At 50.9% G+C, this 119,928-nt stretch overlaps 6 protein-coding genes, 2 long non-coding RNA genes and 2 pseudogenes across 11 annotated transcripts; 4 read left to right on the forward strand and 6 right to left on the reverse strand.

Annotated features, from left to right (window-relative positions):
• Nucleotides 1-37,818: 37,818 nt before the first annotated feature.
• LOC120709640 lies at nucleotides 37,819-38,929 on the reverse strand (annotated as a pseudogene).
• A 15,495-nt stretch (nucleotides 38,930-54,424) lies between these two features.
• LOC120706046 (60S ribosomal protein L26-1-like) lies at nucleotides 54,425-55,236 on the reverse strand. Its single transcript, XM_039990614.1, has 2 exons — nucleotides 55,188-55,236; nucleotides 54,425-55,140 (listed from the first exon to the last, which is right to left on the reverse strand). The coding sequence occupies exon 2, from the start codon at nucleotides 55,126-55,128 to the stop codon at nucleotides 54,655-54,657; it is 474 nt and encodes a 157-aa protein (XP_039846548.1). The 5' UTR covers nucleotides 55,129-55,140; nucleotides 55,188-55,236; the 3' UTR covers nucleotides 54,425-54,654.
• A 503-nt stretch (nucleotides 55,237-55,739) lies between these two features.
• Nucleotides 55,740-61,956, reverse strand: LOC120706047 (receptor-like protein 4). Its single transcript, XM_039990615.1, has 9 exons — nucleotides 61,715-61,956; nucleotides 60,543-61,610; nucleotides 60,291-60,435; nucleotides 59,663-59,734; nucleotides 57,894-57,962; nucleotides 57,421-57,489; nucleotides 57,241-57,318; nucleotides 56,597-56,805; nucleotides 55,740-56,318 (listed from the first exon to the last, which is right to left on the reverse strand). The coding sequence occupies exons 1-9, from the start codon at nucleotides 61,794-61,796 to the stop codon at nucleotides 56,203-56,205; spliced, it is 1,908 nt and encodes a 635-aa protein (XP_039846549.1). The 5' UTR covers nucleotides 61,797-61,956; the 3' UTR covers nucleotides 55,740-56,202.
• Nucleotides 61,957-64,235: 2,279 nt separating this feature from the next.
• On the forward strand, nucleotides 64,236-64,691 carry LOC120710474. Its single transcript, XR_005689904.1, has 2 exons — nucleotides 64,236-64,299; nucleotides 64,408-64,691. It is a non-coding gene; the product is annotated as an uncharacterized LOC120710474 (long non-coding RNA).
• A 4,321-nt stretch (nucleotides 64,692-69,012) lies between these two features.
• On the reverse strand, nucleotides 69,013-71,222 carry LOC120706048 (protein ASPARTIC PROTEASE IN GUARD CELL 1-like). The gene has a single exon (XM_039990617.1). It carries the CDS (start codon nucleotides 71,007-71,009, stop codon nucleotides 69,462-69,464), a length of 1,548 nt encoding a protein of 515 aa, XP_039846551.1. The 5' UTR covers nucleotides 71,010-71,222; the 3' UTR covers nucleotides 69,013-69,461.
• Nucleotides 71,223-75,970: 4,748 nt separating this feature from the next.
• Nucleotides 75,971-77,364, forward strand: LOC120710475. The gene is made up of 3 exons (XR_005689905.1): nucleotides 75,971-76,406; nucleotides 76,656-76,825; nucleotides 77,029-77,364. It is a non-coding gene; the product is annotated as an uncharacterized LOC120710475 (long non-coding RNA).
• A 2,378-nt stretch (nucleotides 77,365-79,742) lies between these two features.
• On the reverse strand, nucleotides 79,743-81,390 carry LOC120709641 (annotated as a pseudogene).
• An 11,476-nt stretch (nucleotides 81,391-92,866) lies between these two features.
• LOC120706049 (putative lipid phosphate phosphatase 3, chloroplastic) lies at nucleotides 92,867-96,759 on the reverse strand. Of its 2 annotated transcripts, XM_039990618.1 has the most exons (9): nucleotides 96,494-96,759; nucleotides 95,754-96,011; nucleotides 95,566-95,653; nucleotides 95,373-95,482; nucleotides 95,181-95,274; nucleotides 94,618-94,806; nucleotides 94,471-94,530; nucleotides 94,123-94,336; nucleotides 92,867-93,248 (listed from the first exon to the last, which is right to left on the reverse strand). In XM_039990618.1, exons 2-8 carry the CDS (start codon nucleotides 95,994-95,996, stop codon nucleotides 94,170-94,172), a joined length of 951 nt encoding a protein of 316 aa, XP_039846552.1. In that variant the 5' UTR covers nucleotides 95,997-96,011; nucleotides 96,494-96,759; the 3' UTR covers nucleotides 92,867-93,248; nucleotides 94,123-94,169. The 2 variants fall into 2 exon arrangements, with proteins under 2 accessions (XP_039846552.1, XP_039846553.1); XM_039990619.1 differs by lacking the exon at nucleotides 92,867-93,248 and having other exon boundaries at nucleotides 94,026-94,336.
• Nucleotides 96,760-99,527: 2,768 nt separating this feature from the next.
• LOC120706050 lies at nucleotides 99,528-103,568 on the forward strand. 3 transcript variants are annotated; one of them, XM_039990622.1, is made up of 6 exons: nucleotides 99,528-100,084; nucleotides 100,368-101,038; nucleotides 101,113-101,369; nucleotides 101,453-102,074; nucleotides 102,186-103,444; nucleotides 103,529-103,568. In XM_039990622.1, the coding sequence occupies exons 2-5, from the start codon at nucleotides 100,372-100,374 to the stop codon at nucleotides 103,433-103,435; spliced, it is 2,796 nt and encodes a 931-aa protein (XP_039846556.1). In that variant the 5' UTR covers nucleotides 99,528-100,084; nucleotides 100,368-100,371; the 3' UTR covers nucleotides 103,436-103,444; nucleotides 103,529-103,568. The 3 variants fall into 3 exon arrangements, with proteins under 3 accessions (XP_039846556.1, XP_039846554.1, XP_039846555.1); XM_039990620.1 differs by having other exon boundaries at nucleotides 101,453-103,444; XM_039990621.1 differs by lacking the exon at nucleotides 99,528-100,084 and having other exon boundaries at nucleotides 100,112-101,038; nucleotides 101,453-103,444.
• Nucleotides 103,569-113,587: 10,019 nt separating this feature from the next.
• LOC120706051 (extensin-like) lies at nucleotides 113,588-116,341 on the forward strand. The gene is made up of 2 exons (XM_039990623.1): nucleotides 113,588-114,829; nucleotides 114,967-116,341. Exons 1-2 carry the CDS (start codon nucleotides 113,661-113,663, stop codon nucleotides 115,790-115,792), a joined length of 1,995 nt encoding a protein of 664 aa, XP_039846557.1. The 5' UTR covers nucleotides 113,588-113,660; the 3' UTR covers nucleotides 115,793-116,341.
• The last annotated feature ends 3,587 nt before the right edge of the window (nucleotides 116,342-119,928 follow it).

Genomic DNA, 119,928 nt, shown 5'->3' on the forward strand with positions numbered 1-119,928 from the left:
CCCCAACTACACCTACCTCAAGCTGAAGATGTCGGGTCCGAAGGGTGTCATCACCGTCGGCTCTTCGTTCGAGCATGCCTATGAGTGCGATGTCGAGTGCGTTGAGCACGCGGAGGCTCAAGCGGAGGACAAGGCCCTCGCAGCGACCCTCGACAAAATGGCAGGCGAGGCCTTGGACTCCACGCACCGACACGCGGGAAGCTTCGAACCCGCCGAGGGTATCAAGAAGGTGCCCCTCGACCCGAATCGCTCCGACGACAAGGCGTTGCAGGTCAGCGCCACCCTCGACAGAAATAGGAAGTGGTGCTCGTCGACTTTCTCCGCGCCAACGCAGACATCTTCGTGTGGAGCCCCTCGGACATGCCTGGCATACCGAGGGAGGTCGCCGAGCACTCCCTTGATATCCGACCCAGCTCCAAGCCGGTGAAGCAGCGCCTGTGACTCTTCGACGAGCTCATGCGCCGGGCGATCGGCGAGGAGCTGTAGAAACTTCTTGCGGCCGGATTCATCAAGGAAGTATTCCATCCTAAGTGGCTAGCTAATCCTGTATTAGTGAAGAAAAAGAATGGGAGTTGGCGGATGTGCGTAGACTACACTAGTTTAAATAAAGTATGTCCGAAGGTTCCATTTCCTTTGCCACGCATTGATCAAATCGTAGATTCAACTGCGGGATGTGAACTTTTATCCTTTATTGATGCTTACTCCGGTTACCACCAAATTAAGATGAAAGAGTCCGACCAGCTCGCGACTTCTTTTATCACACCTTTCGGCATGTACTGCTACGTCACGATGCCCTTCGGCCTCAGAAACACCGGAGCTACATACCAGTGGTGCATGCTCCATGTTTTCGGGGACCATCTTGGGCGGAACGTAGAAGCATATGTCGATGACATCGTTGTAAAATCCAGGAAGGCAGACAACCTGGTTGCTGATCTTAGGATCGCATTCGATTGCCTAAGGCCCAAAGGGGTAAAACTCAACCCCGAGAAGTGCGTGTTCGGAGTCCCTCGAGGCATGCTCTTGGGCTTTATTGTCTCCCAGCGGGGCATCGAACCCAACCCAGATAAAGTCTCGGCCATCACTCGGATGGGACCGATCCGAGACCTAAAGGAGGTACAGAGGGTCATAGGATGCCTAGCGTCCCTTAGCCGATTCATCTCGCGTCTCGGCGAGAAAGGTTTACCCCTGTATCGACTCCTGAGGAAAACCGAGCGCTTCACGTGGACCCCCTGTAACACCCGGTTTATAAAAGGACATAAACCGAGCAATCATATACGTGCCAGGATCAAGTCACACGTATATACAACAGAATGAACAGTATATCATAGCACATATCACGTAAAAAGACATAATAAAGCGTATACGAATGTTATTTATTACATTAATGACAAAATGTCTGATACAGCGGAAACGAAGTACAAAATACGATAAAAGCTCTCCGAAGCTGAAGCAGGGCGCCACAGGGACGTCGACTGGGAGATGAACGCCTAGAAGTCCTCGTAGTCCTGGTAGCTCTGAACGAACTCCCTCGTGTCGGCAGGAACTGAGCAGCAGTAGCGTAGCCAAGAGGAAAAAGTAGAGAAGAGGCAAGAGTGAGTACACAACTTGTACTCAACAAGTATAACACAAACTATGAGGCTCTAAGCTTGGCTGACACAACTGCATTAGCTTTTAAGTGTTGGCAAGATTTTATTAAAGCTATTTACTACGAGTTGATGTATTACCATTAACCCAGTTACATAGTAATTAGTCAAATTTAATCAAGGTACTACTGAGAACCAAACCGAAACCAAGCCACCAAGGTAACCCCGAGAAGCACCTTCCTCGTCGGAAAGAGATAACTCCACTAATCAAAAGGAGGATCTGGGCCGCTCATAACCGTGAGCACGGCTAGTATACCAGTTTTACACTCTGCAGAGGTTGCACATCTTTACCCACAAGTCGTGAGCTACGCAAGTTGTTCATCACACTTCCTTAGGTGAGATGACTAGCGACTCACTACGAGGCCTTTACAAAGAATCTCGTTGGTAGGGAGTAACCGCGAGGGTGGATCAGCGACTATGGAGCAGGTCTAGTGGGCGTCAAGACACGAAGCACAGACGAGGCCACTCAGCATGAGGGCCATAGAAGCTTACCGCCCCTGCCCCGCAGGTATGTTACTCCAAACCAAAAAGATCTAATTATTACGCCAAGTCTATCCCATTCTAGCTTTGTGGTAGCGCTGTTGTCCCAGGTTGTCGCTATATGAACCGGTCCTTATGGAGAGTGGCCAACCAAGCACTAAGCACCGTGCTGGCCCCCTAAACCATGTTTCTACAAAAACCATATTTTAACGAGACGTGAGCCACTCAAGCACGAAGCACAGAGGGCCACTCTCAGAATTAAGTTCAAGTAAACCATTAATCAAATTAATTAAAAAGGACCAGAGTATGTTATAGCGCAGCAACCTAGCACAACTAACCAAAAAGCAACCCAAAGGTATATATAAAGGATATAAAGTGGCTAGGAATGTCCTTATAGTCATACAGTATTAAAATGCAGTATGAAATTGTATTTAAAGATGATAGGTTGTTCATGTTACACTTGCCTTCCTCGTACTGCTCCTATTGCTGCTCAAAGTGCTCGGAAGACGGCTTCTCCTGGTACTGGTACTGGGGCTCCTCAGATGGATCAACGTCTACTCACGAACACATGGCCAAAACAATGCACAATAATAAGCATACAAGAAAATACTAATAAAAACTAAGAAACAGTACAACAATACATGAAAACAGCGCACAAAACTACTCTAGAACTATTCTACGCGTTACAACGATCGCGTGGACATAAAGAACGCTAAAAACGGAGCTAAAACGCATAATCTAGGCTAAAAACAAGTTCTAGGGGCTTATTTGTAATAAAAACAGGGTTCCAGGGACTTTTCTGCTAAAACCGAGGGATTAACACGTAAATAAATATTAATTCCAGGGTCTAACTCGCAAAAAGGACAGGTCTGGACCGCGGGTTCAAAATCTAGGAAGCTCAGGGGGTTATGTGCTAAAAACAGGACCTAAATCAAATTTCTTTTGAACTGGCTAGGAGCTCGGGTTGAATCTAGGAAATCTCAGGGACTCTTTAGAAAAAGAGCCAGGCCGAAGGGGTACGCGCGGATCTGATCCGTTGGATCACGATCCCGCGATTCAGATCTAACCAAACAATGTTCTAATCCAGGCCGTTGGTTTTAGATCGAGCGGGTCTGGCGGTTTGGGCGCGCGGGGCGGCGGCGCGGCTCGCCGGAGCTCTGCTCCGCGGCGGCGGGGTCGCCGGAGAAGGTGAACTGGGGGCTGCTGGGCTCGTTTTGGGCCGGGGTTTGGCCGGGGAGGATCATCGTTGAACGCGTGATCCAACCATGGGGTTGTTGAGGTTCTGAGAATTCTGGAGCGGGGAGGGCAAGGGCGGCGGCAGTCCTGCGCGGCGCTGCTCGCCGGTGTGCGATGCCCTGGCGGTTCCAGGGGCTATGGCCCGTCCCAGATAGCGCCAAAACGACAGAGAAGGCTTGGAGATCCTTACCGAGGCTCGGGATGGTCGGCGGCGAGCTCCGGCGGCAGGTCGCGGAACGGCTGCTGTGGTAGTCCTCCCGAGCCTGCTGAATGGCCGCCGAGGTCCGTGCGGGCCCTGTGTAGGTGGTCCAGGGGTCAGGGAGCTGCAGGGGTCGCCGGCGGCGGCAAATGCCGGGAAATTTGTTTACCTGCGGTGGCGGTCTCCGGCGCAGAGTCCGGTGGTGCAGGGGCCTCGGCCGGGGTAGGAGGGTCCGGGGGCCTCCTGGGGCTCAGGCGGATCTAGCGCGCGGCTCAGGTGGTGCTGGAGCGTGGTGGAGCGTCGGTTCTGCGCCGGTGCAGGGGCACGGCGTGGCGGAGCACGGCGGAGCGGGATGGAGGCGGCGCTAGGGTGGATAGGGTTCCAGGGGGTGCGGCCTGGGGTGTTTAAAGGGGGCCAGGCGGGGATTGCGGCGGGGCGCCGCGGGATTAGGATCCCGGCGACCTCGCCGGTGATCTCGGGGGCCGTTGCGGAGCCGGGAAGGAAGGGGGAGAAGAGGGGGCTGACGCGCGGGGCCGCTCGGTCAGTGGCGGGGCGGCGAGCGCGGTGCTGGCGAGCGCGCCGACAGGTGGGCCCGAGGTCTGGAGCGTCGCGCGCAGGCTGAGGGAGGGGGGCCGGCTTGTCAGGGGCGCGGCGCTGACTTGGGCGCTGGGCGAGTCGGGCGTGGGAGGGGGGCCTGGCGAGCGGGAGTGGGCGCATGCTGGCAGGCGGGCCCGGCGAGTGCGGGGTGAGAGGCGGGCGCGCTGGCGTGGGCCTGGTGACGCGGCGCTGCAAGCGGGCCGTGGGGAAAGTGGGAGTGGGCCGGGGAGAGGCTGGGTCGGGCTGAGGGTTTGGGCTGGTGTTTTGGGTTTTTGGGTTCCTTTTCTATTTTCTTTTTCTCTTCTATTTCTAATTCAAACAAAGTTTGAATTCAAATATAAATTTGAATTCAAACCACACTCAAATAAAAGTATGCACCAGCATGAATGCACAACAAATTTAAACCTATAATAAAATTTTAATTACTTACGAAACAAAAATTTAGATTAAATGCAAGCTAAGCAAAATAAATCCTTAGAAAATTAAATAAATCAATTAAATTTATTAATAAATGCTGAAATTTAAATTAGGGTGTTACAGACCCTACCCCCTTAAAGAAATCTCGTCCCCGAGATTTAGCTGGGCTGGCTAGCAAAGAGATCTGGATATATCTTCTTCAGCTCATCTTCTCGCTCCCAAGTGGCCTCAGCTTCACTGTGGTGACTCCACTGAACTCTGCACATCTTGATGCGCTTGTTCCGAGTAACCCTCTCTGATGTCTCCAGAATCTTCACCGGATGCTCAGTATATGTCAGATCTTCCTGCACATCTACTCCATCCAGTGGTGCCTGCTCCTCGGGCACTCGCAAACACCTCTTCAGCTGAGATATATGGAAGACATCATGAACTCCCGAGAGGCTGAGAGGTAACTCCAGGCGATAAGCAACTTCGCATTTCCGCTCTAGCACCTTGAATGGCCCCACATAACGAGGTGCTAACTTCCCTTTGACATTAAATCTGCGGATTCCTCGCATCGGAGACACCTTCAGATACACATAATCACCGACACTGAAAGTCAGGTCCCTCCGTTTGCCATCAACATAGCTCTTCTGTCTGCTCTGTGCAATCCTCAGATTTTCTCGCACAGCCTGAACCATCTGCTCTGCATCATCTATGATCTCAGGGCCAAAGAGCTGCTTCTCACCAATCTGATCCTAATAGAGAGGAGTCCTGCACTTTCTGCCATACAATGCCTCAAAGGGGGACTTCTTCAGACTGGCCTGATAGCTGTTGTTGTATGAGAACTCAGCATATGACAGGCACTTATCCCAACTAGTACCGTACTGAATAGCACAAGCTCTCAGCATATCCTCCAACACTTGGTTGGTTCTCTCTGTCTGCCCATCTGTCTGAGGGTGATAAGCCGTACTGAAACGCAGCTTCGTATCCAACGAATCATGGAGCTGCTCCCAGAATCGAGAAGTGAACTGAGACCCTCTGTCAGATATGATCTTCTTGGGCACACCATGCAAGCAGACAATCCGAGAGATGTACAACTCTGCAAGTCTAGCACCGGAGTAAGTAGTGTTCACTGGAATGAAGTGAGCAACTTTCGTCAGACGATCCACTACTACCCATATAGAGTTGTACCCTTTCTGAGTACGAGGCAATCCAACAATGAAGTCCATAGTGATTTCCTCCCATTTCCACTCTGGATTCTTCAAAGGCTGTAACAGACCTGCTGGCCTCTGATGCTTAGCCTTGACACGCTGACAGGTGTCACAAATAGCCACGTACTCTGCCACTGAACGCTTCATCCCATACCACCAGAAACGTTCCTTCAGATCATAATACATCTTCGTGCTGCCCGGATGAATAGAGTATGTTGTATCATGGGCCTCACTCAGAATCAACTTCCGGAGATCCTTCACATCTGGCACACAGATCCGGTTCTTGTACCATAAAGTACCCTGATCATCCTCTCTGAAATGAGGAGCCTTGCCCTTCTTGAGCAACTCACGGATCTCCTGCAGCTTCTCATCATCTTTCTGATGCTGCCTGATCTCTGACTCTAAAGTCGGTACTGCCTCAAATGCTGCACTGGAAGTATGATGCAAGAAGCCCAGACTCAACTGCTCAAACTTCTCACATAACTCTGGAGGCATCTGGAAAGCCACGGCCATGTTGACATAGCTCCTCCTGCTCAAAGCATCTGCTACAACATTGGCCTTGCCCGGATGATAGTGAATCTCCAGGTCATAGTCCTTGACCAACTCTAACCATCTCCTCTGCCGCATGTTCAGCTCATTCTGCGTGAAAATGTACTTGAGGCTCTTGTGATCAGTGTAGATATCACACCACTGCCCATACAAGTAGTGCCTCCAAATCTTCAGAGCATGCACAACTGCGGCTAACTCAAGATCATGGGTGGGATAATTCAGCTCATGCCGACGTAACTGCCGTGAAGCATAAGCAATCACTCTGCCCTCCTGCATCAGAACACACCCAAGACCATCCTTCGAAGCATCACAATACACCGTGAACCTCTTGGTCTGGTCTGGCAGAGTCAGGACTGGCGCCGTAGTCAACCTCTTCTTCAGCTCATCAAAAGCCTTCTGACGCTCATCAGTCCATACGAAAGCCACATTCTTCTCCAGCAATGAAGTCAAAGGCTTCGCGATCTTGTAGAAATTCTCAATGAACCTCCGATAATATCCAGCTAAGCCCAAGAAAGACCTGACTTCCTTTACTGTCTGCGGTGTCTCCCACTCGAGCACATCCTTCACCTTGCTCGGATCAACAGCAATGCCTCCCTGAGAGATAACATGACCGAGGAATGGGACCTCGTCAATCCAGAACTCGCACTTACTGAACTTGGCATACAACTGATGCTCCCTCAATCTCTGCAATACGAGTCTTAGATGCTCCTCATGCTCTTCTTCTGTCTTGGAGAAGATCAGAATATCATCAATGAAAATCACCACAAAGACATCCAGATAATCCATGAAGACCATGTTCATCAGATGCATGAAGTAAGCCGGGGCATTAGTCAAGCCGAAGGACATGACCGTATACTCATATAGCCCATACTTGCAGGTGAATGCCGTCTTCGGAATATCCCCTGGACGGATCCTCAGCTGAAAATATCCCGAACGAAGATCAATCTTCGAGAATATACGGGCACCTCGAAGCAGATCGAAGAGATCCTCAATACGGGGCAGTGGATGCTTGTTCTTGATAGTAACTGCATTCAGCTCCTGATAATCAACACACATCCTCTTCGAGCCATCCTTCTTATCTACCAGCAACAAGGGAAAAGCCCAAGGAGAGAAGTTGCGACGGATATAGCCCTTGGCTAGCAACTCATCAATAGTCTTCTTAACTTCTTCATGCTCTATAGGTGCCATACGGTAGGGCCGCTTTGCAATAGGAGCTGTGCCAGGCAAGAGATCAATACAAAACTCAATGGTGCGTTCAGGCGGCATACCTGGCAGATCATCCGGAAAGACATCCGGTAATTCAGACACCACACGAATACCGTCCGTGGGTCTAGCCTCCATCTGATGAAGAAATCCAGAAGGCTCTGAAGCACTGACTGTCACCTCTTGGCCATCTGATGCCGATAAGTGAACTGTCCGCTGAGCACAATCAATACGGACTCCCCATCTGGTAAGTGTCTCCATGCCCAAAATCACATCTATCCCCGAGGAGTCAATAATTATCAAGCCAGTGCGGAACTCTACCCCTTTTATGACAATACTAACTCTGGAGCATATAGAACATGTACGAATCTGACCCCCAGGTGAGGTAACTACCATAGCTGTCCTCATACAAGAAACCGGTATACCATGCTGCTCGGCAAATGACTTGGAAATGAAAGAATGGGTAGCACCGGTATCGAAAAGCACTGTAGCGGGGTGAGAGTTGACCATGAACGTACCAATAACCACGTTAGGAGCCTCGGCCGCTGACTCGGCCGTCACGTGGTTCACCCGACCCTGTGCTGGCGCCCTGGGCTGAGCTGGGCGTCCCTGCTATCCCGCCTGCGCCTTCCGGGGGCAAGTGTTGGCGTAGTGCCCCGGCTGGCCGCAGTGATAGCAGACGCGTGCAAGTGTCGAAGCCTGCTGTCCGGTAGGAGCTGCCGGACGTGGAGCCTGAGGTGCTGACGGAGCTGGTGGAGCAGCACGAGCCGGAGGTGCCGGTAACCTCGGGCCCTGACCTGCCTGCTGCTGCTGTCGAGGCGGTTACTGTTGTGGCCTCGGCTGGTACTGCTGGGGAGGCCGGTACTGCTGCTGGTACTGCTGGGGCGGCTGGAGTCGAGGGCGAGTGTTGCTGCCGGAAGCAACGGGGACAACCTTCCTCTTCTTGTCCTCCATCTCCAGGTGCTTGCGCTCAGTGTTGAGCGCGCTGTCAACCAGATGGTTGAAGTCGTCGAAGCGGAGGTTGAGCAGTGCGTACTGGAGGTAGTCCTCAAGACCCTCCATGAAGTGCTCCTGCTTCTTGCGGTCATCCGCAACATCGGTAGGGGCGTAGCGAGCCAGCTGAAGAAAGCGATCACGATACTCCGTGACCGACATAGTCCCCTGAATTCACAAAGACAGATAGACATCAGAAGGTTATCTCAAGATTCATAAGGATAGAACAAGGGGCATAAGCTCAAAAGAAACCGCTGAATGATTATATTTAAGGTTACCTGCTTCAGTGCAAGGAACTCCTTTTGCTTCATCTTCATAACGCCCGCGGGGACGTTGTGGCTGCGGAAACGCTCCCTGAACTGGAGCCAAGTGAGAGCCTCGCGGTCATGAACTGGGTGGGACTCCCACCAGTCCAAAGCTGCCCCTCGCAGCTGTCCTGCTGCGTACAAGACGCGCTCACGATCATCGCACTGGGCGATGTCCAGCTGACGCTCCACTGCACGGAGCCAGTCGTCAGCCTGAAGGGGGTCGGACGTGTGAGAAAACGTCGGCGGGTGACCCCTCAGGAACTCAGCACGCCTGTCGCGAGGCTGCGGCGGTGGAGGAGGCGGAGGCTGAGTGTGTGCCTGCTGAAGAGCCTGAACAGTGTTGTTCAGGGTAGCCATCATCTGCATCTGGAGCTGGAAGTACTGCTCCGGAGTCAAAGGCGGCGGCATCGGGATCCCGGTACTCTGGTTGTTCTGACCCTGCTGCTGGCCAGAACCGGAACCGGTGCTCCTGGTGTTCACCATCTGATTTGAACAAAAGATTTCACGAGTAAGGATATTGCAGGAATAAACTCATATGGATATGATAACTCTTTGCGGAAAAAGACTTAGCCATGATAAAGTAGACAGGATAGAGTTGACTGTTTTACCCCCAATGATCTAACTCATTTTATTAATTAGTTAAATTTAACATCTGAGTGATTTTCTTTAAACAAATTTAAACTACTAAGCTATGCAATCAGTCAAAAATCCAAATCAAACATGTAGCATAATAACAAGCAGACAATTTTCACAACTTAGCCGAGTTTAACCAAAAGACTCGACTAACACAATGCGTCGCAGAACGTGCTACCGTATTATTATAAAAGGGTCACCTAGCTAACTCATGGTGGTCAGATGACTGATTCAGGCCAAAATCTACGAACTATTCTTCAGAGAGAGAAATCAAGGCAAGAAGGGTAAAAAGTCAAAGAAGTCAAGGGGTATAATAGTAAAATAATTTCAGCAAGCAAGGATTGGTGAGAAGAAGTCCTAAAACTCGACCAGTTCTATCTACGCTTCGTCCTACAGTCGATACGGCTCTGATACCACTCTGTAACACCCGGTTTATAAAAGGACATAAACCGAGCAATCATATATGTGCCAGGATCAAGTCACACGTATATACAACAGAATGAACAGTATATCATAGCACATATCACGTAAAAAGACATAATAAAGCGTATACGAATGTTATTTATTACATTAATGACAAAATGTCAGATACAGCGGAAACGAAGTACAAAATACGATAAAAGCTCTCCGAAGCTGAAGCAGGGCACCACAGGGACGTCGACTGGGAGACGAACGCCTAGAAGTCCTCGTAGTCCTGGTAGCGCTGAACGAACTCCCTCGTGTCGGCAGGAACTGAGCAGCAGTAGCGTAGCCAAGAGGAAAAAGTAGAGAAGAGGCAAGAGTGAGTACACAACTTGTACTCAACAAGTATAACACAAACTATGAGGCTCTAAGGTTGGCTGACTCAACTGCATTAGCTTTTAAGTGTTGGCAAGATTTTATTAAAGCTATTTACTACGAGTTGATGTATTACCATTAACCCAGTTACATAGTAATTAGTCAAATTTAATCAAGGTACTACTGAGAACCAAACCGAAACCAAGCCACCAAGGTAACCCCGAGAAGCACCTCCCTCGTCGGAAAGAGATAACTCCACTAATCAAAAGGAGGATCTGGGGCGCTCATAACCGTGAGCACGGCTAGTATACCAGTTTTACACTCTGCAGAGGTTGCACATCTTTACCCACAAGTCGTGAGCTACGCCAGTTGTTCATCACACTTCCTTAGGTGAGATGACTAGCGACTCACTACGAGGCCTTTACAAAGAATCTCGTTGGTAGGGAGTAACCGCGAGGGTGGATCAGTGACTATGGAGCAGGTCTAGTGGGCGTCAAGACACGAAGCACAGACGAGGCCACTCAGCACGAGGGCCATAGAAGCTTACCGCCCCTGCCCCGCAGGTAAGTTACTCCAAACCAAAAAGATCTAATTATTACGCCAAGTCTATCCCATTCTAGCCTTGTGGTAGCGCTGTTGTCCCAGGTTGTCGCTCTATGAACCGGTCCTTATGGAGAGTGGTCAACCAAAGACTAAGCACCGTGCTGGCCCCCTAAACCATGTTTCTACAAAAACCATATTTTAACGAGACGTGAGCCACTCAAGCACGAAGCACAGAGGGCCACTCTCAGAATTAAGTTCAAGTAAACCATTAATCAAATTAATTAAAAAGGACCAGAGTATGTTATAGCGCAGCAACCTAGCACAACTAACCAAAAAGCAACCCAAAGGTATATATAAAGGATATAAAGTGGCTAGGAATGTCCTTATAGGCATACAGTATTAAAATGCAGTATGAAATTGTATTTAAAGATGATAGGTTGTTCATGTTACACTTGCCTTCCTCGTACTGCTCCTGCTGCTGCTCAAAGTGCTCGGAAGACGGCTGCTCCTGGTACTGGTACTGGGGCTGCTCAGATGGATCAACGTCTACTCACGAACACATGGCCAAAACAATACACAATAAAAAGCATACAAGCAAATACTAATAAAAACTAAGAAACAGTACAACAATACATGAAAACAGCGCACAAAATGCCGAGCCTGCTGAATGGCCATCGAGGTCCGTGCGGGCCCTGTGTAGGTGGTCCAGGGGTCAGGGAGCTGCAGGGGTTGCCGGCGGCGGCAAATGCCGGGAAATTTGTTTACCTGCGGTGGCGGTCTCCGGCGCAGAGTCCAGCGGTGCAGGTCCCTCGGCCGGGGTAGGAGGGTCCGGGGGCCTCCTGGGGCTCAGGCGGATCTAGCGCGCGGCTCAGGTGGTGCTGGAGCATGGTGGAGCGTCGGTTCTGCGCCGGTGCAGGGGCACGGCGTGGCGGAGCACGGCGGAGCGGGATGGAGGCGGCGCTAGGGTGGATAGGGTTCCACGGGCTGCGGCCTGGGGTGTTTAAAGGGGGCCAGGCGGGGATTGCGGCGGGGCGCCGCGGGATTAGGATCCCGGCGACCTCCCCGGTGATCTCGGGGGCCGTTGCGGAGCCGGGATGGAAGGGGGAGAAGAGGGGGCTGACGCGCGGGGCCGCTCGGTCAGTGGCGGGGCGGCGAGCGCGGTGCGGGCGAGCGCGCCGACAGGTGGGCCCGAGGTGCGGAGCGTCGCGCGCGGGCTGAGGTAGGGGGGCCGGCTTGTCAGGGGCGCGGCGCTGACTTGGGCGCTGGGCGAGTCGGGCGTGGGAGGGGGGCCTGGCGAGCGGGAGTGGGCGCACGCTGGCAGGTGGGCCCGGCGAGTGGCGGGTGAGAGGCGGGCGCGCTGGCGTGGGCCTGGTGACGCGGCGCTGCAAGCGGGCCGTGGGGAAAGTGGGAGTGGGCCGGGGAGAGGCTGGGTCGGGCTGAGGGTTTGGGCTGGTGTTTTGGGTTTTTGGGTTCCTTTTCTATTTTCGTTTTCTCTTCTTTTTCTAATTCAAACAAAGTTTGAATTCAAATATAAATTTGAACTCAAACCACACTCAAATAAAAGTATGCACCAGCATGAATGCACAACAAATTTAAACCTATGTTAAAATTTTAATTACTTACGAAACAAAAATTTGGATTAAATGCAAGCTAAGCAAAATAAATCCTTAGAAAATTAAATAAATCAATTAAATTTATTAATAAATGCTGAAATTTAAATTAGGGTGTTACACCCCCGAAGCCCAAGAAGCCCTCGACAGGCTGAAGGCATCGCTCACTCACGCCCCCATTCTCACGCCACCCGCGAATGGCGAGCCCCTCTATCTGTACGTAGCCGCAACGACCCAAGTGGTCAGCGCGGTGGTCCTTGTCGAAAGACAAGAGGAGGGCCATGTTCTGCCTGTCCAACGGCTGGTGTACTACATCAGCAAGGTGTTGTCTGAAACTAAGACACGCTATCCACAGATTCAAAAGCTGCTGTACGCGGTGGTTTTAACACGGCGCAAGCTGCGCCACTACTTCGAGGCCCATCCTGTCACCGTGGTCTCGTCTTTCCCTTTGGGAGATATAGTCCGCAACAGGGAAGCCGAGGGTAGAATTGCCAAATGGTCTGTGGAGCTGATGGGAGAAACTCTCACCTACGCCCCCCGCAAGGCAGTCAAGTCCCAAATCTTGGCTGACTTCGTGGCTGAGTGGACGGACACTCAGCTAACCCCACCACAAATCCAGGCCGAATGCTGGACCATGTACTTCGACGGGTCGGTGATGAAAACTGGCGCCGGTGACGGCCTCCTCTTCATCTCACCCCTCGGAGATCACATGCGATACGTAATACGCTTGCACTTCCTTGCGTTGAGCAACATGGCGGTGACTCTCAACTCGTCATCGACCAAGTGATGAAGGAATCTAGCGGCCACGACCCGAAGATGGAGGCATACTGCAAAGAAGTGCACTGCTCGAGGACAAATTTGACGGCCTAGAACTCAATCATGTCCCGCGCAAGTACAACGAGGATGCCGACGAACTAGCCAAGATCGCGTCGGGGCGGACCACCGTCCCCCCAAACATCTTCGCTCGCGACGTCACCAAGCCTTCCGTCGAATTTAAGGATCCGGCGGAGCCAGGCCCCTCGACCGCCGGGCCCTCCGGCGGGAACCCCCGGCGGGCAAGGCTGAGCCCATGGACATTGACTTCGAGACCTCCTCCACGGACGAGGCCGAAGCAATGGAAGTCGACGAGGCACCCACTTCGCAAGATTGGCGCGCCCAGTACCTCGACTAGATGATTCGAGGGGTCCTACCCTCGAACCGCGCTCAGGCGCGGCGCCTCGCTAGGCGGGCCAAGTCCTTCATCTTAATCGACCACGAGCTATACAAGGGTAGTCCCTCGGGTGTCTTGCAGCGATGCATCCCCATCCCCGAGGCCAAGGAGGTGATCCGCGACGTCCACACTGGCACTTGCGGTCATCATGCCGCACCACGAACCCTTGTGGGTAATGCTTTTCGGCAAGGTTTTTACTGGCCCACCGCGGTCGCCGACGCCACCGACGTCGTGCGGACTTGCGAGGGTTGCCAGTTCTACTCTCGAAAAACACATCTCCCGGCCCATGCTCTGTAGACCATCCCCATCATGTGGTCGTTTGCCGTGTGGGGGCTGGACCTCATCGGTGTGCTGTAGAAGGCGCCCGGGGTCTTCAGCCACTTGCTGGTGGTAGTCGACAAATTCTCCAAGTGGATCGAGGCTCGACCCATCGGCAAGATTAAATCCGAGCAAGCCGTTCTGTTATTTACCGACATCATCTTCAGGTTCGGGGTCCCGAACTCGATCATCACCGACAACGGTACCCAGTTCACAGGCAGGAAATTCTTGGCATTCTGCGACAGCTTCCACATACGTGTGGACTGGTCGGCTGTGGCGCACCCACAGACGAACGGGCAAGTAGAGCGTGCCAATGGAATGATCCTCCAAGGACTGAAACCAAGAATCTTCAACAAGTTGAACAAGTTTGGCCGGAGGTGGCTCACGGAGCTACCCTCGGTTATCTGGAGCCTGAGGACGACTCCAAGCAGAGCCACAGGCTTTACCCCGTTCTTCCTCGTCTATGGCGCAGAGGCCATACTCCCCACGGACTTGGAGTACGGATCGCCAAGGCTCAAGGCCTATCAAGAGCAGCAGAACCAGTGAGCCCGCGAGGACTCGCTGGACCAAGTGGAAGAGGCTCGAGACGTGGCACTCCTACACTCTGCGCGCTACCAACAATCCTTGCGAAGATATCAAGCGCAGAGAGTCCGACGCCGAGACCTCAACAAAGGGGACTTGGTGCTGAGGCTTCGACAGGACAACAGGGGCCGCCACAAGCTCTCACCACCGTGGGAAGCCCATACATCATCGCCGAGGTGCTCAAGCCAGGCACGTACAAGCTAGCGAATGAAAGCGGCAAGGTCTTCACCAACGCTTGGAACATACAGTAGGTTATCATCCCCCCTCTATGGATCTGCAACAACATCGAACTCGGCTATCGGGGGATGTCAGTTTCGAGCTTCTCGGCTAAGGCAGTGGCGAACTCCTCCACGGCTGCGTCGGCGTCGTCCATGATAGCTGACATGGCATTCGCATCGATGTCGTTGGGAACGACGTACCCCGACAACACCCTCTGGAGATCCATGATGTAGTGCGTCGAGGCCACGGCGAGAGCCTGCAAGACACCGAGACGGAAGGTGCTCTTGGCATGCTCGGCGATCCGGCCACCTAGCGATCGCAGGCGGCTGATCACCGAACTACCAGAGACGGTGTCCTCCCCCTCGAGCTCCTGGCACACGCTCATGGCGGTTCGCTCCAGGTCAGCGTACTCCGCCTGCGCCGCCATGAGCGCGGTGTTGACCGCCTCCTTTGCCGCAGTCTCGTCTGCCACTTGCTGCCTCAACTCTGATCAAAGAAACAAGAATGAGTTACGAAAAACTACAACCCAACAACATCGAAATTTCGAGCACTCACCTGCGATGCTCTTCTACGCCTCTTCCCGCTGGACTCGGGCGGCCTCCTCGAGGGAAGACAAGGAGTTCTCCTTCTCCTTGAGGGCGGCCTCCGCATTCAGGAGGGCCACCTCCTTCTCCTCGGGGGCTTTGCCCTTCTCCTCGAGGGTCCCGGTGAGCGTGGCGACGGTTGCCTTCTCGCGCTGGAGCTCGGCCTCCTTGTCTTGGAGCTCGGTCTCCTTGCACTGGAGTTCGGCTTCCTTCAGCTCGAACGCCATCCTGGTGCGCTGCAGCTCGGCGGTTTGCGCCTCGGCTTCCTGAGCCTTCTGCTCTGCTGCAGCTCTCTGGACGTCGCGCTCACCGGCGGTCCGCGCCAACTCCTCCTCCAGCGCCTGCCGACGCACCTCCAGATCTGTCATCTTTGTGTTGGCGTCGACACTCTGGAGCACCAGGCCAGCATTGTGCTGCCCAAGCCAGCGTACCTGGGAGTACAGCCGGGTCATCTCGGCGCTTTTCTTGCGCGAGATGTCCCTCAACTGCTGCAAGAGGAAAGGCGTGGGTAAAACAAATAAAATCAGGGCCAAAATACGAACGATTCTTGGGGAGGAGCTGCTTACCTGGCTGATCTGGTAATCTGTCGTCCGATGGAGCTCCAGGGCGTGATCGAGGTGGTTCTGAATCTGAGAACCTGCCTCGATCTACGCCTGCCAGACGGCCTCCTCCTCTCGCTCATTGCGGAGAAACTCCGAGGGGACCACGGACTGGATGATCGCCCCGTGCTGGGGCCCCTCGGATGTCCCCTCGTCGAGCACCTCCGCGCAGGCCGACGTGAACTCAGCGATCTTGCGGCGGCGCTCGCCGCAGCAGCGGGGTCGATGTCTCTCGAATCCCTGTATTCCTCGCTGCTGTCCGGCAGTTGCACCACCGGGATCACGCTGTTCGTCGCCGCCTGTGCCGTCACCATTGGCGCCGTAATCACCGCAACAACACCCTCATCCTGGCCCTCTGCGAGTATTGAAACGTGGGCTTCCTCCACCACTGGCGCCCTCGACGCCGATTCCTCCTCTGCGACTCCCTCGACCCCAGCCCTCGGGGGCTCGGGGACGAGGGTCTCCACCTCCGTCTGGCTGGGGGGAGCTCCTGTGCACCCCCACCAGCTCGTTCCTCTGCGACCGGCCGGCAGCGCTATCCACGCCGCCCCTACCGACCTCGGCTTCGACGTCCGGCCGGGCGGTGTCATCTGCGCCGCCCCGGCCGGCCTCCCCCACGGCATCAGCTGAAGCGGCCGTTTCAGCTCCGCTCTGGCCGGCGGCACCCCCGTTCCCTGGCGCTCGAGCCTGTTGGGCCGCCTGGGCCCCACGAGCCATCGCCTCCCGCAGCTTCGCGGCCTCCGCCACGATATCCACAATGGGCGGGGGCTGCGGCGCCGAGTGCGGCGTGGCGCGCGCCCCGGTCTTGAGGGCTTTGGTCAGCGTGAGCGGGGCTGCGTCGTTGGGAACGGCCCCGGAGCTGGAAATTGGGGAAGGAAGGCTGAGGTTAGCAGGATTGGGGGAGCGATCAAATGAACACAACAAATAAAACCAGAGACACTTACCCAGACCGGGCACTCATGCTTCGTTTGCCCGTGCCGCTCCTTCGGGCCCGCGGCACACCAATGCCCCTCGACGACTGATCCGAGGGTATCGCCCTCGGAATAGGCCGAGGCCCCGAGGCCGTCTGCGTGGACGTCTCCGCGCTCGCCGCGGACCCATCGCCGCTCGTCAACATCGTGGGCGCGGGGACCCCCTCACCCATCGCTGGCAGGGGCGACCTCCGCTCTGTCGCGGGCGCAGATGATCCTCCACCCACTGCCAGCGTGGGTGACCCTCGTCCCGCCGCCGGCGTGGGCGACCTTCGCTCCGTCCCCACGAGGGGCGGGTCCACCGACAGCCCTCGTGCGGGCCTCGCCTCAGGCGGTGTTGCTGGCGCGTCCTCGTCGCCGGCCTCTTGATAGACCGGCGGGGAATCCGCACCTGTTGCCGCCTCGCCACCACCCGGAAGGTGGGCCTCGGCATCCGAGGCGTCCTCCTCCTCATCTGTGGACTCGGGCGTGGCAGGCCGCGGCTTCCCCTCTGCGCGTGCGATTTTGCACGCCTTGTCGTGCTTCGCTTTCCTCTTCCTCTTCCTCTTCCTCTTCCTCTCGGCGGCAGCCTCTGCCGCCTCCTTCTGCTTCTTCACCACCTCTGCGTGAAGGCGGTTGACCTCACGTTCCTCTAGGATCGGAGGCCTCGAGGGGTGGCACCTGTGGCTCACCTCCTGCAAGACGCAATCAAATCGGAGTCAGGAAATAGGAAGGAGAAAGGAACAACGCAAACCAACAACAGGTCGAAATCGAGACTTACCAATGAAATGAACCCCGGCTCGGGGCGCATCTTGATCTCCCAGAGATCGGTTGCATCGTTGGGGAATTCCGCCACCGCATTCCTTGCCCTCCGGGCAGCGATGCCTCGAGGAAGCAGTACCATTGATGCACCGGGGGTGAGGCCGAAGATCGGCAGGCTTCTCTCCGTCAGAGGAATCACCCTCTGCCAGTGGAAGTTTGCGATGACGGCAGCCGTCGTCAACCCCTTCCTCGCCAGTTGCACCAGCGCCTCGGTGAGGACTTTGAGCCTGGCTTGGTGTGTTGGGGGCGACACCCCGAGTCCCACTTGGTTGAAGGCCGGGAGCTTGTTGCCGAAATTGGGCAGGTAGAACCACCCACGAGTCCACCCGGCGTTGTTGGTGGTCATCTTGTTCGGGATGTAGAGATTCTTCCGGCTCGGGCGTAGATGGAGCATCAAGCCTCCGGCGCGCGCGAACCGCTTCGGCTGCCCCCGCACGTTCTCGACAAAGAGCTCGCCGCGGAAGAGGTGGATCCATAGATCCCAGTGGGCTTTGATCCCCAAGTATCCCTCACAGACGGCGACGAAGACCGCCGCCTGCGAGTTGGAATTGGGGCCGAAGTTGTGCAGCTCCACTCCATAGTACTCGTACAAGGCCCGCATGAACCTGCTGACGGGGACGCCGAATCCCCGCTCGTGCAGGCGCACGAGGCTCACGACGTAGCCCTCGGGGGGGGGGGTTTGGCTCGATCTCCTCCGGCCGCAGGGCAATCCACGCCGGCCGCTCCGGGCTGATGTTCATTGGTAGCAGCCGGTCGGCCGCCAGCTGCTCCAGGACCGCCTCCATGGCGGAGGACTTCCCCCACGGCACCGGCTCCCGGATATCCAACATGGCTTTGAACTACAGGGAGGTGTGGGAAGACAAACTTTGAGGTGCCTAAGGTACGCTCTCGCTCTCTCCTTCTTCTTCCTCTCGCTCTTGGCTGCGGGCTCAGGATGCAGGGGAGGCAAAGAAGGCAAGGGAGATGAAGGCAAATGGCCAGGTAAGCCCAAACAGCCCCCCTCTCTCGCTTTTATTTCACCACGGTGCACGGATACCCCGCCACGGCCCGAATCCGCCGCATTCAATGCGGTAGATCTTGCCGTCGCTGACAGATGGGTCCCACGACCGTGGAGTCTCCCACGCGCGCACTCGGCAATAATTACGGCGCGGTAATCGACGGGCGCAGCACGACTGTTGCGTTGTTCCATCCGTCAGCCGCCGCCCACGCCGCTTCGTCTACCCAAGGTAGCCGCCTGAAAAGGAGTACCCGCACCGCACCGCACCGCACGAATCGGGCCACGTCGCCCACGACTAGCGGGAGACCCGCACACATGACTAGCGACTCCGCGCCGCTTGCGAACCATGATGGAATATTCCTTTCTGGGGCTCGTCACCCTCGAGGGAATATTGTTCCGAGGCCTTACAGATCAGGGGTTCAAAGCCCAGCCCGTTGAAGGTTCGACAGGCGCCCCAGATTGCCAGAGTCAGGGACTGCATGGACATGCCGTACAAGCTACCCTCATACGCGGAGTTCAAGACGTCCTACGCATTGTTCAAGGCCAGTCGAGGGAGAGCATCGAAGCCTCGGACCCTACCGAATGGGTCCGAGCCCCGCCTAGCGAACCTTCGCGAGCGCTTTATGTGACTTGTCCACGGACCACGAGCCGACCCTTATCGAACGGGGCACGGACGTCCACTTGAACTACCCGATAACAGCTCACCGAAGCAGCCATAGCTCACGGCCCGGGCATGGGTAGCATGGTGCGCTTCACCCCTCATCCCTGCGAAAGGGCGACGAGGGCCGTAACCAAAGTCGAGGGTTCCCTGAACGCCTTTACGTAGGCCGGGGCTCGGGGGCTCCTCGCACACTGCGGCTCAGGCCGCGCCCTCGAATTGGTCGACGACCGTCGATTGTGAAGTTCCGTGCGTCTAATCAAAACCACTACTATTGACGCACGCCTGCCTGATTGTTAAGCTGGATACTGGATCGCTGTGCCAGCACGGAGAATGCCGAGGGCGGCTGAAAGAGTGCCGATGCCGGCTGAAAAAGACGCTGGATGGCCACCCCAGTGAAGCAACCAAGCGGAGCGACATTTATAGCCCTTGGACGAGTACAAACACTCCTCCAAGGCCTCCGGGGCTACACCCACGGGTGCGCTGATGCGCCCCCACGGAGGAAACTTCACACATTCGAGAACCGAAATCTCCTGCAAGGGTGGCACCCACCCATACACTTTCGGTCGTCCTCTCCGCGAAGGAGAAGGAGACTTCATTGCTCTTTACAAACAAAGATTACAAAGGGATACCGGCTTAAAGCCGTCGAAAAGTACAAATGCATTGCCACCTGCGTGGCAATTTTCCTTGTCTTTAGGAGGAGTGAGCGACGAAGAAAAGCACCGAGCCCCAGGCTGGCGCGACGGCCAGGCTGCTAGGGATGCGAGGAATAGCCCCCAGACCGCATGGGTCCAGCGGGATGCTCTCCTCGCAAGCTTTATTCTAGCATCTCCTCCACCGAAGACCATGCGGGGGGTCGAGCTGGCGGACAGCACCCTCCACACCGTCTCCCCGAGAGCAACCTTGTCGCCAGGGAGGACGATGCGAAGAACAGCCGCCAAACCTGGCACCAACACCATGGTCAGGCGTCTCCACCCCCCTTAGGGCTAGGGGACATCGCAGAAGCAGGACCCCACGGGCCCAATGCTCTTCTTCTAATCCCACTGAAGCTGACGGATGGTGCGCACGCCTATCGTGGGATTTCTAGGGTACCCACAGCCGGGTGGCGGAACGCACCCGCCTATTCCCAGAGAGGGAGTACTCGGGAAGGTACTAGACGATTGGGCTAATCTAGCTCTGAGTCAGGCGCACAAGAACACACGATCTAGAGTGGTTCGGGCCGCCTGAGCGTAATACCCTACATCCACTAGGAGAGGTTTTGATCTTGGTTGTGTATGAACCTATCCTCCGCCGGGTCTTGGCTTTCACCCAGCCTGAGTTTTCTTCTAGCGGACGCCCCCCTTTTATAGACCAAGGGGTGCGGATACATAGAATGTTGATGCCTCGACAGGTGGGCCCAACGTGACTGTGCAGCGTATTGCACAGAGTACTTGAATAGCTACAGTGGTTGCGAATCTTTCCTCCGATATGCTTCCATGCCCTGCACACCCTCTGACGAAGGGAGGTCTTCTCTTGTTGTGTCAGCAAGGTGCCCGTTGGGGGGAACGTAGCTTGCGGCGTGTCCTGTTGAGGCTATTATGTAGGCGTCATAATGGGTGAAGCCAAGCCGTCGTATCTATCTGCTATGGCAGACTGGCAGGCGCGGCATGGACGGCGCCAGCGCCTCCACTACACATCTTGGTAATACGCGATCAATAGTGTCCCCTGGTCAAAGAATCGCCTCGGCTTCTGCTATATCAATGCGGACGTCCACCTACCGCAATGAATGCAGTGGTAGGTGAACCTTAGTATGGAGACCAAACGGCCTTACATACGTGTCTGTGCTTGCAGACACGTGGCGGCCCCGGACCACCCCGAGACGGGGTGTCGATTCCTTCCCTTGGAGAGGGGTCCGGTTACTATACAGGGGGTCCCGGACCCCATGGGGGGTCCGGGATTCCCTGGGGATCCGGACCTCTTCGGGAGATCCGGAGCTTCCGGCCATTCGGGCTGAGCGCCAGCTTTTCCCGGAACACGTGGTGCTCCCGGACCTTTCCCAACCAGAGGACGGGTCCGGGACCGCTGTCGGGTGAGCAGGGCTCCGGACCGCAGGGGTCCGGCTGCTGGACGTAGTTAAGGATAACTATAAGGCTCTTGCCTAGACTCAGCAAGAGGGGGTACCCCAGTCCTGGGGTACCGACAGTGGCCCCCGGGCCCACCTCGGGAGAGGCACGAACCCGCGGGTGGGGCCACTAACGAGATGTGTTTCTACGCAAACTTGATTGCGTCGGTGTGCTCATGCAAAGAGCGGGTGCTCCGGACCCCTGAGGCCGGTACACCGGTTGCCAGGTTCAGGCTCTAGAGCGCTCTCCACAGGGCGACGAAGGTGTAGGCTTAGGGTGCGAAACCAAGCTAAGCGGCTACACAGACCTCGGATCGCTCAGGGAGCAAGCACCACTTCCCGGACCTGGCTCTTGGCCACCGTGGCGAGCGGTCTCCGCCGGAGCGGGCCACCGGAGTGGACTTGAATCGACCGTGGCGAGCGGTCTCCGCCGGAGCGGGCCACCGGAGTGGACTTGAGGCGACCGTGGCAAGCGGTCTCCGCCGGAGCGGGCCACCGGAGTGGACTTGAGGCGACCGTGGCGAGCGGTCTCCGCCGGAGCGGGCCACCGGAGTGGACTTGAGGCGACCGTTGCGCGCGGTCTCCGCCGGAGCGGGCCACCGGAGTGGACTTGAGGCGACCGTGGCGAGCGGTCTCCGCCGGAGCGGGCCACCGGAGTGGACATGAGGCGACCGTGGCGAGCGGTCTCCGCCGGACTGGGCCACCGGGGTGGACTTGAGGCGACCGTGGCGAGCGGTCTCCACCGGAGCGGGCCACCGGAGTGGACTTGAGGCGCTGATGACGATCCGATGAAATATGTCACTGGACCTCATAGTAAGGTGCAAGAAACCAAGCCTTATACTAGAAGGGAGCTCGGGACCTCTAAAGACAGCAGCCTCGGATACTAGAGTACTTGTAACGGGGTAGTGAAGTATGTAAACTTAGGGTACATTACCAGGCTAAGCTACGCGGAGCTTCTCTACCCCAGGATACGAGTACCACTTCTCCAAAGTAGGTCCTTAGGGGTCCGAACTGTCTTCCAGCTAGAAGGGGTGTCTCCACCTGGCCACAAGCCAGCAACTTAACTCGGATTGTTAGTAACCGAAAGGAGGGTTCCGTTTAAAAGGAAAGAATAGTTAATCCAAGGCGAATAAATATAATCAAGGTGGAGCCTAGATAAAACTGAGAAAGAAAATCTCCTTTATTATTGTGGTTGTCATGGTATACATCAGAGGTCGGGATTACGAGGTCGGACCTCTACCGCTCCGGACCGTTTCTTGCCTGTTTGTGTGATAGGGCCAGAGGTCGGGTTTACAAGGTCGGACCTTGACCGCTCTGGACTCACACGTAGGCGCCACGCTATTACAAAGGAGGAATTTTCTTTTTCTTAGGAGCAACCTACGGCTGCATGCTATACAGCGTGTTCTTCTCCGGTTGGAAGTGGCACGGCCACTCCTGAATTCTTCATAGTCATCGGAGGCGAAGGCGCTCTAGATGTGCCTGAACTGCATCATCTAGCATCACCTCGGGAGCCCGGGGGGCCACTCCTTGCCTAAGAGCTGTCACATGCTTAGGTAGCATGAGACAAATTCTTTGGCTTTGAATGGAAGAGGCCCCCTGCCGCCGCCGTCCGCCACCGGGAGCCAGCCGCCTGCCACTCACTGGGGCAGGAGCTGGCTTTCCGCCCTGGCGCAGCGGGAGAATGAGTGCTCGTATGGACGAGCACGGAGCGTGGAGAAGGGCGGTCGTTCGCCGGCTTGTCCTTGGTGCTCGTGCCAGAGGCCCCCGCGCCTATCGGCGGGGTCCTGTCTGTAGCAGCACCAAGCACCACGGGTGGCGCCGGAGACGACACGACGACCCGGCCTACTTCCTCCAGGATGGCCGTCGGCTTCAGGCTCCATGTTGAGAGGAAACCTTGAGCCGACACCATGCCGCCGCAGAGGAAACATGGCCGTTGCTTGAGAGAAAACCTTGAGCCGACGTAGGGGCGGCAGCGCCCAGCGGCACCTCCGCTGTGCGTTGCCGCGCCGGCTCTGAGGCGTTGCAGTGGCGACGCACAACAAACGCCGCTGCCGTGCACCGCCGTACTGCGGGCGTTGGCACCCCAGTGCCACGGCATGTGGCGTGGGTGACGTCCTGCCTTCCTTCATCTTCTCGTTCGCCGTTTGCAGAGGATGAACACAGCCCCCAGAAGCCTGAAGATCCAGCCCGCGCCTGACCTCCCCACGGACGGCGCCAAATATCGTGGGATTTCTAGGGTACCCACAGCCGGGTGGCGGAACGCACCCGCCTATACCCAGAGAGGGAGTACTCGGGAAGGTACTAGACGATTGGTCTAATCTAGCTCTGAGTCAGGTGCACAAGAACACACGATCTAGAGTGGTTCGGGCCGCCTGAGCGTAATACCCTACATCCACTGGGAGAGGTTTTGATCTTGGTTGTGTATGAACCTATCCTCCGCCGGGTCTTGGCTTTCACCCAGCCTGAGTTTTCTTCTAGCGGACGCCCCCCTTTTATAGACCAAGGGGTGCGGATACATAGGACGTTGATGCCCCGACAGGTGGGCCCAACGTGACTGTGCAGCGTATTGTGCAGAGTACTTGAATAGCTACAGTGGTTGCGAATCTTTCCTCCGATATGCTTCCATGCCCTGCACACCCTCTGACGAAGGGAGGTCTTCTCTTGTCGTGTCAGCAAGGTGCCCGTTGGGGGGAACGTAGCTTGCGGCGTGTCCTGTTGAGGCTATTATGTAGGCGTCATAATGGGTGAAGCCGAGCCGTCGTATCTATCTGCTATGGCAGACTGGCAGGCGCGGCATGGGCGGCGCCAGCGCCTCCACTACACGTCTTGGTAATACGCGATCAATAGTGTCCCCTGGTCAAAGAATCGCCTCGGCTTCTGCTATATCAATGCGGACGTCCACCTACCGCAATGAATGCAGTGGTAGGTGAACCTTAGTATGGAGACCAAACGGCCTTACATACGTGTCTGTGCTTGCAGACACGTGGTGGCCCCGGACCACCCCGAGGCGGGGTGTCGATTCCTTCCCTTGGAGAGGGGTCCGATTACTATACAGGGGGTCCGGGATTACCTGGGGATCCGGACCTCTTTGGGAGGTCCGGAGCTTCCGGCCATTCGGGCTGAGCGCCAGCTTTTCCCGGAACACGTGGTGCTCCCGGACCTTTCTCAACCATGGGACGGGTCCGGGACCGCTGTCGGGTGAGCAGGGCTCCGGACCGCAGGGGTCCGGCTGCTGGACGTAGTTAAGGATAACTACAAGGCTCTTGCCTAGACTCAGCAAGAGGGGGTACCCCAGTCCTGGGGTACCGACAACGCCCTCTCCGGCTTTCCCCCGCCACTCGCAAGCATTCTTCTAGCACCAAAGCCTAAAAAAGCCAGGCCACCCCATCTGGGGGCCGGTCACAAAAGGCAAAGGAAAACATTATGAGACTTAGGCGATGCTAGAAGTAGGAGCAGGGAAGTTGGAGAGGAAATGGAGTCTCACGACCCTTATTTATAACTGCGGCGGGCGCCAAGCCTCAAGCCTGTTGAAAGGCGAAGGATTGGACCGCCCGTGATGGCGCGGCCCTCCACGAGCGAAGATACCCTCGGTCGCCGTACTGAGACACGACGCGACAAAGCAAAGCTGAGCCCTTGGACGCTGAGCGGCACAGCATCGGCGCTGGCCGACTGCCCTCGAACGGCGCGCCACAAGGCCACCAGGGGGAGCAGGGCCGAGACCCTGAGTACGGGACAGCGTGGCAAACGCACCAGCCGCAGAGCAGCAGGCGCCATCGTGGCCCTGGCCCGCTCGGCACGCTGACACGTCTTGTCCCCGGAACAAAACAAGAAGGGGCACGCGCCTCGCAGTACTTTCCCCGCAGGCGCACTACCCCGACCGATGAGTTGTCACATCCGGTGGGCCGGCACCTAGGTGCGCCTGGCAGTGCACAGCACCGACCGATCACGTTAAAGGGGAAAAATCGCCGAAATACCCTTTGGCCGAATCCCATGACTCGACCAAAGCCTCGGGGGCTACTGTCGGGTACCACGATTAGGGACACCCTAATCGGGGTACTAAGATCACCCTAAAAAATGCAAACACATGATAGGAGACTGGGCCCACGAAGGCCCACAGCCTCCTTCCAATCCGGAAGAAAGGAAAGGACTCAAAGAAGCCCAGCGTGCGGCCCATTCGCACCCCTCTCGGACCCGCGGGGCGATCTCCGCCTCGCTCGAGAGCTCCCATCGAGACCCTCGACTGCGCCCCACAAATCCGCCTCGCTCGAGGGTAGCCATTCCCCACAGTGGCTATGATCGGAGTTATTAAATGCCAACCACTCCTCCACAGCGCCCAGGACAGACGACGTCAGGCCGCCATTCCCCACAGTGGCTATGATCGGAGTCCCGTCCGCCAACTCCGGTCACTACTCCGCCATCCTGGACGCTGTGGTAGCACTGTGGGACCTGCGACGCAGGATGAGACGCGCTCGGCACAGTTCCCATTACTATTCTGCCAACTCCGGCTGTCCGGACTCCACCTCACCACACGTATGGCCCCGGGCCCGCCTTCTGCTCGGGAAGGGGTCCGGTGTCGCCACACGTATGGCCCCGGGCCCGCCTTCCGCTGGGGCTGGCAGGACGCCGTCGTGATCTTCGCAAGACCAAGGACGACTGCCGCACCCGACGTCATGCCCCACAATATACTTCCTACAGTATTAGACCACTGCACCCCGCGATTCGGGGGGGGGGGGGGGAAACGACGACTTCCATGATCCCCTGCTCATGTACACCGCCCCTCCTTGTGACTATAAAAGGAGGAGACGGGCTTCCTTTAAGGGGGATGGTCACCTTGGACGTTTTCGTGATCATCCTCACACGAGCACAACGCTCAGCACTCGATATTGGCACTCGCCTCAATCGACTCCTCCTCTAGCAGAGACCTGGGAGCTTCCCTCCCTCTCTCGCCACGCCTGTATCCACCTACTACAGGCACCACCGGTGCAAGATAATACAGTGCCCTCGCACACCCCCTTGCAGGACGTACGGCCCCGCGGCCAGAACCAGGATAAACCCGTGCGTTATTGTGTTGCCTCTTGCATCAACATCTGGGACGAGAAAACACGCAGCATTTACTAGTTGGGATCCGGACCCCCGGGTCAGGACACCGACACACCTGTCAGTAACATAAGGCGGACCAAATAAAAAATTTAGGTAGAAAAATTAGGAGTTTTAGAAATATCTATCTATTATATTAATAAAGAAGTATTAAAAAAGTCACCACGTCTATTGAGAGAGTTTAGAAATTCTCACATTGATTTAAAAAAAATAAAGATTTGCACCATTGAATTTTGTGAGGATTTAACGGTCTAAATAACTCAAGAGTCTGTATCAAATGCGACTAGTAAATAGCTAATTTTGAATTGAAAAATTAGGACATAACCAAAGAGTCCATGCCACATTCGATCAGTACATAGCTAAATGTGGAATTAGAAAAATAAAATAATTTGGACTTAACCAAAGAGTCCATATCAAATACAATTAGTAAATATTTAAATTTAGAATTACAAAAATAAGAAAATTAGCATTAGCACTTGACAAAAAGAGTCATTGTTAGCAAAATAGAAAATTCGAAATTAAAAATATAAATAAATTAGCCGATGACGAAAGAGCTCATATCCAATATATATGACTAACAAATAGATAAATGCAAGAATTGGAATATAAAAAAATAGTAGTTAATTTATATAGTGATTAAGAAGCAAATTAGAAAGAAAAATAGCTAAATTAATAGTACAGGTCAAACACAAATAATAAAAATTCAAATTTGAGTTAAAAGGGCACTACAAGTTCACAAACATTTTATGTCAAATATAGTTAATAAATAGCTAAATATAGAATTAAAATTAATAAAATTAGTAGTTAATTTATATATAATTTTTGAACAAAGTGTTAAAAGAAGCCATCATGTTTGATGAGAGGATCTAGAAATTACAACATTGATAAAAAAACAAGAGACGGGGCTGGGTGCGTAGGCCGGTTTCGGGTGGGCCGGGGTGGCCTGGATCTTAGGGTATGCCATGGCACACTCGGATCACCCCGTAGGTCCGCCCATGTCTCCATGTATAGATAGTTATGAGGGAGGCTGATGTTTACTATAACATGCATGGGAAGATTTTAGCTTAATTCACTTAATTTGTTTAGCCTTGCCTGCCCCCGGCCCTAAGATTGTGCTTAAGGTCTACCATGAACCTAACCCTGCTTGGGAGAACCTTGTAACGCTGGTCACTTGACACAAAAGTCAAAAAAATATGGGTTAACATATAACCATCCGTGAAACCTTAACCGTTGGCCTTTGCATTCCCCTGCTGGCCTGGCAGCTAGGTTTTGGGTTTCAAGTCAAGGTCGCCGCCGCCTGTGCACTCCAAGGGGAGCATTGGATTGCTATGGCCTCTTGACCTTTATACAGTTGTGGTGGTACACATTTCAGGGTTGGCAGTGCGTGGCACCACATGCACATGCAGTACATTCATGCGCCAAAGACCACATGCTGCAGCACATCAATTCATTATGGCTGTGTGTTAGATCCTGGAAAAGGCGGAAGAAAAAGTCGCATTGGACACTGTAGCACTTTCGTTTGTTTGTGATAAATATTATTCTACCATGACCTAACTAGGATCAAAAGATTCGTCTCGCAACGTACATCAAAACTATGCAATTAGTTTTTTTTATTTACCTACATTTAGTACTCCATGCATGAGTCGTTTGCTATATTTAATATTTCGATGTGATGGAGATGTGATAGTAAGTTTGGAGTTTTTTTTATCTAAACACACCCTATATCTCACGAAAAAAAGGCACTGGCGTTGTTATTTCGGCACCGTCCTGCTTTCGTGAAAAGCAGCAGCAGGGTACCTCTACCTTACCTAATGCAGCTGCACCTGCATGCAGGTAAATGCAGCCAAAAATGGTGGTCCGAGAAAGAGAGAGGTGCTACGCTATAACTGCACTGCACACTACTACATGTGGAACATGGTATATTGGTATACCATGCCAAGCCTGGAACAAAACGACAAGGGACGTACGCAGGCCGGCCGAAGAAAGATCAACGGAGACCATGGCGGTCGTACAATAAAGCAGGCGCCAGGCAGGCAGGCAGCTGCAGAGCTAGCATGCCTCTGCCTGCCTGCCACTCGAAGCAAGCAATGACGCACCGACGCCGAACCACGCAGGAATAGGATACCAAAACGAGAGTAGTGTCAATGCAACCAATGCAATCCCTGCTGCTGCTGCTATGCCAAGATAGGGCAAATGTACCCGATCTCGTTCACTAGTGTTGCTAGTTTTGCGTAAAGTCTCGTACTTATTTAAACTTTTTGAAATTGAATTTTTTACATTTGAAGTATTAAATATATACTAATTATAAAACTAATTACAGAACTCGTCTGTAAATTTCGAGACGAATTTAGCAAGACTAAATAATCCGTCATTGTTACTATAGCAGTTACTGTAGTAATTTAGCATCTAATCATAATATAATTAGGCTCATTAGATTCGTCTCGTAATTTACAAACAAACTATGCAGTTAGTTTTTTATTTCATCTAGATTTAATACTCCATGTATGTAAAATTCCCATTCGATATGATAGATTTGGAATTTTGAATTTTGTAACTAAATAAAAGTTTGGTTTCATTCTTGCCAAGACAATGCTTTTATTTCTATCTGAAAAAGAAGAAGAGAGAAAAACAGATAGATCAACCTTGTTGGATTTAATGGCTGAAGCCATGCATTGTTCCGTACTGTGCTCGAGAAAGGTAATGTGCAATGGTAGATCCCACAACGAGGAGCTGAGCACTAGCCGGCCGGGAAGTCGACGTACAATACGTCCACAGCCAACACAGAGGAAGATGACAAATGCGGCTGCAGCAGACAGCATGCTGATCGCCCATAGGGCCGCTGGCTAGCCCTTGTCAAATAGTATGTTTCACAGGTTTACGGGTCAATAATTATTACCCTCTGATCGCGGGTCCTTTTAGAACTGTTCATCTATCTATAGTGGGTGTGTTTAGTTCGCGAAAAATTTACGAAAAAATTGCTGTAGCACGTTTCGTTTTTATTTGGCAACTATTATCCAATCATGTAGTACTTAGTCTCAAAAGATTTGTCTCGTCATTTACAACTAAACTGTGCAATTAGTTATATTTTTTAACTACATTTAATACTCCATGCATGTATTGTAAGATTCGATGTGATGTGCGTCAGTGAAAAATTTTGGAAACTTTTCGCGGAGCTAAATACAACTAGTATTATACTAGTCAAATATATATATAGGTTGCTACCAGGAAAGTTAGTATAAATATCAGATACGTATAGTTGCTAGTGCGTTAATTTGTAGGGATTTATACGATCGAGTCATGGACAGATGGTTTATCCGATTTGCATATGGGATAGACTAAGATCCACCTGTCAGTAACATAAGGCGGACCAAATAAAAAATTTAGGTAGAAAAAATAGGAGTTTTAGAAATATCTATCTATTATATTAATAAAGAAGTGTTAAAAAAAGTCGCCACGTCTATTAAGAGAGTTTAGAAATTCTCACATTAATTTAAAAAAGATAAAGATTTGCACCGTTGAATTTTACGAGGATTTAACGGTCTAAATAACTCAAGAGTTCGTATCAAATGTGACTAGTAAATAGCTAATTTTGAATTGAAAAATTAGGACATAACCAAAGAGTCCATGCCAGATTCGATCAGTACATAGCTAAATGTGGAATTAGAAAAATAAAATAATTAGGACTTAACCAAAGAGTCCATATCAAATACAATTAGTAAATATTTAAATTTAGAATTACAAAAATAAGAAAATTAGCATTAGCACTTGACAAAAAGAGTCATTGTTAGCAAAATAGAAAATTCGAAATTAAAAATATAAATAAATTAGCCGATGACGAAAGAGCTCATATCCAATATATATGACTAACAAATAGATAAATGCAAGAATTGGAATATAAAAAAAATAGTAGTTAATTTGTATAGTGATTAAGAAGCAAATTAGAAAGAAAAATAGCTAAATTAATAGTACATGTCAAATGCAAATAATAAAAATTCAAATTTGAGTTAAAAGGGCACTACAAGTTCACAAACATTTTATGTCAAATATAGTTAATAAATAGCTAAATATAGAATTAAAATTAATAAAATTAGTAGTTAATTTATATATAATTTTTGAACAAAGTGTTAAAAGAAGCCATCACGTTTGAGATATTACAAATTATTAAGCACATCAACTATAGTAACGTATCAGCTTCCTCGTCGTCGGATCTTCTTGGGCGACGCTTATACGGAGATCGCCATGAAATTCGCTCAGGAAGTATGTTCTTTACAATCTTTAATAGCTCTCCAAATCCCTTATCGGTTACACCATTAGTTGCCTTCCATTTCAGCATCTCCAGCGTGGTACCCAACTTCTTTTGCTCCGGTTTGCAATTAGAGAACAACGGCCTTTTGTGATCCTCCAACATCTTTTCGAACTTTAATGCCTCCTTCACAGTCTCACTGTCTTTCTGTGCATCAAGCAACGCCTGACCTAACTCGTCAGGTGGATCCTCTTGTGCAACATTTGCTTCACCCTCGTCCATTGGTTCATTTTGAAAGCCACCTGCTTCATGAACCCATGCCCAATCTGGAAGATTGTTATCACCATCGTCATCTTCTTCATTATCTTCCATCATAACTCCAACTTCGCCGTGCCTAGTCCAAAGGCTATAGTTACTCATGAAACCATTCAAGGCCAGGTGATTCCATAGAGTATCTCTTTTTCGGAATTCCTTTTTATTTTCGCAAACACTGCATGGACAACACATTAAACCCTTTGGCGACCTATTTGCCATTGCCGCTTTGAGAAAAGAATCTAAACCCTGAATCCACGCCGAGGTGCTCCGGCTTCCGTGCATCCATTGCCGGTCCATCTGGACAAATTAAAAAAATCATGCTCATTATCCCTAAAAACAAGTTACTATGAAGTAATTCAAAAAAATGTAAATGTGTCATAGACCACCTATCTAGTAAATTTAAACTAAATAGCAAAATAAATTGGCACAATAACATATACACATGTCACCATGAAATAATTCAAAAAAACTCATTCTAAATGTGTGATAGTCAAACTATATAGTAATCATTATCTAAAAAGCAACAAATCAATTCTACCTTGCTCAAATTAATGAACAAATTAATAAATCATGCTCATTTTTCCTCATCCTTAAAATCCTTAAAATTTTGCATAATAACATATACACATGTCCCCGTGAAATAATTCAAAAAAATTACTCTAAATGTGTCATAGTCAAACTATCTAGAAAACCTTCTCTAAAAAGTAACAAATCGATTCTATTTTACTCAAATTAATGAATAAATTGGAAAATTATGCTCATTTTTCCTCAACCTTAAAATCACTATTTTCTTTATCTAGAAAGCATGAAACAAAGAATAAACACCGTGAAAGAAGAGTGGAAGAAGCTACTAACCTTTGGTGCACTTGGATGGGTGAAATCCTCACAAATTTGGGGGAAAATGGGCAGCACCTCCCCTCTAACACGCCATGAGAGAGAGAGGAGGAGCTCGGCCAAATGAAATGGTCGGGCTGGGGAAGGAGTGCCTGGCTTATACGGGGCAAGTTAGTGCCGGCTAGTGGATTTAGCCGGCACTAAGTGTGGACGTTTAGTGCTGGCTAGATCTACCAGCCGGCACTAGCATGCAATTGACCAAGTTAGTGCCGGCTAGAATCCCCAGCCGGCACTAACGTGTCTTTTGACCGTTGTGGCAGACGGGCTGACCGTTGGGGGATGGCACGTTAGTGCCGGCTGGAGTTTCTAGCCGGCACTAACGTACCCGCTTTGTACGGTTCATGCACGTTAGTGCCGGCTCCTATTTGACCGGCACTAACGTGCTGGTACCAATGTACCATACTCCAACAGTGAAAACTAGGTCATGCGCTATTTGTGCTGGGCACCTCGCTAGTTTAGTGGAACAAAATGTACAAATTACCAACCACTAACACTACAAAAATTCAATAACTTGTCTCTATTCCATTTAGATGTTACTTACCATTACTACCAATGAAAACATTATCCTAATAAACCCATTACTTATTTATAAATTCCTTTACTACCAGTATGGACAGTTTAATCCAAAATATCTCTATACTCACGTAGTTAGAGAAAGGTACAAATTATATTACAAAAAATTAATAAAATATCCATATTCCTATCAAAATATACTTACCATTACCGTCAATCTTCGTTTGTGGTCAATCGGTCAATCTCAAGTTCTATCGGCGCCCCAATCTTTCTTCGAAGGATTTCATAGGAACATGTTGTGCGTGCATGTGTTATATGGATCGGTGTACATGTAGTTAGTGTATGAAAATATCTAGTTACTATAATTCATAAACTGTAATTAGTGTGTGTCAGTCATGGCTTGTCTTTGAATTGTTCATGAGTTGTATATCTCTTGCTCTTTTGTCTATGTGTGCACTGGTCATATCTTGGTGTACTTTCTCTCATCCCCCGCTATGTATTCTAGGGTTGTGGTCTAACTGTGTATCGTTGCTTGGCGCTCTCCTTTCCCAACCCTCAATGGAAAATTATTCAGATGAGGACTAGTGCCCCGGACCATCTCCAGGAGATCTCCCGATGGTATTCGTTCCACTGAGCAAACACACCGTCCAAGAGACGGCATACTGGCCACTAGCAGAACAGTGTTTGAGCAGTTCATGGTGTGCAGCAGCCGGCCTGCAGGTCACATTTTGGTACCCCTGATGAAGTGGATGTGTCATCCATTTCCAGGCGCGCGCGGCATCTCTCTCTGTCTGCAGAGGCCAGAGGAGTCATCATGATCAGCGTTGTCGGATAAGGCCGGCCGGCAGTATTAGCGAAGCTTGTTCGATGCTCCCGTTAGTACTTTTATTTGTTATCTGTCTAAAACTCCTGATATCGTGTCCCACTTATCTATACATGGCATAGAAACTAAACTACTCACAATGTAGATCGTTTTGATATATATTGGATGAATTGGGCTAGCCCGTTAGCACGGTCCCTGACTCCGCCCCTGACGTCACTGGACGTAATAAGGTGAATTTTAAAAACGGTGAAAATCCATCCAGAAACACAATTTGATGTTTTGAACAAAAGTGAAACTCGATGTGTCCATAGTTCCCTTATTTTGAAATGGAAGGAGTACTTCACTATCGGAGCTCCCTTGTTTGCCGTGTGCTAGAGCCACACGGCAAACACCCAAATGTTCACGGCAAGAGGTTTGTCGTGTGTTGCACACGACAAACGGCACATGACAATCAACAGCTAGCAAAGACATGTTTACCGTAGGTTTTTTTTCGGGCACACGGCAAAGCCTTTGGGGTGTGTCAAAAAACAATTGGCAAATAATTTTTTAGAAAAATAAGAAAACTGATTTTAAAAATAGCAAAATAATTATTTTAATTCGGAGAAGACTCGCTCTGTCCCAAGTTGCAAGTCGCGGCATTCTTTGCGCGCTACATGACCGGCAGAATTCAAACCCGCGACATCCCGCTCGCATGTAATCTTCTCTACCACTGCACCACACTCTCACTTGTGTCTACACTCCGTTTTCTTTCCCCATATATTATACTAAATCGAGTGTAAATTGCTTGTTTGAGGCACTAAACAAATTCAACTTAAAATATTGTCAACTACAAAGTTTTATAACTTTTCGATATCTACAACTTTCATTTTGGTAGTTTCTCCATCCGAGATCGTTTACAAAATTTGAATTTAACTTTGCCATGTGCCAGATCTAGAACACACGGCAAGGCCTGGGCAAATCATCTGCCGTATGCCTTGACCTGGCACATAGCAAAGCATGGTTTTGCCGTGTGCCAAAGAAAAGCACAAGGCAAACTTTTTTATGTCAATAAAAATTATGTAATTGCACTTGATACATTGAAATTATCAAATAGTTCCTAAAAATTACCAAAATTTTACATGAAATATTTTATATTGTCTACTGGCTATAGAAAAAAATTTAAAGTCAAACCCAAATTCAATCGTCACTTTCACTCAAAACCAAACCGCATCCTTCTCAACTCTTTGATTCTTCTTCGCAGATATTTCCATTTGTAAGCATCGTACGTGATAAAATTGCGAAACCCACTCAAATTTTTACCACAGCCTCCACATATGATATCATGAGATATTGACAAATCTCATAATTTTTGGACTTTATTTGCTTTTTTTTAATTTTAAAATCATTCGAACACGCGTTCGTGGTTGTGTTTCCTGGATAAGATGTTCGAAATTTCTTTTCATTTGATGGGTAAGACCTGAAACTAGATTAAATAACATGAATATTATTTTTTTCACTTATTTTATTCTATTATTTGAATCACTTACAGTTAAAATTTGACTTGATTTAAAATTGCTTGAAATGTAATTAATTAGTTAAATATAGCAAATAAATACGAAAATATACCAAATTTTAACATGGAGTGCCACATGTTACATATGAAGAGTAGAAAAAGTTTTGATGTGAGAAGAGAAATTTTTTTATTACTTTGCCTTGTGCAAAAAAAGCAAACGACAAATGTATTACTTTGTCGTGTGCCAAAACAGCACACGGCAAAGCATGGCTTTGCGTGTGTCAAAATAAAGCACATGGCAAAGCATGATTTTGCCGTATGTTATATCTTTGCCGTGTGTGCACACGGCAAAAAGGTAGTTTGCCGTGTGCCCGATAGAAAGCACGCGGCAAACTACCAGATACACGGCAAAGAGCCGGATTCCGACAGTGTTTGTTATTTTCTAATGCTTATGCAGCCGAAACGTGTTATTTTCGCATGAATTTTTCCAAAACACAGTTTTGTTTCTTAGAAGCCTCAATCAAGTCGATTAACTTCTATTAGGCAAAATGCTGGTTGGTCCGTCCATGCCTACGCGACTTCCCCAACGGTGCTATTGCTACTAAAATATGTAAATAAAAAAGGAGGCCTTCAAGAAATAAGAAGGTAGGCAGTATATATTGCATGCACCAATAAAATTGACCCTGGCATTATATAGGAATTGAATTGAAGCAAGACGTGCCAGAACGGCGGCGGTCCCTGCAGGCGGCCGGGCGCCATCAAACCGGCGCTGCCACGGCACATGAGTACTTGAAGCCTCGACGACCAAAGCATCCATCCCATCTCATCTCATCTGCGACGCCGACGCCTAACGCTGCATCGATGATATCACGAGCAGCGGTGCAGGAATAATAATGCGTAAACCATGCATCATTGGTCTGATCTCAAGTATATTTTGCTATCTGCATAAAAAAGACCCCTTGTTACATATGCTGGAGGAAACAAATCAATTCGTCAGCTCATTCGCGCCTTTACTGAACTTCATACTGCAATGCATCAGGCTGCTGCGGCTGCAACACCTATGATGTACAGTATGCTGTAGCTGGTCGTCGTTACTGATCGATAGACCTCTGCAGCACCTATGATGTACAGTACTACAGTATGCTCCATGCTTGTGTGAAACCAGGATGCATGAGAGCAGGATGTGTTGTGTGTTTATAACTATACATGATGCAGCAAGGTGCTGGAAAGTCTATGCATGGAGCAAGCAATCCGTGCGTGCGTGCTCGACAGGTCTCCAACAGAAGAGTTAGTAGGAGGGATAGCCGGGACCATTCCAAGGCCCGACGGACATGCAGGCAGCTCGATTGCTCCGATCCACAATGATGGCTGATCGATGGACCGACGGATAGGATAGTATAGCCTCGGTTAGTTAGTGCGAGGCGCGGGAGCCAATCCGGAGGCGCCGGGTCGCCGGCCAGCCGGCGTCCATGTCGCCGCACGGCCTCTCCGCCACTGGCGCGCGCAAGCTAATAAGCTGGGCCAGGCCGGGGCGTCGGGGCGGGCAGCAGAACGGACGGACATGAATGCGCGACGTCGAGCGCGCAGCTACCTCCTGAGGTCCCCTGGCCACGCGCGCGCAGGTCGTTCAACTTCTATCGATCGATCTCTTCAGAGCGCCGCGAGGTTGAGCTTTCAGCGAGCGAGGTGATCTATCGGTTGCCAGGACCCTGCTCGATCGGCCTTCGCGCTCCCGTTCAGGTTCAGGTAGATAGCTCATCATCCAGCCGCGAGAGGTCGATACCGACGCAGCGCCCAACCACCAGGAGGACGCTCCCTGAACTGAACCCGGCCGTGCGCATGCTGCGCTCGTTGTTTCGGCCCGACCGGGGTCAAATCCACGGCGCGCGCGGGCTCGTCCTCCCGGCGTGCGCGCACGCGGTTCGGAGACGACGCGGCGCGCGGCCGGTCAGGCCATGCACCGCGGCGAACCCCGATTGACCGTGGTCCTTGTTCCACACGCAACGGCAACGCAGCGCAACGACCACGGCCGGGCGGTCGGTTGTTTGGAACGGAAACCACACGGTCGACCGGGTTCCGTTTAACAACAACAACTGCAGGTGAGCGCGCCTCCTGTTTTTCTTTTCGATCGGTCTCATTCATCAGGAGGCCATGCATGGTTGCTCGTGGCAAGTTGGGTTACTTATGGATGATGAGTTGATGGCTGGTCACTGCTAACCACACCCCCAATAACTGAAATTGATTATTCACAACTTACAGATAAGCATATATATATATATATATATATATATATATATATATATATATATGCGCGCGCGGGAGCAAGCCCGGTAATCATGGGCCCGCATGCAGTCTCGACATTCTTTCTTGTTTGCTTTTTTTTTCTTTTACTAGCAACATGCATGTGCGTTGCCACGGGTGATATAAATTTTGCCCGAATATATATATGGGACCATCAACTTTGTGCTGTGACGGCGCGAGGCATTGATTGTTCGGGTTCCAATTGATTTTGAACCGTGAAATTAAGAAATTAAATTATAGATCGAACAACCAAATCTTTTTCTGCCATGGGTATACTATATACTCACCAGCAAGACGCAAGCACGCCGGGCAGCCCACCGTCAATACCATCGCATATATATGTGGCCCCCTATACAACGAACTACATCATCATAGAAATTAAACCTCAGCTGCCGTCCATTTGGCATTGGGCTGCTTTACCTCCTGTATTGCTCAGGTTGGCAGAATTATTGATATATAGCCCATTTGCAGCCGGCTGCAAAAATGTGCAGAGAAGTTTGATTTGCGCTGGAATGTGCTTGTATTGGCAGCCCAAGCAAAAAAAAAAAGTGCATTGCATATGGAGCATATGCCTACGGATGTAGGTCGCTCCGTACTGCAAAATTTATGTGTTATTGCTTTGGTGAGCGTCAGAGCTCACATCAAGCATCAACAGCTATAGGAACTGTACACACTTCAGAACATCAACCTTGATAGAATCATAGTTTCGGGGACAACAAGCTAGCACAATCATCCGCTAGCTAGATGGGAGTTGATGTAATAATTAGCAAGATAGATAAGCTAGTTATCTAGGCTGACATGGCAGGGGATTGAATTTAACATCAAATAAATAGACTGATAACAATCAAGAGAAAATAAATAAAGATGGTGGAGAAGATACCATATATACATGATCACACAAGCTAGCTAGCTACGGAAGATCAACAACAAGGCACAAGTTGCCATGCATCTTCAATTCATGTGTTATCATGTCTCCAAGAATTCGCCGTGCCCTTCTCGCCTGCCTCTCGCCCTCCACCGGCAATGTCAACGCCTAACAGCTTGATGCTACGGGCCTCAGCGGCAATCGCGTCGTCCGGGTGGCCTGCTTCGTCCTGCTTCCTTGGTGTCTTCCTATAGTTGATGAGCAGCTGATTGTTGTCCTGCTGCCCATACACTGGCTGGGAGAAAGCCACGGTGTCGCCGGCTCGGAGGCCCTTCTCCCTGACGAAGCGGCTCCAGCCCTTGGTAAGCACGTAGCTCTGGCTGCTGTTCCAGTACGAGTACCGGAACCGCCACACCTTGCCCTCGCCGTCCTCGAAATTGAGGAGCACGCCCTTGCCGGTGGTCTTCTCCGGCGCGCGCTTCAGCAGGCGTCACGACCTTCTCGAAGAGCAGCTTCCGAGCCCACAACGGCGTCGGCTGCGCGCGCGCGCCCATGCCGCGGCCGCGGCGCAGGCCCTGACGCAGCTCGGCGGCGTAGGTGTGCTTCCGGAGCATGTCAACGATCTCCGACTTGGAGTGCGCCGCCAGGAAGGCGAGTTCGCCGGCGGACGCACGCTCCCCCGGGAAGTTGGTGATGGCTTCGCGGCCGCAGTAGCGGACGGCAGACACGTCGTAGGCGCGCGCGGCGATCTCCTCGTCGGGGAACGTGCCGAGCCACACCCGCGCGTGGCGGTCGTAGATCTGCGCGCCCCAGCGCCCGTTCGGCTGCGGCACGACACCCTTGAAACTCGAGGGTTGGCGCGACAGCAGGTGCAGCGCCGCCAGCTCGTCGGCGCCGCCTGATTCCAGTGATGAGTTTAAGGCGGCGAACGCCACACCTCGGTGCCGGAATCCATCGTGATGGCTTGGCGGTCAACGCCGCGCGCGCGCGGCGGAGATCCTCTATAAGCTTATACTACTGGGATGCTGCTGCTGATGGTTTCTACTATTTTGGTAGCTCTTCTACTGTATGGTGTCCTAGGTGGTTGTGTGTGCTTAAATTGAGTAGATTGGTGTTTCCATTTTTTGAACTGTACCTTTGTTTGTTTGTTTGTGTTTATTTATGGTACCGCTGTGTTCGCATTTTGCTCAGATCGATGCAGGGACTGATATTTCATGCTAATTGCATTGGGGCCTTCAATTTGGCATTTGAACTAATGTTGAGATTTTGTTTCATCAGCATTGATGTTGATATTTCGATGGTACTTGGTATTACTTGCAGTTACATTTGTATCTTGGTTTCTTGAGACTTGGAAAGTAATTGGAGTATATCTTCTTACTCCTTTTTCATATATATTTCTTTATTTGTACTCTTTATGGCTACTATGCATTATGTTGTATCTAGCTAGTCACATCCACATGTCTTGACACCACTCCATACGCAAGTGTGTTACATTTTTCATCGCCTTTTTTTCTTCTTGGCAAACAAGCAAGAGATTATGCCGATACTGCATCTTGAGATTTACGAAGTCGTCGAACCATCTCGCTGTCAGTATCAACTGCCGTAAAAACATACTATGAGCCGAAACTCCTCGAACCGTAGTGGACAGATTTTACCACGAGGATTTAATCAACGGTGCTCGCCATATTTTTCACCGCCCTGAGTACATGGTTCATATATAGGGAAGTTAGGAATCTTGTACTAATCCGATCTATGTACTACCGTTTAATTCGATTTTTATCGTGTTAATTTGACTAGTCTGCATTGTAACTATGGTGTACATATATAGTTCGTTAACTCTGCCTGCACTGTGACTGAGAAACCACTGAAGAATTATGGTATTTTTTTTACTATGCCGTAAATATCCGTGCAACCATATGGCAGCAACCAAGGGGATAATATTTAACGAGAAATAAACTGAGACATTGATCACAAACAGGTTCTAATTTCTCCGCGTGCGTACGTACATACATACATACATACATACATACATACATACATACATACATACATACATACATACATACATACAATGATTCTGTTTGTTTGACAGTTCTGAAGGTGATGCATTTTTTTTTCTTATTCAGCTTGTGGAATATATAATACATTTTCACATTATCAACGCAAAATATCATGCGTGATTTCAACTGTTTTGAACGTGACCTCCAATTTGTCGACGCCAAGGGAACATACTTCTGTCTTCTTGCAGAAACAGCTAGTACTTTTATTGAAACAGGTGTTTGATGCGTGTAAAATAAAATAATAATAGACAAATTTAGAGCTTTTGGTGTGGAGAAAACTTTAAAATAAAGCCCAACAACTGTTGTTCACCCCGACGCTGTGGCTTTCAGTGTTGTCTACAACTGGATGTCGACTTCATTTATTTCATACAAACAACTTGTCCATAAGTTTCTTGTAAGCTCATCTGGATTGGATCCCATCTTCTTGCTGTAGAGTTCTAAGATAGTCACGGTAATTATTGACTACTCTCTCATTCCACTTTTTATAAGGCATAGTTTAACATGGCACGGTCTTCCAAATAACACTTTGACCATTCATTTATCACATATTATATTACTTATGGTTATAAACTTATAATCATGGTAAAGTATATTTGATTACGAATCCAATCATATAAAGTTTACATTATAAAAATAAAAAAAATAATAGTCAAATTATTGGTTAAAGATTGCAAAGTTTGAATCTTGATATGAGTATGCGCCTTATAAAAGTGGAAGGAGGGAGTAACTATTTACTTTACATGATACTCTTACTACTAATAGTTACTTCTCTATGCGGAGGGTATGGAGCGCGTACACATAATATTGATCGAGAAAGATGGGTGGCCAAGTGGCAGCGGACTGATGCATGAAATGCATGAGAATGACCGGACTGACCGGACAAAACAGCTAGGTTCATCCCCCTCAAAAAAACCATTGGCGTCCAGCATCCTCACCTAGCTGTTGTGATTATCTTCGACTACCATTTTTGGATATTTTTCTAGTTACAGTTTGGTATTTTTAAATATAGCTTAGGGAAACTCCTACATAAAATTAAATAAGTAACTCCTATGTTTCAGGGTTCAAAAATTTGTAGTTCATGTAATGTGCCGCAGTTATTTTTTGTTAATGCCATTATTATTTGGTTCGGCGGAAAAATAACCCATCATGTGCCACATTTCATTCTCATCATTGAACCAGAATTTAGTTTTGCAACATGGTGTAATTAACTTTATGGCCTGCAGCCTTGCCCCCTGCTGATCGGGACAAATATAATTAACGTCTACCTCTCCCCAAGAGATCAAATAATAGTAGATCTACATATATGGACATGCTACATGCATGATGCGGTAGCCAGGCAGCCAGGGCAAATGTCCCGGGCCACTTGCTTGATCATGCACGACGCAGTTTTAAACAATCCGCCCCGTACCCTAATTAGAGCACTGAGCACTTGCGTGACGGGCCGGCCGGGGGTGTGATCTCGTGCGTGTACATACGTAAAAATAAACCTGCAGGCTCCGCTCAAAAAAAAACCCTGCAGGCGATTTGACAGCATTAACAAATGATGACCCTGCTGCTGGCAGGCTGCTGCTGCTGGCTTCCCGGCCGGCCAATAATGGCTAGCAGGACGTACGGCCGGGGAACAGGCGGCCTGCTGTCCGTCTCGGCAGGGACGCTCAGGCACAGTGACGGCGCCCAATTGCGGGCAGATCGGGACGTTAATGGCGCGGCGCGGCCATTCACGCGCCAACTTGCTCCGCGGGCCGGCCGGGCTCGACTCGCGGTTCATGCATCTTCTTCTCGCCTGCCGAGCTGCGACTGCGAGAGCCGGCCGGCCGGGTGGTTCGCCGCGCGGTGTAGCCGGAGAAGCTTTCGAGGCGCTCCCCGTGCGGCGGCCAGCAGGCCGGCCGGTCTCACAGCCTCACTCACTGCACAGTCACAGGCTCACAGCGATCGTCTAGCAACTTATCAATGCAAGGGGCTGCCGGCTAACACGAACAGCAAGCAAAGCTTGGCTCCCTGATGCCTCGCTCCATTATATTGAGCTCGTAGATAGGCCGCCGCCCATGGCTTTCCCGCCTCCCTCCATCGACGGGACAGCCAATTAATGCAAGTGGCACAACTTGCTAGCAGCTATGGCATCTCATCCACCTCCAACTGTATGCTTGTGTTTGGTCTGAACAGGATGCATGTTCGTCCTCACTCTTGTTGTTCCGATCCTGCTATAAACAGGATGGTGCCATCATCTCAGTGGAAGATGACAAGGCAACCTGATGTCGTGCGTGACGAACCCATCTGTACGTTAATTAGGCTGGGCAAGTTAGTTGGTTGGTCCTTCATTCGTTAGAATAGATCAGACCAATTAAAAAGCAGCCCAATATAATGCCAGCAATTAACGGATCGATCGCGGTCTCAACTGATGCCTCTTATTAGTTAGTTTGATTGGACCAAAGTGGTAACTAAGGTCCTTTATTTTTCTCTTTGAAATGGGGCATAATGAGCACTACTTAGACATAATTGCATTTTTTTGTTCCTTTTATCTTTATTAATTTTTGGAACGGATGGGTACTTTGCTCATGTGGTTGTTGACCACGCGTCAACGGTGCACGCACCCTAGCTAGTGGCCCACTTGGAATGGTACGCCATCTCGTTCTCGAAGTGTACTGTACGCGTATTTGGACTAGCTTGGTTTTTTTGATGCGTGTCACCTTATTACATGTGTGCATACTGTTCCTGCTACCACTAACGGGACAGTGCGCGCCATCATGCATCTCAGTGGAAGACCACACGACAACCTGATGCCGCGTATAACGAAACTGATCCATTTAATTAGGCTTTGTTCGGTTGCAAGAAAATTATTGAAGGGTATTGTTTGTGGGGTTGCAAGGGATTAAACTCCCGAACAAGTTAAAATCCCTCTCAATTCCTTCCAATCCCCTTCAATCCTTTTTGGAGGGGATTAACCGAACAAAGTCTTAGCATGTGTGAACGTATGTGCGCGCATTGCTCCTTGTTCGGGGGGAAACTGAATGCATTCCGCTTCCGACCGCGCGCGAGTACGAAACAGATTGGCTAGTGTAATTACTTTTACTGAATTTAGTACGGGCCGGGCACGACGGGGGAATCAGATCCCCTGCAGTCGGAGGTCGCTGACCTTTCTCTGCAGTGAAGCATATCCGCCGTCCAGCAGCAATCCTATGGTACCTTATAGATGGCTCGCGCGCGGCTCCCTACGCGACGCTGGCTTGGCTCGCTTGCTACAGAACTCACTCGCAGCTCGTGGGTGACGGCTCCCTTCCCCGGTCCTCTCCTGCTTATTGCTCTCTGCGGCCGCGACGACGGAGGCAGTGCCGGGCGCGCCGCTCCATCGGCGCAGGCGAGTAGGGCTCGGGCGGCGGCTGGAGCGAGGGATGGAGGCGGCGGCGGCGCAGCTGCGCAGGCTCAGGCGCCTTGTGGCCGTGGTGGCCGACGCGCTTGCCAAGCTTAGGACCTCGAGTGCTTCTCCATGGGCGCGCCCGGATGATGCGCTCGCCGCCGTGGTGCACGACGGCGGAGTTGGGCTCGGCGAGCATCGACGCCCAATATAACTCGATGGTGGTGTCGTAGTCCCTGGCCCTTGAGATACTGAGTGAGTCAATGGTCTCGAATGACTTGCGTTGTCGCGGATGGCGTGGGGAACAGGCACAGCACAGATCAAAATCGAAATCGAAATACGACATAGTAATTTTTCTCGATTTTACAATTAATTGAAACGGATTCAGAATCCTATGAGCCAAACCGGCTTCCTCAAACTCTCAGTGTAGGAGAAGCAGGAGGCACACGCAGGACTCCGCAACAGGCCGTACGCGGAGGAAGGCGCGGCCGCTGCAGCTGAGTGCGTGAAGGAGCGGAGGAGAGGCTCGGCCGTCGGGCGCGAGGAGAAGGAGCGCGGCCTCGCGACCAAACTCCGCCGTAGCCAAGCCCAGGCGGGGAGCGAGGGCAGCAACAGCCTGCCCTCGGGACGACGATACCCAGGGAGACGAGGAAGACGATGGTCGATGGCGAAGGGGAATAGGGGAGCTCGCGCCATGGGCTCACCGGGCCGCTCTGATTGGCTGCTCTGCGGCTCGCGAGAGGAGTTTAACCAGCTCGTTGTTGAATCGCAGCGGAACGGCGCAGATGAAGCGACTGCAGAAAGCAGTCGATACGCGCGACTGCAGAGGATCTGAATCCAGGCCGGGGCTGTTCCAAATCCTCAGGGTACACGTACGTCTCTGAGCAAGACGCCAACCAATATAATCAACTGCGTAACGTGACTACGATGCAGTGCATCATGCACAAAGCTAAGCTAGCTTGACGTGAATGCGCTGGCGCGATGGTCAGGTATTCGCTCGATCAGATCTAGCAGAAAGGTATGCAGCTGCGTGGCCTATGGACGACGACTCGTACGATGTACGTACTAGTCAGTAATAGTAGCGTCCAGTACTTTACTCGGCCCTTGTTTAGTTGCGCGTATTAATTTTTTAAAATAAAATCTTTTCATATTTAAAGTATTAAATATAGACTGACTATAAAATCAATTACAGAACTCGTTTGTAAACTTCAAGATGAATTTGTTAAGAATAATTAATCCGTCATTTATACATAATTACTGTAGCAATTTAGTGTCTAATTATGGTCTAGTTAGTCTCATTAGATTCGTCTCGTAATTTACAAGCAAACTATGCAATTAGTTTTTTATTTCATCTAGATTTAATACTTCATACATATGCCGTACACATTCGATGTGATAGTTTTGGAATTTTAAACTTTGCATCTAAACAAAGCTACTTGGTTTCAAGCAGTGACGATGAAATATCCAAAAGGATCGGAGCGCGCATGCAGCAGCTGACAGTGATCGAATTGATGATTGAAAGCATGCATCCATGCATATGATGTTGCGTGTGCATGTAACACGGACGGGGGGGATCATACCGGGGCAGTGCGTGGGCCGGTCTCCTGGTCGACCGCCGGCGTGTACGTGCCTGCCAACGACTGCCGCCCCGGTCGCCGGCCGGCAGGCAGAGGCAGGCCGCGTAGCAGCAGGGAGGTTTAACGGCGCGCCGCAGCTGGGGCCCGGCACGGCACGGGGCTGCAGGGCGGCGGCACGAAGCTAGCGCATGTCCGCCTACGAGCCAGAGCTTTTTTTTTACATTTTTTAATCATTTTTTACAGAATTAGCATGCCGAAAATTTTTTTTACAGAAAAAACCATCTGGCGCCATGGACCGTGGGGCCAGGTCCCCTGGCACCGTGACCCATGGCGCCAGGAACCAAATGTAAAAAAAATTACATTTGGGTTCTGACGCCGTGGGCCAGGGCGCCAGGACCCTGGCACCATAGCCCACGGCGCCAGGTCCCCTGGCGCCTATATAAGCCTCGAGCCTCTCCTTCTCTCCTCATTTCAACCTCACGCAACCAGAAAGAGAGGGGTGAGGGGAGAGGGAGGAAAGCAGCAAAGCTCTGCTGAAATTTTCACACGGCACTTTCAGGTAAATTTTTTCCGCGTTTGTATATTATTTCGTGTAACTATATTGTTTTGGAAATATTTTTCCTGAATTATATAATTTGTTGTATTATAAATATATATTTGTAAATTGGTATATAAATATCATATGTACAGTAGAAATGTATTATTTTAGTACTATGATATTTATTAAAAGAGTAGAATTAAGTTAGTTTTAATATGAAATGTCTGTTTGTTACTGTTGTGCGAGTAATTATATATTCGTTGATACTAGTTGAATTATATATAGTCTAAGTTAGTATTTTTGATCCGTAGTTTGCAGTACTAAGAGTTTAGTTTTAATTTTTTAATTCGTGTATTCTGAATCCGTAGGATGTCTAGGCGTGGTAAATCCAGTAAGCCTACGGTGTGGGTGGGTAATGCCTACGCTGCTTTGCCGCTGCCTAGTGGAGTTCCTGTGCTGATGTGCTTTTGCGGTGATCCTTGCAAGGTAGTCGAGTCTGATGAAGAGGACACGTATAAGCAGAGGTACTGGATGTGCGCAAATTATTCCTTCGACCCACCACCTCGTATGGTTCGCATTGGGCTGCTGGTGAGAATGTATATTTTTGTTGCAATACTTTTTATGTTATAATTTTAAATGTATGATTCACATGCAACCATTGAATATTTTGCAGACCCCTCCACCGCTCTGTGATTTTGAGTAGTGGATCGACACGGAGATCAAGCCGGAGGATAAGAGGTACTTGGAGTTGTGCAAGAAGTGGGAAGCGGAGCGTCTTGAGATGCCAGGAGGAGGCTGCACAACAGGAGAGGAAAAAAGAAATGGAAAGAAGGCATGCTGCTGAGCGTAGGGAGGACAGGGAGCGGAAGTTTGAGCGTGCTCGCCGTGCTAAAGCAGCTTTGGAGGACAATCTAGACGCGTTGAGGAAGGGAAAGTGGCCTCATTGCACGCAGTAGTTGTATGGTTTCATTGTGCGCTCTATTCATGTGTTATCTTGTAGTAGACTTTTATGTGTGTTCTTATGTAATGGACTGCTAATTGTATCGTTGTTTGTTGCTTGTTTGAAACGTCGTTATTTGCATGTTCGAATCGATACGGACGTTAGAATGAACCAGGACTTTTAATTACGTCGTTATTTTAAGATGTTGTCATTCTGTTCCGCACTGATAATAAACGGTGGACGCAAATAAATTAAATGCACCGTCGCATAAATTATTATTAAGTTCATACCGTACAATCCGTCAAAGATATAGTGAAACTGATCTATGCTCTCCTACGATGACGTGTCCTCCTTGCCCGGTCCTGTCCGCGAACGTGATCCGCGGAGTAGGTGAAACGATCCGGAGAACCTGCGTGTTGAGTTGGACATGGATCTGGCAGTGGGGTCTGCGTAGGCGCGTTCTGTGAGGGGTAGAGTGGCGCGCCTCCCATTTGTGAGGAACCGAGAATGTCGAAATCGGTATTCCCATCGGTTCCACCTATGTCTTCCATGCAGAAACTGAACGGGTCGTCGGTGTTGTGACCCTCGAAGATGTGTGTCGGCACGTGCAAAGATCCGGGCATTTCTGTAACATCGTATTAGTGCACGTTAGCATATGAAAATACATATGATTAATTGAGTGTTACGATTGCTTACCTGTGGCGTAGGCCTGAGTGGGAGAAGGTCCCGCTCCCATGTACGACGGAGGTTCCATAGGCACCCACGATGCTGTAACAATAATTTGATATTTAGGAAGTTAATTGCAAACGTACGGTACAGAGCTTCGCTGTTTTCCTTCCTCTCCCCTCACCTCTCTATTCCTAGTCGCTACAGGATGAAAGCAAGAAGCAAATGAGAGAATGAGGAGAGAATGAGAGAGGTGAGGGGCTTATATAGGCGCCAGGGGACCTGGCGCCATGGGCTATGGCGCCAGGCCCCCTGGCGCTGGCGCCGTGGACCATGGAACCCTGGCGCCCTGACCCACGGCGCCAGGACCAAAATGTTTTTTTTTTTTGACATTTGGATCCTGGCGCCGTGGCCCACGGCGCCAGGACCCCTGGCGCCACGGTCCATGGCGCCAGAGGGCTATTTCTATAAAAAAAATCGGAATGTTAATTCTGTAAAAAAATAATTAAAAAAATCCAGAGTGCTCCGGCTCCGACAGACATCGCTGGGCCTGGGGTGGGATTGGGCTGGGTGTCAGGGCAAGCAGAAATGGTACAGATATTGATCAAGCTGCCGGTAGTATAAGATCTAGACTAAACTCGTACCAAACTATTTTTATTAAACAGATTGATATAAATCACTTCAAACCAATCTATAGCATGTGAAAACCAAATACACCACCCCATTAAAACCAGAGAGGAATGTAGAGACCCGCAAGTCAGGAGCGTGTTGGTGGTACTTTTAATTGTTACACGCTGCTGATGGCTAAGACGATTAGATAGTCAAGGAAGCAGGAGGACCTGCACAACAGCCGCTCGACGCTATTAGTATCCCAAACCAAGTCAAATGTTTCTCTTGAAACCAAATTAAACCGAATTGATTGCTAGAGCAACTATTCTCCACCAAATTGAACTAGGATCAGTACAAAATCCAAACCGCTGCAACCGATTTCCACCCAAACCATTAGCAGTTTGAGATATAGGCCTGCTTATTTGAGTTGCAGTTTTTAAAGATTTTCTAAAAAAAACTGCTGCTGGTTTTTTACTTTTGAAAAGCAAATAATAGCTTTTAGATGACATTTTTAACTTTCTAGACTCAAAAATCTAAAAAAAAACTCAGGAAATTGAGTTTTTCAGCTTTCCTAAACTTTTAACTTTTCAAAAATTGTATGAAAAATTTGTTGTTTATTTGAGCTTATAGCTTTCCGTGCTCAAAGAAGTACTCTTTTTTTTTAAGTAATCGAAGAGGTACTCTGAAAGCTTAAACAAACAGACTCGGAGCTTCCGAGCCCGGATGACGGCATATCTACCTGCATAGGGAGAGGGAGGGGCCGCGGCTCGCAGGCCGGGGGCTGTGCAGCTCCGCACTTTTTTCTTTTTTATATTTAAAAAAAATCAAAATTTCAAAAATATATGTCCATTTTGAAAAATTTCAAAAATACCCCCCAGTCGCCCCCCATAGGGCGACAGGCCCTAGTTGTAATTTTTTTTCTTCAAATTTGCAACGAGATCCATGGCCGAAAAAAAATGAAAGGGGGCCTGCCGCCCCCCAACGGGCGACAGGGGCCTGTCGCCCACCCCAGGGGCGACACGGTCCCTCCCCCCAATATATAAGCCCTGGCCACCATTCCCTTGTCATTTGAGCCTAAAAATTCAAGAAAAAAGAGAGGGGTGAGGAGAAGAAAAGCGGCGAAGCTCTGCCGAATTCCGCACTTGTGATCTATCGGTAACTTCCGTATGAATCCGTTGATATTGTATAATAATTTTATTTAATTAGCGGATTTGCTGAATTAGATTTGGTGCTTTAGAACACTCGTTTAGTATTATAATTTGAATACTATTACAGACTTGTTTTTAAATTAATTATGCATTAGAATATAATTATGACGGTACCTTATTGATATTGCAGCATAAGACAATAGAATTATGACAGTACCTATATTTTCACGCATCGATTTGGTATACGATATGTGTATTATTTAAATCATTGTTCGTCATTTGGCGCACCACACTATAGCGCCAATGTCTTCGTCAGGATCAACCTATATTCCGTGGAGCAAGTGTGTAGCCACCGTACCTGAAGGAATTGATGTGCCAATGTGCTTCTGCGGTTCGTTATGCAAGTTCATGCAATCTGAGGTTTTAGGAGATGACTACGGCATGAGATTCTTTATGTGTGAGAACTACGAATATGATCCACCTAAGCGATACGGCAAAGACCGGGCCAAAGTAGCAGGACAACATACACTATTTTTCTTTGTGACCTAACATTGAGTTATGATTCTAACTTTTGTTGGACAAAGTCCCCTCCGCCTCTTTGTGATTTTATGTAGTGGTTCAACACCGTGCAGTCGCAGCAGGCAAAGGACACATAGGTTTCATATACATAGGTACATATATGTTTCATACAAACTAGACGCGTAATATTTATACATTACAGATATGTTCGATACAAACTCCACGCACGATAACTATATATTACAGATAGGTTCGATACAAACTCCACGCACGATATTTATACATTACAGATATGTTCCATACAAACTGGACGCACGATTACTACATATTACAAATATGTTCGATACAATTGTGGATCATGACACCGAATGCCTTCCACGAGCAATTCTCGCCGATGGTCGTCTGAACGTAGGAGGTGCTCCATCTCTGGGATTTCCGGAAGGACCGACGTCAGCAGCATCGTGAAGTGCATTCTGAGGACACTTCTTGTAGTTGTGACCCAATGCTCCACATTGGCTGCAACACTTTTGTGCCTTGCTTGCTTTGGACTCGTCCATACTATTCCGAATACGACGTGTCTGACGGCGGCCTTTGCCTTTCTTAGTGGCTGGATCAGGAATAAACATCTTATTCTCATTATCTTGAATGAAAGGCCCCACTATTCCAATCCCGTATACCTCATGTCCCCAGGTGGATACAGGTGCTTCCTTGTTGAAGTAAGGTGAAACAAATACTCCTGGCTGCAACCCAGACTCTGCACATGCCGCAATGAGATGCGAGCATGGCAAATGCAATAAGTTAAGCTTCATGCAGGTGCAGAAGGCTTTGCCATCTACTGTAATCAAACTCTCTTGTACCACCCTATCTCTACGGATACCACGACCAGTTCTATCCTTGCATAGAACCTCAAATCTATGCTCCATTGTACCTGTCGATATGACGCGGTGCAGTTTGGCCTTTTCAATCTTCTCTTGCATATATTGTGTCACTCTTGTGCAAAACTGAATTTGGGAGTTGCTGATGTTTATGCTTGCAGCCATGTAACGCTCTCTGAAATACTTCATGCACTCATACATGATGAACTCAACAATTCCCACAAGAGGAAAGGCACGACAAGAACGCATAACCATATTGAAACACTCCGCATGGTTCGTTGTCTGAATACCATACCGTATTCCGTTGGTATCATAAAGGAATGACCATTTCTCCTTAGGTGCACCTCGAATCCAGTGTGAAAATGGCTTCTCCATTGAATCCTTAGCCTCTGCAGCCTGACTCGTGCCTGTTCCTGATGCCCTTACCTTCACTAGCTCTGCAGTCAACTGATCAAGCATCTGCCATAATGCATTGAATTTTCTCTGTTGATTTTGGGTGCACAACCTCTTAAACAGGTTCTTAAGATCCTTGTTCTTGAAGTGGTCATAGAAGTTTGCACCCATATGCCTAATGCACCACCTGTTTTGGACATCGGGCCACAATGGAAGCGTTGTCGCAGTTCCACGTTGCAATTTCAGTATTGATTGCAGCAGACCAGCATGCCTATCACTAATAAGGCACACATCTGGATGTGCAGCAACAACATGAACCTTCACTCGTTCAAGGAACCAATACCAACTAAGTTCTCATTCTCAACAAATGCAAATGCGAGCGGAACTATTTGGTTGTTGCAATCTACCCCGATTGCGGTGAGTATCTGACCTTTATACCTTCCAGTCAGAAATGTGCCATCAATGCAGATCACCGAAAGACAACACTGAAATGCTCTAACACAAGCACCTATGCAAAATAAGGCTCGTTGCATAATTCTTTGCCCCCTAGTCATGGCTGGTACGAGGTATGTGTCATAAAAGCTTCTAGGATTTCTAGCAGCAACCTGGGATAACATATGAGGTAGGTTATCATATGATGCCTCGTATGTGCCGAACCGCATCTCGAACACCCTTTGTTTAGCCCGCCATGCCTTCAAATAACTAATGGTGTACTGGTAAGTCTGCTCAATGTATCGAACAATCATTTTTGGCTCATAATTTAGGTTGTCCATAATCAACCCATACATTTGCTTTGCAACAAAGTCGCATGATATATTGCGATGCGAGGGAAGAACTTCTGACAGCAAACAAGTGTGCTCTGTCACAATGGAACATTTCCAGTTCGACTTCCATTATCCCTTGAATGCATGTACTCGCCATGGACATCCATCATTCACACACTTCACCTCATATTCTTTACTGCCAGCCTTTACGACTCTGAATTCTCGTTTCAATGATATTGCCCATAGTCTCACAGCATCTTTTACGGCTTCAATGTTTGGATATGTTGCACCTTGCACTACCTCATTCTCTCTGCACTCCCACTCCTGATTTCGTACGTCTTCTGCGACATGACTGCCAAAACCATGCTTCTTCCACTCTTTTGGCAATGAGTACTGCTCGTCATCAGATGAGCCCTCATATTCTTCCATCTCTATTGCGGTTTGGTCTTCTGCCTCCATCTCGTCCACAATGCTATGTATCCTCTCTCCCTCATCAGCAAGGCCCTGTGGTCCCATGTTTTGGTTCTCTGTCTCTTCTGACTCATCTTGCTCAACATAATTGGTCTCTCTTCGAATACTCGGAGTTGCTTGATCTGCACCATGTTGGATTTCATTTTGTGTCTTCTCCCGAATTTGGACAAGAATGGTCAGAGGCCACCCACGCTCTAGAGCTGCTTGCATGTACTTCTGCCAGTCATCAGTGCTGTGTATCATCATCAATTCCCATAAATCACTTTCTACCTCCCAATTAACAAGAGACTGGACGGTGATCACATGTGTCAACAGATCAACACGGAACCTACGCTGCAGCCACTTACATATGGAACCAAAACTCCTTTCCAGAGGTTTATCTATGACGCTAGATGTGCACTTAAAGGCAGAAAGATCTACTCCATTTGGCCCATACAAAACATTGTAGTCACCATAAAATACTTGAAACTGCATCTTGCTCGACATATCTGTATATCACAGAATACTTATCGAGTTATACTCTTTACTTCACTACCTTATTCAATAATCCGTAAAAACTAAGTATGAAATTCAACTACAACGTATAAGTATTCATAACTACGTGATGACACTCAAATTCTATACTGCATATGTCAAATTCTATTCTAAATCATAATTAATTTATAAACACGTCTCTAATAGTACTGCAATTGTAATAATAAATGCGTAGTACTAATTTTCTAAACTAATTTACTACTACGTAACTAAAAACTAAAGTATCATTAAACTCCTACTTAAATGGTTCTACTATAGCACTAATTAAATTAAATTACTCTACAATATCAATGGAAAAATACATAAACTAAATGTACTAACCTGCAGATCACAAGTGCTGAATCCGGCAGGGCTTCGCCGCTTCTCTTCTCCTCATCCCTCTCTTTTTTTTGGATTTTTTGTGGAATTTTCGGGATCAAATGAGAAGGGAATGGGGGTCGGATGCTTATATAGGGGTGGGTACCCCGGTCGCCCGAGGGGGGGCGACAGGCCCCCCTGCCGCGCCTGTGGGCGGGGCCCAGTGGTCGCCCGAGGGGGTGGGCGACAGGCCCCCCTGTCGCCCGTCGGGGGGGGCGACAAGCCCCCTTGCATATTTTTTTTGCCAGGGACCTCGTTGCGAATTTGAAGAAAAAAATTACAACTAGAGCCTATCGCCCTATGGGGGGGCGACCGGGGGTATTTTTAAAAATTTTCAAAACGGACATATATTTTTGAAATTTTAATTTTTTTTAAATATAAAAAAGAAAAAAGCGTGTGCAGCTCAAGGCCGAACAAAAACCGAACAGGCTCTCAAGCAGGCCTGCTCATGTTGGACCGGCCGTGAGGTGACCTCAACCCAGTTGGGCCTTGCTGCAACGAGCACATTCCAGTCGGTCGTGATTTTCCCTGCATTCAGAAAAAATATTGTTTTTCAGCTCCGAACTTTGGTTCATTTCATAGAATCAGTCTGCAAAGCTGCACGAAGTCCCATGATTCCCTAATCACCTTTCAAAGCCTCGGATATTACTAATAGGTTGATGAACACGGATTGAAATGCCAGGACCGCACTGCAGGAGGTGCCAGTCACGGCGGTCATCGGATCGCACGAGGCGCGGGGGGAGACACGCCTACGCCTCGCCAGTCGTGGCGTTCCGATCGCACAAGCGCAAGCGGGACATGTATTAGCAACTTTGGTAAATGATGATGGATGGCTCCTCATGCCGGACGACGCTTGCCTCCCTGAAACTCTGCGTTAACTGTTGGGGCAGCTGCAGCAGACCAGGCGAAGAGTTGCGGCAGGCCGCATGAATGGACGGATGCAAATATCAGATCATCTACAGCAGACCCTAACCAGCTATTTGTTTCTCTAGAAAAATACGATTCAGAAGAAATGGCGTCAAGCCGTGAAACACCAACGACGATCATTCTAAGCAATCAACCTTTGCATGAAAAATATCAGGTCACAACGAACCATGTGCAGTGGCTATGTAGTATGTACTTGTACAGGACAATCTTTCACCAAGATACATGGACAAACAACTGAGGTTTTTGTTAATCATGCAAATCTAGAGCTCATGAGGTCTAGATTGATTACAATTGAACCATAAACATTATCAGTAAGAACAACAGTTATCAATGATCTTACGCATGTACTATGTTACCGCACCAGATATGCAACAAGCAAATCAGGTACACATAAAAGCAGAGCAAGTATTAGGCATCCACATGGTCTTACAGATACACGAATAAGGCTAATCAAAGAGTATGTATTGTTGCAAATAGAGTAGACTTCCCTAAACAAAAACAAGTAATTTCAGATAAACATCTTACCCTCCTACCAAGATGGAATCACCATTCAACCTAAACAACATTCCCCAATGCAGAACATAACAGTACAATCAAAGCGTACGGTTTTCAAAATCGCATAATTCGTGCTGAAATCAACATGCTACATGATAAATTACAAACATGATACTGACAAACAAATGATGCTGTAGGTTCCTGACAAAGAAAATCAACCATTTAGAAGATCCGATCAACGAAGAGGAATGATTAATCATATAACGAGTACTTCATATCTCAAATCTCAGACAGACAAGTTCCACATTAGGTTCCAAAACACTCATCGAGGCATTTCAAGGATATTAAAGCAGCAGTTTTCAAGTAACATAAACTCCTAGCACATAATCATTGATAGCAAAACTAGAGCGAGCAATAAGGAGGGAAAGGCGGCACGACCACCATCAGATCCCCGCCGCGCAGCGCCTAGTCGATCTCCTGGAGGGAGGCACCGGTGGTGGCGGCGCCACCAGCAGCGACGGCGACGTCGTCGGCGGTGAATTTTCCCTTGGCCTTGTCGGCGGCGCGGCCGCGCGCCTTGCGGTCGAGGAGCGCCTTGCGGTCCTTGTCGAGCTTCAGCTTGGTGACGAGGACCTTGGAGGGGTGGATGCCGACGTTGACGGTGGAGCCGTTCACCTTCTCGCGGGTGATCCGCTCGACGTGGATGACCCAGCGGCGGCGGTACACCTGCACCACCTTGCCCTCGCGGCCCTTGAAGGTGCCGCGCACAACCTGCACCTCGTCGTCCTTGCGGATCGGGATGGAGCGCACGTTGTACTTGTGGCGGAGCTCCGTCGACAGCGCCGCGGACATGAGCACGCGGCGGACGGAGGACGGGGCCGTGAAGTGCGCCTTGCGGCACTTCCGACGGGAGCTCGTGACGCGGGGGTTGCGCTTCATGGCGGCGGCGGCGGGGGACGCTCCTGCTTCCTTACCTGGGATGCCGCTGCGGCGGCGGATAGGGTTTTGGTGGGCGGGGAGCGGGTGGAGGCAGCGGCAGGCAGTGGTGGGAGGGTTATATAGGTGATGCGGTGCTAGGGTTTTGTGTGCGCGCCGGTACGATTTCCAGTGGACGGATCAGATCTCTTTGACGAAATGGGTTGTTGGGCTGGGCTACTGGGCCAAGGCTTTTTTCGTATTGTTGGGCTGGTTTGTTGCCTCTATATATCGCTGGCTTACTACTGGGTCAGTGTTCTTTGTTGTCCAGTGTGTTCTGTGGGCTATATAGGCTGCACAAATCGGTCCATTTACCAATTCGTCTTGCCGTTCTCTGTGGACTGTTTCCCTTGTTTTCATTTCCATCGAAGGCAGAGCAACGTTAGTGCCTTCCAAAAAGAAAAAGGAGAAACGTTGTTGAATGGTAATGGAAGGAGTCCGAGAAGACAACAGTTTGGACTTCGGAGATCAGTTCAGTTGGAAACCAAAAATTGCCAAGATCACGCTGCGAAGAGACAACACTGGGTCCTTGTCTGCACTCAGGAGTTCACAGGCCAAGCAAGACATCATCCAGCTATCTACCTACCTGCGAGCTAATTAATGATTCTATTGTTCATTGTCAGGTTTTCTTTATACAAAAACGAATACTCCATTCACTATTAGTCCCCATAACCCATATCACAACGCTACAACAACCTGTCCCAGTCCTGGGGACTCCTGGTGCCTTTTACATGATTCGCTCAGTGCACATTGCCTAAGCTAAACTATCAGGAGGCTCCTCCAGCAAAGAGTTAAGCATCCACAAAAAGAATTGCTGCGCTACAGAAGCTACAACAACGGCCTCATATTACACATGCATATATGCTACATTTCGAATAGCCCAGCAGTGAGTGTAACTGCCATGGAGGGAGCTGACGAAAGCAGTATGGACGCCATCCAGAACCAAATATCCCTGTACCACGCCAGCAACAGCCATGAGTGTTTCCTCAATAATAAATACGGCGATCCGTGAGTGAAACCATTTCCAGCGCATGTCATTCAGTGTGGGCTCCCGTTTGTGTAGAAACCATCCGGACTATGTGCCTCCATCTCAGCAAGCATCACGGACTTTGCCCTCTGATATCTATTCCTTTTTGCTGAGATTGCCGATATGGCTGCAGTAAAAAAATTGTAAGTTTCAGACAGTGGCTTCAGTGAGTGTTTAGTTCAGAAACATTTAACACGCCGCGCACACACACACACACATGGAAACTCTATGAACCAACCTAGACTAAAATGAAGATAAAGATTAGCAACAGCAAATTTTTGTAAGGCCTGAATCTTTGAACCGCCTTATTATGGCACAAGATGGAATTTAAGCAAGTTAAGTCACATATGATGTTCATCGGCGGATATGCACATGGAGAGAAGTTAATTGAAAATGTATACTTACAAGTCAAATCTTGAGGGAACTCAAAGTCATAGTCATATGGGCCCCTTCTGATGCACAGAATGTAGACCACTATAAGTATGACAAGAAGAACAAACCCGAATGATGCTCCAAGTGCAATTTTGCCAGTTTTGTTCAACCCTCCTTTCTCCCAGAATAATGCACAAGCAGGCAATGTAGGCACGCCACAGAGGCCTTTGTTACCAGAGAGACTGCCAGAATAATGCATGTTTGTAAGAGACAAAAATGAAATGCAAGCAAGCATACATGACTCATGGCCAAGCACGTGTCTATCTTGCATCTACTAGCATGGTACATTATCTATCTGATCACTGTCACTGCTCACCCTTTGCACTCAAACTGATCTAGTTTGATGGCAAGAGGTGTTATCAGTATTAGAGAGATCAGAGACCTCTATCTTCTCAGAGCACATAATTTTGAAAATTTGGTTTAGTTACCTCTGACATTTATATTCAAACATAATACAACCTAAACCCACAGGACCCTGGAACTAAATTGAGACTATCAGATTATTCACTGTTCACAGCAAGAGCATAGTAACTCTTATGGAAATAACAACTGGATATATCTGGCATTATAGGTCCAAAGTTGAAGTTTCGCTTCCATTGTAGTAAAAGATATCTTACTCTATGACACCACCATGTACGCCAATCGAGTAAAGTCTTTCTGGAACTTGCCCATCGAGTTGATTGTTGTTTAGTAAACTGCATCAGAAGTACTAACTAGTAAATCGTATACATACTTAGAGATATGTTGCAAAAGGCTGCAGCAAACAAATTCAAATAGTAGTTTTAGAATATACTTACGCAGTTTGTAATTTGGACGAACCTATGGTGCCAGGAATGCTTCCAGTAAACTCATTCGATGACAGATCCCTGAGAACCCAACAAGACACGCATAATGACAACACTAATATAAACCAAGCTTTTGATTTATAAGAGAACCAGGTTTACAAGATTGTAGACAACTACAGCTTAGGGATTGCAAACGTGAACAGAAATAGTAAACAGAATGACTAGTCACATAAAAAGAAAAACACATGCAAAAATTTTAAGGTATTTACTAATTCAATATTTTTGTGCTATATAGGTCAATTGTACCAAATTATTAACTTATAAGTCTTAGGTTGAAGAGTCAATGTTAGGTTGTCTCAGCATCATGTATGCCATTATCTACCATCAACATGTTGCAAAAAAATGATAGCTGCAGTGATAGCACACCATAATTTCATCTTTGCAGTATTTTGCATCTCATGCAAAAGAAGAAATCATGTACTTACAGTGACACAAGTGAAGGTTGGCCTAAACCAGGTGGTAAGCTTCCTGTCAGTGAATTGTAGCTCAAGTTCCTGACCAAGCGGAAGATACTACATTAGCTACCAAGGCTGGGTAACATATTGTTCACTATAGAAATAAGTTGAAATGCCATTGACATAAGCTAGAAGAAAGAATTCCCGGCAAAGGTACAAGCATGTATAAAAAATTGGCAATTGTAAACAATATGAACTTTTCAATTCAGACAAAAATTGATCTAGAACATACTACTACGCAGGTCCGAACAAACAAGAAGGCAAATAAGACGAATTCACAAAACAACTTATATTTGCCATCCATTAGCATTTGCGCTCATCATTTGTAGAGATGAATTTATATCATTCCAAAGCAAAGGATGTAAAAACGAGATGCCTATATAAGATCTAGAAACTGCTGGATTTCTGACTATTCATTGAGCAATGCTTAGTACTAGTAAATGCAGTTTACTGAAACAGAGAAAAATAACAAGTCAATCAATTGATTCTCAGATATTGATTGAACGAGCTTTATGATATGTGTTTAATGAATTGGGGGGGGGGGGGGGGGGGAGGGACAGGGATCTGAGTCCAATGGAAACTTTTTGAGGTGGCAAGAAACTATGAACCTACTCCCATAGGTGCCAATGGTAATCAGAAACAGGATAATGGAAGCTTCTAAGGTATTTAATTTTGTACCCAAGCCCTACTGCCAGACATTCACCTGCCTCAAACATGAATAGGCTCTAGATCCCCTAATAATATGATTAATAGCACTCTATATATTTCTCTTCTGGCTCCCTTCTTGCTGGTGGCTCAAGTTGGGTTTCAGTTATAGCTTACCCCATATTGCTTGGGACTAAAATATCTTTGTCATTGCTGCTTCCCTACTGCAAGACATTCCTGACCCCTATGAAATAGCCCACTGTTTCTGTTCGGAAACCTCTTTTCTTTTTTTCTTTTTTGCATAGTAGCAGCCGAGCACAGATGCGGGGCAACCTAACCATTAAGCTCATTCAAGGTATGCTATCATGCCTGCCCATGTCAAGGATGTTAACGAATGCTATTCATAGTGCTCTACAGAGTGAAGACTAACTTCTTGATATCCTTTCATGCTGTATCCATGTGCACCTGGTCTAACTTAACTTTTCAAAGTTCTTTCATTTCCAGGTGATACTCTGCACTGCTATTCTTGGTCAGCATTTTTCATGACAAGCATTTTTCTTTAGTTCTGATGATCAAAATGCTATACTAATATGACACATTATTTATATGAGTTTCTCCCATAGTAACCGAAGTTCCCGGAACGATGGATCGAGGAACGCGGAACGGGGAACGAGGAACGGCATTTGGGATGGATTTTTACACTATGGGAACGAAAATGTTCCCTGTTCCTGTTCCCGGAACGGCGTTCCCGGAACGGCGTTCCCGGAACGGCGTTCCCGGAACGGCGTTCCCGGAACGGCGTTCCCGGAACGTGGAACGCACCCACGTTCCACGTTCCCTGTGACTATTTCTCCTATACTGATAATACTCCAAACAATTTAAATCTCGCATGTTGTTGTTTTATACTTGTATGCAATCCTGGCAAGCTAAGTTGTCAACAGAAAGACGGGAATATACATTTTTTTTCTCGAACACGCAGGAGAGCTGCGTATCTTTGCATTAAGAGGAAAAGGAATATACATATGCAAAAAGTTTAAATTTGAAGGATGGATTTGATCAAATTGATTTCAACTGGTGTGTGAAATGATACTTACAAGCTTACCAAGTCTTTGAGATGACTTATTTCATCTGTGATGAAACCTTTTAGCCCTTGACTTGCCAGATCCCTATAGACGGCAACAGCAACAACATACAAGTTATAGCAAAAGCATGCCAATCTTTCACCGCATTTAGTAGAATAGTCCTCTGACACTTCCAGCCAAAATTTCCATTCAACCTCACATGCTGATACTGATGTACATTTTTTTCGAAAGATGATACTGATGTACATAAATACTACGTCAGAGGACAAGAAACTGGCAGCTACTAGCACTCAAATTAAACAACTGAAAGCCTGGTAACTTAAGCAACCAAACTACAACTTGAACTGTACAGTTAAAATTTTTAGGGTAACTCACATTTTGTTGACTATTAGAGTGATTCTCAGCTGAGAAACTAAATTAGACAGGTGGTTGGTATGTCTACTTGTCTGTTAAATATATTTCCACTGCAGCCGAAGGCAAACACCAGAACCTTTTCGATGAAAAATGCTCAGTGTCACAGAAGTACACTTTTGTGATAAGAGTTAACAGCGCAGTAAACACATGACGACATGCAGAAATAACCCAATGAAACACATCCCAGATGAAAACAGCAATCTCAGAAGATTTGGCATATACTTACAGTTGGGTGATCACAAGTTCTTTATCACCGCGATGGCAAGTGACCCCCTCCCATGCATCCCACGCCCTTGGAGCACATGGGTCACCATTCCAGCCCATCCTTGCAGGAATTTTGAGCGACTCCTTCAGTGCCTTCATTGCAGCCACTGCCGAGACCAACCCAAGAAGCTTAGAGGGCAAGCAGGGGGGATCAATTTGCTGGTGTCCTAATATTTCACAAATCCAGCGCAAAAAAACATCAAAGGATCGTCACCTTGGCTTGGCACCGTTCTCATCTCAAGTGGCACCATCGCATAATTCTCGAGCCCGCAGAGAATCGGCCGTCCCACCACAGGCACAAGCTTGACGCTCAACGTGGAGCTCGTCAGATTCTCCACAACGTAGGTCCACTTGAAGGCCGTGAACCCTCCGACCTGCTTGAAGATGTCGATCCTCGTGACATTCTCCCCCGCCAGCATTACGTCGAACACCCGCTGGCCAGCCGCCCCGATCCCCGCGTCGATCTCCGCGAAATGCAGCCAGACCATGTAGGACAGTCTCGCGTCCACCGGCATGAGGTACTCGATCTCATTGCTGGCGTCGCCGCCCGTGGTGACCGCCGACTCGTACAGCTTGGTTGGGAAGTAGTTGGGCGGCTGATTGCTGCCGAAAATCTTCCTCCCGCCGGCAGTAATGGCGTCGTACTTGAGGTCGTTGTTCCTGAAATCGACGTCCGCCTGCCACACCCGTGCGAAGGCGTCGGGGTCCTTGGTGAAGCCCGGGCCGAAGAGGCTGTTCCCGCAGGTGACGCGGCCGTAGTTGACGAGGACGAGGTCGGCGCCGGTGGTGGCGCCGTCGTAGGCGAGCGGGTGGACGGGGGCGACCTCGATGGAGGCGACGACGGGCGCGTCGGTGGAGAGCGAGTAGAAGCAGACGTCGGAGGCGGGCTCGGTGGCGGAGGGGAAGATGAGGTCGGAGTAGGCCCCGTAGCGCGCGGCGGGCTCGGGCCAGGGCGAGCGGAAGGAGAGCACGAGCGTGGCGGCCGCGGAGACGTCGAAGGACGGGGTCCGGGCCTTGGAGTCGTAGTTGTCGTAGACGGAGAAGATGCGGAGGTAGTAGCGGCCGGGCGGGAGGGGCAGCGAGTAGCAGGAGGACTTGCCGGCGGACGAGGGCGGGAAGAAGCGGAGCGTGCGCTCCTGCGGCTGCGGGAAGCGGTGCGGCTCGGCGACCATCCCCGCGGCCCCGCCGGGGGAGAAGAACTGGTCGGCGAGCCAGCGGCGGCCGAAGGTCGAAGTGAAGTCCGCCGCGCCGCCGCAGTCGATGTTGTAGCTGTGGTTCGCCGCTGCGTGAGAGGGGGGGGGGGGCGGAGGAGGCGCAGCGTCAGCATTTGAGTTAGTTTGCGGGATAATTTGAGGGAGGTTGGGTTCGGGCTCAGCGAGAGCTTACCGCCGGAGAGGAAGGGGTCGTCGGAGGCGCTGCCGCCGGCGGCGGCGGCGAGGAGGAGCAGGAAGAGCGGGAGCAGCCGCATTGGGGCCGGGATCCCCTGATCGTGGTACTTGCTGGCGACGGACGGAGAATTTGAGGGGGTTTGGGTTGGGGACGATTCCCTTGGCTGCGTCGGAGCTCGGGGACACACAGCTGGAGCTGGGGGTGGTGGAGGAATAGTGGTGGGGGAGGTGCAGGAAGGGGGCGAGGTGATGCACTGAACTCTGAAGCGGAGGGGGAGGTTCTGGATCTGGTGGCGTACGCCGTACGGTGATCCGCGATCGGACGGTCGTGCGCGAGGAAGCGAGGCCCCCACGCGGCCGCGGCGAACTCGGGCGCGCCGGGATGGCAGAGGAAGCCGGGAGGGAAGACCAGAAGGGAATCGGGAGCGGCGAGAAGCGGACGGGAGAGCGAGCGATGCGGTGAGGAACGGGAGCTCGAATCTGAGGCGGCTTTTTGACGCGCTTTCCCTTTCGATCCTCCTGCTGTCTCGGCTTCACCGATTCAGCTTGCTGGAGCCTTTTGCATGGCACGGCACGTGAGCGGAGTAGAAAAATGGCAAGCCGAGGTGGTGGTGGCAGTCGCGCCGGATGCTACCAACGAGCACGCTGCCATTTGCTAAGCATCTCTCGCGGTAAAGTAGATGCGGGCACGGGCGACGGGGCATGGGGACCTAGCTAGCAGTGAGCAATCGGAGACGACGAAGTTGGTGGATGTGGGCGGATCCAAGCTTAAGGGCGATTAGCCGAAATAATTGGATGTAGATCTCGGTCTGTCTCTGGCACTGGCAGTGCCACGGCAACCACCACCAAGCCCTAACCCAGCGCAGTGTCAGACTGCGAGTGTTATCGGGCCGTGATTGCCGCCAGTGCTCGCCAGCCAAGCCAGGGACCAAGCCGCCGCGCGCCCCGTCCGGCTTGTGGTCGTAGGCCGCCGCGACGTGCGCGGTGGTGCGCTGCATGTCCGTGCGCCGCCCCCGTCAACCCACCAACCAACAACCCCAGCAGGCAGGCCACCAGCAGCAGTCCAGTCCAGAGCCCCCATCCTTATGGATGGAAGCGGATCGGTTTCGGGGCGGGTATCCGCGGGTTCCGGATTTTCGGGTTCGGTTTTTGGTTTTCGCCCGCGGATTTGCGAGTTCGGGTACCCGAAATATTTCGGGTTTGGGGCGGATCTTTAAATACATCCGCGGAGCTCCATCGGGTACCCGAAAATTTGAGCCCACAGCCCAATAACAGCCCATTTTAGAACCCTAACTATATAACCCCCTCGGTCTGAGTCAATCCTCACCCCCCCTCCCCTCCTGAGTCCCCCCGACCCCGACGGCCGTCACTCAGTCCTCACCCCGACCCCCTCCCTCCCGGATCCAGGATCCCCCCGAGTCCCCGTCCCCGACGGGCGACGGCCGACGGCCGCCAGGCCAGGCGCGGCGACGCCCCGACTGGCGACTCCTCTGGCCCCGTGCCGCACCCATCCCCTCCCGCGGCCCGCGCCGCACCCATCCCCATCCAGCCACCAGCCCTACTACCCACGACGGAGGCCGGCGGCCGGAGTTCGACGCCGCCGCCCACCAGCGCCGATTGGCCCCGCTCACTTGGGTGCGGGTTGGCGTGGGTCTTGACCCGACGTGGATGACCGCGAGTCGACTCGTGACCTGACTCCTCGTGAGTCCTTCGTTGTCGCCGCCGCAGGGAGGCTTCGGCTCCGCCACCTCCGCCGTCCGCCGTGCTCCTCCTCCGGTCCTTGAGGGACTCAGATCCAGGTGCTCCTCCTGACCTCCTCCGGTCCTTCATCTCCTCTGCATCACCCTTCCCTAATCCTCCTCCTTTTCCTCATTGGCTCACCCATGTTCATCTTCTTGCTAGATCTGCGGGGACGGGAATCGAGCAGAGCAGCGACTGCTGCAGCTGAGTGCGGTCTCTTTCTTCGGAAGCGAGGTCTCAACAACAGCTCAAGATCCAGCAGAAAGGTGCGGCCTCTTTCTTTCCCAATTGAATAGCTCGCTCCAGTGCTGTCACAGCTCGAAATTGAAAATTGCTGCCGAATTAAATTGCTTCTCACTAACAGAATAACCCATAAATGTTAATTAAGCGGACTAGCAACAGCCAACAGTATGGTTAACTTCACTATTGGTTAATTGGTTTAGATTCTAAAACAATTTCAAACTAGTGTCAATGACATGCTGACTATCAATCACACAGTGTTAATTTTTTATCATGCACATAAAACAGCATACCACAAAGAGGATATCAACCCGTGGAGTATTTTCGGAATATTGCAAAACTCGCCTATTGCTTTTCATGGTTACTTGCCAATTTATGTGAATCATGACATGGCTTTTCTTTACTTAAAAGATGACTGCATTACATGGTTTGACAGACATGTCATGCTTTGCCAATTTATGTTAGGTAAGTGTAATTTCTACAAATATGTGGTCTCGTTCTATATAAGTTATATTACTAATTTGTGAATATATCAATGCAGGATCTCAGTCTACTTTCGTTGGTGCTTTGATGACTTGTCTTGATGAAAAAGATGAAGAAATGGTATTCCTGTCATTTGCTTATGTATTCAACTTGTGAATATACTTATTAACTTGTATACAATGATGAACAATTCAGTAATGAGTTAATCTCTCTATTTTTGTTTCGCAGGATGAAGATGATTCCACCATAATTGATGAATGAATGAAAATGAATAACTATGTAATAATGTTATTTGTTTGGAGGCCTAGTGGCTAGTGGCCTACTGTTATTTGTTTGGTGAACCATGGATGTTGATTTCTATTGTTTCACTTGTATTGAACATTTGAACTTTGGAGTGCTCCCTGTGTCTGTGTGGTGCTACTTTGTTTGTAATAATCTCAACTATTTGTAATAATCTCACTGCACTATGTCTTGCTAGAATGTAGTTGCTGTCATGTTTGTTTGATTGTTTATTTATTTTGCACTTTAGCTGTCCATTCTTATTGGAAACTTGGAAATGGTGTTGCTGGCTTGCATTGCTGGTTTGAAAAAAAATCGGGTTTCGGATTATCCGTTCGGTTTCGGGTATCCGCGGGTTTCGGTTTTGGGTTTGAATTTGTACCCGAATTGGAGTTCGGGTCGGATTCAGGTTTCATGTTCGGGTTTCGGTTTTGGGTGCCTAGATACTCCACCCGAACCGAACCCGACCCGTTACCATCCTTACCCATCCTCCTTTTTCTCACAGGTTTGACTTGAACCCTGCTTCTTCGGGCGACGACCGCACACACGAGCGCATGAACGTTAACTTCCTCAAGACCGTGCAGATTGCACTACCAACCTATCGTTTGCCACGGTGAAAACTTAACCCTTACACACAAAAAAAAGGCCTTCACGTCCAAGCACTACTCCTGAATAGTACTCCAGGGTCAGTCGGGGCCTGATGCTCGCCAAAGCATGTATAAGCACTTGTCGAGTAGCAGTCACCTTTCGTGAGCAGAGCGACGCGGACGTGGACAAGGATTCCGCAACGACCCCCACGCGCTTTGTCCTACGCCGTGCCATCCATCCATCGTCTCTCCATTCAGAAAAGGGAGAGAAAACTCAGACTAGTGTAGCAGATCAACGCACTTCCTCGCAAAGTCGCAAAGAAATACTACTACTAGTAGCTAGAAAAAGATTCTCGCAGGAAAATAGGAGGGAGGATCTACGGAGTAGTAGCGAGCAGGCGTTGGGCACGCCGTACGGTCACGGGCGTGCAGCGGTGGCCGGGCAATCAAGCGGCGGCAGCGAAGGCGCCAAAAGTGGTTGCCGCGGGCCTCGCCATGGCCTGCAGGTTACTACTCCTGTACAGTAACTCCGCCATTTGCGTTCGCTAGCTGGACAGGTTGCCGGACGCGGAGGAGAATTCAGGTGAGCAGCTTGCACATAGGCGCGCTGTGCCGCTCTGTCCTTGGAGCTTGTCCTTTCCAGGGCTGGCTTGGCTCCTGCCTCCCTTCTTCAGCAATCAGCAGGGGGCGCGCGCGGATGCCATGTGGTGTTGTACTCTGCTCGGCTAGTGGGTCTCATCTTCCAGTTCTATGCAATCCTCTTCGTGTCGATCTCGATGAGACAGACGTACGTATGTTGCCAGGTTGCCGCGATCGACCACAACTTCTGAAAACGTGTGCGATTGTGTAACTTCGAAATTCATTTGGCGCAATACGAGCAGCCGTTTTTTTTTTTGAGCTCAAAAGGAGATAGAGTACCTTTTTTTAGAAAGAAAAGAGGATATACCTAAATGGAAGGAAATTGCAACCGAGCAAATTCAGCTCCAAATTGGTCTGCCAAACGAACTTCGCCGCCCGAGTCATTGGCCGGCCCACTTCGACGGACTGGGAAAGTGGGCCGGCTCATGCCTCCACCGTGGGCCCAACAGAAGAGGGAAGCCCAGCGCACCTGGCCCGCCCGATACCACTTAGGCCAGCAACTCGCCACCGGGGGTCGGTGTGGGCCTGCGGGGGGTTAGTGTCCGGGCCTGCCTAACGAGAAGCGGAAGACCAGGTGACCCTCGTTTCCCCGCCTCGCCCGCTCGATCTCCGGCCGGTGACATGGGGGCATCGGAGCCCGTGCCTGCCTCCCGGTCTCTGGGCACGCGGCGACGAAAGAGAAAGGGGAAAAGGAGGGCGAGAGCCGGGAGGAGAGTAGAAGACAGCCAGGAAAGCAGCCGGACCGCCAGGAAAGGAGGAGCAAAGCCAGCCCCGCGCCCCCGGCGGACGGCGGGGGGTGTGCTTGGACACATGGTGGGGCAGGACACGGACCTTCCATCCGCATCGGGAGGAGACGGACGGGTCCGATCGATCGTCAGCTGCTACGCGCCTCATCCCCAGTTCTCTTGGACCACGTCCACAACCCGGCCCGGCGACTCGATTGGAATAGGATCCCCATTCCCCGCGCCCTTGTGCCGCCATGACGCGGCCTGTCCTGTCCCGCCGCGGAGACGCGCTCTGCATTGCATGCATCCCGTCTGCTTGGTACACAGGTCATGTACTGTACTCGGCGGCGGCAGCGGCAGCGGCAGCAGCAGCAGCATGTGATCCCACAAACCGTTGAAATTTCTGTTCTGCGCGCCCGGTTTAACCGAACGGGGGTAATTGGAGTGCAACGGCTTACATTTAATATTACTGTGAAACAATTTTTTTTCCGTCAGAATAGTAACTGCAACCGCGATCGCGTGCCCCAACTAGGCAACTAGCGAATAGCGATCCCGACCTACCCTCCATCCGCCGTCCAAACAAAACTCTCCACTTCTCGCGCCACAGCAAGAGCACGACGAGACTATCTTGTGGCACCTGGTTGGTTACCCACCGGTTACAGGAACCTATCTTGTGGCACTGTCATCTGATGTTACTACACTGGACATCAAGACTCAAGATGTACGCATGCATGCACTGGACGTTCCCTAGCTAATCTGTTTATTAGCGCCGTCATTTTCTGCGCATGGCCGCATGGGGCATAGGGATGGCAACGGGTCGGATTCGGGTTGGGTGGAGTGTCTGGGCACCCAAAATCGAAATCCGAACTTAAAACCCGAACACCGATTCGGGTCAAAATCCATCCCCGAAACCGAAACCCGCGGATACCCGAAATCCAATTAGATACCCGAAACCCGCTTTTGTAAGACAATCACCGCGTTCGCCAGGCTGGAGCTGGAGGCTGGAGCTGGAGTGGTGTGAGAGAAAAATACTGTTACCTGGCTGGTGGCTGGAGTCTGGAGCTGGAGTGGTGTGAAAGGGAATTACTGTAGGGCTGGAGCCCTACCCACCAGCCGAACACGGTGAATATAGTAAGAGCAATAAGTAGTTTTTACAAACGTATACATAATATATATAACATTTACATGTATAAACAAGATGCAATAAATAGTAAATAATTTCCTAAGTCAACATAGAATAAATTTAATAGTTTAAGTAAACAAATTTATTACTAAGTATATTATAAAACATGAGATTTTACTCCAAACAGTTATTCATTGGGTATCCGCGGGGAAAAACCAAATCCGAACCCGAACCCGATAAGTTTCGGGACCCGAACCCGAAAACCATGGGTGAAAAATCATACCCAAACCCGAACCCACAATATCCGAAACCCGCAGATATCCAACCCAAAACCGAACAATTGCCATCGTTGGGACGCGATATGGATCACTAGCAATCTAGCATGGCCACTAATTATTGTGCACCAACAAGGTTGTTAGCGACGCATCACCTACTACCCTTGGCAATCGTTGGCGCTGCGATTTCTCGCGCGGCAGCAGCACCGGCGCTTCTTTCTTCCGCGGTTTCACGTACGTTTTTTTTTTGTTGGGTAACTGGACACCTTGCGCCTTCTTTATTTTTGCATACGAATGCACAGCGCACGATTAGCCTTTCTGTTGAAGTAGCAGCTGATGGGATCTAAAGTACTATACACTGGTCTCGACCGATTTATTATCTTTTTTTGGGAATAATTCGAGCGATTTATTATGCGCGCGACAAGTTTGGTGCACGCACCCGGTGCCAAAGGCGCGCGATCACTGGGAGGACATGTGGCGGCCGGACACGGCGCCGTTCTTGACGACGAGCATGGAGAGGGCACGGCGCGTTCACGACCACGGGCCACGGGATGGCGCGGTGGGGAGTTGGGGACAGGCGGGTCTCGGAGGCATCAGGGACGCTGGGCTCACATGCAGCAGGTGCATTGAAGACGGACGACCAACAGTAACGGCCACCAACTACCATCAATGGGAGGGAACAGAGGGCCTCTGCTCAGGGCGGGACACCGGACGCTGCGCCCCAGCAGCAAGGCTCTTTCCTCGCCCCGCCTCACCTCACCGCTTTGATCTCATCCACTTCCTCGCTCCTGACCTCACCTGCATCCTCCATTCTCCATCTCCGCAATCCCCACCCATCCGCAGTCATGATAACAGGTCCCCACAAGCAACAAACATGCCCCCCCCCCCCCCCCCCCCGCGCGCTCTCTCTCTCTCTACATCGCATGGGGTAACCTATCCGGTGAATACAGGGGGTAGTTCCCAGCATGTACCCGCTGGTAACAAAAGCATGTGCATTAGAGGGAAATTGCCCTGTGCATAAAGCCGCGCCGACAAGCATTGCATGATCTTTACGTCCTCCGGCGATCCATGCATTCCAACGGGCGCAAAGAGGCGACTCATGTGACCCGATCCCGGCCGGTCGCCACCAAAGTTCATCAGGGCCCATGTCACCAAAGCGAGCTCGTCGTCGTCGACAACGCCACGAACCGACACAATCAACACAAAATACACTTGCAGATCTAAGCCATTTGTAATAAGTGTGTTTCCGAGGGATGGAAACTTCCATTTTCTGGACATGAGATGAAATTTTAAATAAACCGGAGCACCCCATGGCAAGAGGTAGTTGGTCATGCCACGGCTCCACCTCCACGCACGCAAATCCACCACGCAAACCCACACCCACACCCAACCCCAAAGGAAGAAGCCCGACGACACGCAAGCACGCACCCCATCCATACTCAAAGACCGAGAAGAACACGGGACCCCCACCGCACAGGCTGGCATGGCATGGAATCACCTGTCCTCGCCTTGGCCTTTCGCGCCTCCCCAGACCGGCAGCGGCAGCGCATAGACCCCGGTGGGTCCTCCCCGTCCCCTCCCGGCCCCACTAAATAACATTACATTAATTACCTCCTCCACTAATCGCCCCACTACTACTACCGCTGCCGCCAGGCTAGCACTTGTTGGGCGTGAAGCCGACGGCGCCCTTGGCGGTGTCGAAGCTGACGCGGGTGCCCTGCTGCTGCACGTTCCCGATGATGGACACGGCGGCGTTCGTGGGCGCGAACGCCAGGCAGTAGGTCCCGGCGCCGTCAACGGGGATCAGGTAGTTCTTCGCCGGCAGCCGCAGCGCGCCGCCGCCCTCGAACCGCAGCGCCACGGCGGGCACCTCCACGCTCGTCCGGCCCGACAGGTCGTAGCACGTGTCGAACAGCGACACCCCGGAGGTCCGGGGCAGCGACGGCGTGCCCCGGACGAAGGCGTCGCGGAGCGCCGCGTAGGCCGCGGCCTGGAGCCGCGTGACGGCGGTGCCCGAGTCCACGATGACGCCGCCCGACCCCGAGGCGGCGTCCATGGCGAAGGCGGAGGGCGGGATGGACAGCGGCTGCCCGCCCACGGAGATGCCGGTCATGGCGACGTAGTAGAAGGTGCTCGTGCGAGGGCTGCGGAGGAGCGGCGCCGTCACGGTGCCGGCCTCGGCGGCGCCGTCCCCGAACTGGAGCGTGGACGCGGCGGGGGAGTCGCGGTCCACGAGGCAGTAGGAGAAGGTGGCGGCGGAGATCTGGGACGGGAAGGAGAGCGGGCCCCCGCCGAGCGCGAGCAGCCCCGCGGCGCCGACGAAGAGGCCCTCGTTGTCGTGGCCGCACCCGATGGCGACGTTGCCGACGGGCGGCGAGTCCCCCAGCGTGAGCGTCTCGGTGGCGAAGTCGCCGACGGTGTAGGAGCCGTCGCCGTAGGCCACCTCGTAGAGGCAGGCGCCCGTGGCGTTGCGGCAGGCGGCGGTGTCGAGGTCCCGGCAGCGCGGGGAGTCGCAGGGGACGGCGGCGTAGGAGGCGGAGAGGGAGGGGTCGAAGACGGGGTCCGACTGCTGGTAGCAGTCGGCGCAGGGCTGGCACTGCACCCAGGTCACGTCGCTGCCGGTGTCGAGCACCATGTACAGCTGCCGCGCGGGGCTGCCGATCCCGACGCGGGAGAAGTACTCGCCGCTGCCCTGCCCCACGCCGGACACCACGGGGCCCTGGATCGCCGCCGCGGAGGCCGCGAACACCGCCGACGCGTTGGCGGGGACGAGGTCGAGGCGCGTCACCCCGTCCGCCGCCAGCGCCGCGCGCGCCGACACCGCCGCGGCGCGGGACGCGTCGCGGCGGAGGCGGGACAGCACCAGGGACCGGTAGCTCTCGTGCCGGCCCTGCTCGCCCGGGAGGAAGTCCCGCGCGTGGAGCCGCAGCGTGAGGGGGGAGGCGCCCTTCCGCGGGGAGCGGCGCTTCGGCTTCCCGGCCGCCGCGGCGGACTGGTGCAGCGAAGCGGCGGCGGCGGCGTCGGTGGAGAGCGCGGCGCGGGCGCGGGAGAGGGAAGCGGCGACGTCGAGCGTCTCCGTGTCCGCCGCCGCCGCCGCGGGGTGGTGGCGGCGGGAGGCTGCGGGCGTTGGCGCGGCGGCGAGGAGGAGGAGGACGAGGAGGGCGGCGGCGGCGGCGAGCGGGAGGAGGGTAGGCGGCCGCATTGTGGCGCCGTACGCTCCCGGTGGGTGGCGCGAGGAGTGGGTGATGCAGGGAGCAAGGAAGGTGGTGGGATTTTTCAAGGCCGTCTGCTGCAGCAGCAGCCTGCAGTGATGAGAGGGTACGGGATGGGATGGAAAGGAACGGGGGGATCACGTCATTCCGGTGCTGGATTAACCCGCTTCCGCTTCCACCCCCGCGGCGGCGAGGGCGAGCGGAGCGGAGGAGCTTTTAGGGCATGTTTGGTTTGGCGCCTATGGCGCCACACCGCGCCTAACCTGCGGCGGCCGATTCGGCCGCCACACCTGCGGCGCGGGATGTGTGGCGCGGTGTGGCGCTGTAGGCCACGAACCAAACACGCCCTTAAGCTCCAACAAGACGGTGGTGGTGAGGGACGAGGACAAGGTCTACCTGCACCAGGGTTAACCGAACCGACCGGTCCGGTCAAACCGCCGCCCTCCGGTAGCGGTTTACCGGACCGGTTTGACCGGTAACCGGTGGAAACCGGTTGAATTCAAATCCAAATTCAAATAAATTCAAAAAATCCCATGCAACCGGTTCCGACCGGTTTACCGGCCGGTTTGAATGGTTTACCGGCCGGTTTTACCGGTTTACCGGTCGGTTTGACCAGTTTGAATTCAAATTCAAATTCAAAAGCTCCCGTGCAACCAGTTTACCGGCCGGTTTTACCGGTTTACCGGCCGGTTTGACCGGTTTGACAGGTGGGCTTTAATGGGCCGGCCCATTTTTTCTTTTTTCTTTTTTGATTTAACTTTAAATCCCCGCAAACTATACTAAATGAACGAATTTTTAAGAAAATTTGACACTATTAGATTCATTGCACCTTGAAGTATTTTTAGGAATTTTTTGGGAATTTTTTATTTTTTGAATTTAAATTTAAATTTTGAATTTTGGCCGATATAGTACCGGACCAAACCGGAATCGGGCCGGACCGGTTTGACCGGTAGACCGGTTCCCACCGGTTTGATGAACCTTGACCTGCACACGCTGGTGGCCGGGACAGGCGGGCGGGGCGAGTAATCATTTGGGTTCGCAGGATTAGCGCAAAATCATCACCTCCAAATCTCCGTGCAGCAATGGCGATGCTGCCTACCCGTGTCGTGCTCGTGCATTCACGGCCGCAACCTCGGGGCCGTGCTCCGGCACTGCAGCTGCGTCCAGTTAAGCGTGGCACGTGATGCCATGCTCCGCGGCACCGTCGTTAGTTACTGCTGGCGCCGTAACGTAACGCAGCGAGCCATTCTCAGGTTTGTTCGTTTAGCCTGAGATCGGGAGCACGCAGCTTGCGTCGGTCGGTCGGTGCAGAGATTTTGCTACTAGGAACCCCTTGAGTTGAATATAAGGCTGGCGCCGCGCGTGCTCCCAAACTAACGATCGCGGTCTCTTCTCCTGCACACTGCAGTTATGTAAAGACAAACGCCACCGACTAGTAGTAAACATTGATTAACGGCGCTGCCGACGGATTATGCAAGGATGGGCGCCGCCGTCTTGCGCCTTGCCTGCGCCGTTTACCTACCCGTCTTTGAATCCTACGGAATCCAATTCCCATTATCAAACCCGACACACATCATGGCCCGCGAAATTTCACGAGCTCCCCCCGTTCAGAGGATTATTGCTTCGCTTGCTCCAGCCTCCAGGCGCGGCGACAGGATCGATCATCCATGCCTCGCGTTCTGCTGCGTCCACAAGGAAAAGAAAAGGAAGTGTGGTCTGTAAACAAAAAAAAAAGGTCGCGGCCAATTTTCAAAAAAAAAATTCTACACTACCCATCGCATTGAATTTTTGGACATATGCATGAAGCATTAAATGCAGTTGAAAAATATAACTCATTACACAATTTAACTGTAAACGATGAGACGAATCTTTTAAACCTAATTAGTCTATAATTAAATATTAATTATCAAATAACAATAAAAGTATTACAGTACCGAAACCTACCGCGTCACTGCATGTGCTATAATCTGTAGGGAAAAAAAGATGGTAGCGAGTCTCTGGTCGAAAGATCGGTAGATTTGCAGCCCGGCAGTGCCCCGGTCAAGCTCCTGCGGTGGCTGAGTCGCTATTTTTCTTTCTTTCTTTCTTTTTCTATATTGAAAAAAATGGCAGACTCACACTCACCTGGTCTGCTGTACCTAGATTCCGCAGGTTCTCTGTGCACATTCCTAGATCATATGTCACGTTCTCGTTCCGGCGGCTTTGCGGAATCTTTTTTTTTTAAGCAAAGCTTTGCGGAATCTTGCGCGCCCAATTTGTGGTTCGGCGTGTGCATTCCATCATCCACTGCGTCGTTGCAAGGTGACGAGCAGGAAACTGCAGCCTACACAATACAAGAATCCGGGCTCTGCGCAGGATTAGCGAGGAGGGCTCTGCAGTTGAATATTTGTTGGCGCCATGCGTGTGCTCTGCTCCAAAGTCCAAACTAACGAACGGCGACGGATCGATCAATGCCGCTTCTTCCAGCTCCAGCAGCCAGGGCGCGTTGGGTGCGAAACGACAAAGGCCACCCACATTTTGTGGCGCAGCGGGTATTGTATTGATTCGAGTCGTTGGCTTAAAAAAAATGGAGCAGTAGACAGTAGTGCCCCTGCCAGGCCCTGTCGTCTTGCGCCCTGCTCGTACGCCGTTCGCCTACCCGTCTTGCATGCTGCAGGATCGCAGATCAGGCCAACCAAATCACGGTCCCCTTTCGCAAAAAAAAAAAAAAATCACGGTCCCACGAAAATCATCCGCACATATTGTGCGCGATGCCAAAGCGTTTTGCATCCGTTTTTACTTGCTTCAATGATCGACAACGCAAAGGAACAAAAGTATAATTTTATTTTTACTCTGCGTGCCTGTAGACGAGTGTACTCTGTAGAAAAGGGTAGGGAGGTCAACGGACTCGATTTGGCAATGGAGATCGACAGGTAGAGATGCAGCGCTCCGGTCATCGCATAGCTCCTGGGAAGCCCGGCCCTGCCGGCTGCCGCATCTGGAATTCTGGATGCTGCTGCTCTCCCTGTGCACTGTGCAGCGTGCACATTCCTAGATCATGTCATGGTCTCCCTCCCACGGGCCAAACCGACGGCCTTGCGAAAAAATTTCACGCACCCATGTGGGCTGTGGCTTGTTAAGATTGATGGTGTGGTAGTTTCATTTCAAACTAGTACTGTTAAGAAAAGAATCCAGATATCTGGAGCCGAGCAGGAGAAGCCCAGGTCCTTCTCTGCAACTGCCGAAGCGTCAAGCTGTAATCAGAACCTCCGTTTAGCCGCTAACCAACTCCTCCTGGCTTTACTATTGCTCCCAAGATCAGTGCCGCTGGTATACAGATAGTAGTACTCCACAAGTGTAGTGTACCACGGAGCACGGACCCGGTGTTAATCCCCCCTCCGGCCCTCGTCGCAGTAGTTAATGCAAGACAGAAAAAATTACTGCCAACATTTGGTTCGGAGTAACTGGGCAGATCGGTCTCGGGCAGTAATGAACCGCGCGGCTCCGGTCAGGTCGTCCTCGCCAGTCGCCACGGATCACATTCATGGATGGATCATGGATGGAGCCCGTGTCCGCGCGTGAAACTTGTTACACAGGGCGCGTTAATTGCGGCGTAACGGCAGCGCAGCAGCGGACGCAGAAGAGGACCATCACTGTCGAGCCCACATGAACGACGCACCTGCTCCGGCGAGGCGCCGGCCGGCCGGCCGGCCTTGCCGTGCCGTTGCGTGTGCTCGCGCGCGCGCGACCGGTGCTAATTAAAGCGAGTTAGCGTTTAACCATTGGCATGTGAGTAATTTTTCTTAATAAAAGCCGCTAATTCAGGTGCGGCGGGGCTCGCCTTCGCCTACTTTGTGTGGGCGCGCATGAAGGAAGGGAAGTTGAGGTGGGGGTCAGCACTGAGGGCACCCGCAACGGCGGGCTATTTAACTGGCGATTTGATTTTTTAATCTATGAACAGTAGTTGCACAGTACTCGCTAGCGTGGAGCGAAGCGCTAGCTCGCTCACAGGCACAGCTCGAGGCGCCTCCCTCTCATACGCACGGGATTGAAGATTACTGTGCCAATTTTTTTTCCCGACCAAATCGCCAGTGCTGGCTAGGACTGCTGGAGACGCCTGATGATCGCTGGGTTTTCCTCTTCCCTACGTCGCGGGTTGCCGCAACAGCTATCATTGATGGTGGGCATGCTGCTGCCAGGGCCGGGCCTGCCTTTGGGCTTTGCTCGACAACGCCCCGGGCCAGCCAACTTTCCATCCTTTCCTACGTGTGTAGCAGTACTAGTACTGTGTAATAAAAAGGAGACAGCGACTACCACAAAAATGGGCCTAGGCGCGGCGCGTCCCGGTCTGGGCTGCAGCATGGAGGCGAGCGGCTCGCCAAGTCCTGAACCTATTTTTTTTTTTCATTTACTTCGCAAATGCGCTCAGACATGGCCTGGGGCACTTTACTAAAGCTTAAACAACGTCATTGCAAACTAGGGCTCAGAGGTGTAATTGTGCAAACTGACGCACGACTTTACTTTGTGTTCTCCCTGCCTTAGCACACCACAAATCATGTGGTGATGTGGCTCCCTCCTCTCCTATACATAGGGAGTCATGGGTGGTGGCCGCCATCGATCCAACAAGTTTGCACGGAGCTGATCCTCCGTGGACCCAATTGAAAAGATGTGGCCTGTTAAATAAGGTCTCCGGAGAAGGGAACATACTTTCTCCGGTCTCCATCGGTGAAACACGAGCAAGGATGAACTTGTACGTGGTGGGAACAACAATCCTGATTGCTACTAGTCCGTTTGTTGGATTGAAAGCCTCCTAGTAACATCTTAGTGGGATTAAGACCTCTATGACACCACCAGCCCCGCCTAGCCGAACCCTCCATCACTCGATGGCATCAAGCAAAGACGCTATCCGGTTGCCGCAAGAATCTACGGGTCTGGTTGGTTTCATGGCTAGTTGTAGCCTGACTAGGATCCTAAGCCAAGCCAGTTTTGTCCAGGCTAAATCAATGCTAGTGGGTCTGTTTGGTTTCGGTGGTCTGCGGTAGCCTGCATTGGCTAGCAACTGTTTGGTTGGATGTATACGATGGTACGATTACCTTGTACTTGGTTGAAAGGTGAAGTTACCGCTTCATCTCCCTCCTCGACGGTGGTAGAAGCATTGCATCCCCATTCAGGAAAGCAGCAAGCCAATCTTAAACTAATGGCTGCGAGTGGTGCCGTTGAGGTGAGTACTCCTTTGACTAAACCGAGGTACTACTAATGATGACTATAGCTACTACCTCAACGTTATGGCCTTGTGAGCTATAACAAGCTAGAAGAATATTCACATGCGTCAATTCGGTGGAGCCGCCGTGCTCAGGGAGGTGTCACCGGGGAGCAGCTACTGCGCATCAAGAACGCGTGATTCAAGGGTGAGTTCGACCGTCTTTACCTACTCACTGGCAAGTTTCCTCGGCAACCCAGTCTCCAATCTTCGACGTAATCGATTTATTAGGCAATACCTAGCTTCGATTCAGTTCTCATACGCTCGATTTGGATTGTGGGGAACTCGAATTTGATGAATTGTTGGTTCAAATTTGTCTACTGCGATGTTTGATTTGGTGCGGAAAGAATAATTGAGGGGTGTGGTGGCCACTTCCAAGGTTCGTTTTCTTTTGCAGCCGCCGGCTCCGTGACCATGGCACGCTTGACCTGCTTGATGTCGGCGAGAAACTGGATGAGAATGTACAGGCCGATTATAGGTCGCCGGAGCGTCTCGTATATACTCGAAGTTGTCGATGTCATCATAAGCTAAAATTTGCTTGCTTCTTGGCGTCGGCTATTATGTCAGGTATGTCGTGCTGCTTCTCCATACCATCCATCATATCAGTGGCCGATTTAGGATTGGATTAAGAGGAGCTAATTAATTTTTTTCTTCCTCTCTTTCACTCCACTTCTTCCCCCTTTCTCCTCAAAGTGGAGAGGGCTCCATTATTTGTGGGGGTCAGACCTGCCGCTAGCTCCGCCCCTCATCATATGTTGATTCTGGTGCAGGATAAAGCCGACACCTTACCCTTCGGTGGGGTCATCAGGCCGCTGTCTGCCATTGTTAGTTCAGTGGAGCCACGGCTCCAAACTATTAGTGCAACCATATTGGAGCAGTGCATTGATGAGATGGAGTTGTGGAGTTGACAAGGCTGCCTTCCTTGGTCGTCGCCGCGGATCTGCCAAGAATGTCCAACTCCAACATACGATAAAGACCTAGGTAGGGATGTAAATGGTACGGATATTTTCTAATTGTATTCGAATTCGATCCGGTCTGGAAGGGTTTTATTTGTCCGTATCCGATTCCGAGTATTCAATATCCGTAACTGATCTGTATCAGAATACTAAAAAGTTACATTTTTCTGATGTCAATATCTATTACAATCTTATCCGACAAAAACTAATAATATTCGTATCTGACTCCGTATTTGAACCAAAATATAAAAACCAATATGATATCAATAATATCCTTCCATATTCGATCCATTTACATCGCTAGACATAGGACTCTGCCACCAAGCGGAAATGACGGCCTCCTCTACGTGCCTAGCAGCCTAGGCAAGCAAGCGAAGAAGCTGACTGTGGTAGCCTAGCTTACCCCTGTTTGTACAGAGGAGCCAAAGGTAACTCTAATGAATCGTAATATTGTATCTCCTTCATTGAAAAATAAAAAAAAGTAGTATCATCCTGTGCACCTAGATGAGCTGCTGCCCAGACCAGTTCAATAATGACCAGGTGGATTACATTGAAAAGAAAAAATAACCACATGAAAATCATGTGTTTCTCTCACACCAAATCAGCACCAGCCACCAGCCAATCAGCAGTATTTTTTTCTCACAACAAATCAGCACCAACTACCAGCCACAGCCAGCCGAACAGAGCAAATAAATTTGCAAAGTATGAAATTCAACTTAATGCCCCATTTCGGCGTGTATCCTTCCTCACTGGCCCCCATCGATTCGTCCCATGTCCAAGCGTTCATCCTTTTCTTGCAAACACTGCACCACTCTACTTGTAGTCTAGTGCGTTCTTGTTTAATCGTGTCCACTGGCCTGTGAACGAATAAAGGCTCAGGCCACAACATGCCCCTGTTGATTATTGCCCCTTTGTTTTTGTTTTATTTTGTTTGGCTTGGATACAGAACAGAACAACAATTGGATACGCCGTCGTTCCATGCAATGAGATTTGTTTCTTTTTCCTCCCTGGTGGATGGACCAGTACATAATCATGGCGTCATTTGTGCCGGGAATGGAGCTCATGACATTACACACGCACTGTGCTTCTTTCTCGCGGAGCTCTGGCAGCCCCGGACTTTGGGTTGCCGGAAGGGCACTGCCGTACTGGTGACCTTACAAGATGGGGGTGGGATGGGGGAAGACCGGCGGCGAGGACGCCGACGGCTGAGAGTGAGAGAGGCGGCTCGATAACCGGTGGGGTAGGAACTGGGCTGGGGAGCGCCGTCCTCTCAGATAAAGGCGGCACCGGACTGTGGATCTAGCGGTAGGAGCCGCCGGAGATGAGAAAGATAAGCGCGGCAGGGACGAGAGGTGACTGTGACATCTTGGCGTGCAATTTGGGAGCCGGGGAGTGCGACAGTAGCAGACGTGGACGTGACGGCGAGCGGGCGGCGCCCCACCGCCCCGGCCGGCGCTCGGGACCGACCCTCCGCGGAATCACGCAAGGCAAGCCACGCCGCGGGCCGGCTGCCGCGACCAAACCCGCTGGCCGTCGACGGATCAAGTTGCTCGCAGTTCATTTAGCCATCTGAAGGAGCATACCTGACCCCAAGTCTGGGGCAGGGAGTCACACGGCTGCCTACTGGACGTCTGGACGTCGCTCGCGGCGCCACGTACAAGCTGCGCCCTCGCGCGCCGGTACATATATTGCTCCGGTGCGCCACACCAGTGTCATACCAGGCCATCAAGAACCAGAACCTGGTTGTGACTTGTCAGCAACCAAGCAGCTGTCTGAGCCTCTGATCAACACACTGCGAGCAAGAAGCAAGAAGGCCAGGCGGCGGCCAGGAAGAGGCCGAGAGGGGATCAACCAAACCAGCTGATCGGTCTCTGGTTCGCTTGCTGCCGTGGGAGGCCCCAACGGAACGAGATCCTCTGCAGTCAGTCTCCATGACTGCTCCCGACAGTCGCTGCATCGGAGCCGTTCACTGCCATCCAAATTCACTGCCATCCAAGGGAGCAGCTGAGCCCACGTCCTCTACCTCGTTCGTGTCTTGTACGGCCCAACAACACGGCCTGCTAAGCGCCGCCGCCGTCTTATGTTCAAGCGTCACGCCGTCAGCTCGAGCGTCGTCGCCGTCCCCTCGCCAGGGGGATTTTAACTTTGTACCGTTATAACAATCGCCATTTTTTGAGATATCATTCTTATTTTTAGCATTACAAAATCAACACTGGAGAAAAAAATATTTACAATTTTACCACTCTGACCCCGTGGACGCCGGTGCGGCTGTTCAAGTAGGCGCCACGTCCCCTCTCACCCCCACCCCCGACCCGAGCCTTTTTATCCAGCCCGCTTGCCCAACTCCAGCCCAATCCACTCTTTCTCCCCTCCTCCGCCTCTGCCTTGCTGCTGCTGCGCCGCCGCCATGAAAAACTATGGAGCACAGCAAAGAAGGAAGAAACGAAACTAGTAGCGACCGACCACACTGGATCAACTGACTTCTGAGTATATGAAGATCATCAGATGTATCATGCTTGTGGACAACATTTCAGACAGGGTGATCTGGTGATTCTCCGAAACACGGAAGCAGTTCTAGTAACTGATAAGACCAGGAACCATGTTTTTTTTTTTTGGTTCTAACCATATGGACACGAGCTAAATTCTACTAATCTGTCCCCCTTTCTGCGCCGCTACAACATGAAAAGAGAAGGGAAAATGAAAAGAACGAGAGAAGAAGATGAGAAGCTTCACCTTTGCTGTTTCTACCCCTGTACAATGAGGCCAGCACCCAATCGAGCAGGTGCCAAATCAAAATCATGACAAATTTCATCTCTGGACAGCCCAATTCGAATCACGCTGTCTCGAGCGTCCGGGCCAATTCGACCGCGTTCTTGGCGATCTTGCAGTTGTCGTCGTTCACCAGGGTCTCGCAGAGCTGGAAAGCTCCCAGCTTTATCGCCCGATTGAGGACGAGCACGGCCTGCTCAATTGCCCGGCGACGCCCGAGAGCACGGGCACGATGCCGAGGATCTTGCACAGCTGCTGGCGTCCCTCGCGGCACTTGGCGAGGAGGTCGAGGTGCCCTCGCGGCACTTGGCGAGGAGGCCGAGCACCTCGACGGCGCGGGCGGAGCCGACGGCGGCGAAGTCGGTGAGCGCGGGCGCGGCACCCTCGCGCACGGCGCCGCCGCGGTTATCCGGCAGCTTGCAGAGCTCGTAGAGGGTCGTGGCCGCCTCGCGGCGCTCCCGCGGGCCGCCGCGGCGGAGGAGCCCCACCAGCTCCGGGATGGCCGAGGGATGCGCGCTGATGCTGCATTTGTTGACGTCGTCGGTGACGAGGCTGGTCTGCGCCGTGGCCGCGAGCGCGGCGACCGCGCCGCCGCGGCGGAGAGCGCGTCGACAACGCCGTCCGCCACGAGCCCGACGCGCGCGTCGTTGCCGTCCCGGGTGAGGAGAAGGAGCGCCCGAGCCGCTGCCTCGTCCCCGGCCGCGGCGTGCGGCAGCAGCACCGCCGCGTTGCCGGATTCCAGCACCTCCGCGGCGATTGCCCAGGAGTTGCCGCTCCCGGCGACGCCGGCGGCGCAGCAGCAAGGTGGAGGCGAAGGGGGCAGTCGCGGAGCAGAGGAGGAGAGAAAGTGTGAATTGGGCTGGAATTGGGCACGCGGGCTGGATAAAAGAGCTCGGGTCGGGCGTGTGTGCGTGTGGAGGGGGGGTTCGAGAGGGGACGTAGCGCCTACCTGGACAGCCACGCTGCCGGCCCCACGGGGCCGAGAGCGGTAAAATTGTAAATATTTTTTTTCTTTCGTACTGATTTTGTAATGTCAAAAATAAAAATATTATTTTAGGATGTGGCGATTATTATAATAGGATAAAGTTAAAATCCGCCTCACCCAGAGTGGGTGTGGAGCTTCCACGGCGAGGCCCGCATCGTGGACGCCGTGGACCCGCGGCTGGGCAGCGAGTGCGACGACGGGGAGGTGCGGCGGGCGCTGCTGGTGGGGCTGGCGTGCTCGAGCCCAGAGTCGGAGTTGCTGCCCGGGACGCGCGCCGTTGTGATGCTGAGCGGCGAGGCGGACCCGCCATTCGTGCCGGCGACGCAGCTGTCGATGTGCTTCAGCGCCACAATATCAGGTTCAGCAGCAGCGGGGGGCGACACCAGGTGACCCGACCGAGCATAAATCCGACCAGCTCGCATAGCTAGCTAGAGTTCCTCCTCTTTGTCCATCTCAATGCGAAAACAGAGCAATTGCAAAAGGATTAATTCCTTGGTATGCGATCCTGTGCTTGGGGAATCGGGCAGCAGCCACAAGATGAGCTGAGCTAGTTACCGTCGCATGGCAAGGAAAGCATCTGCCTTCCTTTGTTCCTCTGAAATTGAATTCCAATCCAATCCCTGGGCGGCCCAATTTCGTTCTTGTTCTTCTGCTTCCCTTACCTTGCCGTTGCCGCACTATGCTTGGCCGTGTGCTTACATGGCGTGAAGCCCGAGAGCACTAGCTGGAGCAGCTGGAGCACTAATCCTAACACCAGCACGCCCTTTCATACGCAACGATGCCGCATCCCGCAGCGAAGGGACGGCGACGGCGAGACGCTCGGCATGGGAGTGGCGACGATGCAGCTCGCAGCGAAGGGAAGCGACGGCGCGGTTCTGGGCGAGCGGATGGTGACGGCGTGGCTCCGGGCAAAGGGATAGCGACGGCGCTCGAGCGGAAGATGGCGACGGCATGGTGCTTGAGCAGAAGACGGCGGCGGCGCTTAGCAGGCCGTGTTGTTGGGCCGAACAAGGTGCGAACGAGATAGAGTGCCTGGGCTCAGCTGCTCCGTTGGATGGCAGTGAACGGCTCCGAAGCAGCGACTGCCAGGAGACTGACTGCAGAGGATCTCGTTCCTCGCGAACCCGGCACGCCATCACAGCGACTCCGACGCTCGGGACGCGCTTGAGCTTGACGACCCACAAGGCACCAGGTGCCCAGCTCGGGCTACGCTGCCGGCGCACGGGAGCAGGCGCACGCGTCCGCCGTAGAGGCGCAGGCGTGGCGTTGAAGCGCCCTGCGTCTGCGACCGCGGGGAACAACAGGGTCGCCCGTCGTGGTGGCGTTGAAGTGCCCACTAGGCCACTACTACTACGACGAGGAACAATCTACTGAAAGCGGTGTAAGAATGTTAAGAGAAGCGAGGCTTTTTATCAGTATGGTTGTGTAGTCATCTGCTCTTGTACAACTTTGAAGCGAGTGAGATCAGTCAAGAGAAAAGTTATCTGGTGATCTCGGACGGGGCCAACTGGGAAACTTCTTTTTTCTCCCTTCTCTCATTTCCTTTTTCCTCTCCCTCTTCTTCATTCATAGTATTTGAAAATTGTGTGTGTTGGTGGTGGTGGTGGTGTGTGTGGGTGTGGGTGTGGGTGGAGCCCCCTCCCCATGTTGGATCCGCCCTGGAGACGTCCGTAAAGCCTATGAGCTATGCGTGCGCAAAGCCCAGCACCATCAGATGGGATGGGATTGGAGTGGAGCACAGAGTTGGGTCATAGTTAGCACCCATTCTCGTGTAATCCATGTAACATAAAACCATAATCCATGTAACATAAAACCAACACGTCTTGGAGAGATCCCTTTAAGAATTTTGAAAAAAAAGATTATAAAGAATGCAGAATGGATGGATAACTGAAAATGTTAAAACTTTAGGATCATCAGAGAGTAGATCAGTGGGGTTCCTTCTCTTCTTTTTGATACAAGTTCTAGATTTACAGGTGAGTACAGAGAGGAGAGGAAAAAGGACATTCCCCAGTGGAGCTTGAGGTGCCTGCTATCTCGCGATCCTCGGTGAAGATCCGCTCAGGGGCGGCGACGGTCGGCGCAGTGGAGTGGCAATGGCGATGCAGTGACGTCCTGGCATGCCGGCGCGGTGCAGTGGCCGGTGCTGGTGGCGCTTCCCGTTGCTGACAGCCTCCCTTAGTAGATTGGATTAGGGTTTTGAGGTGGGGAACGGTGGCGGCGGTGAACCTCGTGTGTTCTGCCGCTGGTCCTCACCTCCCTTTTATGGGGCTGCGCGAAGGGGGCCCACCAGCCTTACATGGGCTGGGCGCCCCCGATCAGGGCGCGAGTCAAGGTCCATTTGGTCCGTTGGGCCCAAATGGAGGAGATCAATACTAACATTCTCCCCCTTGATCTCATCTTGTCTTTTAACTTATCTCAATCTTTACTTTCTTCATTCTTGATTCTTTATCTACCTACTCCATTACGGATTAGTGCATATGAGCATGCCTCATCGTCACGGTCAATAGCCGATGGACTTAACAGCTACAACACACTTCTCGGTTCTGAAATAGATACTTTAACTTTGGGCCCTTTATCGTCCGGAAAACATAGGCTATACCATAAACCCATGTCGACTGTGTGTTCTCTGTACACACTGGGCGGCAAGCCTTTAGCAAGCGGATCCGCAGACACTTTCTGTCATTTATACTCACAATGCATTTCATCATGATTCTGGACTTTCTCCTTTACAACGTATAACTTTGTGTCAATGTGTTTGGCACCACACTTGACTCGTTGTCATAGGAGCAAACTACTTTAATGGTTATTGCTGTTGTCAACCATTATCAATTCCGAGTACAGGTTCCCTTAACCATTTTGCCTGTCCCTCGGCCTCGTACCATGCTATACCATGTCTTTTGATAATTGTTTCATTTTGGAGCTTTTCCACACAAAACCCCCAAGTGTGAAAGTTAGCGACAATTGTGGATTTCGCTACACATTTCACATGTTCTACTTTTGTACTCACAATCTTTTGAGAGTACTTGATCTTTCCAACTTAGCATGAGGCCGACATTCTCAATTTTATTCCAGTGATCTATATCTGGATTGAACTTTTGCCAAAATAACCCGGATACACAAAAAATGTCAAGGTAAGTTCTTTACTTGCGCGCCTATAAACCTTCCAGCAGCTGAAGCATTTGGAACTATTTCCATTTCATATTGGTTCCTGGAACACTAAGGTTCCCAAAACTATTACCCTTAACGATAGGAACAGGCATAAGTTTATTCATATGCATACTTTATTTCTTTAGAATCTTTTCCAAGTATGCCTTTGTTGTAGCCATAATACCCCCTTCCTTTTATCTCGATGAGCTTCAATTCGTAGAATGAAAACACATCACCGAGATCAAAATTTAACACCACCACTAGAAAGTAGGATGTTATCTTCGTTTAAGATGTGGAAATCAGATTTCCCATTCTTTTACTTTTCCTTAAAAACTATTGTCCTCCCCAATCTTTTGGAAAACCCACAAAAAAATCATATTGTTTCATTTAAACTTTAGATACCACCGTTTCGTGGCTTTCTTCAATCCATAAATGAATTTACTATTATGGTATCATGTATGTTCTTTCTTCTCTTTGACTAAAACTTTTGTCACAAATTTTGATTTATATCTTTCAACATTCCCTCTGGAGTCACATTGCCTTTTGTAGGTCCATTATAACCTACTGTGATGGCTCTTTTAGGAATCATTTCTTTCTTCCATGGTCTTAACTCGTGGAATTTTTTTTGTGACTTCCTCAAATGAGGTGAACAGCCTCCATTTGATTTTCTTTACTTTGTATAGGGCTGTTGTTGCTCCTTTAGCCAAATGGCAATGGATTGACAAGGTCCTACATAACTAGATCATTCTTTATATTATTCATTTTCTTTGACAGCTAACAACAGATGTTGTATGCAACATCAATAGGCATGAGAAACTTTTGTTCTTGAATCATTGAAGTGGACACGCATTCCTACTTCTCTTCAAGTCTTAGGTCTCTTCATACCATACTCCCCCAGATTTTGCCATCTTTTGTAAATATGGCTAAATACTGGAATTTAGCCATTTCTTTACATAGGGGTATCAGTATAGTGACAATTGTACTCCCCCTGACGGTCACATTCAATTTTAATAGATCATCTCTTGCTTTTCAATGCACATTACAGAGGAGTATCTTTCTAACTATCTCACATTTCTCCCCCTCGAAATGTGGCATGAACTTTTCTGCCACAATTTCAAAAACTATTCTCAACTTTCGTGAATGAGGAAACTTTTATTTCTTATTTCATCCACATGATTACGACATGCAGAATCAAGTAATTTGTTACTTTGTATGGGAGTACCTTTTATTCATTTTACTTTGAAAACTCAATAGAGTCCTTTATTCGATATGACAGTACTTTTTTCTCGATTCACTTCACGAACTTAATAGAGTCCTTTATTACCAGTACTTTAGCAAGTCACGCTCGCATATCTTTCTTATTTTGAGGCTCGCATGTAACTTTCCATTCTTCTTAAACTCATTGAGTGCTTAATCACTGTGATACAATAGAAGTGCCCGATCAATTCTAGAATAGCAAAGCTACTCCAAACTTTTCTCCTAGTGTGGGATAAACCAGCACTTTAGTCATCACAACTTTTCTCCCGCCATACAGGATTAGCACTATGCCAACTTTACCTCGTCATGCGGGTATTGTTTCATACTTTTTCCAGACATAAATATCAGGATTGGCTCATATCAAATTCAAAAATAAATCTGAATATTCCATGACACACATGCTTAATTCGACGTTGGTCAAATTAAACATGTATGACTTATCACAATTTTGAATGAACTCAAAATGAATTCTTCTTGATCGAGAGAACATAAGAGAATTTCCTGAACTAAGCTCTTATCGCTCTATCTTCTTTTCTTGGATCAATATCCACGAGTACTTTTCTTTTCAAGACATTCTTTAAAGAGAATACACTTTCTCTTGTGATGACCTTCTTTCTTTATGAGTCGCAAGTACTCCGTTCATTTTCTTTTGTCCCTTCAAGAAGGACTACATGCAAATCTTTGTCTGAACAGATAACAATTAAAACTTTAAGTTCTATTCTATATCACCGTTGGGCAGAAATAGAATAATCTTTTACATTAATTCCATATCACCGTTGGGCAGAAACGGAATTAACGTATGAAAAACTCAATAAACTTTAAAACCATATATTTGCTACTCAGAATTAAATTCTCCCGTTGGTTCGAATTTAATTAGAGGATAATCAACTTTATTGCAGCGAAAACTAGAAAAATACATTTCTCTAATTTAAGAGCAGTTCTTTATCTATTCTCTGAAAAAAAAGGTCACTATGATGCAACATTTACCATGGACTTTAAACTTTAAGCTATAACTCATTAAAAAAATTATAATATTATTATCATCAACGTTGGTCAGAAAATAACAATACTATAATTAACTTTAGATTTGTCTCCTTTGAGAATTATCTTTATAATTTCAATGATGCTCAACTTTGAGACTTCAAATGGCATAAAAATGTCAAAACTCAACTTTGACTTTAAACAGCGGAAGCTTTTCTATCTTTTACTCACAGGGAAAGAACTTAATTTAAGACTTTTCGACTATTCTTCCAATTAAATCTTCTCGTTGGTTCCGACTTAATTGAAAGATAGCAATAGTATAACAGCGAAATCTTTTCCTATCTTTTATGGCAGCGGAAAACTTTTCTTTCTTTTCACAAACTGTACTTGGTACACATTTTCTCTCTAAACAATTTATCCCGCTGGTTCAAAATTGAATAGAGATAAAACTGTACAAAACTTACTCAAAGTAAGCTCTTTAATTATGCTCTTAAAAAATAATTCTCCCATTGGTTTGAATTAAAATTAAGAGTAACAACTTTAAAACTTTGCAGCGGAAACATGTAAAATTCTATGTCCAGAGGCATTACTGTACTCTTTTATTCTCCTAATCAATATACACGTTGGTGCAGAGTTGAATAGAGAACAAACTGGGAGCAAAACTATCTTAAAATCATTCAAAATGCCTCTGGAAAAATAGAAAATACAAAATTTTCGTTCACTGTGTATTCGGCCCGGCTTCCCAGCTCGGCCCAAGGCCTACTACGCTCGGCGCTCGGCCCGGCAGCTTCTCGCGCGCGCCTGGGCCTGAACGCGGCCGATCTCGCGGGAACAAACCCCGCCGGCCGGCTCCTTTCCCCTGGAAACCTAATCCCATTTTCTCGGGCCCGACCGGCGGCGCCGCTGTCGGCGGCTCTCTCGCCGTCGCGGTCGAGCGCCTCTGAGCTCGGCTCGGCGCCATGGCGCCGCCGTGCGTAGGCCGGCGACTATTTCTTCTCTCCTCCCCCTTTCCGTCCGCAGCGCACAGAGGCGAGCACGGAGCGACGTCCGCCCGTGGCGGCCAGAGGAAGACATCGGTGCCGCCGCGGTGCCTCTCGCCGGCGCGTGCTTTCGCCCGTGAGTGAGCGCGCCGCCATCGAGCGGCCGTGCGGTGGTGCTTGAGCCCGAGCTCGAGCTCGCGCGCTTGTGGTGCGGCGGCTCGGTTCCTTCACCGTGCGACGGCGGTCATGCACCGGTGAGCCCGACGCCTCTGGTGCTCTTCCGCCCGGCCTTGACCGGCAGTGGTGGCGGCGATGTGACCCAGGTGAGTCCCGCCGCACCTCTTTCTTTTCCTAGGGTTAGGGTTTGGGGCTTTGCGAATTCGATTAGAATCGATTTCTGTCTTTTCTTTCGATTCACACCGAAATGATGCAATCCTTCGAATCCTCCAGACCAACTAGGGTTTGGGATTCATTTGCTTTGTCGATCCGAGATCGATTTGATTTCTTTCTTTCTTTCTCCTCTGTCTCTTTCGATTCGCAAGCAAATCCTCATTCCCAATTCGATCTACACATTCTGAGTAGGCTTTGATACCAATGTTAAAACTTTAGGATCATCAGAGAGTAGATCAGTGGGGTTCCTTCTCTTCTTTTCTTTACCAGTGATACAAGTTCTAGATTTACAGCTGAGTACAGAGAGGAGAGGAAAAAGGACATTCCCCAGTAGAGCTTGAGGTGCCTGCTATCTCGCGTTCCTCGGTGAAGATCCGCGCAGGGGCGGCGACGGTCGGCGCAGTGGAGTGGCAATGGCGATGCAGTGACGTCCTGGCATGCCGGCGCGGTGCAGTGACCGGTGCTGGTGGCGCTTCCTGTCGCTGACAGCCTCCCTTAGTAGATCGGATTAGGGTTTTGAGGTGGGGAACAGTGGCGGCGGTGAACCTCGTGTGTTGTGCCGCTGGTCCTCACCTCCCTTTTATGGGGCTGCGCGAAGGGGGCCCACCAGCCTTCCATGAGCTGGGCGCCCCCGATCAGGGCGCGAGTCAAGGTCCATTTGGTCCGTTGGGCCTAAATGGAGGAGATCAATACTAACAGAAAAATCCCACCCTCTATACTTTAATTCATCCCTGGATATGTGAAGAAGAAAAACAATTTTTTATCAATCCAAATGACCCAAAGCAGTAAGTTGGTGATCTTTCTATGAGGATCTTGATTAACCTAATATGCTATCGTGATAGTTTTGTATCATGCTTTACTCAAAAAGACATTTAAAATATTATTACAATCTTTTTCGCCATTCAGTTTAAACCCGCGCAACCTCTTCGCATTTTAAATTATGAAGTTCTGTCAACGTGACTTCCACTACTTCAATCAAGTTGTTTCTACTTTGATCACGAGCGTGAGGGTCACATGAGAGGAGAGGACTTATAATTTCACATGACGAACGTGAGCACAGTCACTATCGCGAGCGACAGTGCCAATCCGCCTATGCGGAAAAGACACTCATAGCCTATGGTTGAGGCAGCGTGGTTGAGACAGCAAGGAAGAGCCCTCCTACCATGATTGCCTCGGGCACGATCTTGAGAATGATGTCTCGAGTTCTTCCCAGTGCTGCAGCATCGCTGACTCATTTGGGTCGTGTTGCGACGTACAACGGCACGAGAAAGGCTAAAGCCGCCGACAACTCCGGAGAGTGACAAGGGCTCCAACAATTTTGTGCACGGTTGGCCAGGCTCAAGACGTGATACAAACAGCCAAAACAATTTTGTACCTTGGGATCCTGGTGGGGGCATATGCACCCAACCAATCACACTCTCCGGGATCCTTCCACCTAGACATGGTTTCAAGAAAGATGGAGTGAGTTAACGACACTGAGTTTCTAACTTGTTTTTTAGGATATATTTCTGATGAATATATGATGGCATGGTCTCATTTCGTTTCGGCGCGGAACAGATATGAGCCTCGCCTACTAAAATTTAAAGCTTACGAGTCCTAGCTTCATGGGTTCTAAACATATATATCCTTTTAGATAGCACCTTAGTGACTGTAGTTATTTTTTTCTTTTTGAAAAATGACTCTGTAAATAATATTAAATTGTTAATTAATTGGGGAAATAGCATATATATTTTTTTCTCGAAATAGCATGAATATCACAACTTTTTCTCAACCCCGGCCCCAGGAACTTTGTTCATTTCTACGCAAAGTTCCACGTCCAATCCCGCTCCATTCAATATGCAAGAAAGATTTTCTATCCATAAAAATGGATTCTAGTGGTTCGTTGGTGATCTTTTCATGAGAGATCTTGTTGAACTAAGATGTTGTCCCAACAAATAATTTTCTTCCCTGGCTACTAACTCAGAATGGATAAAAAACTATATTATGTATAAGAAGAAGTAGAAGCAGGAGGCACTCACTTCTGAGGAATACTATCGCCTTTTCGTATTTTTAATCATGCGCAATCTACACGCTAATATGCGGTGTCAATTAGGTTAAGTTCCACCAACGCGGCTCTGCACTAAATCTGCCTCTCAATCTACCTTAACAATTCAAGGGGGCTCAACCTTGTTGCGAGATCTTGGTGGCAACGAAGGCTAATGAGGAGCATCTGCAATAATGAAAACTTTCGGTGGACAATCACCTCCAGGATCCGGGCTTGGGACCCCCCATCCCCCCGGTGCGTATCCGGGAACCCCTCCACGTCGGCAAGCTGCGACACGTCCGATCATCCAAGCCTTTTTTTTTTGGCTGCTCCCACGCCCTCCGCTTTCTTCTTGCTGAATCCCACGGTCTGTGCTGTGCGCCTGCCACGGATCAATCATTTCTGTTCTACGCCTGCGAGGAGCAGATTATTCCCGCTGGCTTGTTCAGGAATAAAGGCGGCGGGCAGCAACAGATGCCTTGCTCCTGGTGGTTATCCATTTGTATTTTTTTTTGTGTTTCTTTTTGGCACTGGGAATAGGCCCTCGTGCCAAATAATGCTATTTGTTTGTTTTTTCTTTACTGCCAGTGCCCGGTGGTTCAGACGATTTTGACGTCATTAGTGTTATTATTTTCGGAGGCCGCTGACGTCATTTCTCATGAGCAGGTTTTGAGAGCCCGGATCTAGAGCATGTTCGTCTGGTAGAATGAATAGTATTCGGCTGGTAGAATGAATAGTATTATGTGGGAGGGAATAAACCGTAATAAACCAGTCGAGCACTGTTCATTAGGCCAGCCGAACAGGCTCTTAGCTGGAACCCAGCACAAAGATTAGGCGCATTTTCAGAAGTTGGCTGAAACTTGAAGCATCTTTTGCTAGGAGTACTAGTACTGCTACAATAAACTTAATTAATTAGCTCTGTCAACGGTCAAACTGGTCCGAGTCTGGGCATTTGACAATAAGGCTTACGGGTGGGGGGAACATATTCGGTCGTGCCCGTGATGCACGAGGATGACCTTCGTTCGTGGAAGGAACAGTGCCTGCATGGATCGCAGCAGTGCTCGCCTGGTCGAACTAGCAGCTGACTCTCGAAACGCACCGGCAGCCGGGCCCCGCTGGCCGCTGCTGCCGCCGTCCGTTCCGAAACCGCAGCGACCAATTTGGGGGGACGGCCGGGAGTGCGGCAGGATCGGAGCAGACGCGGACGTGACGGCGAGCGGGCGGCGCCCCACCGCCCCGGCCGGCCTCCGCGGCATCACGCCACGCCGCTGGCCGGCTGCCGCGACCGAACCCGCCGGCCCGGCACGCGCGACGGGGACGCGCACTCAACGCAAGCTCCCGACCGGCCCACACCTCAGCGGCTGCGTCGACGGATCAAGTTGCTTGCTTGCTTTGCTTGTGTGTTGTGAACGGGGGTGGTGGCCCTGGCACCTGGACGACCAGAGCAGACATGACCCCAAGTCACCGGGCCGGGCCAAGCTGCGCACTGCCCGACGGCCCCCGCCCCCGGACACACACACGGCTTCGGCTCCGCCTGGCCTCGGGCGTCACGTACCAGCCGCGCCCTCGCGCGCCGGTATATATATTCCCCGGTGCGCCACACCAGTGTCGTACCAGGCCACCAAGCAGCTCTGCTGATCAAACCGCCTCTCGCCGGCCTCCCCCGCTCCAACTCGGCCACCAGTAAACAAGCGAGCAGCAGGAAGAGAGGCGGCCAGGTAGAGGCCAAGGGGCTCAAACCAGCTGATCGCCGGCGCCATCCCTAATCCCCCGGAGTCCGGACAAGAATGTGCCTCTGGTTCGCCTGCTTCGGCCTGCACAAGCACAACGACGACTCCTACGCCCCGCCGCCGGGCAGGGTCCTGCTGGTGCCGCCGCCCTCCGGCGTCGTCTCGACGAAGCCGCCCCACGACGGCCGCCCGCCGCAGGCCGCCGCGCGGATGAACGGCTACGGCCACGGCCAGCCGCAGGCCGCCCACTACGGCAACGGCTACGGCCACTACCAGACGGCTGCCGGCGCGGACGAGGCGGGCCGCACCGCCGCCAAGCACGCGCCGGAGAAGGCGCTCGCTCGCACCGGGGCAGCCGAGACGGTGCAGCAGGCCGGGTGGGACGGCAAGGCCGCCGAGGAGGTAGCCCTCGCCGCGCAGCAGCAGCACCACTACAACTACTACTACGATCGTGAGCGTGAGCCCGTCCACAAGGACGCCGCCGCCATGGATTGCCGCTACTACACTGCTTCTGCTACCACCGATCACGGAAGGTACTAGCGCGGATCAGCGAGTGTGTTCAGCAAGCATGGCAGTCCACGTCCACCAATCCCCTCCTCCGCAGTGCCTTCGCTTGTTTCCCCTGTTTTTACTAGTGTTCTGTCACCTTCTTTTTGCTCGGTGCGTTAATATGCTGATGATGAAACGGAAAGGCATCTGGAGATGAGGGAGAGTGTGCGTGCGTGGAAGAACTAAGGTCCAGAGTCCAGAGCTCAACTCCTTTGTTAGGAGAGGCTCTTGTCAGTTGGCTTGTGTAGTCTTTTTGTACTTGTCCTGTCACATAAATAATGCAGCGAGTCTTCTCAGTAGATCACCTCTGTTCTGGTTGTGTTGTTTCCTGCGCTGTGGATCTTCCTTCTCAGTTCTCAGTGTCCGGACTGGAAGCACTTCAGAGTTCAGATGTTATCGATAATAGATGGGAAGGCAGTCTTCCTCAGGCCTCAGGGCAAATTTCAGAGCTAGATACTTGAATGGCGTCCTGAATTCCGAAATCTGGTCTAAATGTACAGCAGACAACATTTCGTGTTCTGCTCCAAATCAAATGCATTCGGAAATCCATTCGGCTCCCTCACACCAAACCGGGTAAATTCTGAAATGGAAAAGGGGAATTTTGGCACCGGCAAATTTAAATATCTGAATGAACCCGAAGTAGTTACCTCAGCCAACCTATTCACCAAACATATATGTTGGTAAGAACTGGTGAAGCACAACGCCTACTATTTCGCCGAGAGTGTAAAGACACAACATTAAGCATGTATGCAGTTCCGATTCAAAAGTTGTCGAATAAAGTGAGGGTAGTGGCGGACGTGGAGGATCGTTTTTCTTTTTCCTTTTTTTTGGCCAGGAAAGATAAAAACTGGCAGAACATTCACTGTACAATGTGTTACTAACACATAACTAGATGTTTCAAAAGGAAATGGATACACACCTTCCGCGCCTTGTTTTCATTCTCTGTTCAGAATTCTTCTCGTGCAGACACCTGAAAATTTGTCCGTGCCTTTGCATAAACCATTTTCGCCGCATATTTGCCCGATGCATATACTCGTGTTGGCCCAGTGGTAAATTCTGAAAGTTGCTCGTCTTTCCAAGATATTCTTCTGCTAATTTCTGAAAGTTGCTCACCCTTTTCCTTTTCAAGTCATTCGGCGATTATGCTTATGCCTGTCTTTTACCTTTACTGGAGATAAACCTCACCTGTGTGCCATGATTTTATCTTGCACGTACTCACCAGCCTGGGCAGAAAGAAAAAGTGATGCAACAAACAAAGCCTCAGTTTCCTGTTTTCTTTCGAGGAAACGTGAGTTGAACAAGTGGCTCTCGTATCTAGCTTCTTTAACTGGCGCTATACATGTTAAGAATGATAATTAAGTGGCAATAATGCTTTGTGGTTAAACAAGTCGAATGGAAAAATCATGTGTGATTCCGCCGAAAAGGCAAAGACTTCATAGACTATGATACACCATAATGCAAAGCGATTTTTGTGCGGCTGAAGAATTTTAAAAATACTTCGACAGGGAACCATAATGCAAAGTGATTTTTGTGCGGCGGAAGAATTTTAAAAATACTTCGACAGGTAAAATACTAACAGATCAAAGACCACAGCAGCAGCACCTATCACCGTGTAAAGCAGAGAATTCAGTTATAGTGCTTTTGGCTCTAACTTAACAACTAAGATCTCAATCCGTGTTGATCGGATCTACAAAGCTCTGAATAAGACCACGAATCCATCTGTTCATCTAACGAGGGAGACAAAACAAATGTATCTGCACTTTGGTCTACGAACTGATAGAGCCTTGGAAGACTACACCGTTGGACGGTGCAAGCTGGTCGAGAATGGTTAGGGACTATGTGCGTGTCATTTTCAACTCTACTTTCTGTTTCTTTTGTATCACTGGAATAAGTTCCTAATCAGTGCTTTCCACTAGCAACTCACACAGGATACAGCTAATTTGGCCACAGGTAGGCCTGGAACGTCTAGGTTAGGCCTTACTAACTTATGATTTCACACAAGACGAACCACCGTAACATGAGTTGAAAAACTGTGATATCTAGTTCTAGATTCCATCACATGCCTACTACAAGTACAGAAGGTTTAGTTGTCCTTACTGTCCAATGTACATGGCTGCTTCTTTGGTTAAAGAGCAGAAGGTATGTTACACACTTCCAGGTTCCAAATCGTTTCTTGACTTCATCTCATGCTCCTGCCTAAAGAGGCCAATGTGTTGCCCGCCAGTAGCTGTATGTTGTTGGTTTTGTGCATCATTTGAATTGGCTGCTTGAAGTTCCTCTAGCATGTGGAAGTATGCATATGGTCCCCAACCTAAAGGTGAAAAGGAAAAGAGCGCCATATTCAAACAAAGAGAACCAAAATATATGAACAAGAAGAGCAATAGCAGGGCAAACCCTCAAACCACTAAGGGAAAGGAACTTGCCTAGTGAGAAAGATTGAACAACCTTGATCATGATACGGAGGAGGAAAGAAATGCAAGTAACACATCACTGCCATAATAAATCCTGTCATATATATCAAATCAGATTGGTTACCAATGGCATCAAAGCTTTCATACATTTGGAAGAGAAAAGGAGAGATCAAGTACAGACCAATAAGGCCGCCAACAAACACGTCCTCCCAGTGGTGCCGATAATCATCTACTCTAGAAATTCCAACAAGTGAAGCAAGAAGGAGAGGGAGGATCACAATGCAAAGTTTTGCCACGTGACCTTGGCCATCGAAAGCCTTAATTTTGCCTGACAAGTAGAGTGACAAAAATCCAAGACCAGCAAAAGACCCTGGCAGCGTAAATACTGTGAGGGACACTGACCAATCATGGGTAAAAAAAACATAGCTACACAAGTTGTTACAGCATTCGGAGTTTTCTGTGCTAGTGATAATCACTTAGTATCAACTTGAGTATTGAGATAAGAAAAATCATCCAAGATAAATCACAAAGTAGAGGGTAAAAATTATTTGGTCAAGGTCCAGGCACACAACACTACAAAAGCAATTAACTATTTAGATCCACAGCTACTGCTAATGAATGCGGCATTTGTTGACCGTTTGAAGTCATTAATTTGCTACCTCATCTTATTAGCTTTACACTTGGGAGCACAATCTTATCTATATAGATGCTAGTGTAGATGTGCACTCATGGGCGTGAACTTACACGAAGTGTGGCCACTAGGAAAGCTCTTGCGCCCATCAGTTAAGAAGCTTTTGTTACTGTGGCAAATCACATCGCCGGTCACCTGGTCGTATAACTGAGTCAAACATGCCACAGAAGCGCCGTGTCAATTTAAGCTAGAATATGAATCTGTAGAGCAGAACCGTCTACACACAAGCGTGTAAGAAAATATACCTGCTTTCCATCAGGAAAGCATCGCCAAAAGAAGTCTGGCCTAGGTCTTCCTATTGCAGTCTTGATCACATCAGTGAAAACCGCAGTAATAAGCACAGCAAAGAGAACACCTGTAAAGTCCATATGCAAACAAATTTACTCACGAATTGGTCACTCCACAACTCAGCACCCTGAATAATTTAACTTGAATCACCTAATGTTGCGTGATGCAGATCATAAACGTCTCTCCTGGCAACATATATGGATATGAAGATGATCCAAGGGCACAGTATAGAGATGATCTGGAAATAGGTCCAATGCCCCCCCATCAGCGTTGAATGAAATGGAGTTTGCTTCTTGCGTCAGAGAACAGAATTGCATGCAAAATGTTCAGAAACATACAGGAACGGCCCATGCTGGCACGGTGCTTGGTTTCACTGGGTACCTAATATCAGTCATCATATCCTTCCCAACGAACCGGTTGAACGGGGGAGCATAATGCAGCGCGACCACGAGCGCAGCTAGAAGAATCAGAACCACCCAGTCGTGCGTGTGCTTTCTGGCCAATCTGGCTCCATGAGTCTGAATCGTGTGGGAGCCTAGCTGAGCCCCCTGCATCCTGTCGCCTATCTGAGACCCCTGCATCTTGTTCAGTTGTTCCTGTTGGCAAATGAACGAGTATGATCAGTCCATGAAGAATTTCAACACACTGAAAACAGCTCATACAAATGGGCTCGCATCAGCCTGATGTAAATTGCAGCGGTAAACTGCAGCAGGAACGAGATTCGTCTGAACAGATAGTTAAAGGTCTGCTAGGTTTGTTCCATTTCTTGGAGCAAACCTCTCTAGAATTTCAGGTAGGAGACATATTGCAAAAAGAGGAACCGCGTGCCTTTTTATAAGAAAGAAACTAAATAAGCTAATAAGAAATAAAATGCATGAGGAGGCGCCGGGCCGTTGGTGCGGAAACCCCGGTATTCCCCACCGCCGCCAGCACTTCACCCTCGCAAGAAGGGAGTGAAATCGCAGGTGGCCATGATCGGGGGCCAAACAACAGCACCCGAGCCCGCATTGCCGGCGCCGTAAAGAAGCAGCGAACCACCAGTACTTTAAAAAAAAAGTAATAGGGAAAGATATCGAACCTGATGGCGGTGACTTCGGGGCTACACAGGAGAGGAGGCCAGAGGTCGCCGAGGTTCCGGCTTCTTTTTACCGCTTTCGCAGTAAACGGGGAGGTGAGCAGTCGAGCAGGAGTGACCGGAGCCACAAGAGAAAGCCAAGACTGCTAGATTTCTCGGGCCATCGGGGTTCGTTCGCGGCGGTGCTCGTCGACTTGCTTCCCCACGCCGGCCGCCGCGGTGGGAGCCCGTGCGAGCCTTACACGTGTGCCTCGCCGTGTCTGCGCTGTCCACGCGTAGTCTGGTCGGTGCCAGCCAGTCAGCCCCGCAGAGGCGCAGTACAGAAAAGGAGGAGGAGGACCCGGAGAAGGCCCGTGACGATCCGAACCAAGGCCCAAAGGCCGAAGCCCGCAGACGCTGCTCAGCCAGGCCGAAAGCTAATGGTTTTTTCGTACGTAGTTGGGTGATGAGATAATTACCCAACAATCCAGCCCATCGGCCTACCCATTTCTGGAGCGTGTCATTCCGTTCCGGTTTTCTTGCTCTTTGTTTTTATATAAGTATAGTAGTTTTCTTGCTTTAGTTTTTTTTTGAAAAGATTTCTTGCTTTAGATTTTGCCAGCGCTTCGCTGACCATATTGGCTCCGAATCATGCTTAACAAAAAAAGTTTGGTTCCAAATTCCCTAAAGAAAAGATTGGTTTCAAATCCTCTATAACTCCATGCAAACCAACGTGCACGATTAGGGGGGTTCTATGGTCTGCATGGTATGGGCCCCTACCTCATGAGACGTCACGTAATGGTGCAGTAAGGCCAGCACCACCGGATGGGATGGGAGTGGACACATAGTTGGGTCATAGCACTCATTCTTGTGTAATACATGTATAAAATCCCACCACGCTTTTAGCAATTTTTGCAATTTTTATATTGCAGTATTGGAAGAGATTCCTTTGGAGACAACCTGATGTGTACGTCGTACTATTATGAATTGTGAAAAAGGACTATAAAGAACGCAGTATCATAGATAATCGAAAAATCCAACCCTCTATACTTTTATTCATTCTGTACCAAGCTCTGTTCAACCAATTTGCACTATAAAAATCATATGATTCAGCTGGATAAATAACGCTTAGGGTGTGTTTGATTCTGCTCTTGAAACTGTTTTTGCTTTTTGAAAAGCCAAAAACCAACCAAACATATTGGCTCTCAAAAGCTGCTTATTGCTAAAGCTATTTTTTTCTATAGTACAAAACTGAAAACAACTCTCTCCTACTCTACCTGATGTGGAGGTGGGCAACTTCAAGAAAAATTACCTACCCGCCATCTTTAAAAAATTAATGGCTTTTGAACTTGTTCACAGCCCACAGCCCACAACAGCTTTTCCACAGTCTACAACACAGCAATTTTTTCAAAAGCTACAGCTCAACCAAATACACCCTTAGTTTAACGACTATAGCGGGATATAGCCGGCTACAGCTCGCTCCTACTTTTCCTTGCTCGCTGTCTACAGATTGCCGATTCGCCACCTGCTTGTCATGCTCGATTGTCAATTTGATTTTTATATTTTTATGATGAATGGGGACCTTCATTATTTTTTTTGCACCGGCCCACTAAAAAGTCAGGGCCGGCCCTGCTCCCAACCTCGCGTTACCTTATAATGACTCCACTTGGCACGCTCCACACCGGGCCTGTTTAGTTTCCAAAATTTTTTCTACAGTACTCGTCACATCAAATGTTCGGACACATGCATAGAGCATTAAATGTGGTTGAAAAAATAACTAATTATACAGTCTAACTGATTAGCACGAGATGAATCTTTTAAGTCTAATTAATTCATGATTGGATATTATTTGTCAAGTAACAATGAAATGTGCTACAGTACCAAAACCCAAACTTTTTCACCAACTAAACACACCCCAAGCCACACTTTGGGCCTAGTTTGGTTTTTTCAGTTGAAGCCATAAGTTCTGTCACATCGCATGTTTAAATATCAATAAGAAGTACTAAATATAGACTTATTACAAAACTAATTTCATAAGTCGTGATTTAATCACGAGACGAATCTATTAAGTCTAATTAGTCTATAATTTTACTATTAATTGTTACCGTAACTATCCGCTAATCATATGATCTAGAGCCCTAATTGCAACGCAGCGAAGAATTCAATTCCTGATCATCCAACCGCATTGCCCCACGCTAGTACCGACGTGCACGCTGGTCTCAAGCACGCCAAAAAAATGTACGAAAAAGTCCTGGCCGCCGCCCCGAACAGTGCTGCACGCACGCCCAAACGTGGCGCGCCGCCTTATTCCGCGACAGCACGAAGCAGCAGGACAGATCAGTCCAGACATCTTCATGTTCGTGTGCTCCAAATGGTCAGATCAAAGCTCTCTTGTGCTGCAGCGGAGAAAGAAGAGGAGGAGAGAAAAAAACTGTAAAGACGGCGAGATTAGATTTAGGTACAGCATTTCCCTTAAAAATTAGGTTTAGGTACAGCATCCCAGGGGAAAAGAAAGGAAATAATCGAATAAGGGTTGGCGCGGCTAATTGCATGATGACAGAGGGGAGATTCCAGCTGCCTGCAGGTGACAGGTGGGGCCCGGGGGATATGCTTCCTTGTAGGATCCACCTCAGCGTTGTCGCGCCGTTGCGTCTTCCGCTCACGGAAGGGCGTTTCGTTTGCTTGCGTAGGACACAAGAGGAGCCATGGCCAAGAAAACCTGATTTTTATCTTCTATCCTATGGAGTATAAAATCTGATTCCCTCCACCCCCCCCCCCCCCCATCCTATAGAAAAGTTTGCCGGCCAGTTATTAGTACTTCGAATTGACCTAAAGCACACGCTGTAAGAATAACTTCCATACCATTCATTTGGACAAAGAAATGACTAATACGATGGGGACACCAAATAAAGCCAGAGTTTTTCTTTCCGTCTTTTTAATTTTCCAGAGGATAGGCTACTCTAGTAGAATCAATATATGAAGGGATTGACAAGATAACTAATGCTTTGCTTGCTGTCCCTCCGTCTCCATCCATCATCACCCTGGAGCCAAGGTTCACAATTTCGGCGGAATTTCGGCGAAATTCCGGAAAAAATTCCGTTTCCGCTAGTTACCGGGAAGTGGAATTTCGCTACTTTTCGGTGAATTTCGTTTCAAAATTCAAAAATTCAAAAAAATTTGTAAAAAAAATATGAAAAAATTATGATAAAAAACTAGGTGCATTTTTGAGCGACTATCACTTGAAATCGTTCAAATATAAGTTGATTTGATTGGTTAAAATCACTAAATGAGTTCGGACCCGTTAACGATGAGTGGACCCGTTAACCCGTTAACAAGGTATACCTTATCTGCTCGTCAGCGTGAGGGGTGACGGTCGCCCGAGCTCTTTTTTCCCCACCACGTTCTCCTCTCTGGTCCCCTCCGCCGCCGGCGGCGATTTTCGCCTCCCCGCACCGAAATTTCGGCGGAAAGGCGGCGAAATCCGGGCGGGGTGTAGCGGATACCGTTCCCGGGAGACGCTGTCGGGATGGATCCGTAATCCGGGCGGATTTCGGTGCGGTTTCGGCGGAAAACCGGTGAAACCGACCGGATTTCGCCTCGGCTCCGGGAACTAAGGTATGAGAAGGTTTTTTTTATGTTGATGCTTGTTGATGTCGATCTAAGTTAGTTGATTTGAGATTCTAGAGACCAAGTGACATAGAAAGCATAGAAAAAATCAGTTAGTTGATATGTATGAATTTTTTCATGTTAGTCTCAATGTATGAATTGGTAGTTTTAATGAATTGTTAGTTTATGTGATATTCATGGGTTGTTAGTAGGTATTCATCAAAAAGAACATGAGTTGCTACTTCATGTGTTATTCATGAACTTACACCTTACTATTTTTCTGTAATTGTAGGACAATGCCAGACCTAGTGTGGGAGCATGGCCAAAAGATCAGGGGTGGTTTCAAATGCAAGTATTGCAGGGAGGAGAAGAGTGGGGGAGGAGCAACAAGGTTCAAAGAGCATTTGGCACATAGGGGGAAAGATGTGAAGGACTGCCCTTCGGTTCCAGCCGAAGTTAAGGCCTTCTTTAGTGAGCAGTTGGACAGGAACAAGGCTAGAGCTAAAGCAAGGGCCCGAGAAAAGCTCCTGAGGGACCAATCTGCAAGGAGGCCGCACATTGATCTAGAGAAAGAGGAAGGCCAGGGGCTCGACGAGGATGCAGAACTACAAGCGGCCTTACACCAGTCCCGCCAAGAGTATGAATTTATGCAGCAAGCTGGGCCACGATATGATAGGGGTGGCGGATCGGGTGGTGGTGTTGGAGGCAGTGGTGGACCGCTGCCTTCGATGTTCAGAAGGAGCCAGTCACAAGTCCCTGAGAGGGTTAGGGACTACCATCTAGGGTTGAGCAGTGGTCCACGGCAGCAAAGGATTGATACCGGCCCATGGACTGTCAAGGGGAGGACATCAAGAGAGCTTCTAGGGAGGGCATGGGCGAAGGCGTGCCATGCTGTCGGTATTCCCGGCCGGAAAGTCGATGACCCATACTTTAAAGCTGCGATCGTGGAGACCCAGAAACAAGGTAACAATGTATATTTTGAGCTACATTACATATCCTTCATTGTGATCTTAATGCTTTCTCTTCTATGACCGCAGGTGTTGGAATCAAAATACCATCAGGGAGGGAGATAGATGGAAAATATTTGGATGAGAATGTGAAGGAGATAGAGAAAGAGATAGAGAAGTGGAAGAACGAGTGGGATGAATGTGGAGTCACGATCATGTGTGATTCGTGGACGGGGCCTATGCGTAACTCGGTCATTAATTTCTTGGTGTATAGCGGTGGCACCATGTATTTCTTGAAGTCCATCAATGCGTCCGACAAAATACAGGACCATCAATACTTGTTGAAGGTATGTCCATGTATCGAAGCATTGTTCTCACCTTGGCATAAAATATAGGACCATACGCATATCACATTGGCAATGTTGTGCAGGAGATACGAGCAGTGGTCATGAAAGTGGAGCCTCACAATGTGATTCAGCTTGTCACGGATAATGGTTCGAACTACAAAAAAGCCTGCAAAATTATATGTCATGAGTTCCCTACCATTGCATGGCAGCCTTGCCTTGCCCATACCATCAACCTTATGCTGAAGGACATAGGGAAGTGGCCGGAGCATGATGCTTGTATTCGAAGCGCGCAACGAATTTGCAGCTGGCTCTACAACTCCAACAGTTTACACAGCATGATGAGGGAAGCCATCGGAGGAGAGTTGGTCAAGTGGAATGTAACAAGATTTGGGACCAACTACATGTTCCTTGAAAGCATGTATAGGAAGAAGGACCAGTTCATGACATGGTTAGTGTCACCTGAGTTCCGACGGTCCCGCCACTTCAAAAGTGAAACTGGAAGGTACATTTACGAATGCATCACAAGTCTTCAATGGTGGGCGAATATGGAGTATGTGATCAATGATGTTGAGCCTCTGTACATGTTTTTGAGATTTGCTGACACAGACAAGACACCTAATTTGAGTGAGGTGACAATGGAGTATCAAAACATGAGGCAAACATATGCCAGCAAGTTCAGCAATGACTACCCCCGGTTTGAAAAGATCATGGCTGTGATAGATGCAAGGATGAACACAGTGATGTCAGGCACATATATGGCCACTGCTTGTGCTCTTAACCCTTACGTGCAGTACAGTTTGGGCACATCACAGACAGTCATGGCAGTAATGCGCAACGGTCTGGAGAAAATGTTGAATACTAATTCAGCAGCAATTGCATTGCAGGAATTTGAAATATTCAGGACGAAGCAAGGTGAGTTCTCTAGTGACATTGCTAGGCGAATGGCCATTGACCGGAAAACTTCACCAGCTGCTTGGTGGGCAACATTTGGGGGAGATACACCAGTGTTGCAAAGGGTCGCTCGACGCTTGTTGTCGCAGTGTGCAGCCTCTAGTGGATGTGAAAGGAACTGGAGCACCTTTGCTTACATCCACACCAAACTGCGCAATAGGTTGAGCCACCAGAAATTGGATAAATTGGTCTTTGTGAACTACAACCTCCGCTTGCGTCTGCAACGTGCTACTAGAGGGGCCGATCCATATGACTATGATCCAGTTAGCAGTTTCATGGATCTTTCTTTGTACCGGCAGTCATCAGCAATTCAAAATTGGATGAAGCTTTCAAGGTCCAATGGAGACCCAGCATTTGATGAAGACTCAGACTTCACTGACACTCCATTGCCGAGCCAGATGTTCACTGACATAGGCTCTTCTCATGGTCACGATGAAGATGTGGAGACATGGGCCGAAGAAACAATTGGGGACACACATCTGGGAAAAAGGAAGACTAAGATTGGTCCCGAAATGAGAAAAGGGAAGAAACCACGCACTGAGGAGGAGTTAGGTAGTGACGATACCACACCTGAGCCTAGTGGTGGTGAGGACATTGGTGATGATGATGATGATGATGATGATGATGATGATGATGATGGTGATGATGATGGTGATGGTGATGATGATGGTGATGATGATGATGATGGTGATGGCGAAAGTGGTGGTTATCGTATATCTCCTACTATAAGGTTCACTGGGGAGGAGGACTTCACCCATGCAACACAAGATACAGATCATGGAGCACCTACTTCACAACGACAAACAACATCGACAAGTCGACATGGTCGACAGGCCCCACTTGCATATGATGAAGATAGCTCCAACTCTGCCTCCAGTGGTCAGTACTACAACCCTTACAGTACTTCTCCCCCTGCAGGGGGCTTTCTGTGGCCACCACCAGGGGTGGTGAACCCGCCACTTCCGCAGGCAGTTGCAGCATTGCCTTATTTGGATTATCACGGCTACCTACCATATGGAGCTCCACAGTTGCAACATCACCCACCTACGTACGTGTATTTGCCACCAACAGACGAGCCGTATGAGGGACCACCGGGAGAGAGATTTGAGGACTGAAGAATGCAGGTACTTATCCTATCAACAGAAATTATCTATACGTTTTGCTTCCTCTACTTATTTAATTTATTTCACATAAATATTTAAATGCAGAGAATATGCTACATGGATTATTCTGGACTATACCTTTGCCTCTTTTGTATCTTTGGATTGTAACAATTCTAATGGACTTTGGATGTATTGCGTTCTATGTGTGGACTTTGGACATGAGTTATGTGTAATAATTGTAATGGACTTTGGATGTATTACGTTGTATGTGTGGACTTTGGACATGAGTTATGTGTTAAATGGTGTATTTGTCATTGTTTTGTGGAGTTATATATATGTTATGCATTATAAACTGTCAATATACACATAATCAGGGGAAATTTTGCCAAAATTTTCAATTTTTCCATATGTACACATCATTTTCTGTTAATTTGCATCATTTTACGGTGACAAAACCGAAATTTCGGTCAAAATTACCGAAATTCCGGTCGGGAAAACCGAAATTCCGGTCGGAATGCAACGAAATTTCGTTTTTCGAATTCAAAAACCCATTTCGGTCGGAATTACCGAAATTTAGCGAAATTTCGCCCGGAATTCCGTTTCCGCCGGATGGCGGGATTCGGTCCAAAAACGAAAAGGAGAACCTTGCCTGGAGCGCATCCAAGGCTCCAAATAGCAGCATATCACTCTCAGCGCCATAGACTATTTAGAGCCCCCATACCATACGCTTCTAGATTAAGTGATCCACGCATCAATCCGCAACCCAATTTGCGCTGCAATGATGGGAGGAAACCCAGGAGGAGGTGCGGCATGTTGGGATTTCAGCTTCATACCCAAACAGAAAACATAAACATTATGAAAATGACAATGAAAGTAGGCACTCAATTCTCCAGCAATAACCAGAAAATTCAACCCTTTACACTGTGGAGAGATGGGGCTATTTATACCTCTAGCCCTCGGCCATATTTTCCTAAATTGCCCCCTTCCAACTCATTTACAGCTCACTTACAACCGGTTTTGGGGTAAAATTACAAGGTTAAAGGTGTACAAATCCGACCTTCTCACGTATTCAGGTGTGCAAACTCGACCTTCTCACGTATTCACGTTTTACACGCACGCTTGCATCAAACGAAGGTCTTCGTTTCCTTCAGGAAGCTTCGGAGGTCACGGCCCTGAAGGTTCCGTCAACGAGCGATCGGCCGTCACCTTCGTTCCCGAAGGCGATCCCCTTACCCGAAGGTCCTGGTCTTCGAGCTTGTGCTTCTGAGCAGTCATTCGTCACCTTCGGCCGCCCGAAGGTGAGATCATTCATTCACCGAAGGTCTTGGTCTTTATGTTTGTGCTTCTGAGTGACCATTTGTCACATTCGGGTATGCTCGCCTTCCTCTCGTTGGAACCCTACAAACGAGTTAGGGAGCATTTCCGAGGGTGGGGGCTTGATCCGAAGGTCCAATCCCCAACACGGCACACTACCTCCACTACCGCTAGCAACCCTTTACTGTTCACCAAAGAGGGAACATACGCGCATACATCTGGCTTTCGTCTCATCTGATCTGGTGATTAAGAAACAGTCCTCCAACAAAAAAAAAGATTAAGAAACTAATCCGGTCCATGTCAATGACAAAGCATATGGTGTACGTGAATAAACAAGAGGGGAGGAAGTCAACGGCTATGTATCGTGCGTCCTGGCCTAATGGCTCGAACGAGTCCTATCGACCGTCCCATCGCAAAAGAAAAAAAATGAAAAAAAATCACCTTTAAAACCACCCTAAGCACAGTTCGGAGCGAAAAAGTGGACTTTTTCAATTTATAAATTCCCTCTATATTTTCTATAGAAGAGAGAAGAAACGCTGTTTTTCTTTTCAAATTTTCTCAACATGGCGTCGCGTAACCACCGAGCATACGTGGAGTACGTACACAAGAAGGTGAATGAATAGTATCTGTGTATATTCTCTCTCGTATACTTCCAAGGTAAATACCAGCATCTGCGGGCGTCAAGCCTGCTCCACTCCACTTTTTTTTTATAATACGTATCTGTATTCTTAGATAAGGAAAACGTACAAGTGCTCGTACGCATACAGAGACATACGTACAGAATACAGAGGAAGCTGATACAGCCAAACTTCACAAAGGACCCTAACCAAAAGAGAAATCGCAAAGAAGCCCCTGGAACCTTCGTGAAACCCCTGCCGCCGACCTCGTCGTCGCCAGCTATCGCCGTCGAGGAAGAAGTCGATCTTCACCGTGAGCTGCCGAGGCCCCATCGCACCCTGGCTTTTGAAGGAGTCGCAGCAGAAATCGCCGTCGGCTGTAGCCCATCGACCGGGGACACGCCCTAACCTCTGCAACCCCCGGATCCGCGCTCGCCATCGACGGCCGCCGCCGAGGTGAAGTCGAGCCCGATCTGGCCACCCAACCTCCACAAAACCCACAGCTTGCCCTCTGAGGAGGAAACAAAAGAACTCACCTCCGACACGGTACCAAAGTCGAAGAAAGACCACAGTACCCGAGCCAGAGACGATGCCCAGATCCGCCAGCAACAGGAACGACGCCTGCTCCACTCCACTTGCCACAATAAGATTCGGGTGCACCAAACCGGTCGCGAGGCCAACAATTATTCTCCTCCCGGTCCACCCTGTGGTCCCGTCTCCCGTGTTCATGTTCAGGCGAGATTCCCATCACGCTCCCCCTGCACCGCTCGTTATCGACGTTGAACTCACACCGCGTACGTACCACAAAAATTAAAACCCAAGCCACGCGGTACTCCCCCACTATATCCACGATCGAGCTGCTGAGCTGAACAGTCCAGAGCTGCATGCTCTTCCATTCACCATTGCTCCTGCTCAAAAGATGGGAGGTATCTTCTTTCTTTCTTTCTTTCTTTCGCCAGCGAGCTGATGATGGGAAGAGGGGAGCTGAGGCCTGAGGGGCACGAACGGGTGAAGGGGCGAGGCAGGTGAGGGGTCGCCGTCGCGGGTCTCCGGCCGGGTACGTACGCCGCCTCCCTATCATAGGACGACGACCAACCACCGCGCGGCTACTTGCAGACAGGGGGTGCTGCTGCCGTGTGCCGGCCCCCAATTACGGACCATCATATCCAGCGGCGACTTTTGACCGCGCGCGGCAGTGGCCCTCGCCGCGCCTGTCGATGGCGATCGGTCGCGCCGCGTCGTCGCGTGTGTTTCAGGCTATCAGAATCAGGTGCTAGTAGTATGACTCGGACTACCACTGATAGATCGTCCTATGAGTCCGGCCGACCTCCACTCCACCTTGATCAGCCTCAATGCACAAGAATCCATCCAGCCCGGAACGTGTCCGGCCAGAAATTTTTCTCATCGGGCTGCCACATATCTGCCCGTTCCACGATCACTGCTGGCGGTTGGCTCGGCGCGCGTGCCTTCTCCACTCCACTCCACTCCACCAGACCACCACGCAACTCCCGCTCTCCCAGCTTGCCCGGTCGCCGCCGCTGCGGAAATCATCCGTGCTCACATCACATACCCTGATATCATCCATCCATCGATCCTTGTTTTGGTGCGCGGTTGCTTTCCGTCTCGGCCTTTCGCTTTTACTGACGACCTGGTGCACGAGTTGCCTGCCCTGGGCATTCTTCTTGTTTCATGCATGCGGTCGGGAACTTGCATCAGCGCTGCCCCCCTGCTGGTTTCGCTTTTGCATGCTCCAAAGGTCACGCCCAGATTGAGCACGAACAAACAGCCATGCGTCGTCGGATTCTTAACCCTCTTTTTTTTAAAAAAATCTTTTGACTCTTTTTTAGGGCAAAAATTCTTTTTGACCCGGGAAAGACAAAGGCGATGTTCTTGGAACGGCATGGATGTACGACGGCAACTCCGCCATCGGGCTGTCGTTAACATGCATGATGCTACGTGCGTGTGACATAAAGCCTTCATCCTCGGCGAACTAGCGCACGTCTCAGCCTGCAAATGCTCTCGAGATTCAATCTCGACAGGCAAATCTCAACCTACTACTGTCTAGTCCCGTCCCGTCCCGTCTCGTTCCGTTCCGTTCAACCACCGTATCAACAGCTTTTTGTGATTTTCATAGCAGTGTGGGTCCTATGGTAGCTGATGTACATTTCTAAACATTGAAGCACAATGGAATCAACGAGCGTCACCGGACATGGCAGAGTATAGCTCCTCCACCTAGATTAAACGGTAAAGCGACCCATATGGGATGAGAGAGAAGTTTTATTCTAATAAAAACTCAGCCGACATAATTATTTAGTTCTCAGTTTTGATAATTGTGCTATGAAATTGTGCACTGAGATTGATATGGTGCTGATTGGTGGTGCACGTACAGGCCCCGGATGCACGGTGACAGCTGCATCGACTCAGGTCACGTGACCACCGCGGCAGGTCCGACCCGGCGAGGCGATCTTAGACAGCTAGAACCAATCACGCCGGGCCGGTCGCCCAACACCCAGCACAGGCACAGCCACCCTCGCTCGACGCTGGCCTGGCTCCACCCCCCACCGCCGCCCGCCGGCTCGAGCGCACACGCGGCCGCGCAGAACCATCGGCCGGCGCCCGATCGAGACGGCGAGACCCACCCCCACCCAACCAGCCGCGCGAGCGATCGCGCGGGGGACACGAGCCGGCGTCGCGGTCGCGGCGGGGGACGCGCGGCGGGCGGGGCCGGGGCTCACCCCCAGCTCGCCCGCCGCCGGCGCGCGCGGGGGGTGTGCAGGGGTGGACGCGGACGGGGGCGCCACACCCAGCTGGGTGGCTCCTGGTGGTGTGGTGCCGGCGTTCCCGGCGCTCCGGCGGCCCCGCATCCGGGGGCGGTCGCCGTGCCCGGCCGCCTCCAGTGCGCCGGCGAAAAGGACGCGGATACCTGTTGCGCGATCGCGCAGGTAGGGCCGGCCGGTGACGGCGATCTTGGATGGTCAGGACTCGGGAAGTATCCATCGATACGCCTGTCGACTGCCGTCGCGCAGCTAGCTAAGCGTCGCGATGAGGATGTGCCCTCTCCATCGACCGACCGACCGATCCATCGATCGCTCCAGCCTCCAGGCGTTTGCTTCAAGCAAAAGGACGGCGCCGATCGACGCGACCCGCCCGTCTGTCCGTCCGTCGCGTGCGCCTGCCTGTAACGGGAAAGAGACGGGGCGGACGAGGCCACGAGGGTGTGGGTTGATGGGCGGATGCAACGGCTTGCCGCGGCCGGACGCCCGGAAGCGACCTCCTCATCTGCCCGGCCGTTGCGTTACTTTTTTTTTTTCAAGTGTTTGCCTTCCATCCTGGGTAATTCTGATTCCCCTTTTTGACAAGGGTAATTCGGATTCCTCTGTAACCCAAAGAAATAGTGTGATGGAATGGTTGGCTGACGGCGAAGATCAGTAAGCGGGAAGCCGTGCCCCCCCCCCCCCCGGGTTCAGTGCACGCGTGCAAGCCATTTTTTTTTTTGAACAAACGCATGCAAGCCATTCATCGGCGCATCAGCAGAGGCCATTGGTTACATGTCCCATCAAAATTTCACAAAAAGATAAACGCATGGAGTACTAAATGAAGTCTATTTGCAAAACTTTTTCAGGGATGGGTGTAACTTTTGGAGACGAATCTAATGAGTCAAGTTTCATCATAATTGGCTACAGTGATGCTACAGTGACCGCGTTCAATCCTCCCCTAATCGTGCGGTCAAAGACCTCATTAGCTAAAGCAACTGCTACAGTAACATAGTTGTGGAGGTAATTTTGTAATTAGACTTTATTTAATATCCTTAATTAGTGGTCAAAACATTAAAAAGTTTTCCTCGAAACTTTTTCACAAACTAACCAAACACGGCCAGAAGGCGACACCAGCTGACAAACGAAAACCCGAAAGAAAAAACAGAGAGGAAGACTTGTCCGATCGATCCGCTGCACCCCTGATCCCTGATCCGTGAGTCGGCTGTGTCAATCATCCCGGGACACCTCGGCCGATGATAATGTTGTTTTCCGGCTTTCCCTTGTCAGGTACGCGCATGATCACCAAATGCAAGTCTCATCCACCCCAAGCTGACCAATCAGCTCGCGCCAGCATCCGCAAACGTTTAGAGAAAACGGAAACCCTCAAACCCACCACCATCGTGCGATCGTGACGCGCGCTCGAAAACACGAGCTGCGATGACATGTGCAGCAGCCTTCCGTTCCTGGCACGCGGACCTAAGGCCGCGTTTAGTTCCCAAAAAATTCCCAAACTTTTCCGTCACATCGAATTTTTCAACACATGCATGAAGTACTAAATGTAGTTAAAAAAAATAACTAATTACACAGTCTGACTGATTACCACGAGATGAATCTAACGACGTTAATTAATCCATGATTGGACATTAATTACCAAATAAAAACGAAACATGCTACAGTATCGTAACTCAAAAATTTTCGCGATCCAAACGCGGCCTAACAAAAGCACGACCGAAGAAGCTATAAAAAAGAGGGGAGGAGCAGGAGCGAGAGCGAACGGGACGGACGCATGCCGTCCGGGGAGGTACTCGACCCGACACGGTCCGTTTTTTCTCTTCTTTTTGCAAGGCATTACATTATTAGCGCTACATGATTCTGTACTACGACGCGGTGCCTAACCTGTGCCGCGTCACGTCGTGTAATGTATCGCCAAACTATAATGCCGTCGCGCCGCTGGCGGCAGTTAAGCTGGCCTGCGCTGCACGGCGGTTGTCATCGCGTCGCGTCGCCCTATCATCAGCTGGAACTGGAAAGAAGAAAGACCCCACGGTTCCCTTTCCCTACTTCAAGCCTCCACTAATCCCCTCGTGTTTCATTAAAAAAAAAGCCTCCACTAATCCCCGCTGCACAACTCGCTCCGTCGTCACCGGAGCCGGCAGGTGGCCGGAGATGAGGTCGATCGCTTTTGTTTCCGCCCACCAATCGGGTCCGATTTGATTGCTCGGCGAGCCGCAGCGGATCCAATTCCCGAGGTGGCGAGACGCGTCCGATCGCAGGCCTTGGATCTTGCACTTGTATTTCCTGCCGTTTTCTGTGGGCGGGGTACCCGTCCATTGGCACGTTGATGCTGTTTTTTTTTTTGAGACAGGCACGTTGATGCTGCTGGGAGGGAAGAAGAGGAGACCGAAAAAAGCCTGGCGGTGCTGCGATTCCGGCCGTGTGTATCTGGCGTCGAGATGCAGCGCACCCTGCGCTGGATTTGATGTTTCGAGCTGGCGCGGGCGGCGAGCCTGAAGAAACGAGGAAACGGTTTCGATGCCTTGCTTTTGCTTGCTTGTGCAGTCCTGTGGTGTTCCCTTGCTGTTTTCTTTCTTGCTTGGTGGGTGCTCTGCTGGTTTGGGATGAGAGCGAAACTTAGTTATCCGCACTCGTGTTACTTTAAATTCATTTTCTAAATGGAATATTTTTGTCTGCTCATCAAAATTTTCTTCTTTATATCAAGTTTCACTGCACTCATTCATTCTCTATATCTCCACTCTTTATCAACTACCACCGAGTGGGGCCCATGTGTCAAAATTCTTCTTGTTTTTTTACCCCCGCCCTCCCTCCCCTCTCTCTCTCCCTCGGCCTCTCTCCCTGCTCCCTCCCCATACCACGGCCATGGGCGCCCCTGCTCCCTCCTCCGGCCTCAGCTCCGAGCCGCCGCGGCCTCTCCCCTCCTCCCTCGCCGCGCCGCCTCGGTCCTCCTCCTCCTCCCTCGCAGCGGAGGCCTGTGGCGCGGAGGCGCCCCGCCGCCGGCCGGATCCGCGCGCGGGCGGCGTTGCCCCGCCCGCGGCAACGCCCCTGCCGGCGGATCGAGCGGAGCAAGGGCCATGGCGGCGGCGACCTCCAGGGCGCTTGGACTGGTCCCTCTGCCAGTCTTCGTCCTTGCTGGCGGCCTCCTTTCGCCGATGCATCGGTCCGCCCTCCCTCCCAGATCCGGCTCTCCCGTCGTGGGTGGAGGCTCGGTCATCGTGGGCCTCGCACAGAGCGGCGAGCCGCGCCGCCCCTCCCCGGCTCGCTGCCCCTCCCCACCTCGAGCTGGCCCGCGCGCTAGCACCGGCGGCGCGGAGGAGGTGCGGAGGACGGCGGCGTCAAGGAGGCGGCGGCGGGCCTCCCTCTGCACGCGGCGGCCGCGGCCCCTGCTCGGCCGGGCGCGCGCGAGGCGAAGGTGGAGGCGACCGGACAAGCGCCGTTGCGGCGTTGGGCTCGGGGCCCTCCCTCCTCCCGCCCCCTCCCATGGCGCGTGGCCTCCAAGCTTCAGCTGCGTGGCCATGGCGCCGAGCTGCAGTGGCGCCGCGGCCGGCCAGCGGCCCCGACGGGGTGGAGCGGTGGCGAGGCGCCCGCTCCCTGCTCGAGCTCGCTGCGACCACGCGCCCCCTATTCCGGCTCGAGCTCCGGCACGACACGCAGGATGGCGAGGAGGCGCGGGGGAGGCGCGCACACGGCACGGCGTCGCCCGCGTCCTCTCCCTCCCGTCCCTGTCCAGCGGCGGGAGTCGCGGGACGGCCATGGCGAGGCGGAGGCGCACGGCGGTCCCATGGAGCCTCGGCGGGCGGCGAGCTCGGCGGAGCTCGAGCTCGCGGAGGCCATGGCGCGCGCCGCCCCTTCCTCTTCCCTCCTCCCTCCCTCTCCCTCTCCCCCTCCTCGCCGACGGTGGGTGCGATGGTGCGCGGGTCGCGGGCCCCACACCACGTCGGTGCTTCCAGTTCCTTCTCCAAGATCGCTCGATTTGGCGCGTGGAGCTCGATACTGAACAATACATATCCTTTTACAGATGACCGCTGCAGCTATTTTTGCGCTAAATCCAAACGCAAAACGGGGTAGCGCGTGGGATAGAGATCCCATTGCGGGCAGCCTTAGCTACTGGATATAACAGAACGCCGACGTTCGCCTTGTTCGGCTGGCTGGCTGGCTGATTTCGCGTGAGAGGAAAATACTGTTGGCTGGCTGGTTGGCTGGTGGCTGGGCTGATTTTGCGTGAGAGAAAAATACTGTTGTGGCTGGCTGAATCCGGCTGAATCCGCCAGCCGAACAAGGCGGTTATCTCACAGGGAACGTGTTGGCGCGTTTTAAACAATTTAATTTGTAGTAACGTTGCAAACATTCATCAGGTCATGTCAACCGCGCTCGTCTCATGCAAGGTCCCACTGACCGCGAGGATCGAGCTGCCAACACCTTCGGCCAGCTTGCCGAACCAGGCTGATTTGCTCCACCGGTTTCTCCACACCACCTTTATGCAATAGCTCTACCACTCATTGTTTCTGAGTTCTCTACTTTTCCAATCACCTTTTCATGTGTGTTTTAATCAGTTGGAAATACCAATTTCCTTGACCGAGTGTACCTAGCGGTATGGTTTCATAGCTTGAAGATTTACAAGGTTAGAGGGGATTTAATTTTGTAGTTTGTAGAGTACCGCGACCGCGACCGGAGGTAATGGTGGGATGTTTGAGATAAAATTTTAGCTAGCTACAATGTGTTGAAGTGAGGCGCAAAATTCTTGCTTGGTAATGATTATTGCCGTATAATCTAGGGAGTGTGAGAATTAGATTGAGTTTTGTAAGATTACCAAGCAAATGATTCATAGCGTAACCATCGAAGACGCTTGTCCTATCCCGAATCTATCCACCACGAGCTCTATAATCTTTTTTTTTTAGCACAAGATGTCAAGAACAGAACTATTGCTCTCTCCCATGATCAAACATACACACAGGCGCATAGCATCCGGTTGAGTGTCCCTCGACCACTCAGGCGCTTACATGGAACTTCCTCTGGTCGAGGGTCCATTTCCGGATGATTAGTCTAAAAGCTGTACCAAACAGTCCTCAGTTGGAATAATCAAACAGTAGACGCCACTTGACGATGAAAGGAAAACAACTCGGCCGGATGGGGCTCGCCGTGGCGCGGCGTGGCGTGGCGTCAACAGAAAAAAGCGTGGGGGAAGAAGAAAGAAAAACTGATCCAGAAGGAGAGCCAGGCAGGCGCCGCCGCCGCCGCCGCCGCCGGGCGGGTAGAGAGAGAGGGAGAGGGGGGCGTAGCGCCGGGCCTAGATCACAGGCCGCAAAACAGCTTCCCGTAAACCAGCGATATTTCCTGGCGCGGGGCCCACCACCCCTCCTCCTCCTTCCCCTTCCTCGCCTCGCTTCCCCCTTTTGCTTTCCTCTCCTCTCATATATTCCCCTTTCCCCCAAAATCTAATAAAATCCCCCACCCAAAACCCACGCAGGAGGAGCCAGCGCAGCCGTAGCAGCAAACCGCCCGCCCCCTCCTCCCCCCGCCCGCCGCTTCGCCCCCATGGAGCCGGTGCCGCCGGCGACGGCCGCCGGCATGGGGGGCCCCGGGCCCGGGCCCGGGTACCCCGAGTCCACGGAGTCCTCCCCCCGCAGCCGCGGCGGGGACTCGTGGGACGAGCCCTTCCCGTCCTCCGCGGCGGCCGCGGCCGCCGCGGCCGGCGGCGGGGGCCGGCTCCGCCTGATGTGCAGCTTCGGGGGCCGGATCGTCCCGCGCCCGACGGACAAGTCCCTCTGCTACCTGGGTGGGGAGACCCGGATCGTGGCCGTCGACCGCCACGCCTCGCTCGCCGACGTCCACGCGCGCCTCTCGCGGTCGCTGCTCGGGGGCCAGCCCTTCACGCTCAAGTACCAGCTCCCCAACGAGGACCTCGACTCGCTCATCTCCGTCTCCACCGACGAGGACCTCGACAACCTCGTCGACGAGTACGACCGCATCGCCGCCTCCTCCTCCGGCGGCGGATCCTCGCGCACCTCGCGGATCCGGCTATTCCTCTTCCCCGCCAAGCCCGAGTCCTCCTCCTCCCTCGGTTCCCTCCTCGACGACTCCTCCAAGTCCGAGAACTGGTTCGTCGACGCCCTCAACAGCGCCATCTCCGGCTCCCTCGACGGCATCCCCAGGGGGATCTCCACCGACTCCGCCTCCGTCAACTGCCTCCTCGGCCTCGAGGACGACTCCTCCGTGCACTCCCGCACCGGGGTGCCCAACTCGGCTCCCTCCGAGGACCACCGCGCCACCCAGCAGAAGCTCCCGGCCGCCGCCGTCGCCGCCGGCAGGCACCTGCACGACGTCCAGTCCGTGCCGGACTCGCCGATGCTGGATAAGAACTCGTCCTTCGGCTCCACCTCCTCGGCGCCGTCGCTATCGAATCTGCCGCCTATACGCGTCCGGCCGGAGGACCGCCCGCAGGACGCCCGCGTCATGCCACCTGCTACCGTGGAGGACCACTTCGCGCAGATGGGGATCTCCGAGCAGCAGCTGCCGCCTGCTGTGGCCTACATGCAACCGCCAGCGCAGGTGCCGATCCCTGCCATGGGCGTTCCAGTTGCCAGCCCCTCTGAGGCGTCCAGCCGAGTGTTCTCCGATGATGATAAGTCTGATCATGGTGGCGGAAGTCGGAAGCCACAACCTCCAAAGCAGGAGGTTCCACCCGTTGCTGATCCTACCAATAGGTAGTTTGTTTATATCTTGACCTACTTTTACATACATATTACTATGCTTTGATTATCTTCTTTGGTAGGAGAAATATTGGTTTGATTATTAGTTAGGATGAACCTTACGCGGACCATGCGTTTTATCAATTTTTCAGGGCTGTCTACTACAACGATAGGTCTCCACCAGCGGAACACAAACGAGATATGCCGGTGGGAACTGAAGCTGCCAGCTACCGCCTCCCGGTATCAGCTCCGGATGCTGCTGCTGCCGCCGCAGCTGCCGCAGCAACACAGCCCCCACCTGGATATGTCTTCGCCCAGATGCATGCGCCTCCGCCACAGCAGCAGCAGCCACCACCGCAGCCACCGCAACAACCACAGCAGCCAGCTCCACAACAGATTGTTACTGCTGGAAATCAGCATTTCATCCACAACCCAGCCACTGGGACCTTCATTCCAATCCAGTCATATTACCACCATCCTGTCCCTCAGCAGGCACCCCAGCCTGTGCCGCGGCCACAACAGGCACCTGCATTTGACCCGAACACCGGGATGTATTACATTCCAATGCAGCAGAATGCACCTCAGGCATATAGCATGCCTCCGGGTGCACAAGTCTCCTTGCCACCACCGACCCTTGTTGACACAACGCCGAAGCCAACTGTTCCGATTCCTCAGATGGCTGTGAAGCCTGAACTGCAGCAGCAACCTGGTGTGTACCGAACAGCAGCCGCCGCCGCACCTGGACCTGCGCGCAATGCCGCACCAGGATATACCGGAGTGGGATACCACCATGTTATTCAATCTCACCACCACCCTGCTCAGCAACCTGTTGCGAACATGGCAGGCAACTATGGATACGAGTATGCTGATCCGAATCGACCACAAGTCTACTACTCGCAGGCAGCAGCACCACCAACATTGCCACCTCAGTATCAGCCCATTGTCTCACCTGATGCTGGTCAGGGTGAAAAACATTAAGCAGAACGGCGCTTCATAGCTTGAGGATGAGGATTGGTGAATTCGGGTACGTTGCAAACTCTAGAGGCATATTTGTCCTGCTGTTATCATTATTCTTGCTCCTGCATGTTACATGAGTCTCTGGCGAGGTGTTGCTATTAGGAAGCTGGCATTTGGGGTCAAATCAAGTATGCATCCAAGCATGGACTGAAAATAATAAGATTATAACCGGATGGTTCTTGTGTTGGTGAGACTGAAAGAAAGGTGACAATGCTGGATTAGATTGGGGAGAGCCAGGTGTTGTTGGATCCAGTTCCAATTGCTGTATTTTTCTTCTTCTTTCTTAATTTGAATAAATATATAGTGTCCGAAAGAACTTGGTAAAAATGAAGAACTCATCATTTGTGTAGCCCTCTGTAAATTTGAACTCTTGGAAGTCATTCAGGTTGAGGTGCAGATAAGTGTTATTAGTTTGCTTGTAGAAACTTCATCCGAGTTAAAATATCATATGTATACATCGGTCTGGTTTTGTACTTTGATGTTGATGTTGATATGTTTCTTATCGTTTAATACATTGACCTTGATTCTCTTGCAACTTGGGTCGTCCTGGTTCCGTGTATTTCCGGGTTTGCTTTCAGAGCGTTCAAATGATCTCGCTGTGAAGTGTAGCATAGTTCTTTCCCGTCGATGGTATACGTCGTTTTCGTGGTCTGTCTAGTTGCATATGAAATCAACAGGGTCATAGTCTTATGTTCAAACTGCACCCCCTGTGATCCATCGTTCCCGTAGAAGACAAGTAGAAGATTAAAAGCCGCAAATTGGTATTTCTTCTGCGGATGGCCCTGTTGCCCACCATAATTTCTGTGATCCTGGATTTGCAAATTATCTTATCCGATATCTGTTTTTCCATCAGATATCGCCCTATGGATTGACACACGCAATCAATGGCCCCTATGTCTGGATCTCATTTGAAGGAGGAATAATGTTCGTGAGATCTGGATGGGGGTCATTTTGTCGATGTGATGGATCAACCAATTCAATCAGGGGCATGCCTGTTTCTGAGGGGCAGATCTTTCCAAATTAAATCACAACCACGTACAGATATAGTAATTTCAGATCTTCACGAAACCACTCGTCTTACTCTTGTTCACAGTAAATTTCAGATGTAGAAAAAATTGCTTCTACTGTAAACTTAAAACCAGTTTTTATCCGCCAATTGACCGACACAGGTAGTCCTGGTGCGGATAATCTCTGGTGAGATGAGGATTGAGGCCACCCGGGTAGGTGCGGTGGTCCTCAATCGACTCCAGATCCTCGGTTATGCGGTGCTAATGATGTGATCTGCCACTGGCTGGGATCTTATTCCTCCTCGCGGGGCGAGATCTTGCGATCTTCCGGGCGACCGAGATGGCCCCCCTAGCCGATCGCCTCGGTCAAAGAAGAAGCGAGGCAGCCCTTCCTTTTGGCATGGCGCCAGCGCCGAGACTAGTCGATCCATCTCATGATCGTCCTCGGCCGCCGTCGCTTTACGGCTGTGCGGCCACACGTACGACGAGCTTCCATCGCCGCGTACTAGATAGAGAACACTACAAAAAGTCTAGTGGGAGTATAAACAAACAGCGTCCCTCGCTTCGCTTGCTACCATGGCATTGCAACGATCACGCTGCTGGTTTTTATGGCTTTCCTTGTACTGCTACTACAAGTAAAGTAGTACTAATTAAAAGGGCTCTGAGAGCCTGGCAAGCACTAATCAGTAATCAGCCAGCTCTGCCTTTCCTTTGGTGTTCCTTCTTTTGTGGCTCCATGATTTGGGTGTGTGGCGTGGCCACGGCCGACGCCGAGTCATCTCGTGGGAGCGAGGGACGGAGGGTCAAAATCAAATCAAATCAGGTGTTGGGAGCTGAAGCTGCTAGGGTTGGTCAATGGGTTTGTTGGAAGCTGAAGCCGTGCACGCGGAGCGAGCCCGAAGTAGTAACACGCGGAGGAGGAGATCTGGTGTTGGATCCGGCGTAGAAAGGGCAGGTGCCAACGCCTGCCACCGAACGTCTCGGGGTACGCGGCGGACGGCGTCGCGCGCGCCGGATCGGATCGGGTCGGCGCCGCGGGCACGAGGGCCGGCCGTCCGGCCGGCCGGTGGGAAGTCCGAGCTGGGCGGGCGGGGTTCGCAGCGCGTCACCCGCTCGCACCGCACGTGGGGCTGTGGCGGGGCTAGCACGGGGGGTCAGCCGGTCAGAGGCAGTGTTCGCATTCGCTGCCGCGCCCCAGTCCCCCACTCCCGTGGCACATGCCCCGCCGGCTGCCGCTGCTGGCTGCGGCCCGTTGGCCCATGCATGTCGCCACGCCGTCCACAGCCGCTGGGGAAGCCAACGTGGGGGCGCGGGACGGTGACTCGGCGGGCAGGCGGCCGGCAGCGCCCGCGCCTCGGCCCGTGAGAGCGCGTCGGGACACCACGAGGATCTCTCTCGCTGTTCCGGAAGCTGGCGGGACCGGGGGCCGGGATCTGGTGCGCGGCTCGGAGTCATAAAGCGGGCGGGGTGACTAGGCCCGCTTGTCCCCGCGGCTCCGGATGATAGGAATACCGGAATCCGATGCCCCGATGCGGCCGCCATGCCTCCGAGTCGAGTAAGCCGATTAGGCTTCCTCTTAAAAAACGGTGGGGCCGTTTCACACCCCCGAGTAGACTTTTTTTTCCACCGGAACACGATGTGCCGCCGCCGGGTCTTTGCGACCGATAGGGGCGATGGGTCTCTCCCGTGATCTTCAGTATTCTTCACCCGGCGAGCGTGCCTCCGGAAAGCGCCGCCGCGCGCGGCTTCCCTCTCCCTCTCCCCATCCCACGCACGCCTTTGCGAGCGGGCGACCGCGCATGATGCCGCGGCGGACCACCCCACCACGCAGCCAGACGCCGTGCGGTGCTGCCCCCATTGGCCATTGCTCTCTTCTTTCCCCTTTTGACCGCCCGGCCTCGGCTGCCCGCCGCACGCCAACGCCGGGAAAAGCCCAAAAAAGGCTGGGGTCCCCCGGACGACGCGACGCCCCGCCGTACGTGCGCGTGCTCCCCTCGCGGCCGGCGGCGCGATCCCGTGTGCTCCCCTCCCCCACCCGGTCACCGAAACCGCCGGCACGGCGGGCGGGCACAACATCCACACCCCTGCCCAGGGAACAGCGCCATCTACTACTGGTGCTGTCACGGCTCGGTAGTTTTTCCGCCTCCGGCTCGCTCCATTGATGGACGCATACGCTGCTGGTGTACCATCTGCTGACTGGCCAATGATTAGTGGCCGGCCTTGTTTAGTGCCAGCATGAGCCGAAGATGATTGCTTGTTAAGCTTGTGCACCAGTCATGGAAGGGGGGGCTCACGACGGCCCACCCCACCCACCCACCCCCGTGTCGCTGTCCTTTAGCGTGCACACAAGTTGACGGTTCCGGCGGCCAACCCCCGCAAGGATGAGGTTTGGAATTGGATGGATGGATGTATGTGGGTACCTAAACTGCCTGTGGCTGGTAGCCTGATGCAAACAATGGATTGGATAGGTTAAGATGGATGGGAACAACAAAGCAGCTAGCGCTTAAACAAAGGTTAAGTTTTATCATTTCAACAACAACAACAACAGCAAATGTTAAGCTCGCACTGACGTGACAAGCAAGCGAGTAGGCCGCAAATTAAAGCCCGGCCGAGTGCCCGTCTGCCCGAGACATTATTGCGCGCCCCACCCACACCCAGTTCAGAGTTCAGGTTCAGCTTGCGATGATTCCGACCGACATGCGCTTGCCGCTTGCAGTCGCGGCGGGCATGGTGAAGCAGCATCATGCGGCTGTGGACACACGAGGACCGGCGGAGGCAGCGCCGAGGAGGAGGTGACGAGATGTGCAGAGCAAAAGCGAAGCAAAGACGGGGCGCCGTCTGTGCCCGATGTCCACGGTGGGTGACGTGTGGCGCTTGCGAGGACAGACAGTGACCGGGGAGGGGAGGCAGGTCAGTCAGGTCGCGTGGTGAGGCGTCCAATGAGAGATTACCCGGCAGCTGAGAGGATGAGATCACCGAGCGCAGCCAGGAACACACAAAGGAGATCGAGCAGAGGAAGAAAGGGCTCCCGGGTCCCGGCCAGAGCGTGCCGGTTACCTCACGCGCACGGAACGCCCGTCTTTATCCGAA

This window comes from Panicum virgatum, chromosome 5K, assembly GCF_016808335.1.
Source record: "Panicum virgatum strain AP13 chromosome 5K, P.virgatum_v5, whole genome shotgun sequence".
In the NCBI taxonomy this organism is placed as follows: Eukaryota; Viridiplantae; Streptophyta; class Magnoliopsida; order Poales; family Poaceae; genus Panicum; species Panicum virgatum.

What these genes read in the sequence shown, in the direction of transcription:
- LOC120706046 (XM_039990614.1), bottom strand. Translation starts at nt 55,128, where the DNA reads ATGAAGCGCAACCCCCGCGTCACGAGCTCCCGTCGGAAGTGCCGCAAG.
- LOC120706047 (XM_039990615.1), bottom strand. Translation starts at nt 61,796, where the DNA reads ATGCGGCTGCTCCCGCTCTTCCTGCTCCTCCTCGCCGCCGCCGCCGGC. An exon ending in TCGTCCAAATTACAAACTGC is followed by an intron (nt 57,319 to 57,420) that starts GTAAGTATATTC and finishes CTTCTGATGCAG; the next exon opens with TTTACTAAACAACAATCAAC. An exon ending in GTTCCCTCAAGATTTGACTT is followed by an intron (nt 56,319 to 56,596) that starts GTAAGTATACAT and finishes TTTTTACTGCAG; the next exon opens with CCATATCGGCAATCTCAGCA.
- LOC120706048 (XM_039990617.1), bottom strand. Translation starts at nt 71,009, where the DNA reads ATGCGGCCGCCTACCCTCCTCCCGCTCGCCGCCGCCGCCGCCCTCCTC.
- LOC120706049 (XM_039990618.1), bottom strand. Translation starts at nt 95,996, where the DNA reads ATGCAGGGGTCTCAGATAGGCGACAGGATGCAGGGGGCTCAGCTAGGC. An exon ending in TCTGCATCACGCAACATTAG is followed by an intron (nt 95,483 to 95,565) that starts GTGATTCAAGTT and finishes TGGACTTTACAG; the next exon opens with GTGTTCTCTTTGCTGTGCTT. An exon ending in TCCTAGTGGCCACACTTCGT is followed by an intron (nt 94,807 to 95,180) that starts GTAAGTTCACGC and finishes TTACGCTGCCAG; the next exon opens with GGTCTTTTGCTGGTCTTGGA.
- LOC120706050 (XM_039990620.1), top strand. Translation starts at nt 100,372, where the DNA reads ATGCCAGACCTAGTGTGGGAGCATGGCCAAAAGATCAGGGGTGGTTTC. An exon ending in CGTGGAGACCCAGAAACAAG is followed by an intron (nt 101,039 to 101,112) that starts GTAACAATGTAT and finishes CTATGACCGCAG; the next exon opens with GTGTTGGAATCAAAATACCA. An exon ending in ACCATCAATACTTGTTGAAG is followed by an intron (nt 101,370 to 101,452) that starts GTATGTCCATGT and finishes AATGTTGTGCAG; the next exon opens with GAGATACGAGCAGTGGTCAT.
- LOC120706051 (XM_039990623.1), top strand. Translation starts at nt 113,661, where the DNA reads ATGGAGCCGGTGCCGCCGGCGACGGCCGCCGGCATGGGGGGCCCCGGG. An exon ending in GTTGCTGATCCTACCAATAG is followed by an intron (nt 114,830 to 114,966) that starts GTAGTTTGTTTA and finishes TCAATTTTTCAG; the next exon opens with GGCTGTCTACTACAACGATA.